The sequence below is a fragment of the Melospiza melodia genome, chromosome 3 (genome assembly GCF_035770615.1).
Source record: "Melospiza melodia melodia isolate bMelMel2 chromosome 3, bMelMel2.pri, whole genome shotgun sequence".
Classification (NCBI taxonomy): domain Eukaryota; kingdom Metazoa; phylum Chordata; class Aves; order Passeriformes; family Passerellidae; genus Melospiza; species Melospiza melodia.
Window position 1 is genome coordinate 130,006,898 of NC_086196.1, and position 142,835 is coordinate 130,149,732.

Genomic DNA, 142,835 nt, shown 5'->3' on the forward strand with positions numbered 1-142,835 from the left:
CTGCATTTAAACAAGGTTGTTTTAAACAGTGGGATGAAATATAGCCAGAGTAGTTAGGATAATCCCCAGGAGAAGAAAACTGAGGGGTAAGGACTGGGGATGGAGCATATCAGGACATCTGGAAACATACTAAAGGTACAAGGAGTTGTTCAAGCAGTCCCAACTCATTTGTCCACACTGCTCTCAAAACTCTCCCAGTTTGACAGGGCTCCAACACACATGTAGGAGCAGAAGATTAGATGCTTGTGGTAAGGTTTTTGTCAAAACCAGAGGTATCCATGGATAACCAGGTCCATGTGCTTGTGGTTTAAATGCCAGCCATTGTTCATTAGGTACAGGATCCCTCTTGTCAGCTTGGACAGAGAACCCAGGCAGCATCAAAGGCGTTTTTTTTCCTATGTGCAATAGAAATAACAGTGAAAAAAGCAAAACAAAACACCCCTTCCCTAGATGGTTCACAGTTAAATGAAAAACTAAAGAAAGTAACAAGTAATTCACTTTAGAATTGGACTTAATCCATGTGTGTCCCTCTCAAGTCAGAATATTCTGTGAATCTATGAAGTGAGGAAAAACAGAAAGAATGAGAAAGCCAGGATAACAGCTAATCACACAAGTATCCGGACTTAGGGCTCCTAAATAAAACAAAAATCAGCTCTTTCTGTGACAGTTTTATAACATTATTTTTATTTCACCTGACAAGTCTCAAAACAAATCAGTGGAGGAGGGACCACGTCGTGGGGGATGTTTCTTATCAGCTACATCAGGAACCTGTCCAGGTCTCAGTGCTTTTCAGAGCTGCTGGCAAAATTTGAAACAAGAGTCATACATTGTAGTAACTTAAATTGATGTTGTTAATTTGGTTAGGGGAACTCACTGGAGCACAAGGTTTAACACACCTGAACACAGTTAGGAGCAAAGACTACTGGTTATTTCTTTTGACTCATTTTCTCCCAGCATCACTCCTCTCCTGAATGCCATGCACCACGCTGCATGCATGACCAATGGAGCAGAGACTCCCTTGCAGGACAAAGGCAGACAGGGAATGATGTGCTCCTCCTGTGGACAGCATCAGTGAAACCAATAATGAATTGTTGCTGCCAGTTCCACCACCGTGCTCCAGAAACAATGTTTGCCACAAAACTCCATGTGAACTCGGAAACTCACATGTAGTGGTAAGAGCTGTACAGATACTCTCAGACTACTTATCTAAGAGAAAATTAAGGGGTGACAATTCAAAACTGCAGCTTATAGAGGTACTTAAGTGTAAAATGAGAATGTTAGGACATCACTGGTGAGGTTCCAAGGTTAAACCACTTCAACTGATGAACCTTTGCAACAATTTCTTTACTGGTGTAGTGGCTTCTCCATCACTAAACTCTTAAAATGATGATCAGTCTTCTTCTCAAAGCCAAGCTATAGCCCACAGAAATATTATGAAGCAGAACTTATTGTCATGGAAGCAATCACAAGAGACACTTCTTCTTAATCTTTATTAGCTATGAATAACTGTTATTTTCATTATAAATTAACTATATTCTTCTGGGCACCATCAAATCCATCAGGAAACTTGGATCTGAAGGCAACATGCAGATACAGCAAAGCAGGAAGAATGCAAATGTGTAAAAAATTAATGTAGCCCATCACACCTCTACAGCAGGAAAAATGCACAAGCAACTAAAACAGGGAGAAAAAAAAGAGGGGGAAAAAGTTTCATTTTCATCCCTACAAACAAAAGCAAGACACCTTTCCAGCAGTGAACAAACTGAAAGGAAAAGAGGAAGGAAGGAAGGAAGGAAGGAAGGAAGGAAGGAAGGAAGGAAGGAAGGAAGGAAGGAAGGAAGGAAGGAAGGAAGGAAGGAAGGAAGGAAGGAAGGAAGGAAGGAAGGAAGGAAGGAAGGAAGGAAGGAAGGAAGGAAGGAAGGAAGGAAGGAAGGAAGGAAGGAAGGAAGGAAGGAAGGAAGGAAGGAGCAATCATAGACAACACATGAAACTTTCTAAATAAAGTTCTGTTTCATTGTAAATTACTTTTCCTTACCTGGGCTCTAAAACATTAAGGACAGGTATGGCACCTGTTATAGGACAGACTGCTAATGTGTCATCATTCTAGCATGGAGCTCTGGTTGCTTAGTAAAATTTTCCCTGCAGGTTCTCTTTATTTGGGCAGAGGGAGAAGTTGAAAAATAGGCACAGATACTTGTATCTTTATGGTGAAGGGGCTTTCACAGCTGAGGAGCTCTGGTCTCAGAGACTCTTCTTCCATTTCACAGTTACAGAAAGAGCAGAAACAGCAGGACTCAACAGTAAAGGTTTGCTATTTTGTTTCCCCTGCTCAGGGAGAAAGGTGTATTACAGTAAAAAGTCTTTGTAGATCTTGAGTGTTTCATATATTTTTACAGAGTTAAGGATCTTAAGTACTTAAGGCATTTTATTTATTGTACAGCATTGTGGTTTTTAACTCACTCTACATCTATGCCATTATTCTGTGGAGAACTGAGTCCCAGCAGGACTGAAAACACCATCACATAATAAAGCTCCCTCCAAAGCTACCAACAGAATAATTTGCATTTCCCTGTCCAACAATTTGAAACTAGTTTCTCATGAAAATACTTATTCTTTAAAAGCTTTGCTCATTTCAATCTTAAAACATTCCTGAGATAGTGGGCACTTAATTTTTCTGAGACCGCCCTGAGTATTATAAAATAACACGTGTATTATTGATGCAAACAGGACACTTGTTGTTGGCAAAGGTTTTATTGTGTCCATCTGAGTAAAAGCTCACTTTCTGTTCTGGTGACAGTCCATCAGCACACAGTCAGACAGCGCTGTCTGGGACAGTGCCAGCTGTGCCAGCTGTGCCTGAGCTCTGCTGAACATCTGTCTGAGGCAGGGTGTCTGTGGTGTGTGGCTGTGGGGCAGCCCCGGCCCTGACGGCGTGCAGCGCGTAGTTGAGGCTCGTGCTCTGCACCCAGCTCCAGGAGCCCGAGAGCGGATTGTACAGCATCCCCTGCACGCTCCTCACGGAAAAGCCAGCTGGGAAAGAAAGAAACCACATAAAGCAACGGATGTTCTTAAATATTGTAGGTCACTGCAAGATCAAAGCTCTTTAGAACAGCAAGTCTGAAACATGCTTCTTCCTCTGGGCTGGGGGGGACACTGGCCTTTGTCAGACACCCCCACATGCAGTGCCACTGGCATCGCTGCTGACAGCAGGTCCTGCTCCTGGCAGTGCCTCTGTGCCAGGCCCTGCCCCAGCAGCAGCTACAGGGCTCTGCTGAAACCCCAGCCTCACACCTCCCCATCTGGCTGACTGGTAACGTTTTCTGGAGGTGGAGACATGCTTCAGGTTGACATCACACACCCCAAAATAAAAATCTGAGCACATCTTTGCAAGGATTCTTAAGATTCTCTTTAGGAATGGAAAAATGTAAGAAAAAGGCAGATGAATGACATCAAGGGCTCGGTGCAAAGAAAGAGTTATTTATCACTCCCAGCTGAGCAGCACTCAGTTCACTGCATGGATCTGCTGTGTCCCACCAGGATACAGGATGGAAGGCAGAAAACAAACACCCTATCAAAACAAATCACTCCACTGCACCTGCTTCTCCTTTCAAAGAAGAACTGAAAAAATCACCAGTATGTGAACTAGTATTAGTCATATTTCTTATGGCATCACTGCAAAGTGCCAGGAAAAGGCCTTGCCAAGAGAATAGCTCCACTCATACTTCAGCTTCTTTGCAGTGAACTAGAGCAAAGTGAAACATTTGGTGAGAGGGTTTTAAAACATCTGTGGTGAAGGAGGGCAGAAGTCTTCCCAGCTCAGTGCTTTGTCTATTTTAAAAGCAATCAGACCAGGCTAACTTAATTAGAAATAATTAAAATCAGTATCACAGAGTTTCTCAAGAACTGACTTATGAATTTGTGGTAGGTTTCATCTTCACATTTTGGAAGAAATCTTTTAGTAACATAGTATGAATAGAGAACACAGAGCAGCAAACCAAAAATAAAAATGCCTCCTCCCAAAGGAAAGGCAACAAACAATGCGGTGGCAGCAGTGCAGCCCCAGAGTGCCAACACAGTTAATTCCTCAAACCTGACTTAGGGCTTATGAACCACTTCAGAGCACACATTCTGTCACCAGAACACAATGGAAAACATTGGAGTTTTTTATTTAGGCTATTAAACAGAGGGCAGAGAACAGTGATTTTGTTCAAGTAATCACTGCATTCTTAGAATTCAATTTAATTTATTTTATGCAAAATCCAGTAAGCAGCAGTGTCTTTAAACCAGGAACCACACTCTTAATATATGACTGTTAACTGAAGCAGGAAAAGCTGTGTATTGTTGCCAGCACCCACCCCACCTAACTTATCCCTTTGCCATTTCTACAGGGACCTTTTGGAATTCTCTCTCCATTCCCACCATCTGGCCTGAAACTTACTTGATTCCAGGAGACGCTCCAGCTCTTCAGGGGGAACAAATTTATCCCATTCATGTGTTCCTTCTGGTACAATCCCCAGTATTTTTTCTGCAACCACAATTCCCAGGACATAGGACAATTGTGTTTTATTGATTGTCGTAATGAATAAAGAACCTTCAGGCTAATTAAAATATTAAAATATTCAATTAGAAGAATTTTTTGTGTTTTTTTAAACGGCAAATTTAATCACATTAAGACAAATAATTTGTCTATGTCAAAGTCTACACAATGCAAGACTAAGAAGTAATTTCATCCCAGGATAGATATTTATAACATTTTAATACAAGAAAGAATATAACTTTTCCTAACAGTATGTCTCAGGAATCTTCAAAGAATCAACATAATCAGGTCTTGGGTGGCCTAAAAACTATTCCCTAGCCCAAAGAACACCTAGAAAAGTCACTTATAATATTTTCTGCTCAGGAAATGGATAAATAAAAGGTATTAAAGCATAAACAACATCTATTGTTTTTAAAAAAAATCCAACTAAGCAAAAAACCAAAAAAACCCCCACAAACCGCTTTTTTAATTGAAACCAAAGTAAAATGTGAAATACTTCCTTAATTTCTGAGACTGCTGAATGCCATGCCATGCTTGTTTTAATAATTATATGGGTAAAGAAACAAAGCCAGAAACAAATTCTAAGTCCTTAAAGGACTGTTTGTTAGAAATAAGGAATAATTTCTTTGTCCCTAGCATAGCAGGCTGAAAGTTAGTAGTGCATTCAACGGAAATAATTAGTATTTCTTCTGATGACCAGAAAGACAAAGAGATCAAAGAAAAGCTCCCACTTGTGTGCTGAGCTTACCATCCTCCTTTTGCAAATGACCTAGTATCAAGATGAACAACAACCTGACTATCTCCAAAGCCTAACTAGGAACCTTTAAAAGCAATCCAGGATCTCTCTCATGGGATGTGATGCTAGTGCTGGAATAAAATCTTGTGTCAGAAACATCATTACAGAGCTCCCATGCAGTCTGAGCCACAGCTGTCCATCAACAGCAGCACCGCCACATTTTCTCTCACCTGTGTGAAATCAGATGCACCCAGATTCCTTAGGGTCCTGATGCAATGCAAACCTGCAATGCTAGGTAATGCCTTAACACTCTTCTGAGGCTAAATTGGAGAAATAAATTTCCCCTAACTGTGGTTACTGAATTTGGGAAGATGTATTTGCATCATGGAGAAGAATGAAAGGCACTTGTAGAACATTCTTCTGACTTAGTGGAGAAATGCGTGCAGATGTGTTTTCACACTCTTTTTAAAAAGCCACAACAATAAAAGAAAATAAATATTCCCAATAATGAAAGCAAAAGCTCTCTTACCTTTAACACCTGAGAGCAACACTTGATAAACATTTCAAGGTCAGCCACATGCTCCACTACTTCAGAAGCTACAATTACATCAAAGGTTTCCATAGACTCTTCCACAATCTCCTCCAGTGAACTGGACTTGTACTCTATTCTCTCGGCCAGGACTGGATCAAATGACTTGTGCTGATCTGCTGTTCTAATGTTGTCCTCCACAGGATCAATTCCAGTAACTGAAGCTCCCAGTCTACCTAAAGGCTAATAAAAAAGAGTGTAATTTATTCTCTGCATGAAAACAATTTACTTAAAGGTTTCTGAAACTTTGCAATGTACATACAAGATGCAGAATGCATCAACACAAGACAAACAACAGTAAATTATGAGCTCTGATCCAGCAGTTTTATTTTAAATGTTTATTAAAGCAAAAACACCTTTAGATTTGGGAAAGGTAGTGTTAATTTTATTACAAAATTATATAGTGGACTATACACACATCTAAACTGTCTTTTAGCATAATTTGTTCTCAATTAATTTTGTTACAGCAAATAAAGATTTCTTCCACTACTACTCTCTGATACAGGAAAAACAAAGAGGGAAAATCAACACAGTAATTAAAGGGGAGAAAACAATGCCCTATTTAATTACTGTCATTACTTTCTTCAACATCCACCTGTAATGGTAAATCCTCATATCTTTTTAATGGTCACTTAATATGTGATTATCTCTGGGACTTTCTCACTGCTGAGAACTAAACACTGATATTTACTAGGATAGCATCAGCCTTGGCTGTCACTCAGGTTTCTCCAGTGTCTTCTTACTCCAAGGTTAGCACCTCAGTCATCACCTCTTCTGAAACTGACACAGGCTGTAGAACATGACCACATGTATGATATTCCAACCTGAAATTCACCAGTTGCTCAGCCTGAGAAGGTGATGCAGCACACCAGTTTTGTCAGCATTGCTGGAGGGACCCCTCTCACAAGACTACAAGATTTGGCTCAAAAGAGGAGAAAAAAAACAAAGAAAGAAAACACGGGAGAAATTCAGGTCCCTTTGTAACACCTCACTTCAGATGCTGATGAAGTTCCCAGAGTAAGGCAGCCAGATGTGTAACCCTAAATTCACAAACCATCCCTAGTTCATTGATGGGGCACAGCACTGTTCAGAGCCTGTGGGGACAGTGTTCCACCACAAACAGCAACTTCTCAGCCCCAAGTCTCTGCAGACTTCTCTGGAAGCCACTGTAACATCAGCCCCTTTACCACAGCAATCTCTACTGACACAGGAGAGGTATGATTTGGGTGCTTGATGTTATTCCATGCATTTCCCATGAGACCAAATCAAAGGTGAGAATCCCCACCCCCATGTAAAACACTGAAGATAAGCAGTTCAAATAAATGAATGTGTAAGAACAAGTTTATGATAAAAATTGTTTCTTTGGTAATGAGGATGTCATGATTCCAAGTATTCCTGCCTGCCTAGACTTATAAGGTAAAAAAGAAAAACAAAAGAAGAAATATTCAAGGACTTTTTCATCATTCTTCCCCTCTCCTTTACTTTACAGTGCTTGAAATCTTATTTTCCTGATTTAGAATCTCAGAATTTTCAAATTTCTCACTACCAACTCCCTCATTCTCTGTAAACTACCACCACTATGCTAACCAAATACTCTATGGGCTTTTTTTTGTATGAGTGCACTGCACTCTACTCAGTAACTAACACATCATAGAAGAGAAAAAGTCCTCCTCGGAGGACTAGAAATTAAGCAGTGTAATTAGTACAACATTCAAATACCTTGCCCACCTTTTCAGAAGAAAACACAGAGCTCACTGTTTCTTACCTCACTCAGCAGTCCTCCTCCACAGCCCACATCAAGAATCTTCATTCCTGAAAGTGGATTTCCCAGATGATAATTACCACTCATGCTCAACAGAGTATCTCTGAAAGAAAAGGGATGTGATTAAGGTTGAACCCACAAGGTGCTTCAATAGATGCTGTGGCTATCTTAAGCACTGGTAATTGGCTTTTTTTACAGTATTTTCTGAGGTCATACAGAAATAGTACATATAAAAAAAAAAATCTGTCTTCAAAACCATACCTAATAAATGGCACTCTAATATCATTCATAGAATGAAGGGCTGCATATTCTCCTTCTTCATCCCACCACTTATGTGCAAGGAGCTGGAATTTTTTCATTTCCTTTGAATCCACTGATGAGTGTGAAGTGCTGAAAGGTCTCTTCACAGTGAAACTAAATAATGAAAGCTGAATGTCATTAAACCAATACTAATATTTCCTGTCAGCTGAAATGTGGGAAAAACAAATACTGCATCAGAAAATGCAAAAAGGTAAAACTCATGTTTCTTTAGAGATTTGAGTTCCACTTGTTTACCAGCATACAGATATTATACATGTATGGGTAACATATCTTCCCAAACAGACGGCTGCATGCTTGTCATTTTTAAGTTGGCAAGTAGTAAAACAAGAAGAGGCCACATCAAACATTCAAATGTGTGAGATATAAAAACGACTCCACGTGACACTGGCACGAAGTCACGAAGTCAAATTAAATTGTTACAGAAAAGAGTAGCCCTCATCACACAGGGTTATTTTAGCTACAATACTTACATGTTGCTTTTCATTTCAGTCAGAGAGACAGGCAAGCTACTACCAAATTTCAGTTGTCTTTTCCTGTTGGAGTCCTGAAGGATATCTCTCAGACCTGTCTGAAAAGACAGATCAGCATGGTCATCTGCATAAATAAAAGACATCCAAATGGAAAGCATCAGCTTTACAAGAAGTCAGAGACAAAACACCTAGCTGTAAGAGTGCTGCTCTAGCAGAACACTAACCATGCAAATCTTTGCACATTTGCTCACTATTGTACTTAGGGAATTGGGGATTAAATAAAAGAATGTATGCTAGTTCACCACCCCCATACTCCTCAAATGATGTACAATAATTTGTACATAATTTCCACATTAGGAGACTGAATGGAAAGAGCTTTTTTGCAACTGAAATGTTTCAGTTAGTGTAAATTTCCCCAAAATGTTTACCCTGACCGTGAGCTGTGCACACACACACACTCAGCAGTGCTGGGTTTATTATGTGTTGGAAAGAGACGTACACAGCTGCACAGTCATTTTGCATTGTACGAACCGGTAAGGAAACCTATGCACAAAACCCCCACGGACGGAGCACAGACAGGCCAGGAACAATATGCTGCAATTGCTGTCCGCTCCTGCTCAGCCCACGCTGGCTCGGCGAACACTCGCTCACACCCAGCTGCTGCCCGGTCACCAACAGCCCCGAATCACAGCGATGCCTCGCTGTACCCAGAGTAAACCACCCCTGAAAACGATTTTAGGCCGCAGTGAGCGATGGAACGATCTAGACACCTCCGGACTGCAAAGGAGGCGGCAGGGGAACAACACCTTCCCGGCCGGCCGGCGCCGGGCTGGGAGTGCCGTGGGACGCGGCCGGCAGCTGCCAGACACGCTCGGGGCCGCAGCCGGCCGGAGGCTTGCGGGGCCCGGCTGTGAGGGAGCCAGCGAAGCGAAGCCCCGTTTCACCGCCCCTGCCCCCGGCCGCGCCGGGGCCTCCCTCCATCCATCCCTCCCGCTCTGCCGCGCCCGCCCAGCGCCCGCTCACCGCCCGCAGCCCCCGGCAGCGCGGCCGCCGCCCGCCGGCGCCGCAGGGCGCGGGTGAGCGCTCGGGCCGCCCCGCCGCCCCACACGGCCATGGCCGCCGCCGCCGCCGCCGCTCTCGCCCCGCCCCGGTCCGCGGCCGGCGGTGCCGGCTGCCTCGCCGGGCGGGCGCCGGGAAGGTTCCGCCCGGTGCTGGGGCCGGCGCCAATGGCCGCCCCTACCGTGGCACTTGTCTGGAGCAACTCTGCTTAAATGTGTACCCCGTCATTGCCTTGTCTTGGAACACGAAAAGACCCGCAAGCAGAGGCTCGTTCGGATGACACAGCGACGAGCCCATAGCTTTCCGCCCCATCCATTACCAAGAAACACACCGGGCTTTCAGGGCACGGCTCAAAGTACAAGGGTCCTCGCTTCGGGGCAGGCTCAGAGGGAAGCGATCCCAGCAGCCGGGAGCAGAACCCCTGGGCCCCAGCGTGTCTGGGCCTGGAGCAGCCCCCTCATGGAACCCATCCGAGCTGGCCTGGGGCTGCCCCCTTCACGGGACCCATCCGAGCTGGCCTGGGGCAGCCCCCTCACGGGAGCCATCCGAGCTGGCCTGGGGCAGCCCCCTCACGGGAGCCATCCGAGCTGGCCTGGGGCAGCCCCCTCACGGGACCCATCCGAGCTGGCCTGGGGCAGCCCCCTCACGGGAACCAGCCAGGCTAGCATGCCGCTGCCTCTGTGAGAGGCTGCCGTGTCACGGTTTGCAGATGAAGTCCAGGCTGTGGCCCAGGAAGGAGAAGGGTTTCTGCTTTCCCTGGTCCCTCGCAGGTACAGCTGCACAGGGACCCGAACTGAGGTGAGTGGCCCTGGCAGTTCAGGGCTGATACACACAAATGGAAAAGAATTAAGCGAGTTTTTTTAAAGATTCATTTTCTGACACTTTATTGAGCTGTAGGTCCAACAAGAACGCCCAGTGAAAACCAGAGGTGTCTGGAAGGCAGCAGTGCAGAGCAAGGCAAAGGTAAACTGTGAAGCAGGCGCTCCGTGCCTGCCATGCGGATGATCCCAGCCGTGTTCCTGCCGGGCTGTGCAGATGCTGGCATCCACAGGCAGGAGGCACGGCCTGCACAGCGCCAAGGGCAGGAGCATCCTCCGGGCTGCAGGAAATTTGGAGTGCAACCAGTCCTGGCTTGACTTCCCTCTAGTGCCAGCCTGCTTTATGAACTGACCTTGCTTGGTAATACAACCCTCACTGCTTGAAATCTGCCTGTTTACAGGTCTCCTGTAAATACAGTATAATTCATGTAGTAGTTAAAGTCTGGATTATTTTCTTTTTAAAGCTAAATAAGGCCTGCTGAAAGGGCTCAAAAAAGCTTGACAGCAATTAAACATATGGCAAACCTGCTTAGTATGTACCTGCCTCACTTTTCTACTCACCTCCCTTCTATCCAACAAAGCTCACAGTGCACTGGAGTTACAAGTCATTAATAACACCTCAGAGCTACTGAAAGTAACAGAGCTCCAACAAATCCCTTATGGATAGTCTCCTTAAGAGACAAAACTAAGCCTTCCTTCAGGGCATGCATCCACATATTTTCAACTTCATTGCTTGTCATTTATTTAGCAAAGCAAATGCAAAATCTGAGCAAGAGAGTCAAATCTTACATTGCTTTTATATTTTTGATTTTAGAATTGCTTACAAGCAAGTAAATACGTGCACGCTGGCCATGTATTCTACTTAACAGGACAAGCTTGTTTGAAAGTAGAAGTGGCTATTCCATGAGACAGAGCCTCAAATGCAAAACAGAGTTTTTGTTATTGTGCCATATTTCAAAACACATGTAGTTGCTCAGTCTTCAAAGTCAGAATATTTACTATACTACTCTTTTTTGGCCTATCCATGGCCACAGCTAATTCTTGTTCTTACATGCTGTAGCAGGCTCCTTGGGGTACATACAGACATTGGCTTGGTTGTATTCACCTTCAGAACAATTTGCATGGAAATCATTATTCATTTGATTCCACACCATCCCTCATTTGTTAAAAAAAGTTTTCAAGGGAAATGCCTCCAAATGTCATGTTGCTACACGACATTCAAAATCCTATGTATTGCTTCCCTGTAGTGCACTGAAATGTTTTTGCAGCATTCATTTTAAAACAATACATTCCCATTTTTGTATGTATTTGCACATTTTAGGATAACTTCAGGTGTATGGAATTAAAAGAGCAGTTGTTATTTTAGCTTTTTCTGGTGAAAGACATTTCTAAGGGGAGTTTCCAAAGCCCAAAGGAATTTAATGTATGTGATGCTGACAAGAGTACCAAGGTGTATGTAATTACTGAGTGATGAGTAAGATTTCTGAAACAGTTAAATACAGAGATCGTATGCTCTTTTTATTGGCATACAGTCACTACCCATAGAAGTGCATTTGTGTCAAAAAAATAATTTTCATATTTACAGGAAGTGACAGAATTCCAGTTGTTGGCAGAGTATATAAAGCTTTTCATACACAATCTTGTTTATTATTAGACAGAGAATATAAAATCTGAACTGAAAATCAAATTCAATGCATCCTGGAAACTGTATTCCTCAACAGCTTTTCTTAAGCTTATTTCTAGTTTCTTTCTGTCTCTCACAAGATGTCCTTCTAGGACATCTGAACTGTTATGCTACCTACTTGCCAAAATTCCTCACTCTTACCCAGAGCCAAGAGTGTAGTGAGATTGGATCAGTACATCATTATTTATATTCCTACCAATGCAAGTAAAAGTTGTGTGTTGTAAATTAAGCCTTATTTTGCTAATAAATATGACTGCTTACTCTATGTGAATGATATAATTGAGGGGGGTGTTATAATTTATAACTGATTATTTATCTCTAACAGTGTTTTGATAAACATGCATGTATTCACTAGCAATTAGCTTGCTTATTAAACACATAGTTAAAATGCATTTCTTTGCCCTGAAGCAGTTCATTTCTGCATCTTATTTATGAAAAAAATTACAGTGGAAAAAAGCTGCATAGCTGAATTTTGATGTAGTTAAATGGATTTATCTATTCATGAAGACATGCTTTCCAAGCTGCCTGTACCAGTACCAATTTTTCTTGAAAGATTGAGCCAATCAAAGAGAACTTACTTCAATGTTGAGCCTTTTACCTTTTCCACAACTGGTGTCATAACAGACCTTTTAGGCACAGATCTCTCCCTGAATTTATGTTCTTCTGTAACAGTCACTGGCCTAGAGTTGGGTATTGTCGGTTTGTTTTTTAACTTCTATTATTTCACACTCTTGTTTCTAATAGCAATAGTCAATTTCCTTAAGCAGGTAATCAGTGACCTCTTTCATTTTATAGTAATATTAAAATCAAAAATTTAGTGGCATTGCTAATACATCAGTGTATCAGCTTTACACGAGTCATAATTCTTGTGAACTAAGAACCAGCTTCAATATTCACTACGCATTTAATGCATGTGCCAAAATGTAAAGTTAACCTATTGTCAGTTTCCCATGTGCACTGAGTGATGTTTATAAACATGCTCCATAAAAACATCTACAATTGTGAGATGTGTGTAATATGCCTGAACATCCAAAGATCTCTCTGAAAACTGGGTGAGGAATAGAGTTCCAGAGCTCAGCACTGCCACATGAGATCAGTTAATTGCACATATTCCTAATGGGGTTCAGTCTGTTTAAGTATAGTTTGTATTACAGTGACCCGTATTTTACACAAACAGCATATAGTACCAGCTAGACCAAAAAAAAAAAAAAGGTTATTAAAAAATCTATTATACATAACTAAAGGAAAATAAGATGTCTTTTCTCTGTTCTTCCACACCCCCAATAAAGTAATCTTATAATGTCCATTGATTACAAGTGTTTCACGTTAAATCTTTTTCAAGTACTTTAAAAATCTGTTATACCAAAAAAGCTGCCTTTTTCTTTTTTTAAGTACTTTCTACCATATACCACAAAATTCAGGTGCAAGAATTTTAAACAAAAAAATGAACTAAAGAGCTTTATTGACATCACAGTACATTCAATAGTAATTTTAAGAACATTACAGCTGAAAGAGAATGGCCTGTTTTATAGTCTTAATAAGCACTACCGTTCTTGAAAAAATGTAATACAAAGAAATCCTATTATTCTGAGCAGCATTTGGAAAAAATACACCTATTTACAAATAAAAAAAAGGATTCTGGTTTCACCTACATAGCCACAATGTGCCTCTATAATGAGACAAGCCTTTTATAACTCATGGAATTTTTAAACATCATAGCACTGGTGCCATAAATTCCTCAGCGTTTACGACGAAGAGGAGTTGTTGATCTGAAAAATAAAGGAAAAGGGGGAAAAAGTTAATTGGAAAAAATAAAAGACCCCCAAACCCACACACACTTTAGCCTTAGTAATTAATAGTTTTTAAAGATTTTCCAAAGTTACTTTTGCCTAAGACAAAGTTTAATAAATACCATACTTTATTAAAAAGGTTCATATGCCGTACACATGAAGACGAATATAAAAAAAACTTTTTAAAAGTCAGACAAAGTACTTAAAAAGTATACTACCTTGATCGTGACTTAGACTTGTGTTTGCGGCTTGCCTTCTTACCAGACCTTTGAGATTTCTCCATGGAGCATGACCGAATATGCTTCGATTTCTTAGACTTCTTTTCTTTACTGCTTCCTGGTGATTCAGAACTACTCCTTGCACTAGATTCAGAGCCTGATCGTTTTTTGCTATCTTTGGTAGTAACTTTTTTGCTTTCTTGTCTGGAATCCTGTCTTATTATTTTCACACATATTGAATCACTGCGAGAGAAAGTTCTTTCGCTGTCTCTTTTTCTCTTTAATCTACTGTCATCGTGATTGCCAGCCTTACTTTCTTTTTCCTCTTTTTTGGGCTTATCTTTTCTTTTTTCCTGATCTCTCTCCCTTTCTCTGTTCTTTTTTTTGTCTTTATCTACACCTCCACCCTGCTCCTTCTTCCTTTCTTGATCTTTACCCTCACTTTTATGTTTGTGCCTATTTCCAGTAGGGCTCCTACGCTGCTCCTCGGCTTTACGCCGGTCCCTGCTCCTGCTGCGGCTCGCGCGGTTGGCTCGCCGGTCTCGGGAGCGGCTGCCGCTCCTACGCCTATCCCAGCTTCTCTCTCTCGAAGGACTGCGATTTCTCCGCCTCTCCCCCCTTTCAGCACTGTGATTTCTACTAGATCTTCTCCTTTCCCTTATTTTCTCCCTGCTCCTACTCCTCTCTCTCCTGTTCCTGTGGGAGTAACTCCTGCTCCTACTGCGCCTAACTTTATGTGACGGCGTCCTACTGCGGCTGTGTCTCTTCTTCCTCTTGGGAGAGGAAGATCGTGAAGTGCTGCGACTGCTACCTGAGCTAGTGCTGTACGAAGAACTGGACACTGTGCTGCTACTGCTGCTGCTCCTGCTATTGCTGCTGCTGCTGCCACTGCTAGAGCTCCTTGACCCACTCCTTCCTGTCCTCTCTTTACCCTCTTTCTTGAGTTCTACATCAGGAGCGACTGCATTTGGAGATCTCTTCTTTTCATGAACCATATCTGCTTCAATTTCTTTTGCCTCCTGTGATGCTAAGTTACTATTCTGTTCTTTGTTGGTAAATTCATTCATCTCTTTTGAAACTTTTTCATTTTGTAGCTTTTCTTCTAAAAAAAGAAGTACACAGGAAATAAAATGCAATTAATTTCGAGCAGTATGTCAGTAATTTCCACACTATTACATTGACAAAATCAAGTTTCCAAGCACCTCTCATAATACTTATAATTAAAACACTGCCACTATACCAACTACTTAACAAACCACTCTCTTTTCTTATAATTCTAGAAAAGTTGTCCTCTTGGTTTAGAAGTAGAGCCCAGTCATTTTAGAAGTATTGATGTTATTCCATGTTTTAATGGCTTAAGATGAAGTTCTCAAACAAACATCCTGGAACACCAGAAGTCCCAAAATTATCTACACAAAAGACTTTTTCCTTTTGCAACCTTTCTGCACACCTGGTTCTCCCTTTCTGCTTCCTACAAGACTCCTCATCAATACAGCAGAAAGTACTGATGCTTCTTGCCTTTCTTAGAGCCCCATTCATCTGGGTTTGAGGATTACTGTCTGGTCTGAAGAAGCTGTATTTCTCACATAGTGAGACCCTCAGAGCATTTCTCAGAGGTTTCCAAAATAAAAATTATTTTTATTCAATCTAGGATTCTTTGCATCACTGCCAACCTAATCTCCCCATTTTAAATTAAATCCAGAAAAAATAACTGACATACATTTTTTGCCTTAAAATGGGCTTTTGATGTGGGCCATAATTTCCTGAATTAATTTAGGGAATAAAACTGCATCCAGAAATCCAGAGTGGTCCAAATGGCAGCTAATGGTCAAATTTAACCCAGAAAACAATTCCAGCTGGTCCCTAAGTTATTAGGCAATACAGGCTGAAGCCAGTGTATATTAGATAATGCTGTATTGTCCATTAGAAATCTTCCACCTTTCCAAAACACTGCTACAAATGAGACTCTGCACTAGCATTCTTCAGTATTATGGACATACAGAATCAGCTGCTTTACACCCTGGTTTTGCATTTCTGCAAATAGTCTCATGGAGATGTCTCCACACTGACATCTGGCTTCCTGCACTAGGAGACAGAGGTCACAGGCACCACTCAGACACTCTCCATATGGCTGTGCTTTTATGCATACATCTTCCAACACTCAAAGAGAGACAGGACTATTAAGAAAACCAAAAGTTTGGCCAGTCCAGTCTTTCATTAAGGGCTCCATATGTCTTATTTTCAGGCTTTTAAATAAAAAGTTAAAGGAGGAAACCATCAATTTGAAGTTCTATCATAACAGCACTTTCTCCTCCAGCCTGTGAACTTGGTTCATGACTTCTTAACACTGCATCCATCTTGAGACAGCTCTTCAGCACTGGGATCAAATGTGCTACCATTTTGGCCTACATTACTTGTACAAAAGGACAAACCTTACCTTGTATGGAGAAGCAGAAGAAAATCACAAGGTTTTGGGTTTTTTAATTTGAATTAAAAATCCATTATTTAAAAATTTAGTTTCAGATTTTTTTTTTTGCTTAAAACATGTTTCTTTGCCATCAATTTACACACACTAAGTAGTAAACTCCCTATACAGTGGCACAGTAAGAAGACATCCTATGGTTTACCTTCTAGCTGTTTTTCTAGTAGTAGTTGCTGTTCTCTCTCTTTTCTCCAAAACGCTTCCTGTTTTTGCCTTATTCTGTGCCGTAATTCCTCATCATCAGTATCAGATGATTCAGAGCCTCTGTCACTCCTCTCATCTTCACTGTCTCCTGATCCATAACCACCCAGTCCACCTGCGTGCATAAAGTCCAGTCTATCACGAGGAAAGATTAAGCTTTGTTCTTAATACTTCTGTGAGGCAAAGAGGAGAGTAACACTGCCCTTCCTTCACTTCCTTGTCTCTGAAGAAGTCACTTTATTCTGGTAAGTGCCAGTGCTGTTTGCCAGTGTGTTCAAGGCCCCCGTATCTGCTTTGATGGTCACTGTCTGCTTCTACTCCTTCTGGAACAGCTTGTTTATTTTCAGCAAGCAACCACTGTGACCATGGTACTGTTTCCATTGTATGGAAAGGCAAAAAAGCTGCCTGTGGAGAGTGTAACAGTGCCTGCCTCTGTATCAGCAACGGGACAGAAAATGCCTGGGATCTTTCCCAGAAGACATCTCAGCTGCCTCCAAAGTCCAAGGCTACAGAAATTCTGAATGCCATATCAATTTTTTCCATATGATTTAGAAAACATTGCACTTTGACAGGTATGGAGATGGAATAGAAACAGACTTTCTTCTCCCCCAGAGATATTTAACTACTGGACTGATAAGGATAAAGTCAGTTTAAACATGACATGGATTTCTTTCAGTCTGAGGTCCTTAAGGTCTTTACTGAGTTAGTTTTGAAACATGAATACTTGTGATGATAACATTTAATCTAATTCATCAATATTCCATGTAATGAACACATAACTGATCACTGACACTGCTGTAGTACATTTTAGATGATAAAAGTCATGTTGGAAATCTCTTGCAGTTGTGTCTCAAGCTGGAATTTCAATCTCTCTTTCCTGTGTTGTTTCTGGCAGTATATGATATGGGAGCCTTTGTGTTTATGCAGCTTCTCAATAAAATAATAATTACAAAGATTATAATATTTTTATTTATAGACTTTCACATTACTCTTCTATCAACTTTCCCCTCTGGTTCATATGGATCAAAACAGAAGAAAAGTATGAAATAGTATTCCTTTCTTTGAAGGCTGCAGTGTGCTTCTGAAACTATCATATTTTGACAAGTAAATTTATCTAAAATTTTTACATATTTTCAAAATTAGGGCAAGATTCTCATAAACTAAATCACACTGACTAGTCCTTTACTCCAGCAACTATCCCACTTATATATCAGTAGGACCACCTGTGGAACAAACAAAGGTGCTGATAATGATAAAGTTATCAGAAAGTGACCCATACTCCCAGGCAATTAAAATCTAGTTTCAAAATGCAATTTCTAGAAATGCAAGGCAAAAGTGAAACTCCCCCTTTAAGCCCTCTCAAAAATAAGGAACATACTTACCGAGTCCAGTGAGGGAAGCCAGTGCACTGGACTGTGCCAGCTGTTTTGCAGGAGCTTTGTATCACATCAACAACAGGAACAACATGTTAACACAAATAGCCACGATTTCATAGTCATGAGTCTATGGTATTGTTAAATCTACTACTATTGCTGTTCTTTGGAGGGAGAGAAGAAACATTAAAAACGCATCATCCATTTAAAACCACTTCTAGATTTTCTGACCATGAAGATTTAGAATTTAACTGCAAATTAACAATGAACAGAAAAAACCCAAATATATACTCATAAATCACTTTCCAAGTTACAGCATCTGCACATAATTTTCAACTTCAGTAGTTACATACTTAGATTAACTCTGCTATGTTAAAATAATCTGTTCTGTAAGTACAATGCATGTTAAGAGCAAAAGCAAATTAATTACTAATTGAGGACTCTCTTTCACTTCTGAACAGCTTTGAGATTAAGATGATAGTAGTAAGGAACAGCTACAACTCAAGAGTCATTGACACACAGGTACCATTTTAACTGAAATGAATTGTATGAAAAAAATGGAATAACTCAAGTAACTCACAATACACTGCACAGGACAACAGTACATGATTACTGGATTTGAACTCTACCAAGTTGGATGCATTATACTGGAATTGTTCTTGAGGGAGAACTATGGAGGTTAAATGTTCTAAAGACATGCAAATACAGAATTTTTGCAGAAGAAACTAAAAAGAAAAAAACCTCCCAAACCCTGCATACCTTTAGTTGCTTTACGGTGGACATCTTTGGCCACATAATAGATTTCTTCATTGGTGACATCTAAGAGAATCTCTGTCAGCAGCATTTTTGTCAGCATCATCTGAAGAAAATTGCATATACAATTAAAGGCCAAAACATCTTGAATAAATTCTGCATTCAAATTATATCCATACAGCTTCACTTCTTTTGATGACTATGAAAGTCATCTCCTGCACATTTTATTTAATAACTTCTTTCAAAAGACATGACTAAAAAACCAAGAAAAGATTGAAGCTGTTTAAATGTGACCTGATTTCACAACTCTGAAGTTTCTATTTTGACTGTGAACTGTGTCTGCATGTATTGCAAATAGCTATCCAGGCACTGATCTTAATGTCTAAAATGATTATAACAATGAATATCTAAATCAGCAATGTACTTAGACTGATTCCAATTATTCTTTAAAAAAATAAAGAGCACTTTTCTGACTGGTATGCTGCCTGTAAAGACCATCAGAGGTTCCTTATGCAGCATTTTATTATTACATATTTTCTACAAAAATTGAAAAAAAATTTGAGGTGGTAGCTAGTTCTCCAAGTCGTTTATGTCTGGCCACATGCTCTACAAAAATATATTCATCAAACTTAGTAGAATTCAGGGCCTTAATTAATAAGAATTCACAAGAGTGAAGGTTGTGTAGACACAGTGAAACTATTGGTGATCTAGGATTTAGGGCTGTAGCACTTCCTTGCAAGAATACATTTCTTAAATACCCTTTCATAGGAACAGAGGCTGAAACACAGATTTGAAATGGGTGCACTTAATCACTAAAAGTCTTCAGAAATTTGTTAAGAACCTAGAATTAGTAAAGATCAATGTAAAGATTTTAGTCATTACATTCTTTCACTATTGTGCTAAATATGAGTTACACAACTGATATCCTTGTTTCTATAGGAAAGACAGCATTATGAACAGATGCAAATATAACCCTATATGAACCCTGCAAATATAACAGATGCAAATATAACAATGCATACTGCACCTCTGTTGACAGCATTGGGCATAGAACAAGTGATTTACTTTGATATGCCTGAAAAGTATGAGCAGTTAAACAGAAATACTTAGTGAGAACTACATTATTAATACCATTTGATACTCCTTTTCTTCTTCTGTCATTTCTGGTTCACTTTGCTCCTCTTGAGGAGCTGGGGATGGACTCCTGCTGATTTTCCCGACACTTACAGCTTCTGTGTTTTCAGCATCTTCATCTTCCTCATCACTGTCCTACAAGTACAGTATCATACACTTCAGGAAAAATTTAAATATCAAGCTCCTTAGTTTCTATTTTTAATAGTCAGCTTCATTTACTTTGTACTGAAATCTCTATTACAAGTTATCATAAAACTATTTATTTTCTCCTTTCCTAAAAGACATGCAGGTACATGTACCTACACAAGCTAAGAAAATACTTAGTTGTCAGTTCCCTGCCCGACATATACTTTGGACTACAGAAAATATAACTGCTAAAATGAAGCCAATGCAAGGTTGCCTAAATTGGCTCAGTTTAGCAAATACAGGCATCTGAATATTTTCAGCTGCTGACTTGGAATTCTGACTTTCAAAGGCTCTGTACATTCCAAAAGGGAAAAAAAAAAGTCCAATTTCATCCTTGTTTCTTTGCTATTACAGAACAAATTATATACTTCTACCTCTTAGCCATTAAAATCTTCAAAACATCAAGTAATTATCAACAGAGCAGCAGCTTAACCTTACTTTAAAAAACAAAACCAACGAGGTAACCAGGAACACAGAGTCTCTCCTTCTAAGAGACTAAAAAGTTGATACCTTTCAGGAAATACAAATCTGAGCAAAAAAACCCCCTTATACTTACAAATTTACTTCTCTGAGGTAACCGTGGGCCATCCCCTTCTTCAGCCTCCTCACTTTCCTTTTTCTCTTTTTTAGACATCTGTGAACGTTGCTGCTCCATTCTCTCTTTTTCCAATTTTTTCTGTTTTTCTCTTTCCATCTTTTCCAGGCCCTCACGAATCCAGGCAGGCAGAGTTCTACGCTTCACAGCATCTACATAAAGCAAGGTTAACAGTTTTGCAAGATGAGAAAACTTCCCCCCACAAAAAGGAATACAAATATGCCCCAAAATAAAGAAGCAAACCCCCTATCCCCATCAAACCAAGTCCCACATCTGTTTGTGGGGAAAAACATTTATAACTGCTTTTTCTTTCTCTGCTCTTTTACTTGCTATTAAAAAGAAAAAGGTCTTCAAATTTTGCAAATCCTTATAAAATACAGCTTTTAATTTTTCATTAAGGAGTGGTTAACATGTACCAATCTGGGGAGGCTCCTGCTTCACAGGCATGGCGATAGGTGACCGCTGTCGATCTCTGAATGAGGGTCTTTCCCTTCGATTCTGAGTAGGTGCAGGAGGTGCTGGAGGACCTGGTGGCCCTGGTGGTCCTGGCTGCCAATAAGGTGGGTGAAATCCACCTTGAGGTGGACCAAAAGCAGCCCCATGCTGAAAGAGTAATGCAGTTTATTTTTCTTCACATGGTAACACTAAATGCAGCATGTGAGCAAGTCGGTCTACAAAAATCCATGCAAGTAGGAATCCATGATTTCTAGGCTACTGAGATCTCTCAATCTCTTTTACTGTGGTTCCCAAGAAACAAGTTTCTTTTAAATATTTAATGACTAAACTTAGACTTATGCAAGGATACTTAACAAACCTGAAAGGGCTTCAACCAATCTCCTTTCACATTGTGCTAAACATTAAGCTCTATAATCACCACCTATCTCCATCAGTTCCATGCCAGCTTAGCATCAGAGCATGCAGTTAAATAAAGAGTGTACAAAACTAAGATTTAAAAGTCTAGCTATGTTAGCAGTCTTTTAACTACAGCATGAGAACAAAAAAAGACCAGCATTTATTACATAAGAATTTTGCACTATGTACTTTCCAGTAATCCTTCACAGGTCTTATTAATATGATTAAAATATTAAATGCATAATATGCAATTTTAGTACAGATTATGGGTTCTGGGCAACCTCTATACAACCCAAAAATCACAAGTCTTGAGGCATATATGAGGAGTTTTTTATTTTAATATTTACTGCCCAGAAATGCTAAATGAAACTATTTAAGAAGAGAGTGTTCAGGAAAAAGAGTACAGTATCAAATATTCCACTGAGTATTTAAGTGACTAGCACTAAGGCACTACAATTTCAGGCTAAGCATCCCTCTTTCATTCAATGCCAAACAAGTTTTCTGTAGTATTTAGAGAAGCTAATTGTAAGAGTTTGTCCCATGACAATAAACAAAAATTATAATAAACTCACGTATTGGAAAATTATTAGTTCCCTATTTAACAGCGCTGTTCAACAAGAGAATTGTAAGAGGAAAAATAATCTAGAAGATAAAAAATAGCCTAGAAGATAACAAAAAAATTTCTGCCCATCTTCCCATGTATTTGTTTATGAATAGGAGGTAGGTTTTTAGACAGCTAGTTTGTCATTTACATCAGGAGTTCTGAAGAAAAATACTGAAAATAGAGGGAAGATACAAAACTCGTTTGTGTTTAAAGGTCTGTCTAATGTACCCTGCTATTATTAGCAACAAAACCACCTACATGTTTATTATACTATACAACTTATATGCCAGAATGAAGAAAAAAGTGGATATGGATTTTTTTTTTTAGAAATACCATTGTTTATTCAAAGAATCACAGTAGATAGATATGGAAAAGATCAATGGATCATCCAGTCTATCTCCCTGCAAATACAGGGCTGTTTCCTGTGGTACATTATCTAGCATATTTAAGCATATATTTCTAAATTTTTTTTTTTCCTTCTCCTCTTTTTTGTTTTTTTTTAAACACAAAGCTACATAATGTTAATTTATATACTGGAACACAGTGATTCATTTTAATACTGCAGACAACAGCCATTTCTTATTAATACTGTAGAAAAATAAAACCCTTTGGCCTCTGAAGAGAACTGAGAACTTTAAAGTATCTTCTGTCAAGTGTTTGGTTAAAATGTATCTTAGCAGATAAGAGATTCTGTAGATGTTGGCAGAACTGAAGAGTGAAAGCCGCCGCTAGATGATATTAGAGGAACACATCCATGGGAGGGACTCTGCGCGCCTACACTACTAAAGCAACAAGTGTTTCACCTGATAGTCAAACTGGTTCACTGGCCCCATTGCAAAGTTATCGGGAGGTGCCCCAAAGTTGTGATTGTTCTGGTTAAACATGTGCCTGTTGTCAGGAGTAAATTCCCCACTGTCCTGGCTGTTGCTGTCTTCCGACGGAGGAACAATTTCCATTTGACCTGGGGGGGTTGGAGCCATCCACTGCTGATCTGGAGGTGGGTGAGGGGGCTGGTGAGGCATTCCCCATTCTGTTCAGGAGTCAGAATACAATTTGATACCAAGTTAGTATCATTTATATGAGTCACCAATCACTCAGTGTTCTTGCATTTATCACAAGGTTCCTCAAAGCATCACAGATGATAAAGCAAGGAAGAATCATCCATCTGAAGACTATATTATACTGTCTCAATAATTTCTTCAACTAAACAAAGGAAATACAAATAGCTATAGCTGAACTGAAACATGCAGTTGGGGGACAGAATTGGACAGGTACAGACATCCTCTAAATTTGTTTTTATAAATTTCTAGTAATACTGAGTTCACCACAAGACTTATAAATTGCTTGAACTTAAAAAACTCCTCCTTCTCTACATCAATTTTGAAACCAAGGAGCAATTTTACTATTTTGCATAATAGACTTGAAATACCTACTATGGAAGGAAAATGGTGTTGGTAAGCAGCACAACCACTGAAACCAGTGAAACCTGTGCCTTAAAGTCTTGAGTCCTGATAATGGATGATTTCTTGGATTGCCCAATATCTAGCACAGGTTCCAGAATAAGCTACAGTCATAAGCCCTGAAACATAGGTTACAATTGGCTAACAGAGTGAAAAGGAATGAATTAATAGCTCGCGTGGCCATAATTTTTGACTGACTCCTTAAAAAGATAAAAATTATGTGCACTATATAGATACTTATAGACCATGACAGAGCTGCCTTATAACTCTCACCAGTAACAGAATTGGGATCTAGCCTCTCATGTTAATTCCTACCTTCCTTCCAGTCCTTCAGAACATTTTTCTAATTTTTACTGTCCTTCCCATCTGTATCATAATTGCATCTATTACTGTAGCAACTAAAAAGTGCTATTATAGCTTTTCTATTTCTGTGAAAATTTCTCCTTACTGTACAAAAATACAGCTAGAATACACTCTGCCATGTAGAAAAGTTAAAAATTCTCACATGTGCCTACAGTAACTTGTAGCCTAGTGCAGGTAGGTGAAACCTGATGGCTACCTCCCTTTTATTACACACATATAAGATCTACCAATAACATATTAAGCCTACTTACATTAAATGTTGCATTTCAATACATTTGGACACTGAAAACTGGGAGTGTTATTCTCTCAACCACTAACAAAATCAAGTACGAAGTGCAGTTTTCCCCAAAACAACCTAGGACATGCACATAGGCTTACTATGCTGCTCATACACTTCAAATTGCATTACAGTATAGTGGCATAACCCAGCTTTCAGAAAACCATTTCAGAAAAATTCTTAGCGGAAAATAACCCATTTCTATCCCATTCTTATTACCAGTGGTATCTTGTGAAATTTTAAAAAGAAAATTAATTTTTGGGAAAAAATAAAGTTTGGAGGAAGTAAAAAATACAGAAAATAATCAATACCAACAGAAGAGCACAATCACCTTTAACTTCCAATGACTGAAAAATGCTGACAATCAGATACCTAAGGAAAGGATAAATCCTAAGTATATGAAACGCAATAAACCCATATTTTTCACACGGACTTTTGCTGATCTTCCTTTTTAAAGATTTTTTGACATGTAAAGCCAGCATCAGTTATACTGTGACCTCATTCTACACTTCAAGATCATGCCAGAAGCAGGTATTACACCACAGGAGAGGCAACAGTAGCTCTCTGAGTAGGAGCTGTGATTAATAAATCAACTGGTACTTTCGCATTTTGAAGCCTGAGGGACAGGGCATGTTCGCACCAAAAAAATCTGACAAGAATAAAATGAAAAAACATGAAAAAAAGGAATGAACAGCAAGGGAAACAAACCTGGCTGCCACATTCTGTTGAAATTGGGATCCCCCTGAAAATTATTATGGTTGTTTGGACCAGACTCTATTCCTGAAATGTCCTGTCCGTTTGGCATCATTCCTTGTTGTTCCACCACGTTCTGTTGCCCCGAGGCTTCTCGCTGAGCAATCCATGCTTGAGCTAATGCAGCCCAGTCAATCTGGCCTAAAATAAACAGAGGAAGTTAAAGAGGTTAGAACTCACATGTCTGAAGTTCAACACTGTTTCTCAATTATATGTCTTATTGCTCAAGATAAATGGGCAATATTTACCTTCAGCAAGCACTGTGAGCACCATTTAAACTTATTCACAGTGTACAGTAAAAGAAGCAAAGCAAATGTCAGTGTACACACTTGCTGAAGTACAGTTTCTCTGCATATGTTCAAAGGCAGATCATTTTACATTAGCACTGAATGAGTGGTAGTAATGCACTTTTTTATATGTGAGCTAATTTTGACATCAGAAATTAATATACATATCCTTATATTATAAATTCATGAAGATTTGAGAGTAAAAAAGATATAGTTGGAAAATTATTCTTCAATGTACCCTCTTTCATATAACCCTTGCCAGATATTATGTTACAGTTCTCTCTCCCATTCTTTTTCTTTACTGCCATTCCTATCAGTAAACAAATAAATTGCACTCTCAGATAAGAACACTAGTATGTCTTCTGCTTATTATCAAATTAGGAAAACCTTCCAGTGAATTTAACAGAAATTAAAGTGACAGTAAAAACTGTGTGCCTGATCACTTTGCCTTAGTATTAAATACACACCTGCACTTTCATCCATTTCTCTATTTCTCTTGATATTATGAATTGTTGCCATCACATTCTCAATTTAAGGTATATTATGTTCTACTCTTTAAAGCACTTGGTGGTTTTGGTGGGGGAAAAAAATTCAAACAAGAGATCATGATTATCACCGCTGTAGCCTAAATCAAGAACTGCATTGGTCTTCCAGTGAGATTTCTTTCTGTATATACAATCTGCATTAATACTTCTGCCACACAGGTACTGAATTTGCATATTCTCTCAAAGGATTTAGCTTGGCTAAAGAACTGACAGGGATACATGTCTAGTAAGAGAGGTCTAAATGTTGATCTGTATGATAAAATGGTGGTAAATTGTGTAGGATAACTCAGGTTTCTTGCTTGTATTTGCGTATTATATATTAACTGTGTGAAAACATTTGTATGAACCTTTGTTATGTTTTCTAGTTCAGAAAAGCATCATAAATGTATTCTCTTGAGAGCTGCTACAAAGGCAACTATGAGTCATACTCTGTCACGAAGATTCAAAAATTTAAATGACAACACACGAAAAGAATGAATCCACAAAGCTTTCTATATACTTACTTGGATCTTGCTGGTGCTGAAATGACTGCATCCACTGCTGTTGGTTCAAAGGCCATTGCTGCCAAGGTTGTCCACCTTGATCCCACATCTTTTAAGTCTTTATATAGTCTATATTTCAACTAAAAATAATAGTTGTATGTTTAAATAGATGCCCATGAAATATCACATAACTGAAACTTACATAACTGCAGATATAGTTAAGCCTTGCAAAGCAAGCTGAAGCAATGCTGGCTTAAAATATTAAGCTGGAGGAAATGGTTCATCCTTTTGGAGTAATATCTGAAATATTACTATAAGATTTCAAGAGTCTAGTATGATTTCTCTGTATTTTCACAAAGAAATTAACTACCAAATGATGTTCAAGGAGAGATATGACAAGTTTGTACGACAAGATCTCAACTGGCAATAAATGCAATTTAAAGCAAGTCAAAATATAAAAGGCATGATTGGTATCTTTGCCTGCTTCTTAGGGAAAAGATGTGTATTTCTTCAAACAAGTGTCATGCAAGGCTGTTAAGCAAGACAAAAGTCACCAAATGGTAAAACACATTGTTAATGATTGCACAGGAGAACTGCACAGGTACAAGACAGTGCCCGCATGCATGTTATGCATTGTACAGACTCTTTTTAACTTCTAAATATAACCTTCAAATCTGAGAAAGATAAATAAATATGACCACACAATTACCACATTGCCCCTTAAAATCATGTGCTGTATATATCCTCACTGAGCAGGCAGCAGCAGAGCTCCACAGCCTGCTTGCAGTGCAGCTCCAGGGCCAGCTCTGGGTGAAGGTGCTGAGGCACAGCAGTGCAGGCAGGCGTGCCCCAATGGCACACAGCTCCTCACAGTCATCTGTACCTCCAGCACACACCTAACCTGCCACACATGAGAGCAGCCACCTGCACTGCTCCAAACAGCTTCTCCAAAAACAAAGACTAGACACAGTTCTGGGAACACTTCACTCCAGAAGCTGTTCCCAAAAACCAGTATGGTAAGAACGCACTGAGTGTGACCCCCTCTGCCCTACCCAATCTTTTAAGAACTTCTCAACAGGCTTTTCACTCAATGAATATATCCTCATGGAATTTAACATACAACCCCTGAGTTCACACTGTTCAAACATCAAGCATGTAGGTAGTTTCAAACACTCCAAACTTAAAAGAAAGAGAAAGATTCATTCCCTGAGGTCACAGGAGCAGCGTACAGGACCCAGCCGTGGCTCACAGCCAAGTGCAATACAGAAGAGATGAATAGAGCCTCTCTGCTTCAGAGCAAACCAGCTCAAAGCAGCCAGTGCCACTTGGGTGGCCAGCCAGGAGCAGCCCCAGTGGCCCTGAGGGAGCAGGACACACACACCCCACAGACAGAGCCTGCTCTCTGGAGTGGCACCTGCTCACAAAGGCATCCTGAGGGACTGCATGACTGCATGGGCAGAGAGCATCACTCCACAAAAGTGCACCACCAAGAGCTGCACTCAACATCAGAGGCACTGGGCCATGCAGAGATGAACACAAACTTGTATTTTGCATACTTCTGTCAAATGAAATCCTTTATCTGAAAAACTGTGGATCACCTTTGTTTTGAAATCATTTGCTGTCAACACTGTACAAAAATTACACCTGTGGCTCTGAAACCTTCAGCTGCATTTTGGGGGCAGGGGCTTCAAACAAGACCATATCAACTTTGGCAACAGGGGGAGTATTGGGCAAAACCTGTCTAATACTTTATTATTTTCACTACCTTTTCTTGCCAAACTAAGTATGGAGGCTTTTTCCCATTTCATGAATACTTTTATGCCATCCAAACCTTTAATAATTGAAGACACCGCCCTTTCTCTTGTCTCTTTCTTTTCACAATTTTATCTGTACCTAGGAAATTAACTTTTTTATACCAGCTGAGTGTATGGGGTGGCTACTAATGCAGTTATTGCAACATTTTAACTGATCCCTTAAATTAGCTCTCCAGGTATTCCTAGACACATATATCGTACACTAGATATGAGGAAGTAACTGCAAATACTATTTTCACCTTAAAGAAAACTGTAAGTAAATGTTTTTTCCTTCCCTCAGTTCATCTTTTCATCCAGAATAAAGATTCTTTCAAATGTCAAAATAAATTTGTTTACATATTAAAAGTTTCAAGAATTGGGGTTTCAGACTGCCACTGCAGTGCACAGCCTCATGGTACTGCTCCCTTTGTTTGCAGCTGTTAAATCCCACTAGCACTAATCAACATGGATTTCACTAACTCTGGTAGCATTTTTTTACCTCACTACATAGTATGTTGCAACAAGTGTGTGGAATTACACTAAAACTCAGCAAAAGGTTGGTTTTTTTCACTAATAAGACTGCTTTGCATATAGCTGAACGCAAAAAAATTACACATTTAAATACCAATTTCTCTCATCAAAATGTAACAATATTAAGACCACTTCTACAAATGCAACTAAATTGGAACCTCCTACACAGTTTTTACGTGGTAGGATTAGATGAGATTTATTTTTACTGGACTTGTTCTATCTCTGTCCTAAAATCTTCAGCATTACAGATTTTTTTAAACATGTTCCAGCTAACACAATTATATATTTATTTCTCAATTGAAATGGACACTTGGTATTCTGCCTTTTTTTTTCTTTACTCTCAGGCCTTGATCCTCACTATGGACAAACTGAAGCACTTGTTTTGATCATTAATAAGGTCTAAGACAACAAATGCCTCCATATCTCAGTAAAACCTGCCCTCGAGACAATAACTGCCTTATTATTTTACAGGGTATTCAAATAAATCTTGTAGGAAAGACCTTGCAGCCCTGTACCAAGGGGCACCTGAAATGGTGACCAAGGGACAGAGCAGTGCCCTCAGAGAGCAGCAGCAATCATTCGCTCCTGGCTGCCCCATCAGCAGGTTGCTGTGCCCCAGGACAGCGAGGCCAAGCCCACACTCCTGCAGGAAGGGGTGCTGCAGGACCCCCAATGTCCCACTGCAGACCAGCACTGGCCCAGGCCACCCCACACTCCCTGGGTGCCTCCAGGCACGCCCCAGGTGCTGCATGGAGCTGGGACCCCAAGGCAGTCCCAGCTGTCCAGCCCAGTTTGGAAGGTCACAGGCTCTCCCTCAGTGCCAGCTGGCTGCAGGGCAGAATAAAAAGCACTGTTGGGTTTTAGCTGTTAGCACTGATCTGCTGATCCACTGCTCTGCAACATAATATGGCCCACTCTTCAACTTGCCCGAGAGAGGTTATTTCATCTTATTACTTCTGTTCTGGGGAGAGAAATCAGGTGGGGAAGTGCACAGCAATAGGTCAAGGCATGGAGCTGGGTTCTATTTTGATGCACAACATTATGACAAGACAGCAACAACAGTGCCAAACCCTGAAGAACTTCAACATTTGATTAATTCAATTTATGCCACTCAGAACAAACTAATTTAAAATCACTGCTATTTGAAGCAGCTAATTTTCGTTTGTGAACTGTATTTGAAAGCTTGGTTTCAACCAGAAAGTCATGGTTTGTAACATCTTAATTCTGTACTGCATTTATACTTCTACGGTTTTCCTGAAGAAATGTCAATTTTCATAGGTTGGTAACTATAAAATATGCTGGCTTTCAAGCACACAGCTTTATTACCAAATTCAGTGTAAAAACATTCATTACTAATCAGAACTACGTACTACAGAAACACTTAAGCAATGACATCACCTTTTTTATGCAACCATACATGTAGAAGCCTTTTTCCAAATATGATGTGAAAACTGTCCAAAACAATTTTTTATTTATTTCAACACATCTTCCTTATTGAGCAATGTTTGCTTTACAGAAACACAAATTGGATATGGAAGGAATAAAATTTGCACCTTAAAATGTTTATAGAAGTAATATTAACATATACAGGCTAAAAGAGACGGTCATATTCAAAATTTTTAATATTGAAGACTAAATGTATGGCTCAGAGCCATTGAACAGAAGAGGTTACTTGTAGCACCTCTCTTTTTATGGTCACCTGGAACAGCAGGACATTGTCATTTTCTGGGAAACAGACTCCCCTGTTTTTTAGTTCTCCATTTATTTTCCTGCATTTTCTCCCAGTTTTCACTAACTGGTACAAGGTAAACATGAAAAAGACACTTGATATAATTTTTTTATCTACTACAGGGAGGCTACAGGCATTTAAAAATGGTTCATTGTCTTAAAAAATTATTTTGCTAAGCACTTCGGTGTCTAATAATTCCATCTGCTTTCAAGTTTCAGAGGCCAACCCCAACCTGTTTTTAGCTCCTCATTTGCAGCTGTCATGTTCTAAGAGGTAACTAAAACAAGCACGTTTGCTATTTGATGCTACTCTTTTTTACATAAAGGCATTGAAACTTTGTATTCTGCTTGTGAAACTTTACTGAGTATGAAAGGACTCTTCAACAGAATCTCAGGATTGTCCTGCCAGACATCACTGACAGTTTCCTTCCTAGTGATATTTTAAAGGTGTCAAAAATCAAACCAGATCAAGTCAAGTCATACAGTAATGAACAAACGAGATGTGAATTACCAAAACAACATTTTTGAACCTGAGTCCATAAACAGAAAAGGGCACAAACTACTTCACAAAGAACTCGCAAAACACAGTGGAGAAAATGTAGCCTGTTAGCAGTAATTTTAAAAGTACTGCAAGGCATTCAACTTCTATACCAAGGCAGGGGAGGAGGAAACAAACCCAAAATCAACAAACAATGCCTCTCACCCACTAAACCAGGAACTTACAGGCTTGAAACAACTGGAACCTCTTGTACTAATGTATATGACAAAAAACAACCTGAGACACAAGTAGTAATTAATAATGGAGAAAAGAGACTCAAAATCCTGTCCTACTAACTAAAATCTGCACTGACAAAATTAACTTTGGATGCTGCCACACAAATAATAAACAAGTTTTTATTTCTTACAAGTTCCCAAATCAGCATCACCTGAAAGAAAGGCTTCACCTAATACAATGAACAGCTCAATTTCCCACCAGGGATCTAAGGCCAAACACAGCAGAGCATCCAAATGACAGTGAAACAAACTTTATTTCCCAGTGAAGTTGGAGGGGAGGGAGATGAATATTGGCTAAAACTAACTCAGTTCAAAGGTTAGCAAGACAGTAACAGAGGGGTGCTTCAACTGAGCAGTCTCATTAAGACATACTGGTTCTGACATTACTAGTACAGGTGACGATACAACAGGTTTGAAAAGCAACAGGCTAAGAATGGATCCATTTTGTAGGCACAAAGGAAAATGCAGATACTATGCCTCCTTCACAATGATGGGTTAAGGTTCTCTTACTTAGCTGTTCTACCCTCCAATTCAATTGGACATAGCCTTTTTTTCTCTCCTCTCTCTGTAGCATACACACACAAATAAACAAAAGAACATTTCTTGGTGCCTCAAGAGCTGTTCCCTGATGTCAGATCACAGAACAGGAACCTGAATCTATTAAAAATCTGTTTACCAAGGAAGAAACAGAAGCCAATTCAGGATTGCTTTTGTTTTGTACAGAAGCACAATCACATGAGCCAAGCACGCCATCAGCTCACATTTAATCTCAGTTACACATATTTAACAGATTATGGAAAGTTCACAAGATACCTGAAAATGCTGCAGGAGTTCTTAAGAGCAAACATGTTCTGAATTATGTTCTTCCACGTGTTGGGGTTTTTTCTTTTTAAATTTCTATTCAAAGGCTGGACTAGAATCTGCTGAAGTCTTATTAAAGCAAACTACTGGTATGAAAATGTGCAACCCTTGACAGGACTGCTGGTGAGGGCTCCACTGCTGATGGTGAAAGCTGAGACAGCAATATAGTCAGGACTTACCTCGACCACCATCAACCTCTGAGACCCAACAGCACTCAGAAACATTTAAATGTGGTGTCAAACTCTCTACCACTCTATTTAAACTAACTTTTCTTTGTGTAAAGACAAAGAGCATATTTTTAAAGGCACCTTTCCACTCCCATGCTTGATTGTAACATGCATCTCAACTACAAATTACACCTCAATGTTAACCTGTTCTTTCAGGGAAAAAAGGCATCTCCTTCACCCTATTTGTTAGCATAATAAGGTATTTTCCAACATAGTTGTATGATGTGTCCAGACACACCACACACTGAAATTACACATTTAGAAGGTACTTACCAGTAAACAGTCCTGAGTGTTAATTCACAAGCTCTACTCTGGGAGACTCCCCCAAGCACTTCCCACAAAACACAGCTATCCTGAAGCAAATTACATATTTCCACACCAACAGGAAGCAGAGCACGGTTTCCTGAGAACTTGCCAATGGCACAGTGCTGAGTGAAGGCCCTTGATGTCAAAGGTGGGGCCATCTTTTAGACAAGGCCACCAACAGAACTTGAGCAGTAACAGGCTCACTCAGGTTCCTTGGACAACCCTACCTAGGCAGTTTAATGATGTAAACTCCTAAAATCCACTCCCAGTTCAACAGCACTTGTGCAGAGCTAACTGTGCTCCGACCTCTCAACACTGGAGGAGTCTTATGGAGCAAGGCTCAGTTTTGGAAATGTCAAAACACAAAGCCTGCTCGTCACCCTGGAGCCTTATGACATTGGCTGCAGCAGAACTGAAAAATACCAAGAAACTTCCCCTGGAAAGATAAGCAGGATCTATCCCCATACAAAATTTAATACAGCTAATGGATAAACTGAATTGCTCCAATTCATGCAGCCAGTCCAGGATGAGAAGCACAGAGAGCTAGGAAGTTAGCTCAGCTCCAGAAAGGCATCAGGAAGATAACTAACCACACCAAGCTGTTCTGATGAGTGCATCTTGTACACACTTTCTTGCTCTTTCTAAGTAACTCCCATCACTCTGCCAATCTGCTTCTTCCTAATACCAATGTTACACACCATCCTAACCATGCAGAACACCTTAGAGCTCAACAGCTTCTGCAGCAGATACTGAATGGCTTGCCAGGAAATCCATGAAAATGAAATGTCTTACAAATGAGGAAAGAAGTCATCTTGGGAATAAAATCAAGGATTTGTTAGAAGCTAGACTATCTCAACTCCAAGAAATCAGGAGACAACCTAGGAGTCAAGCTGTCACTAGAAGGAGAGAGGCACACACCTTCTGCTGTGTCCTGAGCTGAAGAGATCAAGGTTAGGAATTCCTACATGAGACATCAATTTCATTGGACCTGATCTTCAGGGCACACCCTGGTGGTTTATTCAACCCTGTAGACAGGCAGACTAAGGATTCTGGAACCTACAGAGCCCACAGCCAGAAATCAAGAGCCTTCTGATGCTGAGGGGAGGCTGTTGCATCACTTTTCTGATCATGCTACTAATCTTTCCTGAAGAGCAGGCCAATATATGACACAAGATGGCCTGACAAGTTTTACTTGCAAATTAAACTCTTAACACACAGCTGCAGGAGTTTTTCTGGTGACTAAAGATTTGGCCTGCAGGCATTCCAAACAGGCATGGCATTTAGCAAAGAAATATCCATCATCTAACTGAACAAGGAAGCTGAAAGAGCAGGCCATGATGCATACTTGGAGAATCCCTACACCGCTGCTCTTTGAAACTCGGGGTTCAGAGATGTTCCACATCCTCTGAGGTAACCTGACAGTGCAGCCATGACTTTTTCACTATATTTAGGTCTATACAGTTGAAAGGAAAACCCCAAGAGGTAGGAGTCCTGGTTTGAAACAAACTGCAATTACTGGTTTTGAAACACACAAAGGCACATTAGTCTCTGATGTTCCCTGCAGAACCTGGGCTACAGAAGTCATCCACAACACATCTTGAGTAGGATCTCAAAAGCATCACATACTCTGTAGGCAGAGTTTCTTTATCTCATACAGATTTAGGCTCTGAAGGTGAACCTAAAGGAAACTGGAGATGTTTCAGGAGCAGAGCTCCTTGAAATCCATAGTCTGATTTCTTGATCTTTCATGTGGGTGCCTTATTTTAATGTAAGGCTTTTACCTTTCATTCAAGGTAGCTGACACTGACTCTGTGAAGTTTTAGCACAGTGACTGAAAGCTCATGATGAGTATCCATGATGAATTCTGTGGAACTGCTCAGTTGCAAGCAGGATAAACCTAATCCTACATTCACCACACCAGGCTGAGGGCAGTTAGTAGAGACAGGAACAAGGCCAATTCCTCCAAGAGTTCAAACTGAGCAAGTGTTGCTGCAGAGCTGTTTCTCCCCACACTTTCCTCCCACTGTGCTATTGCTTCAACAGGTCCATGGTAGCAAAGACATCACTGATGAGGTTGGAAGGACTAGTGGATAAATCCTCTGGGGATACAATACCAACAGCTTACATAGCCCTCCCAAGGAATTAGAAAGTGCAGCTCATCCATGGTATCATCAATATCCAACCACACTGGAATCCAAAGTCAGTAATGGACACACATGGTACAAACTCCAGAGATGTCTGTTTCAAAGTGCTCCCAACTGGAAGGAAATGTAAACTGAGCACTTTTTCCATGACTGTGCCACTGGAATAAAAGATACTTTTCTGTGAGAATTTGTACAAAAGAGGTGCAACTGAAAAGAATTGCAAATGAAAAATAGCTTTGCATACCCAAAGGAGCTCCCCCACCAAGAGGAAAAATTTAATGCAGAAAGGGTGTGACAAGAATTATCATTAGGTGGGGGTCTTAGCACAGGAGACCCAGGTAAGACAGAACCCTTCTGCAGTTAAAAGGATGTGGGAGTCTGGAAAAGAGCTGTATCCTGTGCACCCACACAGGAACAAACCCTGCAAGTTACTACAGAGGGGCTGCAGACACATTCACTCAGAGTCAGAACAAATGCATTCCATCACTCAGACAAAAACATACCAGCTTTCATTTTACTTGGGAGAATTAATATTTACTACTGTATTATACTCAGCTGTTGTTTAGAAAATCAAGTATTTATGGTGTGTTTTAAGTCTGCAATAAATCAGAAAAGTTACAGTAACTGTCTTGCCTACTACTCTGTTTCACTCACTGCACTTTCACTTGGCCAAACACTTCTATCCATCAGGTAGGGCACCACCCTAAGCTGCTCCCAGCATTTCATGCCCAGACACCTTGCATCTTTCCTCCTCTTGCGAGCCAGAAGCTATCTCTACCTTTGTGCCTGCTGGGATCTGTTAGCATGATAAGTCAAAAAACATGTAAAATCTTCCAGCTCATATACACTTATAGCTGTGTATCACTAAAATTTGCTCCACTGCATTTTTTAACATCAGACCTGTTCTTTCTCAGGCAGAAGAACAGAGGCTTTTCAAATGTGTAACCAAGATCCAAAATACAGAATCAGAAAAAGAACTGATGAAAACAGCTTGCTCAGGATCCATGAAGTTTTCCCAGAACCTGGTTCACACATCAGTATGTCTGACTAATATTTACAATGCTAACAAGATGAAGCAGCATGAACAAAGGTCGAATTTTAAAAAAAAACTAAAAGGAGAAAAAAAAAAGTACTGTGAAATCTTCTTCAGGGAGTCACTCCAGCAGTACAGCTTCCAAGGTCTGTCAATCCAAACTTACATCCACATATCCACTGAGCTGAACACAACTCTTTTTTAAAAGAGCAAAAGGACCAGATATTGGCATCCAGGTACCATTTACTTATTTTTTCTACTTCTAAGACATGAAAATAAATACATTATTTGATTATCATATAGTACCAAAACAAAATCACCGCTAGAACATTTACTACCACAGAAATATTATCATAACTTAGGCAGTTTAAGTCAAAACTGTGCTGGGTTTGGGGGGAAAAAATGTCCAATCTGATTATTTTTTTTAATGTATCATTCCACTGAAAATCCTGATGCAGGATTTTCAATCAGCCCTGTAACACAGCATTATTTTTTTTTCTGAAGTGACTGGTCCATCTACAACTTCCTCTGCAATGAACATGCTCTGCTCAAAAATTAACAATGCAAATAACTAAATAAACAACTACTCCTCACTACTCATGAACAGATATTAACCTCAATGATAAATACAATTATCACTTAATAAGGAATCAGCTAGTGATGAAAGCAAGAAGACTTTAATAAAACCTACCCAAAATATTATTTGTCACCAAAAACAGACTCAGAACCACCACATACCTCAGTCACAAAAAGAAGCGAGACTGGACACTCCTGTTCCCATTGAATCTTTACATAATCCTGCACTTAACTAAAAATCAAACATGGTTATAACTCCACTCTACCACTACACCTTATAAGGTGAGCTAACCACTAAAAAATTGTGGAACTGTGCTAAATTTGTGGACTCTTAAGCCCTACAAGACCCCTGAGCCCAAAGTGCAGAAAGCATTCTTATCAGAGCAGGAGTTTGTATGTGATGTGGGACAAAGGAAGCCTTGTCATGGCCCAAGAGCAGAGATGACACAAGGTTTGCTGCTGCACCAAACAAATTAAAAACCAGGAGCTTGTCAGTCAGCAATCCTAGCAGTTTGTGCCTGGACAAAGCAGAGACTTTCAGTTCCCCTCTGTTCTACAGTCAGGGGAGCTGCAGCTGCATCTGTCACCCCCATCAGAGCCATCTTTAGTGCAGCTGCACCCCAGAAAGGGGTTTCTTACTCCTGCCAACAGCACAGGTGTTGGCTGGACTGCACTGGTACTTGTAACCCTGTCTTTGGAAAATGATGTTGGAATAGTGTGTGCTGGTGGACAAGCTTTATGCTTGAAGACCACCATTCCCCCTCTCTGAAAGGTGGCTGACTGTGCCTCAAAACAAAGGGCAACCCTTTAGGGCAACTCTTGCTTCCTGTACCCCACACCTTCCAACAGATTGTTTGCTTGAAAACATTCACAGGTGTCAACTACAAGAGAAGAAATGAACAACAACCAAGGTGGCTGAACAATCTCCATTATCATTTGTTACAGAAACTTGGGAAATTTCTGCTGGGGTAGCATATCACAGAATTATCCAATGGTTTGGGTTGGAAGGGACCTTTGAAGAGCATCTAGTTCAACATCCTGCATGAAATGATGTTGCTGAAGGTTCTGTCCAACCTAATCTTGGGCACTTCCAATCATGCAGCTTCCCTAGGAAATGTATTCCACAGCTTCTCCATCCTTATCATTAAAAAATTCTTCCTGATGTTCAGTCTAAATCTATATTTCAGTTTAATACTGTTGTCCCTCACCCAGAGCCCTGGTAACAAACTTTTTACCATCTTTTTCATGCACAAAAGTACCTTTGATTCCCTTTAGGTACTGAAAGCCCACAACAAGGTCTCCCTGGAGCCTTCTCTTTTCCAGGCTGAACAATCCCAGCTCTCTTTGCCTGTCTTCACAGAAGAGTGGTTCCAGCCCTTGGACCACTTTTGTGTCTCCATCCTTAACCATAAAGCCTAGCACACCCCATTAAAATTCACTTCAACAACTTTGTGGGATTACCTATTGAAGTACAGAGAAACTGCAGCGATAAGTGCTGAAAGCAAAAAGACTTTCAAACCCATGATCTGCTTGAGAATCCATTTAAAAACACCCTGCGTTTGCCAAGCTACTGGTGCAGGTATCTCGCAAATGCCGCTGTGTGAATTTCAGTTCTCTGGAGCCCTCCAGTGGAACGAACTCATAGGAGCGGCCCCGAAAGCCGTGAAACAGCACAAATACCCCAGGAATACATTTCTGTGCGGGAGCCAGGCTGCTGACACAGCCAAGCACGGAATCCCAGCGCACACGTCGCTTCCCTAACTGGGTTACGGGCCAGCCCGGGCACACACCGCGCCCCGCGGAACCAGGGCTCCGGCCCGGCTGCAGCATCCCGGCCCCGCCGGCTCGCGCCCGGCACCGGCCTCTCCCGGGGCAGCGGCAGCGGCGCGGGGCGGCCCCGAGGCATGCGCACTGCCGGCACCGGGCCCGTCCCCACCGGGGACCCCCGCGGGGGGGCGGGCGGGACGGAGGGGGGGTCCCGGGGGTCCCCAACGCCCCCCCCAACGCCCTCACCGCGCATGCGCGGGGCGCCGCCACCCCCCCGGACGGGCAGCGGGGGAGGGCGAGCGGCTCTCGGCTCGTCCCTTCTCGTCCTGGCCGCCGGTTTCCGCTGTCGGCGCCGCCGATTCCTCACGCCCGGCGAGCAGCTGCTGCCGCCACCACCGCGGCGCGCGGCGCCCTCCCGGTTCGACTCGGAGCGCAGGGGAAGAGCGGGTCAGCGACACCCGCCGGCCCCCCGGGAGCGCTGGCGAGCGCAGCCCGCCCCGCTACTTACGCGCTCCCCCGCCTCCCGCCGCCGGTGCCGCCGCTCCGCGGCCGCGCTGCCCCCGCTATCACTCCTCGTCTTCACGGACAAGACAATATGGCGCCCGCTAGCGCTCACCCGGAAGTGAAAGGCGTCACGGTGCTGACCCTCGCCTGGCACACTCGGGCGCTGCCTCCACCATCTTTGCTGAGGGCGGCGCTTCCCGCTCCCCTCGGCGCGGCCGCAGCGCCAGCGCCCCCCCCCCGCCGCCGCCATCTTTGCTGCGGGCAGCCCCCGCGGCGGGACAGGGAGGCGGGGACGGCTCCGGGCCGGGAACGAGCGGGGAGAACCGAGCGGGATGAACCGAGCGGGATGAACCCAGCGGGATTCACATTCCCGCCTGCGATAGTGTCAGGAGGCCCGTGGGAGGCGCATTAGCTCCGCAGCTCCATGGGTAACTTGTAGTCGGAGTGTGATCCGTGCTTCCAATACGGAGTCGGCGTGAAGAAGTTCATAGAGCTGCATGAAGTTTATAAAGCCGCATGAAGAAGTTTATAATGCTGGTTGCTACGCCTGTAAGTGGTGTAAGTACGTAAGTGGACAGGCTCTGGGCAGTGGCCCTACACTGAAATACACAATAACTTCTGTGCTGCACAGCTACAGAGTGTGAGCGTTCAAAGCCAGGCCAGGGTATGGCTGTAAGGACAAATCTCCAAGTAGCTTCTTCTGAATATCCACATTAACTTCTGTGACTTCTACCTGGAAATTTTCCTTTTATTTTAAGGCATGAAGAAAAAAAAAAAATCACCTGCAGTAACCAGCTCTTCTTGTATCGACCCTGGGATGATTCCGCAGGCAGGGACTGGGTAATTGCATTCCTTTGTGTGGAGCAGAGGTTTCCATTAGCTGGCACATTACTTACGGCTGGGATCGCTGCTTCCCTTCCCTCAGCGTCACGGATGTAAATGCCTAAAACACCCACAGTCTCTGATCATTGCATAAAGTGATATTAATATTCACACGGAGTAACAGAATTGACTCGTATAAATCTAGAGAAAATTCAAGAAACTTTTGTTATGATTGTCAGTGCCAGTTAGGCTACATATTAGTGTTGGCTGAAGCATTCTAGATTTTCCCGTTTTTGTCACAGGATTGAGCATGCTTTCCACGGACAGAAATGCTGTAGAAGTTTTAAGTCTCTTCAGTGTTGACTCACATCTGGAACTCTGGAGTGATGCTTATGGATGGACAAACTTGCAGCTGCCACTGAAACGGTGTGTGAGGGAGTCCCCCTCTTGGTCCTGGTTTTATCACAGAATTACAGAACTCAGTTCTCATAAAGGGAACAAACTTTATCCGTGCCCTTTGCTACAGAGGGTAAGACAGGGGAAACAAGAGGTGCACCTTAATTGTTCAAGGATATGGATTCATCTCTGGGGAGCTCTTCCACAGGCAGTGGTGATATGAGACAAGACACAAGCAAAAATACATTAACTCAGGTGTAAAACGTACAGCTTTGTTTAAATAACACAGCTTTCCAAATGGTTGGATGTTTTATTTACATATTTTTCTAACAATATATAACAGATGAAAAGACAAAATGAATAGATGACAAATGCAGCTATTCTCTCAGAAATTGTTAAAGCACCTTGGGTAGACTGGAAAACTGATCAGACTTGTGTTTGTTTTGTAAATACAGTCTGCTTACTTAGTAATATTTGGAATTAGAAATCTACAAATGAAATGTACCATGTATCAGCACTGTAGTCAAATTCTAAAGATACTATTTGCTATTTAAATACCTGCAGAGTAGAGTCAGACTATTAGTTCAGACAGATGAAAAAAGGAAATGAATGAAAACTAGATTAAAGCTTTAACATGCTTGATTTATTGCTCACAAGTATTTTGAACTTAGCAACAAGATTTTTGATTATTGGATTGCCTTTTGTGTAAGTGCAAGCACACATGAACATACCAGGAATTATCTCCATGTATAAATGTCATAGAATCAGAACTCAGCTTTGTGGAATGGCTAAATAGGGAATGGTGACCATTGGCAGGGTGGTTTCACTACAGAATACATTAAAACAATTCCTATGTTACACAGCTCAAAAGCAAAAAAACCTAAACTAGCAAAGCAGTGAGGTAATTTAATTGCTAAGAGGTCACAAACTCACTCAAAATGAACGCTCTTGTTTTCTTTTAAAAGCAATTCTGCACCTTTACATTTTGTGCTAGAAAAATGCTGGAAGCTGCAATAGATGTAAGAAACATTCTTGACACTTAAAAGTTAGTATTTTCTGCTGCTATAAATGATGATGGAAGTATTTATAACTTTATATAAGTGAAATGTACACACAAAGTAGTTTTGAAGTGGCTGCAGTGCATTGCAATGGTTTTATTATAACATAAAATTAACTTAGATTTCTTATGTAATGTTGTACATAGAAAGTGTTTTGACTTGCACAAACAGACATCCATCTGAAAATATATTTTATAATCCATTTACAAAAAAATAGATTATGAATCATTTTGAATAATCACTTTTCCACCATTTCTGCAATTTGTTTATACACCAACAGGAGAGGTACAACAGCTAGAACAGCTGGCAAAATAACAGCCTAAGACATGGTAAAAAGACACAGAAGCAACAATAATCTGTTCTAAAATAATTAGACTGAAATGTTCTACCAAAGAATAGTGGCATTTCTTTCCAATAGATATACAAATTTTTGTACAAATGTATAAATGTGTACAGGGTACAGCAAAATAGAGTCCAGATGTTGAAAACTAAGGAGTATCAAATCTTTGTTTAATCAGGGTTGTTGTAACAACTCCCATCTAAACATTATCTTCCTTTCTTACTTAGCGTAGACTTAGGTTATGATGTTGTTAGCTGGAATACAGATAGCTAAAGCTGAGGTGTGCTTTTTCATGAAAATTGAATTTGTTAATTATTGTTAACAGAAGAGTTTAAATGCTTTCTTTGTTCCCATCTAATTCGATTCCTTTTTAATACATCTTAGATTTTCTGCTAAAGAAATTACTCCTTTCTTAGTTTGTTACCAATATGTTCAAATAAGATTTTTATAATGGGTTGAGAATATAGAGGCATTAATTTCATGTCCCTTTATGATTCAGTTTGTGTTAGTATAAAAAAGAAGGGTCCAGAGAAGCAAATGGTGAAGTTAAGACATTTCAGCCTTTTAATGGATTTATAAACCACTCTCACCTGCTACCACTTGAATTGCACAGGCAAGAGCACTTCACTGATGCACACAGAGGGTGCAGATGGGCAAGGGAGGAAGGTTTGGCAGACTGCATGGATTTAATTTTCTAAACAAAGGCGATTACAGTGTGTACATTTTGGGCAGCAAAGTTCAGGGTTTGCTTTTCCTTCCCCTCCATTTGTAGCCATCTCTTAGGAGAACAGACTAATGCAAATACGTTGTCTGTACACATATTGTAGACAGGTCAGTATAGTAAATCTCCACATCCTTTTTTGCCACGTTTGGTGTAAATGATATATAAATCCAAAGACAACAAAGCTCTTTCTTATAATCTGTACTAACTCCTTAGCTGATGGAGCAGTCTTTGTTGAGGCCTCTATTCTGGGGAAACTTGTAGGGGGTTCCAGTTGTCCATATATGTAAATCAGGTACTTCCCATAGGTGAGGTTTACTTACAGATGAGTGAGGAACTATTTAATTTGAATCCTTTCTAATTGTTTTACAGGCACTGTCTTGTGACTGCTCAGCAGAGCTGCTCAGGAGTCATAGCTTTGCTCAGGGGTCAGTGCTGCAGCCTGTAGGCAGAGCCAGTGGGTGGTGGGGACAGACCAGACTGCAGCTGCAGCAGCTCTTCCTGCAAGAGCCTTGCAAGCTCACAGAATAAGGGATGAGATTGGGAACCACTACATCATGCCTAAGGATCAATGAAAGCAAAGGCATTGACACAGAGGCTTATGGAGACCCCAAAAACATAAAGAACAAATGAAGCTGATGAAGAAAGCCGTGGTGCCCTTGTGAGAAGGGTGGGATGAGGGGAAAGCCATTTTGAAGCTCTGCCACATGAAGACCCAGGCTACTGCACTTTCTCAGGGTGGGGGACCACAAAAGTGTGGTGAAGCTCTGTAAAGAGTACATGCTGTCAGCCTGAAGAGATTTTTGGCTGGTAACATAAGACATTTTAAGGAGAGTCTTAAACTTTCAAGTCCTTCACTAAAATTCTGAAAACATACAGCTTTTCAGTAGCATTCACACATCTGGTAGTTGCAGGAAACTGCCAGTTCCTTGACTCTAGAATCATATTTAACATTCAGGATATACATATAGGATGTATATCTCTTATAGAGAGATGTATAGATATAGATCTCTTGTTTTCCCAGAATGCTCTGAGCTTCTTTTCCAATTCCTGATAAAGAATTATAAGAAGTCTTCAGTATACACATTTATGTAGTTTCTTTAGAGCCAAACTTTACACAAAATAACTTAGGTCTGTGTAAAGGATGCTGTGACTTGCATCTAAAATTGTGAAGTCTTGCACTGGTCATCAATTTGTTCATTTTGAAAGCATAGCTTCACCTATTTCCTTCATTTTTAGAGAATGCTTCCTTCTATCATATTTTCATACCTGTTCCTGACTCAAGGCTTACAGAGTTCCTGCCAACATAGCTTTTTATTTCAGCTCAGAACACCTCCTCCAGGAGCAACAGTGATGGCTATCCTGAATAAAGGCACTGGCTCTTTTTCATGGCACTTTCTCTCCATGTTCTATAAAATACCTGTAAATAAAAGCAAATGTTTCCTGGCTGTTAATGAGAAAATAATCCTGCCAACATCTTTTATGACATTCTAGGCAGTTATGTCCACTTGGGAAAATTTCAGCAAACAGCTTGTAAACTCCAGTTAAAAAGGAGTTTAAAGATTGAACTAGTTAAACAGTTAAAAAGATCACTCAGGAATTTCCTGAAAATAGCATTAAAAGTAGGAAGTAACAGGTAAAGAACCTCGTTCTGTTTCTCTCCTAGCTGTGCAGTCTAGGCTAAAAAGTAGAGTCATGCAGGTACCTAAATTCAGTCGTTTTCCAAAGTCAGCAAGGAGAGCGAGGTCAGGCGCCAGCCACTCACTGTGTGCTTCAGGGTGAGGATTCACTCCCTGTGCCCTCCTAGCAAGGTTGTGTCACACAAGTGATACTTAATTGCCATTTGCTACCACTGTTGCCTGGAACTAATTCTGAGTTTTTATCAGTTACACACAAAGAGGATAAAGTGTGTGTAGGTGGATGAATGGTATGGGAAGATAAGGAGCTGGAAGAGAATTATGGTATTTTAACCAACTCTCATCTAAACATTATCTTGCTTTCTTACTTAGTGTAGACTTGGGTTAAGATGTTGTTAGCTGGAATACAGATAGCTAAAGCTGGCTGCTTGGTTTCTGATTTTTACTACTTTTGGATAGACTGAGACAATTTTAATTTGTACAAGGAAAAAACATGGTTTTGCCCAAAACACATAGCCTAATTTTTATCTAAATAGAGGAGTTTTCCTTTTGAAAATAAAATGCTGTGCAACCAGAGGTTCTCTCCATTATGCCTATCAGTTTTATGGCCTAACAATCCCTAGTGCCTGCACAAGAATGTGCAAGTCATGTGGCTGTAAGATACACCTCAGCAGTTTGAGCAAATGCAATTCTAGCAGGTTGTGCCGTTTTCCTATGCAAAAGAGGGAATGCAAGTGGATGAAGCTCTGAAACAGAAGTAGAGAACAGGGGAGTCAGGCAGGTAGGTGTGACAACATATGGTACAGACAGTAATAGGGACAGCATGTCTTTTCATTTAAAAAACATTACCATAAATGACAACAGTAAGCATATATTAACATTTTTTCTCTACCAAAGAGCAAGTCATACAGGATGGAACTGTTACAGAAGTAATTTGTATTTAAGTAACTGCTTATTAAATAATTTAATTACCACATAACTTCAAGCAGTCATGAGGTCTTGACTTGGTCTGGGATGGAAATGACTTGACTTGACTTGGTCTGGGATGGAAATGAGAAATTACCAAAGGAAGTAACACCTCAAAACAGGGCAGTCACCCAGTCTACAGAAACCAGTTCTGCCACTAGCACTCCTGCTGTCCCCCACTGCTGACAAAAGAAGTCCAGACATGTATCAGTGGGTAAAAGTCATCATTTACTGTCCAACTCACACACACAGTGCAAAAATAATTTATAGTTTATTACTCCTGTGAGAAAAGTATTCAGGAACAGATAAACAAGTTCATGTTTGGAACCAAAAGTAACAGAATTTACTGAATTACGCTTTAAACTCTGTACATACACAAGCTTATATGCTGTACATTGTCATAATTGTGAAGTTGAAAAATTACTAAATACAGAAATTATTTGCAATTCTCTTCCCTAGAAGGTAAAATGACAATATCTATTGATGGATTTATGGTGTGTGCATATATCTCAGAGGATACAGTTATGCACACCAAGTACATATTTCTATTGAAACAGGAGTACATTGCTATACCAGTGCCAGTTGGAGACAACTGGAAGGGTACTGGGTATCTGAGGATCACTGCCACTATTCAGAAGCCATGTTCTCCCAATCTATTCCCAGCTCTTATCAGAAAGTGCACTGCAGCACTGCCCAGAGACAGCTGCTGTCACTCCCTTCTGGAGGACTCTGCCTTCCAATTACTACACATGGAAGTGACACAATTTGACAGGCTCTTGTTTGCAGAAATCTTAACAGCTAACACCCAGCCCAGTGATGGAAGGGTCTGGACTGGATCAGGAGAATTTGAACACTTTGTATTGTTACTGTACACCAGCAAATCCAGGCACTTAACTCTATCAGTATTTCTATTCTCAACTGTTCTAGAACTATGGGCGAAAGCTTATCTTTATTATAATCAAAAACAAACTCTCCCTAGACCTCAGTAGGATAGGACATCATCTTACATTCTAATGGTACAGCATTTTAATGAACCCAGGAATTTTACATGTTTGGCAAAGTGCATACTTTAAGAGAATCATTCAGATATTTATAATAGTTTAACTGAACTTCAGAGTCAAAATATGATAAATTCTCTACAAGATAAAGGCACAATATTTACAGGTACTCTTACCACTGCAGCTTTAAATAAGATAAACTAAATAACACTATCTTCTTTGAAATTAAACTGTTAAGAATTATAGTAATAATCTTTCATAAAAAAGTAGATATGCTTGTGCATTTAGTACTCTTGATTCTGGAACCATCTGAACATGGGCATCACTAACATACACCCACTGTCCTCCTGACGCTCCCATGGCTTCTTTCAAACCTAAAATGCAGAAGCAAAAGAAATGTTTTTATTGTCTTTCACAACAACATCAAGCAAATACAGTGGCTATTTCAAAAAGCAAGAGAAGCTTCTCATGTACCAGAGTAATTAATTACTTAGATACAGTCTGCTACTCAGTTTGAAACTTACATATCAAAGAGCACTGTAAGAGAAATTGGTGGAAGACAATGCCTAGGAATGAATGCTGCCGTGGTTTCATATTTTTTTAGAAAGCCTAAGATATTTCCAGTACAGTTTGCTGAGTTCCAACAGGAAGTTATTCTAGAACACAACCATTTCTGACATAGAAAAAAGGTCTTACTTTAAAAGCTGACTGGTGTGAAATAACGAACACGAAAAGATCTAATCTGTTCTAATAATCATTGCAAGGTAAACATAAGACTGAAGGAAACTTTGATTTCATGAAAATGTAAAAGATTGTCATTCTGAGAAATAAGCTTCAAATGCAAAGTGATACTACACAGCACAGAAAGGATAATGCTTGGTTCTCACCTTCCCCCAAGAAGGGAAACAGTAAATATATTTACCTAACTTTGACTGCCTAACATATTACTGCTGCTGCAAATTTTTCACTAACAGATTCTGTCCTGGAAACTTATTTCACTCTTGTCCTAGGGTGACTTTATGATGCTTGTATCCCCAATCATCTGTTCTGCATATCCATCAAGTATTAATAAAAAAGAACTAGTGTGCTGTTCTCAAAATGCCAACAGAAACCCTACACCAAATCTTGTATCTTCCATGAAAAAGATTATTGCTGTTCACATTAAACCAGAGTATTCCAGATTTTTAAGTATTAAAAAATTCCCATCCTAAAATATCTAAGATACACAAAATGCTCAAATATTCAGAAAATGTAATTTAATTTAATGTAATGGATTTGATTGGTGTACTAAAGCATTTTCAGATACCAAATATGCCAAATAATTAAATTTTACCAGGCACAACTATTCATCAGGGTGTATTATTTTGAGTAGGAAAGAGAGGAAAGTTTTCCCTCAATTATCTGTTTAATAGCTGAATCAAAATTCCATTATTCACTCAGTTCTATATAGCACTAATAGCAGAAGTAGGATATGCAACAACAAAAAAGAATAATTAATAGAATCATAGGCTGGTTTGGGTTGAAAGAAACTTCAAAGACCATCTAGTTCTAACAGCTGTGCCATGGGCAGGGACACCTCCCTTAGCCCAGGCTGCTCAGAGCTCCATCCAGCCTGGCCTGGAGCACATCCTGGGATGGGGTTCTACAACTTGTCTAAAAACCACAATTATTCTCAGCTAAAAAATTATTTGCTACAAATCCCTGTAGACAGTTACTTTTGGTTTACAGTAAAGGAAAGGAAGCTCTGTTTGTACGTACCCAGAACAGATTTAGTGGCAGAAATGTGCTCCAGCAGTTTCTTGGAGGATGTCCTGACTTTCACATATGCAGCATAATGACCCCCTCTCATGGAGCCACTGTGCTCCACTATTCCATACAGACTGTACAGCACTCTTGCACCATCCATAACGTTCTGCATTCCCAGAAACACAAAACAAAGGTGAATTATTTCACAGTAAATTTTACAGGCATGTTAAGTAGCTAGCAGCAGTATGATTCCAAAAGAGGCAAACAGCCAGCCACAGCATTTCCAACAGCAAAATACCTCTATTACAAGTACTCAGTAGTCTTACTAATTTAGTTACCATAGAGACAGTAATACTTGTCCTTAATGCTGTTATATACACCAACACCACCAGGGCACCACAGCTTAACTAACATCAGCTAACATCTATGATATTCTTGATATGAACAGTTACAGTTCTGATATCAAGACACTATCCGAAAAATTCACTCTACAATTTAATTAAAAATCATCATTATCATCATCACCATCAATCCAATTTAACTTTGGTCAGGACACCAACTGCTGAAGTACAACAAAAATAAAGACTTGAAATTGTACCTTGCAAGATGCAGCACAAAATGGTGCTAAGTCTAAAATCAATGGGAAATCCACGTGCCTGTTTACTTTCCGTAGACTCAAACCAGCCTTCAAAAGAAAAAAAAAAAAAAAAGAAAAAAAGAAAAACTGTAAAATGAATATTTTTACGAGGTAGCTTTTTTAAGCTAAGGTGTATCATTATACTGTTAAAATTAACCAAATCCAAGAGTAAGATTTTAACTGATTTAAGCCTTCTTTGTTATGTTTCCAATGCAGTGCTACAGTAACATGATGGACACACAAGGGGTTTCCCTGGATACATCAGGATGGCTAAATGTAGTCTGAAGGTGTTAGAATAACCACAACAAACACAGCATGTTTCAAACAGTGCTTCTACCAGGTCTCCATCTAAAAAGGCATTATTGGGACCTACAATGACACGTGAAGAACCACCAGTTATCCACCAGTGAGGCAGAGGAATATACAAGAGGGATTTGGCCTCTTACCTGGTGGAATCTTTTCAGGTGGAGAATAAGAATAGCAGGAACTGAAGAAATCAGCAGCTGTTTCCGAGCATTTGTGTAGACACCTTCCATCTTCTTTTCTGTATTTATGAATATCAAAATAATATGTAAAGTGAAGGCAGTCATATGGAATTTTTAAGTACTTTCTAAACATCTGACAGAACAGATCTATGCTGTGATGGTTTTGTACTTGTTAAATAAAACACAAGGGAAATTTTGTGGAGCAACAAAAATATTTTCTCATTTCTCTAGTTATTAATAAACATAATCTCTGAAATCTGAGCATTATTTTAGCCATTCTTGTGCAAATCAGATCAGAAGCTGGAAGCCTGTCCACTATCTAGGTCAGCTTGCACACTGAGATAACTACATCTTCTGTTACTATAGCAGCCAACTTTCCTGTTAAAACCTAAAATAAATGGATGATCCCTGCATAAAAACAGGAAGGCACAAGTCTCTTTATCTGTTTTAATGCCCTAATCACTAAGAACTGAGTTTTCCATTCCTCAGCTCTTTCTGCATGACTACACACTTTACACTTATTTAAGAGAAAGGTCTGAGGAGGGCTGTCTACTTCAGGAAGCTTCAGAACCTGCTGGCTTCAGCACTCAGGACTGGGATATGTGGCCTCCAAACCCCCTGTGGTGCAGAAGGCACAGAACACAGGGTGCTTACCAAAAGTAGCACAGTGAAAACTCCACAGAAAAGCTCCACAGTAAAAGAGAACATAGCACTAGAATTTGGTTTTGCTGAAAAAAAATTAATATACTGCTTTTACATATGTTCAAAAGAAAATAGTTCATTTGAGGTATAATGGAGCACTTAATGGTTGATTGGGTGACCTCTTATGTCTTTTGTTTTAGAAGGAAAAAATAAATAATGAGTAGTTGTGAATTGATTTTGCTTTTCTATGGTGCCCATGGAACCAAAGTGTTATTTATATGGCACTTATAGTCCAATGATGATTAAAGGTATGACTATAAAATACAAATAATTTTTCTGAATTTACTCATGCTTAAATTTTATCTCCCCGGGTATCTATAAGTGCACAGCAAACAGGCAATTTTTTGTTATTATATGAACTCCCTTTATTGTATTGACAAATTATCAGAAGAGCTTAATTTTTTTATTCTTCTGAAATTCTATATATAAAGAAATCCCCAATCCTCCAGTCCTTCTAAAGTGTTTTCATTAAATTTAAGTTGTTTTCTTATTCAGTGAACTCTAATGGTCTGCTTGGGCTTTACAAGCATTGAGGAAAACACTGTCATAAGAAGGTGCTTCTGTCTCATCTCCATTCTTACAAATTTTTGGAATTTTATTTCTCTTTTCATTGCAACTCTCTTTTTTTGCCTCTTTTTCAAACATAATTACATTACTTTCCTGAGTATGTAAGCTACAGGAGTGGAATCTTGCAGCATATATGTCAAAGCTTTGAGGATTGTAAGGAACAGAAACAGCAGCAAACATTAGTATTGAGCAATGCACATACTTGGTTTACAGTCATCTTTAAATTCTTTATCTTGGACAGAATAAAGATGCAAAATGAATTCTATGTTACATCTACCATTATGTTCTAATATAAAAATTAGTCCTGTTGCCATTGCCTGCTGAAGTTTTAAATTGTTACAATTTTTGTTTGGAGAGACATTTTCTATTTTCTATTTAACAGCAGGGAGGCCCATGCTGGAGCAATGGAAGAGCAGCCAGCACACAGGCTTTGGGAGGCAATGCTGGAAATCGTCCAGAGGTACAAGCACTTTACCTGTGGAGTTGGTTTTCTTCTGATACTTCTGCTTCCTTTCTGTGCAGCTCTCACATAAAAGCTTGTTGTTCCCCATCAAGAGCTCTACAGAGGTGAACTGGTAAAGGCAGGACTGAACAGAACATTCCTTTGAGCTGGTTATGTAGCTTTGGGAAAGTGTCTGGAAAGCATTTTGAGGGTTTTGGGAAAGTGAGGATTTGCCTACTGAGAACATGGAATTATTTGATAAACCCAATGCTGGATCTCCACAACTTGATTTTTTGTCTTCATTTACAGGCTCACAGAAGCTAAGCTTGGATATGGAACTGGAAATCATCTCTTCGGTGCTGTCACTCGGCTTGTGCGGCGTTTTAGGGTTCAAGGGGTTCCCATGCCCACCAGGCACACTGCTGGGGGGGCCCAGAGCTGTTTGCTTGGAAGCACTTTCGCTTTCTGAGGCCTCACTGTCGGCATCAAAGCTGCTCTCGGAGCGGCTGGCTTCCTTCTCACTGCCCTCCGTCTGGCTGCCATTGACAGCCGCCTCTGCACAGGGCTCCTTGGAGAACAGGACACCAGAGCCACCCTCCAGCTCCAGCTTTTTGGCTTTTTCCTGCAGGATAACAGGGCTTCTTTCTTCTTCCTTTGAGGAAGCTTTTCTGGCAAGCCGTCTCTCATGGTTCAATTGATTCTGTAAATGATGGCATTATTATTTCAGTAATAGAGGGGAGAAACAGGAAGCAGATTTGTAAGCGAACCAATCTTTCACAACATGACAAATGCAGAGCAAATTATTGGGGGGTTATATTGATCTATATTCTCCATCTCTCATGTTTAAGATAGCTGATTTCCTTAAGAAGTTTTTAAACTAACTTAGGATTAGAAACCTACATCCCAGTCAGCTAAGTCAGCTTATACTTACTGTGAGATCAATACTTCTCACAACGAATTAATTTCACTTTGTGACAGCTGTACATGGCACATTTGAAGTGGTATTCACTTAATCCAATTTAAGCTTCTAAAAGGTCCTCAAGTTTAAGTTACTTCCCTGACCTCCCATGAGAGGCCTTAGTTGATGAGCAGCTCCAGAAAAAACTCAACCTGCCTTATGGGCATTTGTCATAGAATTAACTAAGGCATCCCTAAGAGGATGTTTGCTGATTTCAATATCATCTGAAGCTGACTTTGTTTTCAATCAAGATTGCAAGAAGAAGTAAAAGATTGCTTCCACAGAAAACTACTCCTATAGATTTAGAAAACCGAACCCACAAAGCTGCTATAATTTTAGGTGATTTGCAAATGTTCATGACTCTTTTCTTGCCTTCTTTTGTTTGGCTACTTCCCAAAGGAAACTAACAACTTTCCTTCCCCTTTTTTTTTCCTTTATTTGAATTGGATCAAAATTCCAGTGGTACCAATGGAAATCCTTCCATTAATCTCAACGGTTTGAGTTTGAGGCCTTTTCTTCTATAACAATCAGTCTCTGCACTACTTCTTTCCATCCTTTCTTTTGTTTCTACCTCATGGCTATTTTCTACTTCTGTCTCATTCTCTTCTCCTATCATTCTTTTATATTTTGTGTTTTAGATGTTGTATTTTATACATTGTATTTTTTCCTCACATGTGTTTAATGTGTTAGGACTTGATGAAGGAGGGTTTTTATGGTACTCAACAGAGCACAGATCCTTGCAACAGTCCCAAAAGCAACATGAACTGAAACTAGCCTGCAGATTCTTTTTCCTTATAAATGAAACCCTGTAACTGAAAGCTAAGTGGTTACCAATGACTGTCATTTCTCATGCTTCTAATGATGACCTAAATATTTTAAAACAAGTCTATGTCAGCTATATGTATACTAGAAAATCCAACTGACATGTATGAAAATTCCTTAGAAGTTCTCAGTCACCCTAGAAACCTGAGTTAACTCAGGATGACTGGTAAGTGTGAGTAGTTAAGTTCTTACCTTATCTTTTGTTAAAGTGTGTTTCTTGACAATTTTGGGTTGATTATTCAGAGAACTGATAGAAGAACAATTATACTGACCAAGATCTGCCTCCTGTACACTTTTACTTTTACCTGTTCTTCCCAAGGGCACAGGTTTTGCAACCTAAGAAATTAGACAGGAAATTAGGAAAGGCAACATGTCCATTTTGTATTCCTTTGTAACCTACAGAAAAAATGAATGCACGTGGATTTTTTCCTTTATTTTGGAAAACAGTGACCTACATAAAACCAATTAAATGGCCCCCTGAATTGTGATATAAGGCTAATTTCTAATTTTTTTTAATCATGAACTCACTGTCAGTGTCTCTGAAGGTTCAACTGAAAGCCACAAGAAATAGGAATGATACAGAATTTCTGTATGTAATACAACACAAAATAATCTATTCTACTATTGTGTAAGCACATCCATAGCTGTACAAGATGTGACTTTATCAAAAGGGACACAGGTCCCCCTCAGTCAGTCCCTGGCGCAGCCTGTGACAACAGAGCTGCCACACCCCCCATCACGTTACGGGCAGCAGCACAGTCACCTGTGAAGGAAAGTGCTGGCTGTAAAGTAATGCCCATCCTCAAGCAAGTGCAGCCACTGCAGAACAGCCACAGAAATCACCCTCAAACAGAACCCACGAACCTCCCTTGTTACACACAGGAGCCAGGAAGCACAAGGGCCCAGATACTCAAAATGCTCTTAAAGCCTAAACTCCCACAGGCATCTGTGCTCAGTGCACCAACAAAGATGAAGAATTGGTTATGAAAGAAACTGGAGTTTGGAGAAAAATACATTTTGTAAAGAAATAAATATTACATTAATTACTCTCCCTTAAATGTAGATGAATATACGCAGGATGGAGGAAGAACCATTCCCAACCCACACCCACTACTCTCAAATGAAAAGCCCAAATCCTGAAAAAATAGCTTATGCCTTCAAAGGAACACAATTCCTCTGCAGCTAATGGAGGTGATCCATAAAATGCTGAGAACTCCAGAATAAATAAACTCGAATATCCATTTTTAAAGTGTCTCATCCTGTAGATAAACATCAGCCCAAGGGACTCAGGTTGTCTAGATACAAACCAATAGGTTAGAATCTGACTCTCTGGACCTCCAAAAAGAAAAAAAAAGGCTTATAATCATTGTAGTTATATAAGTACATACTATTAAATTAAGCTAATCTTAGATCTATATATTCTGTGGGTTACTATAGGCATTTGATGCAAGTTTGGACTGATTTAAAGATATATGAACTTATGACATTGTATGCATATACATATAAAAAGAAAATCATATAATGAATAGATGGATAACAGTACATGTCTTTATGGACAAGGTTACATTTTTAGGCTTAAATCAAAACTATGCATATATGGATAAGTATCTTCATAAGGTTATTAAAAACAATCCACTGGAAGCAATAGGTACTTATTACATATTCTGTTTCTTACCCTCTCCTCTATTATAGGAAGTGAAAGATCAATGAAAGGTTCTTTTACTGTTGAAATCTTGAAGAAAAAGAGAAAATGCACTTCAACACAAAGAAGAGTATATGGGTTTAGTACATAGCTCCCTTTATTTAATCAATTTGTTATCAAAAACTATACAACAAGCTAATTACTTACAAGATGTATGAAACTACAATGAAGAACTTTCCACTAACTTAAAAAAAAATTATTAAGTTAAGTCTAATTTTCTTTCTAACACCACACAAAACTTCAGCATGTAAGGTAAAGGGCAAGGCCATCAGTCTGGGCATGAACTGACTTGAAGCAGTGTGGTGCTCACTTTCTCTGAGCTCCAGATGGAGTTTCAAGTGGGCCCCTGTGGTACCCTTTTGCAGAAAGCTACCTTTTAGTGTCTCCTGATTCTGGACACTTCTGCACAGGTGTTTGAGCTGTTATGCAGCAAGGACTGGTTAATGACAGTTAAGTGACAGGTTCTAACCTCATGCTCTCAGTTAAGATTAAGTCAGCCTTATTGGTTACAGTCAAAAGCTTTGTTAGATTTTTTGACACCATGTACTAATTGGTAAAATAAATCCAATTACAGAGGAAAAGGGACTTGAAAAAAAACCAACCTCTTTTTTTGTGCTGAGGTTTCATTTTGCCATATATGAGCTGGAAACATCTTACAAAGCATACCTAAAGACAATCTCTTCCAGCACTTTCCATCTGCCTTTATCACTAAGTTCCTCAGGCTCTCTCCCTTGCTGTTCTCGAATTCCTTCCAAAACTGACTTATCTTACCTCTGAAAAGACTGTGAAAAACAAAACCTTAAAAAAGGAAGTAAAAATCATGTTTTACATTTAAGTCACAGCCATGCCATCAATTACTGTCACCAGGTCCCTTCTCTTGTATTTGTGACCCCATCTTCCACCTGTGACACTTGGTATGGACTGCAAGCTTAATTTACCTGTTGTGCCAGGGACTGAGGAATGTTTAGGTTCCAGTAAAGCAATAAATGGGATCAAAAGCAGGCAGCTCTGGTGACTGCCTGCCTGCCTGCCTGCCTGCCTGGTGAGCGATGTCCAAACAGGGGCTCCTCTAAAGTGTCGCTTTGCATGAACAAACACGTATCAAAAATACCTTGCCAGTGCAGGCAAAGGAAAATGAATGCTAAACTTCCTCAAAGGGCTACAGCTAGCATATTCTCAAGTCCTGTGCAGGCAGAATATAAGAAGCCAGCAAAAATAGATGAGACATGCAAAATACATACAACCTCTATTTTTTATATGGTCAAAGTTCTTCATTGGTACTAGTAGCACATTGAAGAGTAATCTGTACATCACACACAGGGAAGTTTACCTGGCACTGCATGACTGTCCTTAATTTTTCAGATTAATTAATTTACTTAATCTCTATAATATGAAATAGAATGTTTTAAACCAAACACAAATGTAACATCCAATTTAAAAAGTCATGCAATTAAGATTTTTCTCTGTCAAACTTAAAAGAAAATTATAAGGATCATGGAAAGCATTTATGATGGAATGTCAGTAATATTAATTATGAAAGGAATATACTGTTCATTAGGGTTATTATGTTAATTATAAAAACATTTCAAAGAAAAAGAAGTCATTTTAGCATTTTCCCACTCATTCTAATTCAAAGTAATTTCCAATTTTCAGGTGTATCCCAGCAGAGCAGGCGGGAGGATTTATGTTAAAATAGGTGTTTCAAAAATATCAAATAACACTGGCATGTAACACATATGATTATAGAATTTGGAACCTCCAGCCTTAAGTCAGATGTAAAATCAAGCTCAGTACTTGAATCCTTTTTGAATTCAAAGGATCCCTCTTCTTAGGTCAGGGAGGATAATGCTTTAAAGAAGGAATAAATAATTTCAAATGAGAAACTTTCAATAAAATCTTGTTTTTACAAACAAACAAACAAGTATAAAATTGGCAGCACAATTTTATACTTTCAAGACAATGTAATCAAACCAGTATGTGATCTATTCCACATCAAACCAAATTCCAGAATACCTACATTTTCACATTCCTCACACATGACAGTGCTAGTCAATTCACCAACAAAGATCCTATCTATGAAGTTCATCTTCACACCCTCTCTTCCATATGCTGAAAAAACATTGCTTTTTTTAAATGTGAAAAATAACACATCCAATGCCACACTATAAGTACAACAAAATTCTTCCCAAGATATATTATGAAAGCACAATTTTAAACATATTCAAAATGTTTTGAACACAATACAGTAACCAATACATCATATACTGTGTTATCTCAACATTAAAAAATATTTTAGTGAGAAGGTTCCCTTTTATCCTTCCCTTCCCCACCTTCTGTAACAGAGTAATAATATTGCGTCTCTTAAGAAAAAGCTTTTTATATCTCAGTTTTCTTTTGAGTAAATAATATTGCATTGCTTTGATATAAAGACTGGGATAAGCAGAGAGATTCTCACCCTTTCAAAATGGTTTTTGCAACTATAAAGCTCTAAAACATAACAAAATCCTTTTCTAATACATCTTTATGCCTTAACTTTTGCAGATTTGAAAAGGATAACTTACAAAAGATCTTAATCATTAGGACTTTAATTAAAACAAAATCCCCCAAATTAGAACTACTGAATAAACAAACATGAAAAAAAACCACAAAAACCTCTTCTTTTGAAAAAAAAAACCCTTCTTTAGAAACAGCTGCCTATCTTGACTTTGTAATTGTATTTAGAGTGCTCACAGTACCAGTCAACTGAGAGGAATCAGTTTAATTTATGGAAAGTGGCCTCTCTGAGTATAAAGTAATTATGACTAAGTAACAAATATAGAGCAGGCTATTTTAGAAAACAAAATTAAATTCTACTTATTATTAAGAGTTGGATTAACTCTGGGGAGCCTTTCTCCTGGATAAATAGATGCAAGCCAGCACACACTAAGCTCTCTGCACTTTAGGTACGCACTAGGCGGCACTAGAGTAACACAGAATAAAGCCTGGCCATTACGGCACTGCAGATCTCCTGCTCCCAACAGGCAGCTCAGAAAAAAATGGTATTTAAAGACTAGTGCAGTTTTAGAAGTTTTCAATAAAGAGTTGCATACCTTTGACTTTTCTTCTAGTTTCTTCATCTGCTGTCTTAGTAGTTGGGTTATTGAATGCCTTTAAGATACCAGTTTGTATACGCTAGAAGTAAAAATAAAACAAGGTATTTTAAGTGTAAACATTCTAAAAACTAGTCATATTTTATTAGACTATATCTTGTCTTATTTCCATAAAATAAATGTAATTTAATATTGTAAAGCTATTGTTGTTATTCACTAACAATGTCAAAACTCCGTGAGCTTAACTTTTGTAGATAATCACCCAAAAATTTCCTTCCCTTCAAAGGGAACATCATAGGGCACTTCACAGGTTACCAAGACACTATGACATTTTCAGTGAACTAATGCTATCAATCTCTCCCACTGCAAATGGACTTACATTGATTGACTAGGATACAAAATACTTGGAAGGCAGCTAAGAGCCTTTCATTAGCCAAACTTCAGTGACTGTGTTTGGGCAGTATTTTTATCACTTCTGTTTATTTTCTAACACTGCCAATTCCAGAGGTATGTAAGAAAACCTTAGAAGAGAAAGAAAACTTCTTATGAACTCATGTAAATGTTACCAACTTTTATTAAAAAAAAAAAAAAACAAACTCCTAAAAACTACAGTTTTGAAAGAAGGATGAGAAAGAAGCAAATTCATTAATGAGTTGTAGCTGCCCCTCCAGACAGGGGGTGCTTCTCCCTGTTATTTCTCAACTGCCTGGAAGTGAAGAGCCATTGTATTCCTGGCAGCAGAACTGCATGGGCGGGTAGAAAAGCCCAACCTCTGACATGCTGCAGAGAGGGAAGCAGGAGGATGAATCAGGTCCCCTGACTCTAGCTACTATGCTTTCCCTTTTCCTGGCACATGTCCTGTCTCTCTGATCCACAGACTCTAGCAACATGTATGAGTCTCCCTTGTTGGTGTGCAAATGACATTTATAATTAAATACTGAAGTCACACTTGGAGCAAAGTACCATTCTAAGAGACAAACACCAAACCTTCTGCAAGCAACTCAAACCCTCTCTCCTAACAGGAAAAGATTAATAGATGGCTCTAGTTTCCAGGCAGCAAAGCACACTTCCAAGCCACATATCACTGCAGTGTGAGGATGACAGACAGTGTCAGAGGTTTGGTTTCCAGTTCAGGCACCCATCAGACCAAGTCATACTCCGACCTTATGAGTATGTGACCTGGCTTGTGAATTAACTCCCGCTGCCCCGAGCTCAGCTTTGTTCATCTTAAAGCCAACAATATACTAAAAGGATTAATCAATAGGTAATTCATGAAGTTGAGCACCATAAATGGGTTTAGGGCCATAAGCAACCCTTTTGTTGGGATTAGCGCGTTGAACCATTTATTTAGGTCAAAGAAAGACATAGTCTTTGAATGGGCAGGGTGCTGTGGACAATGGCAGCAGACATTAATCAATTAGCAGCAGGGTTCAGCCACTTCAGGCCCCGGTGTGAAACCATCTCCAGCCCACATTGCTGGGGACACAGACACTATGTCATCTTTATTGTTATATGGCCAAGCTTTTAGCTGAAAATCCACTTGTGTACACTTCCAAACTTTTTCCCTCAGGAATACGAAAAAGTTCAGCACTGGTGTCAGACACAAACACAAAACCACACACAAGAGGCAAAAGTATAACAGGATTTGTGGTTAGCTCCTATAACTAGTATTATGTTATGTATTGTGTGTATTTCTCATCAAAGCTAAAGGTTTAAAAACAACTAATCCTGGCAGGGATAGGGGAGCAGGGATGGCCAGGCTGCTGCCTGTGCCCAGCTAGTTGTCTGCCATCTACAGACCTGAAACATGGGATAATTAAAAAAAAAACAGAGAGAGGGAGGGGAGAGAGCTTTTCCCAGTACTGTCGGTGGCAGAGCACCCTGAGGTGATAAAGATGTGTTTGCAGTCATGCACCATTAGGGCAGCAGTGGGATGTAATTGCAGGGCAGGGTGGCACCCATGGCTCTCTGCCTGTTGATGGAGTGGCAGAAATACTACCAAAAAATCAGTATAAACTCTTACCATCTTCCATCACTCTTTTGAGGTAGGTACTGTAGCTGTCACTGCTCTCTAATAGTAAGTGACTCAAAAGGCAAATGCTAATGCAGGTTATTGCAATGATGCACATCCACTGGTGAAGCTGACAGGGGACTGACTTGAGGGGAAAGCACAAGCACCTCCTGGAGAAGCAGCTTAGTTGTTGCAATAATCCTGCTTTCTGTGATTCCTCCTTTGTCAAGAAAACATAGTTTTCACCTTTTATTACATGAAATAAAAAAATAAAATAATAAAGTTTCTCTCTGCTGCAAAAATGTAACAACTGTTTTCCAACTGAAGTCAGCTGCTTCTGCTGTGTGCCGTGTTCAAGACATGATTTTCTAAGCATGAGTGTCAAGGTTTGACTGTTTCTTCTTGCACTTCAGTTCTGTTTATAGTCAAGAATGCTGACAAGACCAGTAAATATTCATATTCTGGCAGGATGAGGATTTGTTCAGCTCTACTGTAGAGCCAGGAACCAGGCTCAGACACAGCTTTACATCTTATCTGTGACATAATTCAGCTCAGGATCACAACATTCATTGGGTTACTAAACGAAAGGGAAGAGGAAGTACTCTGGTCAGTACAAGATTTAAGGCCTTCCTTTAGAGGAGACCTAGAAAAGGCTATTTACCACAAAGCATCATCTGAAAAGAAGACTAAGTCAGACAGATTACATCTGATATGGTCAAAATAGCAACCAAACACTCCCTTTCTTGTATGAACAATTCATGAAGCACAAATAATTAAGGAAAATAAATAAACAAACAAAAAAACCTATACAGGGACATTTTCAACATAACAAACTGCTTCCATACTTCACACATTTGGATGTAGATTTTAAGAAATGAAAGGCAGCACCTTATTGATAAAGCAAGGAGTTCTTCACACTTTCAAGAGACACAAGAAACTTTGCAAGATTTTCCTCTCTCCCCCCACAATTTTCAGTGAAAATTTTTGGTTAAAATTATGGGCAGGCCCTTAGCTAAAAACTGCTAATTTCTGATACAAAGCTTAAAAATTCACTTTGTCAGCTAATGAAGAGGTCCCACCTTTACTTTCTTCATGTCTCATATGTCCTTTTTTTCATTTTTTAAAAGGCAAACAACTTGGATTCCTAAAATTGTCATGTTCTACTTATCATGTTCCTCCTACTAACTGAAACTTTGATTCCAATCAACTATTTTAACAAATCAACATGAACATAAATAAATATCTTTCCAAAAAAAAGAGTTTTTTCTCAAGATAATGAAAATAGACACTCCTGCTTCAGGAAGTACGTCTTTAAAACTCTGGGAACATGAAGAACATTGAAGCAATCACTAGTAGTTCACTTTTAAAAGGCACACAAAGACATTACTTTTGTCTCCTCAATCCTGATTGCATCCAACAGATAGTGCAGAAGCTCCTGGCTGTCCTGCTGCTGGAACCCCTTAAATCGAGGAGCCCTGTGAAAGAAACAGTGAAGAATTTTTAATTATCTTGGGAGATTCTTAACAAGACAATGTCAACATCAGACACTTTGCTGGGATACAAATAGGTACAATCCCTGCAGAACCTCATGGGACTTTAGGAAGCTCCTGGTGCAGTAGGCAATTGCTCAGCAAGGTTGCACTTTGACCTGGGTTGCAGTTTGATTCTATGGAATATGGCCTGACCAAAATACAGATTTGCCAGTAGTCTCATCCATGCTAGCAGCCCTTTCCTGACAGACTACACCAGTACCTCTGTACCACTACTCATTCATGACATTCCCAATGACATGGAAGAGAGAGAAAAAAGATTTTCCAAGTGCTTAACCTCCTTTGTTATCTCATCCTTTTCTCAAGGAGAAATCTCAAATGTGCATGAACAGTCCTTTTAGACCACCAGCAGCATCCACATCACCCCCACAAGCCAGAAGAGGAAAAACATCAGTTTCTGACTACGCTCCCATTTACACTGGCGATCTTCTTGGCAACTGCACAGGAGTAATATTGCATCATTTCTGAGACAGCCACTCAGTAATATCAATCACTACTATTCAAGCACCGTTGAATTCTTTTTTACTATTCACAGCAGCTAAATGTACTCTAAATATCACATTTTTTAGGCATAGATTACATAGAAATAAGAAAAAATACACTTATGAGTACATGGACATTACAAAAATAAACTGATGAGTACATCATCCTTCAGGTGATCCTTAAAGATAGATTCTTCTTACCACAGCCAGAAGGCTCCTAATTAACAGTTTGAATCTTCAGGAGTTTGCAACCCCAAATGAATGAATAGTATTCACAATTAACACATCTCTGTTCACACTGTGTAACTGACTGGCCAAACTACGCCTGGCCTTCCAGGCAGGTTACCCTTCAGATCTTTAATTACAGTCTTAACTACTTAATCTAAAATGAGATTCCACAGAACCACAAGGGGTTGGAAGAGACCATTGGAGGTCACCTAACCCAACCTCCCTGCCCAAGCAGAGTCCTCTAGAGCAAGTTACTTAGGATTGCAATGGGTAGGTTCCTGAATTTCCAGTAATGCCACCAAATGGCAGCTGTGACTCTTGCTGCAGTCTGAGGTGAGCACACACAGGTGTAACCTTGTGCACCCCTTCCCAAACCTAGCACAGGGGACAAGGGGATTAGCACAGCTCAAACAGGAATTTTATCCAACTGGCAGAGCAGGCACAAAAACCAACCACTCACTCAGCTCCTCAATTTCATTAAACACACACTGAGCCAGTTTTCACTCTGAGCTGGGGACTGCATGCTATGGCCAGCCAGTACACAGAGCTGCAAGTACATATTGCTATTTCCCCTGGCACAATGATCTCCCTTGCCCAGCAGAGCTCTTCAGCTGCTCAGGGTTTTGAGGGTTGGTTAGTGAGGCTTCCATCCCACTCATACACTAAAGCTGCTCAGATCTGCCTTAGAAGTTTTTGCTCGTGGACAGGAGAAATTACAGAAAACACCCCAGCTGTGCAATGTGCCCACAACAGCAAAATGTAAAGCTGGGCAAGGTGTTGGGGCACACCTTGTTAGGGCACAGCAGACATGGGCACGGGCAGGAGGTGATACAGGGTCTCAGCTCTGAACTGCTCCCTGCAGGCACTGTGGGGTGTAACTAGAGAAGGACTGAAGGTGACAACTCAGAGAGCTAAGGTCAATGCCTAAAATTAAGTGGAACAAATCTGGAGCTCCATATGCAAAACAACACGTTCACATTTACAAATAAGATACTTTTAAATTTGCACTTTATATCTAGTTTTTGAAACAAAGTTGACAATATCCCTAGTTAAAAATGATTTCATGATGCTACTGTACTGTGAGGCTTACAATAAAATCTGGATTCAGTAGAGTGGGTGACTTTTTTAAGCATTCTTTTGAAATTGCATTTTTTTCATGAGCAAGTCAACATCAAAAATTAATTTCAAATTTTAAAAATTGAAATAATCTTTAAAATTAAATAATTTGCTTAATATCCCTAAAATACCATCTTTTCTTCTATTAAAATAACATGTTTGATTTCTAATAAATTTGATTATAAATTGCAAATACATTCTGAAAAGCACTGAAACTTTATTTTGGTTCCAATAAAACACTCAATAGATATAAAAAAATAAATAACATTTGTAGCTGTGTGCACATTTGCATGCATGCACAGTTTACAGTTTCACTTTTCAATTTGCCAAAACAGTTTTCTCTCATTGAATGTCCAGGAATCTAAAAAAACCCAGATGCCAAAAGCAGTTCAATTCTGAGAAATCCGGTTAGTTAGCCACAGTATTATCATTAATTTATGAGAAATTTCATGTTTTCCTGAGGCAGTGAGAACCAATGGGTATATTCAGCCCATCTCCTCCAGGACAGGCACATTAATAGCTCCAGTATAGCAAGAAAACCTTCCACATATACATCTTCTGGATCCTGGTACTAATAGGGATTTTGTTATTTTTTGGCAACAAAAGCAGGACGTCTTTCAAGAGACACTATAATACAATGGAAGAAAAATTAATTATTACTTGACAAAGGAGCAAGCAAAAATTCCATCACTGTTACAGGAGGGGTATTTTTCCACTGCAGAGACACCTCACAGAACTAAATCTTCAATGCAAATCAGGATAAAGCCCCACACACACTGCAGTGGGAGGTTACTGCAGTGTAACCTCCCACTGATGGGTATACAAAAATAATTTCAGGTGCAAATTAATTTACTAATTTGTATTTCAAAGTAAAATAATTTGCCTGCATGTTCCACACAGTTTTATTAGCTTAAATTAGAGAGGAGAAAATTAACTCAGCCATGGGAGTTTTTAATTTTGTTTGGTTTGAGTTTTTTTCATTTTGTTAGAACACAGTGCATTTACAAGTACAAGATTATTTAGGCTTCTCAGGGCCTGTACTAAATTTATATGCCTGATTTTAATGGATGATGGGAATGTAACAGCTACCTCTTTAAAGGTGAATTGGCAGGGAAAGCGACTTGTAAAGATTCCCTGTAAGGCTGAGTCATTTACTTGGACTGACAAATTATGTCATTTTTAACACTGCTTAAAATATATTTAATCTGTCACTCATGTACAAAGCTTGCTATGTAATGTTGCATATAATTCTAAATATCTCATGTTTTGGGCAAAAATATTTGAAATTAGTGCATTTGTTTGGGGGGGGGGGGAACCACAAGAGGAAACCAAAAAATGACAATAAAAAGAAAGGAGGGAATTTTACACTTCACAATGCATTTACTGAAAACTCCCTACACTTATAAACCAGTATGAGAGAAGAAAAAGGAATTAAACCATGCTGATACATAGAAATCTGACAACTAAAAGATGTGTGCTCTCGTCTCCTTGAAAATGTGCTTCAAGCAATATCCTTGGCGAAAGTGGGGACTTGGAGATGGTTGGTTGAGTTGACCGCTCACAGATGTGCTGACATATGGAAGCCAGTGCCAGTGCAGTACAACCTGTTGTACAGTGTCAGCAGGATAATGACAGAACAGGTTGAACTCCTGCTAATGGCCAGAAGTGGTGAAGGACAACTGTGACATCTCATCCACTAGCCTCTCGTTGCTCATCTGGAGACCAGTTAGAATTGCTTGACTGTCAGTTAAAGAAATGCTTTTCATGATGATCTACTTCCTAGAATGCCCTAATAACAAAAACTACATAGTAACATAGTATTTTAAAGAAAAAAGCTAATAGTTATGATTCCTATATTATATTCATTTGAGGGAAAATAAGCTATGCTTAAAAAGCAGAACTGGGATACAATTAAAGTCGTTCAATCATACTGCACAGAGCTGACATATTTTACTGTTTTTAATAAAAATTTTCTCCAAACTCATCCTTTCAAGAATTACTTTGTGCAGCAGATAGCCTAATACCTTGGATAAATTTAGAAACAACAGTAAGCACTTGGAAGCAGAAAACAGCAGATACTATTTGATTTTTTTCTGCACAGGAATCCTGTAATGCAGTAGACACACTACAGAGTTCTGTGGGTAGGAGGTGCCTGGGAGGAGCCCAGTCAAACAAGGGCTTGCCTCCACATGTAAGTAACAGATAACACCAGGCACACCTGTGCTATCTCAAGGGCATGGAGAGACAGCACTTTGCTCTCCTATGGATGCACTGGCCAATTCATTTCATCTTTTTTGTCTCACCTTCCCCCAAAAGGGAAAATGAGATACCTCTACTTGCACCAGATCTATTCTTTCGTCCTTTAAGTCCTGCTAAGATTTCCAACAGCATTCTGCTCTGACAGCAAGTTCCATAGGTTAGCCTCATAAAATGCTTAAAAACTCTTTTTTTTCCCCTGGCTCTAAATCTGTTGCCTTTCAGTTTCATAGACAGCTCCCTGAACTCTTATGAGGGCAATTGAAGAAGCACAGCTAATTTATCATTCATTGTCTTCTCTTGCGGTCATGTCTTCTTTCATGCTCTCTCCTGCCTGAACTCCCAATGTTCCCAATGTCCCTGTTGACATAAAGGCTTCCTGTTTTTGTTACCCCTCCCTAAATTCTAAATTTGTTAACCCAAATGGAGAATACACTGCCAATGTATCTAATAAAATTACTGGTTTTCTTCTTCATTTTGTCTATAAACTCTGCTTACAGAGTTCACCAATACCACACACTGAAAATACTTGTGTTCTCCAAAATGCTGCACAGGTCTTCCTTCTGAGCATAAGTGAACATAAAGCTCAGGAACATGTACAGATGATTGATGCCAACATACACTTTTACATGCCATTTGTCTACTTTGCACTCATAAATTATGAAAACTCTGACAAAGTTTACTGACAAAAAAGACATGCAATCTCTCAACTGCTGCTGCCCGGAGAAGCTGTAATCTCCTCTGTCAGAGCTCCTCAACATGACACAGCACCACCAGCAAGGCACATGGAGGCATGACAAGGACACAAAATAATCCACAACTACTGGTAAAGGAAACAAAATGTGTGTTCTGCTGCTATTATATTACATGGTAAAAGTCAAATGGGAAAAGTAAACAAGCAAAAAAATCTTTTCTAAGAAGATTATTTTTTGGTATCTTCTTAGTTATACAGTATTATTTTAAAAGAAAAGGCTCAAAAAGACTCCTTAATGAGAAAAGCCCTGTTTTATTTATCTCTTATATCTTGTATAACATTACATTAGTTTTCCTTAGCATTTCCTCTCAGAAGTGATAAATGTGGAATTGTTTAGGTTTCCCCTCTGAAATTATCGTTCTGTTAATATCAACAGTCCTAACCACACATGACCTCCATTCTGCCAGTCCCACCTCTGCCTTCAGTTCTACTTTCTGCACATGAGAAGGAAGAATGAATAAAGGTCTTTGGAGAACAAAGACCTATGTAGATTTTGTGAACACCAATAAAATCTTTGTTAGGGAAGTATCTTTTCCTGCATGGTAATGTAGCAATAAAATACTACTATTAATAATTATTTAATGGAGGTTTGAAGCAACTAAATTCTTGAACTCCTTTCTGGACTTATGACTTACATGCTTCAGCATTTACTTGCTACACAAACCTAAGAGTTCTTCCACCAATAAAATTACTCAATCATAAAAAATAAAGGAAATAAAATTTATGTCCTCTTAATACATCAGTGTTGTGTTAGTCACTAAGTCTCCAGATAAGTCAGAAGTCTGCAGCCCTGATACTCAGCACAGTGGAAAACCAACAGAAGGGCCCTGTAGCTATGCTCACAATCTGTCCTTGCAAAACATCTGACAGCTGCAACACTAACAAAATTAACAGTGGATGAATTAGTACCAGACGCTAAACAGTTGCTATAGAAAGACTCATCCACTTCTTTCTTCTTCTCCCCTTCTTCAACCTGGCTACTCCACCACTTGATAAAATTAACACTTGGTATCATTTTTTTCTTTTATTATTTAATAAAAAAAAAGAGCCCCACAAATGTCCTTTCATAGACAAGATTATGAACATCAAACCATGATCTCTTCAGACACTTAAAGAAGCAGTTTGCAGCTGAAAATGACCTTGTTCCAGTTCTCTTACTGCTCTTGAGCAGTGAATACGTATCCATCCACTTGCAGATTTTGGGATCCAACTCAGGGACAAGCCAGAGCTGCAGCTGAACAAGGCAGTGTCTGCACCCTTTTCTGTCCTATACTATCTGTACAATCTCCTTCATAAATTCTTTACTGAAGAAAGGTATGGTGACATACTGTATACTTGCACTGAGACAGCAAGATCTGTGATGGGGAAAGAATGAATTAAAAAAAAAATAAAAAGAGGTTGCAACTGGAGTCAGCAAACCTTTATGTAATATATATAAACCCAAAATATTACTATCAGAATAATAATGCCCTTCCCCATGTTCCTCTCCCTGGCAGCTGTGTCAGTGCAGTTCTTTTTACACATTCATCCTGTCATCTCTTTAGGAAACTTGTTGTTTCAATTTTGCTTCTTGAATAAAAAGAGTTTGTGCTAATGCAATATGAAGACCATGGGTAGTGCCTGCCTCTAGGATTACTTCATTAACACAACCTCTTGGCAGCAGTCAAGAAGCAGTTTTACAGAGAAAGCTGCAGTAACACAGACTTCTTCCTAGCTGAAACTCCTGCAGTCTTGCCCTGCTCTCTCTTGCATTTCAACTTTGATGAAAAATAGAAAGCCAACTTTAAAACAAAAGAAAGAAAAAGGCTTTGTAAAAATGACATGACAGAACACTGCATTCATACTGTTAAAGCTAATAAATAGTAAATGTATTCAGTTTGCAAAGATAAAGATTTCCTATTCTCCTACTTTCACCACTGCACACTGCTGAATATTCTGAAACCCTCCCTTTCTTACTTGTGTCACAAACAATAAGAAAACAATCTAAAGACCAAAACCTTCTGTCATACCTGTCCAGCCCCTTACTGCCCTTGAACATCTAACTTCTCACTAACAGGATGTGGCTGACACTTTTGCTGTTGATAGTAGAGCTATGCTAGAGCTAGTAAAGGATTTGTATCTGAGAAGTGTTCTGCAGAGATAAAAGTAAGAAGTAGGGATGAAGGAGAGAGATGGTAGGAGCTAGCAGATATTTGTCTAAATAGCAAAAGTGTGCTGACCACATTAAAATGCTTCAATTTCAGCTGCTAGTTAAAATGTATGCACATCTTAATGATCAAAAGACAACAACAGAACAATCAGATAGATGAGATTTAATACTGTCATTGCTCAATGACTACAGACACACAGAGCAGACACAAAATGCCTGTCACTTCTAAAAATAGCATCCCATCTGAACTGCACTGCATTGTGATTATTTCACAATCAATTTGCTAAGGTGGGCTTCAAAACATGTTTTACATCATTTTTTCCCTTCAATCCTTAATACTAACTGGGAAAAAACTACTAGTGTTATTTAATAATTTTCCTCCCATTTCTCAGCCAAATTTAATTCTTGCACTCACATTTTTTGAGAGAGCCTTGAAACACAAAGAGGAGTGAGAAAACAATATAGTTTTCCTCCCTATATATTTTTCTTCCAGGTAGATAATGCTAAACAAAGAACACCGCTGTTTGACTCAAAAATGCTGTAAGGTAACTTTACACACATTTCCTTTTACAGCTCAAAGAATCAAAAGGAAGACAAGTACAATAGAAAAAATATAATATTAAATTTCTGAAGCTGAATTTTAAGGATAAATAAAAAGCAATGACTTGTTTCTTTACAGAATTAAATTGTCCCTGCTCTATTCTAAATGCCTTTGTTTCTTTTTACCGTATTTTAAATCCATTCCTGCTCACTAAGGTTGTCCTGGAACTCCATGGTAGGAAGCTGCAACTTTCCTCCTAACTCTCATGCTGCAGAATGCTTTAAGTTCAACACAGCAATAATGTAGCAAATAAATTATAACACAACATTGCTCTTTTTTAAATATGAGATTCATATTTACCATCTTCCAGCTACTCTGCTTCTACAGATTCTGTTACTAGTAAGTCAACATTTAAATACTTGTATCAACTTTAAGTAGGTCTTCTACAGGTGTTTTTAAAAGCAAGGTTGTTTGCATCATAATTGAAAGTACCTACAAAGCACCACTGTAAACATTTTCCACACCAAGAAACAGGAGTTTCTTTAGGGCTTGTAAGCTCTTTGCAATCTGGAGCCATATGCCATTTCAGTAATGCTTCAAGTCCTTACTTGTTAGACCCTTTTTAATTTTGAATTAATGCCAAGGTTAGACATCATAGCAGAAGTTCCCCATTTAAAATCTTATTCTTTTTTACAAAATACCCACATACACTTTGTAGTGTTAGCACAGCTTTATGCTAACAAACAACAAAACCAGGAAGGTAGTCCATTTTTACCATGCCCTCTTCTGCCCCCTCACACTCAGTCTGGAGCCCATTGATGCCCATGGTTATGAACTGGGCCACACATTACACAAAGAGCAGGTACAACCCTGGTGTGCAACAAGGAGTCCTTCAACTTTAAAACACGAAGGAGCTGCTTTCTGGACTGCCTGGTTAAAATCTAACAGTTTCTTTAGAAAGGACAACAGACATTGCACGCTTAGGAACACATCACTGAAAACTAAAATTAAAAAAATAAGTGAAAGATGAGCTTGAGGACACAATACATACTTTTGACAAAGCTGGCTGAACAGCACTTTGGGAGACAGAGGACCTTTTCCAGCCTCCCTCATGCTGTGAAGGAACAAGAACATTGCTGAAGTCAAAGGTCCGGGGCTGGACAGGTTTACCACCAAAGGATCCTTCAAAAACAAAGGCAAATTACACATCAGATTTCAAAAGTAATGACACAGACTTCTTTCAAGTTACTTGATACATGATAAAGAGCAATGTAACTTTCAGTCTTAAGAGTGTTTCAGGGTGGTTTTTTTTAAATGTTGATGTCAACCATTTGACTGAAATAATTTAAGAGCAGGCTTATTATTTAATGAGTAATAGTTGCAAAACCAAACAATTATTGGTGGTAACCAATAACTTTGGTAACAAGCATGTCAATGAGCTGGTCTGGTTCTCACAAAAACAAGCAACCTTTGTATTACCTGCTTTACTCCTACCTCCACATACACTGAAATTCATCTGCAGAGACAACCCAGGTGACCACCTCCATGGGCCAGTGTAAGATTGTGCTCAGTGGCTCTCTGCTACCCAGCCTTAGGAATGGGGCATCCAGCTTCTCTGATCTGTGAGCCACACACTGCCATTTCCACACATCAGGCAGCCACAGAAACACAACCTGTTCCTCCACAAACCAGGTGCTGTGAAAGTACCAGCAGGGCTTCACAGCAAGAGCTGATGGCAGACCCCACAGCGCCCTGTGGCACTGGGAGCCAGGCACAGGCTGCATCCTGCACAGCCCCTCTTGGAATGATGTTCAGCCCAGCCAGCAGGTTCTGGGTATGGAAGAATCAAGCCAATCAAGCCAATTTTAAAGCAGAATTTTAAAATCCTGCACTGCTTACACACCACTTGTTAAAAAGACCATAGACCCCAGCTCTTCCTAACATGCTCCAAGGCTCCATGTGCCCCCAGTGCTCCCTACTAGCTGGCCTGACTCTCAGAAAAACAGATTACAAGTGCCAGATGAACACTTGGAAAGGGCACCTTGTCCAGAAAGCAGATCCACACAAAACATAAGCAATATGGATACACACAAATATAAAGTATTTGCTTTATATGCACTATCAAAAGGTGGGAAAAGGCCCCTTACCAAGCAAGAAGCAGGAGGCTTCTGCATTACTATTAATTAGACTACTGCAGCCCTCTTATTCAATGCCAAGTTCTGCACTGGCATACAAAGACCAGAAAACACAGTCTTTGCTCCAAAGACCTTATTTACATTGTAAGCATTGAAATTAAAAATAAATCTTTCAACCTTATGGCTGTGCAAGTTACACATCAAGCATAAGCCAACACCCCACTGGCTCACTAAGCCTTTGGGCAAAAACAAGCTCCAGACCTCTGCTGTGGCTCAGGATAACTTTGTGAAACATGTTGCTGCTCTGAACTGCCACTGGAGGAAATAAAGACAGCAATGCAGTGAATTGCACACTGTTCTTGCCTGGAGGAGCTATGAACATCACCTACAGCAACACAGTGAAATCATCATCATTTCAGAGGTATCTGAAACAGAATGCCACTCCTCTACCCTCACTGCCACCAGAAAGCTCACAGCAAGCAGCAGGAAAAAAAGAAAAAAACTAAGAAAAAATCCTCTGTAAACTGTTTGCTTCAGCTAGCAGAGGGAAAGGGGTATTATCTTTATTGCCAACAACATATAATGAAACCCCAAGTCTCTAAGATATGACCAGAACAGCAAAATATTCTTTGGATAATAGTCACAGGAGACACTTTCCCATACGCCTGCAATGAGTTTGAGGACAAATTTGTTCCTCACTGAAATTTCTCTTCTCTCATTTTAATCCCCTGGCCTGTGAAGCATGTAATAAACTTTACAGACCTTATCAATGAAGGGCAGGGATGGACTGGAATAAAACATTTCACAGACACTTTCTAGGCCAAACAAACTATTTCCTGTATCATACATTCATACTGAAGAAATTAAATGGCAAGTAAAAATAAGCCAGCTGCTCTTTCTTAAGGTAAAGCATTATTTGATACTTCAATATCAAAAAATGTGAAAGGAACTAATTCCTCCTCCTTCTCTAGGGCTGAGTAATGATTTCTGTAAAAGAAACCAGTCCACAGGTAACACAAACCCGCTAAGCAATTAAAATGCAAAAGAAATGGGAGAGTAACAGTGTGCTTTTAATGGAGATGTGATTTCCTGTCCTCCAGCTTCTTCCCACATTTTCCCAAATTTGTATTTCTCAGTGCATACTTACCAATTGAGAATCTGAAGTATGACAGATTTTTAACTTTGTTCCTTTCTCCTTTATCTCATACATCAGTTCATTTAGTACATGAGTCTGTGCCAAGTTCTTAAAGAAAGAAAAACACAAAAAAATGTGAGAAACATGCTGATCATTCAATTACAGAGTTTCTTTAGTTATATACTCTAGATTCAGGGGTAGACCAAACCAGATACACTTCATAACATGTAGTCAAGGTTTAGATACAACCACTAGAAAGAGCACTAAAAAAATTCACTAACTTGACTGTTTCTAAAATTTCATTTATTTTCTTTTCTGTAATTTCAAAACAGTTCACTAGTAATAACTTTTTAATTTATATTGAATAACAAGTTTGTTTTTTTTTTGGTTTTTTTTTTTGGATGAGGACATTATTGTCACAAACCATTTGCCTCTTTTAAACACTGCAGTCCCTGTCATCATGCCCCATGAAGCACAAAGGCTTTGGCACAATGAAAAGTATTATCCTTCAGAATTTAGGAAAGAAATCAACTCAACATATCTCATCTTTGTTTCTTTATTTTTGGTCAACTCTGACAGCAGATCACTTAGGCTTCTGTGATGCCCTAAGTATGGACAGATAACAATTTGCAGTTTTACTATCTGTCTGATTAATTTTGCAATCAACATCATAAACACAAGGTGAGGTGTGCCAGTGCAGAACACCTTTGTAGCAGTTTTCCTTCACTTGCTCACTCCTGCCTGCAGACATAGAGATGTCTCTGCTCAGCTGACAAGCAACAGGATGGTGCAATATAAAACCCACTAAGACTGCTGCTTTTTTTGAGGATGTTGGATTGGTTGTGCACTAAACATCAATAGATGTGTATTAGTATAGCTCATTCCTCTTATTGTAGTCAGAAAAAAACCATAATCGATAAAAATCATTTTATAACTGCATCCATAGCATGGGTTTAAAATCATGCCAATGAACAGTGCAGACATTTACATTATGTACACAGTGCCGCTATTCACATCACCAGTATGGTAGATACCCTGCATTAGTCGTGACTAATAATGCTGAAGTTCAAATAAAACCATATGCTACAGTACAACCCACACACATATGCAGTGTGTAAAACACTTGACATTTTCACTTGTTTCATTACTATGCAAAATGCCAGTGATCCAAGAATTCTTTTTTATTATAACAGGAAACATTCCTTGGATAGCAAGGAGTAAAAAGAATTTGAAAAGGACTTTCAGAAAGCAGAATGAAGACCTGTAATACTCAAAACCTTTTCAGAAGCCCACAGATCATACAGACTTAGTATTTCTGAAATCTATTAAGAGAAAGTGGCATGATCTTTCCATCTTACCTGCATGACAGCATTAAAAAAGCAGGTGTTTCCTAAATTATTTATTCCTTTAACTGGAACTGATGCACCATTACCGGAACTTTTTCCTTTCAGAATTTCACTTGTTTCACTGTTTTCTTCACGAAGACGTATGATTTTTGATGAACCTATAATTAAATTATAGATTAATATGACCACAGATTTGCATAGTTTAATCATTTAAGTCCTTTCATTATTATGTTAATGAAGTTTATATGTTAATTAATTTTAACATATGTGGAAGATACCTTGATAATACTCTAAGCTGCTGTACGCAGTCTTAAAAACACCAAAAACCCAAAAAACTAGACATAACAGATAAAGGCCTGGGGAGTAAAAAATGCCCTCAACAACTACATATATCCAACAAAACCTTTCATAATAATCATACTGTCCTCTAAGACTGTAACTTCCACAATTAGACAAGAAATAAGTAAAATGAGTTATTTATTAGCAATAGGCAGCTGAGATAAACGTTCATTAGACACATCAGAAACACCACACAAAGGTTGCTTTTTGGTGCATTTGAAAGGAGGTAGCCCAAAGTTACCACTGAATGCTGCAAGTCTTTATCAACTCTAGTGTTCTGTTCCAACTGCCTTGTCAACAGCCCAAGGCACATTATCCCTACATGTGCTCCTCAACTCACCTCAGTTTGTCACAGCCTGAGGAATTACTAATGCAATCCATGTACATACAATGCTAGTGTTTTAATTTCAAGTAACAAAAAATTGATAAAACTATGCTATAACATCCATATAATTCCTTGTTTCCCTTATTATTTAAATAGATGAGGGACAGCAAAGTTAGACAGTCATTAACTTGTAGCCTAGAGGTAATGGAAAGACTTGAGATAACAATATTTAGCCTTGAATTCTACTAGCAACTTTCATACTGTCATGGTTGCAGGACTAAATGTGAACATTACTGACATCTGCAGTGTCTTAAATATTGATTAACAATGCACGTCAATGTAAACGAGTTATGGACTTAATAGATGCCAAGAACTGTGATGCTACAATCTCTGTCTTGACATATGAATTCATGTATTTGTTCTAATGAGTTTCACATTGAAGTCTCATTAAAGTGTTCTTGAGAAATAACTAACAGACCTATTTACGTTAATGAAATTCTCATGCCAAAAGGTTCTTTTATGTACACTCCTAAATACTTTCTTGCTTAGAAAAATGAAAAAAAAAATTAAATTAAAAAGAAGTCATTAAAATATCTATTGTATCTGGCAACAAGGTTCTGACGCAGTCTGACTGCACCCTACAGTGCCATTGAGGCACAACTATTCTTCCAAATTGTATCAGAGTTTTTCAAAACAGAGTTAGAGGTGCTTTGCTGTTTAAAAACACTTTTAAATGTTCTTGTTAACAGTGCTTACACAGCTTTAAATTACTCTCCTTTCCATTCAGGTGGAAAATTAAGATGGTACAAGGGCAAAGTAAAAGATGGAATTCTCCTTGAAAAAGCAGACAAAGTGGTTTTGAATATAATAAACAACAAGCAAGCTGCTCACACCCTAAAGAGTCACTGTTTTATGGGCTACATGAAGCAACACCTTTTAGCTGGCATGATTAGAAGGGGAATGCTACAGTGTCAGCAGCTCATCCACCCACAGAGCTTCAGAACAGCCATAGCATGGGAATGGGAGCTCCAAGTTATCTGCAATTCAAATGCACTGCTCTCTCTCAGAAGTTTAATATTATCACTGGAGATGTTTTCCCCTCAGAGAAGTGGGCCATCCAGAGTAGTGCTGGGGAAAAGAGATGGTTAAAAAGAGAAAAAAAAAAGATGGAAAAAAAAGCCAAAATTGTGGAAATAATTTGTGTATTAGTATACCACAGTTGTTGCATTTATCCATCGGCATTCAAAAACATCTGGGACAGCATCTTAAAGTAAACAATGTTCACAGGGCCATCTGGACAAAACTGCAGGCAAAAATTAAAGCATAAGCATATGGAAAAGCAGATTTTTCTCTTCCCTTTAGCAGTACAGGATGACAAATGTCAAACCTAGATCTGTCCACGCTTCACTGTGCTATGCTTTGCAGCACCACCTGGCTCTCCTTGCACAGCCACCAAATATGGACAGCACTGCCACAGCGGACCATATCTGCAGGGCAAACTCGATAAAAGCATTTCACTTCATGGTTAAATGGCAGCTTCACACAAGTAGCAAGGTTCCATTTGCTGAACCTTACATACAAATTATTTAAGGGAGGGAAAACAAAGCCAAGGCATCCAGCTTTGTGATGAGAGCTGGGTGAATACGCAATTACAAAACACAAGAAATGAGAACCAGACATCTGATTGCCATGAAGCTGGATAATTAGGAGGATATATACAGGGATAAGGATATATGTACAGGGATAAGGAGAAGTAGTAGCAAATTGGAAAAATGCCTGGATATTGGTATCAAAGTTAGGAACCTCATTTCATTCAAAAGGTTTTAATTACTGCCTTTTGATTTGTTAATAATTTTAAAAACACAATCTACATGACGTTTTACTATGTTGTTTGTACCTGTGAAAAAGTCCTGACAGAAATGTGCTGCTTTGCCATTACAAACATTACCTGCTGCCTTGCTTATAACACACAGATATTTTTAAGTACATATACAGAGCTAGAGGAAGGACAGCAGTTTTTAATTTAGCTCTGCTCAATGTCCCTAACTCAGTGATAAATGACAGACGGGCCTGAAGCTGAATGTTTACTTGACATGTGAAGAGTTGGTCAGTCTTAATAGAACATGCTGGTAATGACTGTGATAGCTAATACTTCTACAGATTGGGGCTGGAGGGTCCTTCTGCAAGATTAACCCAAGGCTACAAGCATGTTATTAATCAAAAAGCTAATATGTAATTTTTTAAAGTGAATTTGCACTGAACAACTGTTTCATGGACCCTTGGTGACTCAATCTTGCAATCCTGTAATTCAACGGGCGTGCTTTTGGGTATGAAAAGTGACTTTTAAGCCAGTATATACACAAGGATCCCAGCTGAAGGATTCCATCAAAATGGCTGTCATCTGCAGCTGCCCACAAGGACCTTCAGCTCCTGGCCTAACAGAATAAAAGAAGTAGTCTGAGTTATTTGTCCACATGCAGTAATATTTGTTATAAAGGACCTTGTTCATATTAATGAGAGCAGGTTGGGTGAAAAGCACAGAAGTAATTAAATTCAGACAGATTTCTGTCATTAGTTAACTCATCTTTTAGAGAATTGACATGGTAACCCTTAAGCTCTCTGCCTTACCCAGGTAGTGTGGACATCGGCCCTAGGCAGGCTGTCCTTCCCCAGCAGGGACAGAGAACCCACTGTGCCTGGGGCTCACATTCAGGCCCTGCCCCTCTGTCAGACTCTCCTGCTGTTCTGCTGCAGAGGTGACCTTTCTGATGCAGCCATACAAGGAAAACTCTCACCTAAGCTGTGCCTTGATCACCAGAACCTTCTCTTCCTTTGACAAAGTGCATCTGGCTGCACGGACACTCTGCCTGAGGACTCTGCCAAAACTCTTTGCCCAGCTCTTCATCCAAATCATTAAACCCTACTGACCACCTCTCCACAGGCACCAGGTCAGTGCCCACCTCTGGCCCCACCATGATATCCACCTCCAACCCTCAGACAGCTGCTTCTGTACATAGACACAGCCTCAAGCCTGGCAAAGCTTCCCAACACCACCCTGTTCTCCCCCATGCCAGAAAGCCCCCCTCGCAGCAGAGCCCTGGGAAGAAGGGCAGCAGAAGCTGCTCCTCTGCTACAGCTCCTGCCTGCAAAGCACCCCTTTCTTGCTGCTCTCCAGCTTTTCTTGTGCCTGCTCCACTCACCTGTGGTCCTGTCCCAAAAGCTCTCTGGAGGCAGGGAACACTGCTCTGTCCCACAGCTGCTCAGCACCAGCCTCTGAGCAGTGACTGAGACTCCTAAGCCAAACATTAGCATGGACAATGACTCATTCCACAAAGCAGAGCCACTTACTGCACCAGGTGTACAAAAACACACGGTGCTGACACATCCACTTGCAAAGGGAAACTTATTGTGGCTTCCCTATCAATTTGTTTTGCCAGCATTTCCAACATTTGCAGCACACATGGACTTCTGCACAGTCTCTGCTGAAACTGAGCTCTGCCTGGGGGTGCAGATGGCAGGAAAGCAAGAAGATAAATGACATCAAGGTTTTTTTTCAGCCAGGGGAGTAAGCACTATTGCTCATCTTTTCAATGCAACTTTTTTTTTTTTAATTAAAAATAAGGGTTCCAGGAATACACACTTTCATTCCAAGGTCAAGCCTTTTCTATTGAATACAACTCTGGTACTTCAGCTGAAGGTCTTCACAGTAAAAGCAAGGTTAACAGACTGTCTTTCTTTTACCAAGTTCTCATCACGCTGTATTATGAAATGCTACTAAATTGTCTGGCACTCTTTTTTTATCTAAAAAATATAGATTTTTTTTTTTTAACACTGTACCACAATTAGAATCCAACCTTTAGAAAAACAACCTGGTTTTCTTCTGAAATGGTCACTAGCTTTACCTTTTAAAGGCTGAACTTCGCTAGTGGTGTTGCAACCCTACAAATCAAAGATTATAAACTGCAGTTTTATTTCTCTGAGTCTTGCCACAATGTTATAAACTAGAAAAGACATCTGCACAGTGTGGAAGAGCAACCTATTCAAGGAGTGCTTTTGATCCTCTATGCTCAGATGACTTGTGTTACACCTCACAAGCAAATAAGTACATGGGCAGGAAAGGTGAGAATCTGTGGTTAAAAATGACAGAATGCCTAAAAAATTTTTTGTCAATGCTTCGATTTTCATTCCTTTGCAAGGAGCTTACTAGCAAGCAAGCAGATTTGAAAGAAAATTTCTGACCAATAACAAAAATGTCTTTTTGCCAAAGTGTATTTTCAGATTCAGAGAATCAATACAATCTGTTTTATTTTTGCTACTTAATTTTAAGTAGATAGAATGGTCTTCTATGACTCCAAACTACATGTAAAGGTCACTTAAGAAAAGAACACCATTTTTTTCAACATGATCATTTGTCAATTGCTAATATCCACAACAGAATGCAAATCTGCAAAGTTATTCATCCCATTACCAGTTTTTCCATACAAGTCTACAACTCTCATATGTACTGTAAATTTGTATCTATTTTTATACATTAGTTACAGCCATCAAAACAAAAATCAAGCTGCTAACTTTCACTTACTGGCAAATCCAGGCAGCTGAACTTACTAGAAAAACCCCCTTCCTCTGCTTGCCCCTCCCAACAATAAATTTAACTACAACATTTGAGAATATATATTCTTCCTTTCCCTTCTATTGCCACACAAACCAATTTAATTAACTGCTCTATAAAAAGTATGTGATCTTATGTTTCCACCAACATATAATTTAGCTTTTGTAAAGGAAAATACGCATAAGATTCGCTTTTAAGACAGCAAAACAATTTGTTTTCTCCAGTAAATGAGCAGACACACAGATTGCAATGTCTCAGCATGGTTCCTGTGTACTACATGTGCATTATGTCCATGTGAAGCTCACAAGTGTGCCACACAGACAATACTGCACCTGCCTTTCTGTGGCAATCATCACGGCCTGCTAACCTTCTCCACAAAACAAATTTCTGGGTGGTACACCCTAGAAAGCAATCTTGCTTTTTTCTTCCAGCTTGTGCCCAACATGACCTCTTAACCAAACAGACTCCTCTAAAAAAAAGGGGGGGAAAAAAAAAGAAAAGAGCAGGCATTGCTGGGTACAACAAACCATAGGATCAGATGTGAAAATCACACAGCTGCAAGCATTCTTTTGGGAACCCAGCACTGGGATTTATCTCAATCGCTTAATGTAATTACAAAAGTCAGTCATGTAGTAGTAATGTAATTTGCACATTTTTACAGCTGAAGTGAAGTTGAATCTTTATGAGAGGCCGAGTGAAAAGCAGGGATCCTGCTGCCACACTATTCCACCACATTAGTACCAAATGACAGGCATTTTGCTTTTGTTTATTTTCCAAGATGCATTAATTAGGAAATCTATATAACCCTCTCTCACATGTTTCAACTGATCATTTTATCTTTAAATGAATCCTGCACTTTTGAGAACTGAAAAAAAAAAATCCCAGCAGCCTTGTGCATATTAGCAATTGACAATTCATGTTCATACTGCATTTCTACAGAAATTTCTATACAATGCTATTTGAATTTTAATGATGCACCATGCCAACCAGTTGTTACAACAGAAAGAAATGCAGACGTAAGATGAATTCTTGTTACAGTGCCACATTCTGCTATGAGAACTGTCTTCACTTTGACTGCTTTTCTAGAAAGAAATGGAAAAGCAATGGGGAAAAAAGCACAAGATTGATTTTTAAGCGAAAAATTGTCAGTTTTACACTACTTTTTTTTTACAAGTTATTTATCATTTTTTAAAATTAGCTTATGTTTTAAGGTGTGAATACACAAAATGAATTTTAAAAATCTACACCTACTAATAACTTAAAGAATGATAACTACACTGAAAATATCAAGGGAACATGAAATAAAATGTTACACTAAAAAAAATTTAACCAAAACAAAGGTAGAGTTAATTTTCACAGTAATATATCATGTCCTTTTGTATGCTGGACAACAGCATGAACTACATTTCAATTTCAGATTTTATTTTTCCAGAATACCTGAAGGTAGTCTAATTTAAAGAAAAGAAAAAACCTTAGATTTCTGTAGGGGAAGTACCAAGTCTGTCATTTATCAAAATGAACTAAGAGTGTCAGTTCTGGTTGGGAGTTCCCTGTCATGCACACCAGTCATTTATAAACACACGGATGTTTTCCAGCCTCTCCCAGCAAAGAGCCTGGCCTAAAGCAACAGTCCTGGGCAAAGAGATTTTCTGTCCTTTCCTTGCCACTCAGGAAAACCCAACAAAACATCTCTGGGCCAACATTCCCAGAGCTTTCAGGCATGCAATCCAAACTGCTCAACACAGACAGAGTGGAGAGGGTCACAGACTTCCACCTTTAAAACATCACTGGAAGTACACAACACACTTAATGCATTAATCCAAGCCTGCACTGGAGCCTCAACCCTTTCCCAGAATGGAGCAGGAGACTTGGCTGCCCTGCAGGAGCGACCCTGGCACTCTCAGACCTCTTGCTGCCAAGGCAGGCACCCTGCAAGGCTATGTCTAAGACCTGAACGGATTTTAAAAATACAATTTTGGTTCCAGTTACAGCAACGTTTCCAGTTATACCAGCAAACATTTACATGAAATGTAAGCATCTTCAAAACAGAGCACCAAAATTAAACACAAATGCATATACAGCAGAAACATATGCTGCTCTGCTCTGCTATAAATATGCTTAGCTTTCCTGAGTTAGTTTGGAATTTTAGTTGCTTAATTGAAGACATTTCACAGAAAAGCTTTCTTAATCTGAAAGCTTTAGATGCTTTGAAGTTTCACAAATTTAGAATCTAAACCATGAGGCACAGAGTTGCATCACTCAGAAAGCCTTATCCAGCAGTACAATAATGGAATAAAATTGCTTTCATTACATTAACTGAAAAAAAACCCACCACAGCATTTTCATCTGCAGGAAAGCTGCAACACATATTAATCACACATAAATTTGAAACTAAAGCTGTGAAAAAAAGTGAAACCACATGCTGTATATTCACTGCTCCAAGAAAAAAAGATGCAAAAGGCAGCAATGTATCAATTCATTAAAATTAAATAGTTCAATATACAACCCGTGACTAGATCAAAATATTGTATTTTTAAACAGACCTTCATTTTTTCCCTCAAAAAATATGTAACATCTCTTAAAACTGGTAGGTGCACATTTACCTAGAAGAATACTTAGTGTAATTCTGTATGGCAACTATTATCCTTTCTCACTTCTAACTGGTTGATTATCTCTGTTAAAGGATGCAACCAATTGTTTTAAAAGTTTACTTAAGGTGGGTTTTGAGAATCAAATGTGGAATTCAATGCACTCTCCAAGTCACAAGCCAGAAATGCTGCCAAGTGTGTTACAGCAGGGATGAATAACACCAACATTATCAAGAGTAGAGGGCCACACATATGAAGTTCTATCCACTGTCACATATATTGAGAAGGTGTAGAATGCTCCTAATATAAGAAAAGAATTTAATACTATCTTATTTTAATAGGAATGACAATTCTATCAATTAAAACCAAACAGTAAAAATGGACATTGCATCCAAGAGCAGAGTACAACAGAAAATCCACTTAAATCTAGGAAACTGTGGAGAACAAGTTTAAATCAGAAAATTTTAAGCTGTTATACATCCATACATCCATACCAAGAAAATTAAATTCATTTATAGTGAATTTAAAATGTACACTTTGATATATTAATATGTGTTAATTTGTGATTAATTTATTAATTTATATGGCCTTATCATATTTAAGAAAACAACTCCTCTATGGTAAACTTTCTTTGTTAAATACAAAATTCAGAAAAACTACCCTATAGCATCCAAAATATTTTTAAAATGTAATCATACTGTAGAAAAAAAGGTGACATTATGTCTTGATAGGCATTACTTCCCCAAGAAGTTCTGCAGTTATAAATTACATCCATGTACATCCATGTACAACCATGTACATTGTGTACATGGTCACATTGTATACAATTTTTCAGCTGTATTTTTAACATGATTCAAAATCTAAAGTGCTTATTATTATCTCCAGATAAAACTAATTGTGCAAACTTACTTGGTTCAGCCCTGGCACCATGTTTTTGAAGGAAGTCAACTATCTGAGCCAGAACCTTTTTGTTGCAATGCGTTGACAGCTCTTCATCACACTCATAACACCTAAACAAAAGAAGAAACAAACTGGAATTCAGGGCTATCTGCATGCATGCACATCCCAGCTCTAGCAAACCTCCCAAACAACCTTACACAAATTACCTAAAGCTCTCAGTTTCAATTTTTCACACTAAAAAAATGGAATAGAATTGAATTCTCTCATCTCATATATGCTCTTCTATAGATCAGTCCCAATTCACTGTGGTCCTTATAGATTTAAATAATTTCAGAGAATACAAAGGACAAACACATATTGCCTCCAGAAAGCCTACCTTTCTTCTATAGAAAGCATTCATTTTATCTGTCAGAATCATTCTTTGTCATGAGAAGACACTGCTTTCAGTTATGTGAAGTCCTAGGAACAGGCACACACAAACACCTGCACACTGATTCTTACCATATGATCCAAGTGCTGAGGTTGATAACGATGCAATGAGGCTCTGTGCGTGCAGTTTGGAAGTGCTTCAGAGAATGCTGGCCTTCTGAATTCTTACTACATCCCTAAAAATGGACACATCAACCCAGTAAGGGGCAGGAAAGGGAAAAAGAAAAGATGTATTATTAGTAAATACACTACAAAAACTCCACTTTTCAAAACTAGACATGAAGCTATTCTGCCCTACTTATATATCATTTGTAAAGATTGAGAGGATTTAACATTCTCATCTTTTCTACTCGGAAAATCACTTAAAAATATAGAGAATTACTAAGTTTGCTCTAACTAATAGAAATAATTCCTAGCTTTTGGATAAGTATTGATTAAATATCAACGTACAAAAACTATAACATTCACAAAAGAAAGAATGCTCTAGTAAATGTGAATGAAACAACTATGTAGCATATTTGGTCCAGAATAGCAAGGAAGACAATGGCATAGGTAACCCTCACTGCTCAAGAATGTCAAATGCATTCCAGACAGCAAATGAAAAAGGTACATAAAGTGCTTTGTACTACAAAGCTGCTCAGAACACACTATTTATGTACAGCAATTTCAGGAGAAAGCATTTGCAATGGTTCAAGTATGAAGAGAGTGGGACTTAGATTCAGCACTGGTCTCTGAATAGGCATTAAGTTTTAGAAGCTGTTAACAGCATGAACATGAAGAAGCACATAGAATTAACTCCTTTTAAAGGCCACCTTAACAGAAGTTTTTCAAGCAAGATATATGAGTCTTCCTCATATAGATCTAGTTAACTATCTTCTGAACCCTGTGAATAGCATGTTTCATTGCAAAATCAAATCTGTTCATATTATACTGGTAGGAGCTGGTTTCTATAGTAAAACCTATTGAAAGTAGTTTTCTATAGTGAAACCCACTGAAATTCCAAGAAAATCATGACATGCTTTGTTCAGGCAACTATTGGCTGACCTAAGCCTGATACTGGCCATAAACTGAATTTTGCTGTATCAAGCAAATTTTTTTCTTTACTTCAAACCCAGGGCAGAAATCTGTGAAAGCCCTTGGGGTCAGGACCTGCCACTTTGAACTCTGAGGCCATGATCTGACATTATAACTGATCCATTCTAATGGCTAGTAGCCACAAGAGCAGCATTCTCACTCCAGCACAGTCCTTTCTCCCTGGCTTCAGTCAAATCTAGCAACTGAGTGTCCACAGCACAAGTTCATTCAGCAATATACATGTTTGGTTTCTCATTCATTCCTATTTATGGGAACTCCTGCCAGAGCAGCCAGCTGAACAGATGCATTTTGCAGCCACACAGCTCCCAGAGCCAATTCTCTGTAAGTGGCAAGAGGATGCAGATAAGAACAGAGAAAAGGCAGGGCCATAATAATTGTGATGCCATACTGCACTGTTGTGGGAACCCAGAACATCCCTCTGGCTGTCCAGAATGGCCAGGACCCCTGCCAGGGGCCTCAGAAGCCCTGGCACAGAGCCCCAAACAACTGTGGTTTTGATTATGACCCGTGGAGCAAACTACCAACCTTATGTGAAGATCAGCAAGCCATAACAGTTTAAGTAGAATATTAGTGAAGTTATCACAGGGTGGAAAATTAGATTTTAGGTTTTTGGTATGGGGGTTCAGGAGGCAAGATGGAGGGAACTGGGCGTGTCCAGCCTTTCTCCTTCTTCTTCTTCTTGGCCTCCATCTTCTACTGTGATGTTGGTACTTACAGTCTACTCACTGTCTAACACAGCTGATAGGTATTGGAAAGTAATTGTAAACATTGTATATGTAGTTTTTAGTATAAGGACATAACACTGCCCCAGGGGCAGGCAGTGTGCCTGGAACTGTCCTGCTGGACAGACCCCAGCAGGGCAGGAGAAAATTTTTTATAGATAAGACGCAATAAACAACCTTGAGACCGAGAAATGAAGAACTCCAACTCATTCGTCAAGCACTCGGGATGGGAAAAGAGATTTTTAACAACTTGGGGTCACAGTGACCCAGAAAGGCCTCGTGTGACACATAAAGCTAACCCTAAACAGTGCCAAAAATTAACAGGAACATGAGGCCACACCCCACTTCCCAAGGAAGCTGAAGCAGGGACTCTCACAACCAAGAACTTGCATCACCCTGTTCCTCTGTAATGAGATGCCAAACAGACAAGGATCCCCAACACATCCTTCAGAAACTGCACCTGTGCACACTGAGCACACAGGCTCACCTGGAAGCCACATTTGAGACACAGCCAGATGTCTGAAGGCGCCCCGGGCTCGGCGTCGCTCAGCCTCCTCTCCCTGAGGCACTCGGCGCACACGGACCACACGCTCTGAGCCACCGCTCTCTTCACGTGGGGCACGTCCACGGCCTGGCTCACGTGCTGGCAGGTGAGCCCTGCAGGGAACAACACACGCTCGCTTTTAGACATCCAAAATAATAGCTAGGGAAGAGAGCACGTGGACACTGAAAGACCGTGATCTTCAATTAATTCAGCACCAGGAAAAAAAAACAGCAAAGAATTAAAGTAGGAAAGATCAGCCAGCTGCGCCCCACATACTGAATTTTATGAAGGAATCTCTTTTAGTCTTTCCGTAATGGAAATTCTTTTCAAGTCAATAAATGCCACCTCTTAAAACCAGATAAACTAGTTCGTACAAAAGTACAAGGATTACTTTTGTACAAAACTAATTTCCCTGGTTTTTGACAATAAAATAATAGATAAATCTATTTTTGCATATAACAACACAGGCCATTGACCTTTTTCCACCCCATAAAGAAAGATTTTTCAAACACCTATGCATCCGTACTACAACTGCTCATTCTGAATGTGAATATCAACCATTCTTCTCTGTCATTATTTTTTGCAAAAATTTCACTATATTACAGAATAAGCTAAGTTTGAAGTAACCTCTGAAGGCCATCTTGTCCAAGCCTTCACTTAAAGCACTGCCAAATATTAATTTAGATCTGTTTGCTCATGGTTTTGTTCAGCTGAATGTTGAATATCATCAAGGACTGAGGCTTCACCGACTCACAGGAAAATCAGGTTTCTGTCTGACCACCCTCAGAGTGAATATAAAATAAATTTCCTCACACCTAGTCAAATTTTCCATGCTCTAAATTTGATCTGCTGCCTTTAGTCCTCTCATTGTGGACTTCCTGCAAGAATCTGGTTCTGCCTTCTCTGTAACTACCATCAGGCCATCAATGAAAGAAATTATACTTTCACTCCTTTGGCTAAACAAAGACATTACCTTCAGCCCCTCTTCCCACATCATGTTCTCAATCTCCTCAAAAATCTGGAGGGGGTGAACCACTGGCGTCGCTGACAAGCCAACCTTTCTTGTAAGAGAGCCCACAACTGGGCACGGCTACAGCAGGCACAAACAGCACAGCTTGGTTTTATTCAGTGTGTGCACTAGGACCTTGAGGACCTTTTCTGCAAAGCTGCCTTAATCCCCACTCTGTAATGGCACGTGGTTATGCCCAGATGCCAAACACTCCACCTGCCACTGCTGAACACTGAGAAGTTTCTGCCTGCCCATTTCTCCAGCCAGTCTAAGTCACTCCGAATTGCAGACCTATCCTCCTGCTTATCAGCTGGCTGCTCAATTTGCTGCCATGAAGAGACGGCACAGCACAGCTTCACAATGACATCAACCAGTTTTCTCAGCAGTTCAGATGCAATCCATCTGACCCCACGGACTTGTGTGTATCCAGTTCGTTTAACAGTTCTCAATCTTCTACACTGGACAATGTTTATATCCCAGAGTCTGCCACTAAGGTCAGGTGCCAGGGAGGATCAGGTGCAGAGCTTACATGTGAAGAGAGAAGCAAAGGAAGAATTGAGTTCCTCAGCCTTTTCCCACATCCTGTGTCCCCAGACCCCCTGCCCCCTCACGCAGCAGGTTTGCACTCGCCCTAGTCTTCATTTTACTGCCACTGTATCCATAAAGGCTCATCTTACTCTTTACACCCCTCACCAGACCCAATTCTAACTGAAGTTGCTTTACCTAATCCCTAATCCTGCACACTCCAGACCTCTGCAAAGGCAGCCCAAACCTGCCTCCACCCTCTCTGCCATTCCTTCTTCCCTGTGAGCTCAGCTGGAAGCTCCCTGTTCAGCCACACAGCCTCCTGCCACACGTGCCTGACCTCACATGGAGAGGTTGTCATTGAAGATCAACCAACTCTCCAGCCCTTCAGGGAAGTCATGTAGTGTAACAACTGATCATGTCATAAACACTTGACTGGGGATATTTTTGCTATAAATTCAAGCAAGAAAGGTATTTCATGGTACCAATGATTTGTGGCTTTCATCAGTCAACATGGAAGCTATTAGCCCTCAACCTCAGGACAAACATCCCCCCTAGGTACTCACCTGAAATATCATCTGAAGAGTCCTCATCCTGGGGCCTGTTGGGCCTTTTGCTTCTCTTTGGCTTCTCAGGGTTGGTTCTTGATGGATCTTTCACCCGCATCTGTTGCTTACTAGGAAAGACAAACAGAGGCAATGTTATTGTTTATTGAGATGTTTCAAGTTTGAACTCCAAAAGCACAAGATCCAATCACACATTCAAACACCACAAACACAGTTTTAGGCTTGGTCTAATGTCAGCTATTGTGTAACAAGGAGTGTTAAGAATGTGTCAGGACTGAAGTCTTAGAAATGTCACAATACCAGTTAGACTACAGGACACACTGAACTGTAGCTGTAGAAAAAGGGGACACTCACTTCTAGGCAGAGGTGTTAAATATTTGAGATACTGAGATTTTCTTTATTTTTGTTATTGCAAAGTAAGTTATTACAACTACAACATACCAGGCAAACTTCATCAAAATAAATGTTTCTCCTCCTTAACATATATCCCTCATGAAAGGTTTCAGTCATTATTTACACTTGCACATTCCCTAAAGGTTTTTGAGCAATTTCAAACAGTGTAAGAAAATAAAAGTCTTCCAAATCTGATTAAAGTGCTCTATCCTACAATGGATGACTGACTAGAGAGCAAACTGATCCCTCTGTTAAACACTGGAGAATCCATAAAGATGAAGTCTCCCATAGGAAATTTGTGTCATTAATCAAGGAGTCCTATGAGGAACAGAATTAAAGCAAAGATGTTTGCCAGTAAAAGTTAAAAAAATCATTAGAGATTTCAGCACACCAGTCATTTAATCAAAATCCAAATGTGAATCCACTGAAGGACTGTAGCTGTGCACCACAGAGACAGCAGCTGGGGCTTAGTTTACAGTTTGTCTTTTAATGGTGGGGTTCATAAAAACAGATTTTTGTTTTCACATACAAAGCATATGAATGTAAAATAGTCAAATACTCATACATTGCAAACATGTGAGCCATTCTGTTCAGAAATAAAATGACATCTTGTTGTGTACCAGAAACAGGCCAGTAATGTCACCTGAGCCACCAGGACCAAAGATTTTCAACTGTGCTACTGCATTTAGGTACAGGAAGCACCTAAAATGCCCTACATTTGGGAATTGCAAAAGGTGTATTCTTACTACAGATCAATTAGTTAAGTTTGCCAAAGTTTAACAAGTTTGTCTACTTAAAATTTTTTAATCCTTTCTGTATATGTATTTAGACTTTTGTATTACTGAAGCTCTGAGAAACACAGGAAACAACCAGTATACTGAATTCAATATTCCCTGTCCTTACTTATCCACTAAGCCAATCACCAGAACAGCCATCAATATTGATATTAGAGCACCACCACCACTGACACCTGAACAGCCTTCCCTGAAGGAAAGCAGGCAATCTGCACCAGCAAGCTCCTGTTTCAAGTTCTACACATTTGGATAGACATCCCTGCATCTGCCCTACATCCCTACATACTGCTAGTGCTAGGGGTTTTCTGCATGAACCTACCAGTGAGAGATTTGCTTTGGACAAGTCACATTTTTGTATAGTATAAAAGAAATCTTTACTCACTGCTTCCTTGCATCAACAGCTTCATGTCTCCTCAATCCTTCAAAACACAGCCCAATTTTTTTTTACAAAATGCTACATTTACACAGAAATTAGCTTATATTAAATACCATGACGGTCTTAAATTACAGATTTCAAATTTTCCTATACTTATAGTTATAAAGCCTAGACATGCAAGTGAAAGGCACCACTGAATTCAGCTTTGCTGATTTCATGGGTTCACAATATTTAGACCTTTCTTACTGTTTATACAGTAAGAAATGTCTAAATATTCCAGCTCCTGACTATGTATGTTCAACAGATGTTAGCATACCTAATGTCCATCAACAGCCATGCAACCTGGCATCCCTAGAACGTGAGGAGGCTCAAACAACTTCAGCTGTGTCCTTCTGCCTTGGCAGCTTCCCATATATACCCAAGTTTCATGTGAAACTACCCATCACCTCTTGTCACACTGCCACTTAACTGAGCACAAGATTCATCAAGACATTCATCAAACAGTAGGGCCAACAGAGCTGCTGTGAGAAAACACAAGACCTTACACTAAATTATGCAAAGAGTCAATAGCAAAGACAGCAAAACTGTCATCCCTAAAGGAACATAGCTGTGTTTAGGTGATTCAACATTGACATAAACAATCTATGAGTTCATTTCAGCATAACAGTTTTGATCTCTTTGGGCAGATTATGTAAGACTGTCCAAAGCACAGACTTCATCCCAATGAAAGTCATCTTTGTATCAGCACACTTAGAGAGCTCCCATAAATAATTGTGGGCCCAACCAGCTAAAATACAAACAAGTCTTTCCCTTGTGTGAAATCCTGAGGCTCACAGCACACGTGTCATGACCTGGATCAGGGCAAGCACAGCCCACTGCTGGACCCATCTCCTGGGGACCCTCTGGACATGGGGAACAAACAGTGCCAGCTGACAGCCACAGTGACTGAAAGCATGGCACTTCAAGCCCAGCCTAATCAACATGGCATTAGAATGAACACTGGCATAAGGAGCTGAACTCCCACTGCACAGCCCAGACACTTTCCAGTCTCCTTTCACTAAGAGCAGGCAGAGGAAAAGACAACACGGACCATTAGATTAATTACTCTCCATGGACATACCCACAGACAGACACCCATCAGACAATGGTTACTGACCTGTGAGCTCTTGGAAAAACCAGAGCACATCAAGGACTCAGACAGCCAGGGTTTGTGCCTGATTTTGAGAAGCACAGAAGTGTGATGGAAAGGTAAAAGCAACGAGCTACTCCACATGAGCTACAATGCGAGTGTATGTGGAGTACAGCCCTTTTCCAGCACATTCAGAGACTGAAAACATTACAAATTAAAGACCCCATTTAATAAAAACATGATGAACATCAATCAATTTCAAAATCAGAACGCTTATGACAGGAATTTGATTATTGTATTTAATTGAGTTAAACAAGGAAGAAACTTAGGATGCTTCAGAAATATTTCAGTTTGTGGGAAATAAAAGATTTGAGTTTTTGTTGGAATGGAAAACCTGAACAAACAGACTCAAGAAAGCATAAAATATAGCTAAGAAAAAACCAAAAGGGATGATCTACAGCTTATTGTTTGCCATAGGCACAAGCCATTCAGGACAATCAGGCAAAAGAGAAAAGAACAATTTAGACAAAATTAACTTGACACACTGAAGATTAAACACCATGGTAGTATTCCCATGATTTGCCTCTTTCCAACCCATTCTCGTATTTGTTTTAATATTTCCAATGAGAATTTTCTGTCTACAGCCACCAACTATCCCAAAGGGGAAAGACTCTCCTCCTTTTCCTATGCAGAAAGAGGTCACCACGAATCTTCCCTTGAAGTTTTCTTTTGTGATGGAAAAGCAAATACATTTAAGCTTTTCATTTTGTACAAATAAAATCAAGTCATGGTGCACACGATATTTCACCAATGAATCTGACAAATAAAAAGAAACTGATTTTTGTGATAGAAAAACCTGAGTTGAGGGTATGTTAGCTCTACTCTCATCTCTACTTGGCACACAGTAAAAATCTTAAACAGAAATTAAGCAGTTTCCTTGAGAAAAAAAAAAAAAAAAAAAAAAACAAAAATAGAAAAAGTTAGATTAAAAAACCCTAAACTTGTTCCTTTTAAAAAATTATTTTGTACAAAACTAAGAACTAATCCTTTCCAAACATGTTCAGATTCTTTGAGCTCAGCATACAAGAGTCTGGAGCACAATCATCACCATCACTAGCTATTCTCAGTTGACTTCTTACTTCTTAAAAGACTCCTAATGTCAATCTTGCTACAAAAGCTGATTAAGATCAAAACCTCCTCACTCAACTGCTCATTTGCACCATTCTAGAAAGAACAAACCACTTCAAAAGCAGCAGAATGATCTGCCCATCTAATTTTAAAAGCTTCAGATTTGACAGAGTGCCAAAAATCAATCTGCTGAATTTGTTAAGTTAAATCTATGGTGTGCCTAGACTATTTTAAATTTAAGTTATGCTTGCTATAGTCTATATTTAACAGCATTAATATTCCTATATTTAGAAATTTACCCTCTTCATAAAGTATATATTTAGATACTTAAAAGAGCTGAATGTTGTTCCTAAAATAAGAAACTGTTATTTTTAAAAAAAATTACATTTTACAGTAATTCAGTAGAACTAAGACCAATAAAAGTTACAAGGCTAGCATGAACTAAAAATCACTTTTCCTTGGGAAACCAAACCAACCCAACCAACCAACCAACCAACCAACCAGGTTATTCCTCTTCACAACATTTTTATGCACGAAGAGTTGGAGAAGCAAACTGCCTTCACTGTCTGCACTTCCCAAAACCTTTTCCCATCTTGCCATCTTGCACTTCTGACTTGGAAGATGAGTCCCTCCTCCTAGAATGTCTACAGTTCACTTACTAAATGTTGAAATGTGTCACCTTAGTGAGTCTTCCCATGCTGCACCTTCACCATGATGCTTATAAGAAACACAGACCAGACCACCAGTATGTTAGAGAAATAACCTGCTGCACTGATTAATATCATATCACTGCTTCCATCTGCCTAGATCCACTTTTCCCCTCCTCTTATAATTAGGGTGCAAGCTCTTTCAGACAAGTGCCACATTTTCTTCTTATCTGTGCAATACCTATTACAGTATTTTTCTGATTCTTGATTAACTAGGAGGATTACAGTTGCATTACTAGAATGCAAACAAGATAAAAATTATGCAAAACCCACCAGCCTATCTAAGCATACTGACCCTATGAAATGTAGCCAAGTGAGTCTACAGAGAATCTCCAGGTACTATTTTGGATATGGGCAATACTCTCCCAGCAGAACTGCCCATTAGCTGTGAAACAAGTATTGTTAATTATTTCATCAGTGAGCTGGAATTCAAAGAAGCTGGGGCAAATACACTTACCTCAATCCCTTGATTCATCTGAGGTAGCCTAAATTCCAGCAGTATCACTACTTGTTGTCAAACTTTCAAGTTAAAATTGTATCATTTTACGTTGCTAATGCAAAGAAAAATTTGGGTCACACTGAAAGGGCAGAGCACACACTGAATACTGGGGAAAATTAGCATTTTCATGTGTCCTAGGGTGACGTTATGATGCTTGTATCCCCAGTCATCTGTTCTGTTTCTGCTGGATATTATGTTCTGTGCCTTCAAGACTGGCTCTGAAGAGTGAATGTTTTGTTTTGGTTTTGCTATCAGCTGCTCCCCCATGGCTGGTGGGACACACAGATAGGGCAGTACATAGTGCAGCTTTTGCTTTTTGCTTTGGCTTTTTGCTTTGCTCTTGCTCCTGCTTTTTGTTTCTGCTCATTAGTTAGTTTAGCTAATCAGTACAAATTTTTCCCTGGACTTTTTCCTTTCCCTTTTTTGGAACCACTCGAACCTGCTCCGGACTGGGACCTGGGAACACCGAGAGCTTGCACCTTGTGGCTGCAGCAGCTGCCCCAGCACTGGGGGAACTGATAACAGAGCAACCACCCCCAAGAGAGACTTTGTGAATTTGTCATGTTTTTCAGAGCGGTGAAAGAGTGGTGTCACCTGGTATTGTTCATTTTGTGTGCTGGGGGGTGCTGTGCCTGGTAAATAAACGGGATCCTTCCACTTCTCTCTGAGGAATCCTTCCCAAACTGGTTGTGGGGAGGGGCCGTGTGGGTTTGCTTTCTGGAGGGGCTCCCTTTGGAGGTTTTCTCCCAAATTTGCCCTAAACCAGGACAACATGACTTAACAGAACTGCCCAGCTGTAAACAGCAGCCTTGCACCAAAGGGGAGAAGGAACAGCACAGATGTGCAGATTAAGTCCAAAGATGCTTCGAAACACATCTGTGAAAGGTCCCTGCATGGATCAGTAATGCCAGATCCTCCGCAGAACTGCTACATGTTTTGACGTACGCTGCAAATTGATACATTTCGGACATCTGTCTGAGCATTACCTGTGGCATTTTGCCTTGCTGGCCACTAGACCAAGTGTCAGGCAATCAAAAGAGGCACCACATCCATCACGGTGAGCAGCTGGGCAGTGTCACCCATCAGCAGGCCAGGAGGCTCAGCGCTCTGACAGGCACCAAAACCTCTGCAGAAAACAGGCCCCCGCTGCCTGCGAGAGAGTAAAAGGACCAGAACTGCTGACTGGTAGTGGCAGCAAAGCTTCTTCCCCTGGAAAATGTCATCTGAAATTCTGAAAGCATCATCTCCAAGATGTCCTAGCCCAAAGGCACATCACACATCCTATTCTGTCACTGGAGCTCCAACACCAATCCTGACATATTACGGTCCTAAAAAGGGTGAGACACTGATGTACTTTTGGAGCAAGGAGTGAGATGGAGGCTTTGGACTGCTAGACACAACTTTCCAAGTGACAGTAAAAATCTCTTTTAATAATCCACTTCAGCCAGCTGCTCATGCGAAGCATGTTCTATCAACTTTCATGTTCATATCATCTACCATCCCCCTCGATTTCCTTCTAAAATCACCTGCCACAGAAAAATTACCTCTAAGGATGAACAGAAGCCAGATATGTCCAGAAGTAAAACTGAAAAGACTCTGTAACTGGGTTTATGACTAGAGTATTTTAAAGCTCTAAGTAGGTAAAAAGAGTAGCACTTTGATGACATATTTTTTGCTAGTATCTTACAACAAAGTTTTATGGAAAATTTCAGATATACCTGGCAATATCCAGCCCCATAAAGCAAACTCCAACTTTTGTTTATGTTCTTTATCCCACATTAAATGTTTGGGGTTTTTTTATAACATTCCAAAAGGGAAAAACATCTGGAAAAACGCATGCATGGTCCAACATAGGTCCTTCTAGAAAATTCATCCTTTATAAAAAAACCCCACCTAAGCACCATTAAAAGAGCCATAGCTTATAACTAATGATATTGGCTTGCAAGGTAAAACTTTGTATGCAAAAAGGCAGTCAGATGACAGACTGTGCACTCCCATAATATAAACAACAACATTACTGTACCATCACCACAGAAAATCTGAGGGCATAAGAACTGAAACAGCTGGAAAGTAACCAGGGAACTCTCAGTACCTTGCTAGGATAACCATGTGGGCAAAAACTAGGGAAAAAGCACTCCAGAAAATAAAGGGCAATATGAGCAAAGGATGAACTTTGGAGAAATGCTCATTCTGTGAATTCAAAGAAATAAAAAAGAAACTGTGGTTGAAGCATGTGAGACAGAAGGCTGAAACCCACACAAATACAATACTTTAAGCTAAGACTGCTGCTGTACATCCATCTAAAGGGCTGAGTTGGAGAAAATAAAGGAAGTCAATGGCTGCCCATAACTTCCCCTCTATTCTGGAAGGGTGTCATGGGAGTTGGTTGATCAGTGAGGGCAGAACAGATAAAACAGTAAGTTACTACTAGTTTGAGCTCTTTGAAAGTCCAAGTCTTGCCATCAAGAACTAAAAATTTAATTCCCTTTTCTTCCTCCACACAGACTGCCCCAGTTTGCTTTGATGGCATGCCTGAAGCAGAACAACTTGTCCTCGATCTACAACTGATGCTCAAAACAGAACCCCTGAGACACTAGCTGCAGTTCTGTGAATCTCACAGAAATAAAGCTACAGAACACCAGTTCTTCAATATTTCATGAAGAAATCTGACAAAATATTTTAAAATGTAGTAAACACAACAACAATTTCACAAAGGCATAGTCTGCTTCAAGCTTGCACATGCTCGTGTCATTACTGTTTGTTTTAAAAGCCAGAAAACGAGAGCAGAAAGAATCCTTTAAATACAAGTCTGTTTTTTATGCTTGTATGAGAGGATTATTTCATGGAATTGGGAAATACTTGTAGTTAAAGATGACATGCAACTAGAATACAGTGCTACACCTGCAGCTATTGCCATATGCTTCTAAGTTCTTGCTGTCATCATTCTACTGCACCTACGTTTAATATGCTGTTGTGCATATCCTGTTTAATAGTGCAAGTAGCAACACAGGTACAGCAAGGGCAGGACAAAGTCCTAAAGTAAAGGACAAATGACAGCAAAAGAAAGAAAGAAAACCAAACCAGGAGTCAAAACAGAGAATCCCAATAATAAATAAAACGTGGAGAGTCGCAGCTATGGGTATAGAACGCCACGTCTCAGGCTAAGCGCGAGGACCGGCACCGGGCTGTCCTTTACTCCCCGGGCACGGCGCTTGAGGCCGCGGCGGCTGCAGGCCGGCACACGCAGCGCGGAGCCGGGCGGGCACGGCAGCCCCGCGCCCAGGGACCGGGCCGTGCGCTCAGCCCGGCCGCAGGCGCAGCCACCGCCCGCGCTCAGTCCGACACACCGAGGGACGCGCTGCGGCGCACGGAGGCGGCCCGGCGCTGCCGCTCTCGCGTCTCGGCAGGGTTAACCCGCTCCACACCGACAGCGGGCGGTCGCCACCAGCAGCTCCTCGCCGGCGACCCAACACGAGCCGCACGCACTTGGCCACCAGCCCGGCGGGAGAAGCGCCGGGCAGCGCTGCCGGCAGCGGGGAGGGGCGGCCCGCCCGGCCCGGGGCCACGGCGGGGCAGAGCCCCCTCCCACCGTCCCCAGCCCGCGCCCCGCGCCCGCCCGGCCCCCCGGGACGCGGCTCCGCAGGCCGCGGGCCCGGCCGCCGCCATGGCGGGGCCGATCGACCCGGCCCGACCCTCGGACCGCGGCGGAGGCCCCGCGACCCCCCCGGCTGCGCAGGACGGGCCCGACGCGGCCCCGGCGCCCCCCGCCCGTGCCGCCCGCCCCCTCCCCGCGCCCCGCACTCACGGAGCGGCGGGCGGCGGCGGCGGCGGGCGCGGCGGCGGCAGGAAGCGGCGGAGGAAGCTCCGCTCCGCTCCGCCCCCGGCCTTGCCGCGCCGCTCCCCGCCCCAGCCGCGGCCCGGGCGGCTCCGCACGAGCGGCAGCGGGGCTGGGGCTGAGGCTGGGGCTGGTTCCAGGGCACAACGCGTGTCCCGGGTGGGAAGGACAGGGGGAAGCGGGACCGCCCGGGAGCGCACCGGGCCCACTGAGAGGCAACAGGTAGCGACAGGTCTGGCTGCGAGGCACTCTGGAAACTCAGAGCAAAGGCTGGGGTGACCTTAATTTCTGAGTTTTGCTGAAAGAGCTGGAGATGCTGCGCTGGGTTTGTGCCCCTGGGCAGTGCGCTAAGAGGAGCTTTGGCAGCGCGCAGGGCTGTGGAAAGTCGTGCTCAGAGGTTATACAGCAGGGTCTGGGCCCTGGATTTTCGAGGCAGCCACCGTGGGAGGGTCTGGAAGGAGAACAGCATCAAATGTGCATGTCCCTACCGAGGGCACGCAGAGTAAAGGATGTCCAGCACTCGAGGGAGGGGCTACTGGAAACTGGGTTGAATGCCGCTGGGTTTCAGTGTGGGAGGTTGTACAGAACTCGAAAGTCAAGTGAAGAAGAGGTGAAATGGAGGGAGAGTCCCAAGAGGTGAAATGAAGGAAGCTGCTGAGGAGTTGGCTGAATGCAGCCATAGAGACAAAAGGAGAATTGGATGTGCTGCTTCCCTCCTTTTCACCCAGCTGCGAGAACTTACTAAGCTTTATCTGTCTTTATCTGTTCTGACCTCAAATTCTCTGAGTTTTTCACAAGCTGGCTAGTGAATGCTTCCTATTTCAGCAAACAAAGTGTGTTCTCTTTGTGTACGTAGTATGATCCAGGGTCAAATCAAAACCATGAAAATGCTTCTTCTTGTGAATAAGTATTTCATATGACAAGTGTTCTGGTGCTTCACATTGAACGCTTATGGTCCTTATGGTGATACATGCAATAAGTGGAGATTAATGACCTGTGGTCATTATTTTACTACAGATAAAGTATACAGCAAATTATACTTCAGAAGATAATTTCTAGACATAGTGTATTATATCCTTACCTTGTGGGAAATGGAAAATGCATTAAACCTCAATTCATATATAGATATACTGCTTCAGACAGACAATTTGCAAATGCCTGTCAAGGAGGCCATATGGAGAGGCTGGCAGAAGGGCAGCTAGTGAACCAGTTATATGTGCCAAGTTCAATTTGTCACACTATACAGTACCAAGAAATATTTTGTTCTCCTTTTGAAAAGGAAAACTCTAATTAGTAAAGATTCAACAACCTACTCCTCAAAGTGCATCTTTTATGAGAAGATCCAGCATGCCTGATTTTAAAGACTAGAATTGCTGGTATGTAACATATCTACAAAGGTATGCAGTAAATACAGAATACTGGTTTAAAATATGTGGAACAGAAGGACCCTCATTTCTCCACTCACATACATCTTGGCCATTAGTCCTTGTGGCTAGAAGACTGACAGCTTCAAAGCTAAAACTAGGGTTTCAGTTCAAAACTGAAACATTCAAAACTGAAACCAGGGATCATCGACTCATAGAATATCCTGAGCTGGAGAGGACATACAAAGTTTGAGTCCAGCAAACTTTGTGTACAGTACAGGAAAATTACACACCATGTGCCTCAGAGTATTGTCCAAACACTGCTTGAACTCTGATGGGCCATGACCACTTCCTTGAGGAGGCTGTTCCAGTGCCTGACCATCCCCTGGGTGAAGGTTTTCCTAATATCTAACCTAAACCTTCTGTGATGCATCTTCATGCCCTTCCCTCGTATCCACTCATTTGTCACCAGAAACGAGATAGTTGCCTGGACCACATCTCCTGTGGCTGTAAGGGGACAGTGACAGTGGTGAAAGTGGTGCAGGCCAGTGCTAAAATCACCTTTTCTCCTCGACGTTACACTCAGAGGCTGGCATTTTTAAAATTTTATTTGGCATCAAAATTCCTCATCTCTGTTTCATCGCCCAGCCTTTGCTACTTTCAGGCGTCTCTACAGTTTGGGTGGGCCGGTAGAATTTACCCTGCCCAGGCAATGCAGGGTAGATGCCGGACGTACCGCGGCCGGAGGCGGTGTCTGTGTGACCGGGCAGGTGCCACGCGTGCCCACCCCGGCGGCGCTCCCCTCAGGCGACCGAGGCTGCGGGCCGCGCCCCTGCGGAGAAGGCGGTGCCTCCTCCCCGCCAGCGGGGCTGGGCCGGGCCGAGCTGGGCCGCGCCGGGCTGGGCTGGGCCTGGCTGGACTGGGCCGGGCCGGGCTGGGCCGGGCCGGGCCTGGCTGGGCTGGGCAGCCGCCATCGCCAGGGAGCCGGCATGGGCCCCGGGGGCTGGTGGCGGGCGGCGCGGGCCCTGCGGGCGGCGGGCGGCGGCTGGAGCCGGGCGGCAGCGCCCGGTGAGCGGGGGCGGGCGGGGATGGGTCCGTGCGGGGCTGGGCCGGCGCCCGGACACGGCCCCGTGCGGCTCCGTTCGGCCGGGCTGACCGGCTGTGCCTCCGCCAGGCCCCACCTGCCGCCGCCTCTGCGCCGCCGCGGCGCCGGACCTCTCCTACCAGGAGCTCAAAGACCTGAAGAAGGCCAACGTGCTTCACATTGACGTGCGGGAGAGGTGGGAGATCGACAGGTTTGGAAAAATCCCGCAGTCCATCAACATACCGCGTAAGTTGTGAGCGCCGCTGTGTGCAGGCGCCGGGTGTTCCGTGTTCCTCCTGGCTGGAATGCTCAAGGTGTGGTGACTGAGCAAAGAGGAACGCTGCTAAAAAGCTGCTGGCATGTAATGAGGCTCAACTTTTCCTCCAGAGGAGTTAGAAGTCTTGCAAACTTGTAAACCATGTAAACCTGTCTTTGGATGGAGAATAAACAATAGCTTGTTTTCTGTATTTCCCAGTGGGTGAATTAATGGAAGCTCTACAAATGGACCCAACGGATTTCAAGGAGCAGTATAATCAAAAAATGCCATCCAAGTCAGACCCTGTGGTTTTCTCCTGTTTGGCAGGAACAAGAAGTAAACAAGCACTTGGTTTTGCCATGTCCTTGGGTTTCAGCAGGTATGACTGTGTGTAAGTATGGGATTAATGCTGCTTCCCCCATGAAGCAGAACACGTACTCACCTTGTGTGCAAGGGTAAAAATTTACAAATGGAATATGAACAAAACAATTGGTATTTGAGTTAGACACTTCCTTTTGTCTCCACTGAACCTGGAGATGCCATTGGGTGTTGCAGCAAAGTGAGGTGTACCACCCTCTGAAACAACCCTTCAGTAGCTCTGCACATGTGCCACTGGTGACACAAACTGCTGCAAGACCACGCTGCCACTGAAGGGTCCTTCTGCCTCTCAGGGCTCCCTTGCTGAGATGTTTCTTCCTTAAAGAGCTCCATAAGCACTAATCCTGAGATGCAGGGAGGTTGTAAAGGCGGAGAACTGCTTGCTTTGGTAGTAGTACAGTCTTAAATAATAGTTTGAGAAACCACACCCTTTGTTGAATTGCAGTTCCACCTTTACAGGTCACTGTTGAAAAAGGATACCTTCACTTCCTGTAAAGCTTTGGATTATTTGCCAGGAGTAAAGCAGTGAAGGCAATAGCTGACAAAACGATGAGATAAAGTGAAATGCAGCATTTGGTTTGCAGAATTGTTAAACCTATCTTTGGAAGGTGTCTCTCTGTCTTGAAGACTGCAGATAAAATTTAAGACATTGGCTATTTGCTCATGTTTTCACTGAACTGCAATTCAGGAACTAGAATACTTACATTAATTCTAGTCAAAAGTATGGAAGCATGTTCTTGTTTCAAAGTGAAATATACCTTCCATTACTTGTTTTTCATGATGCCCAATTGAAGGAGTCAATATTGTTTTGCATAGTGGATTTTTTTTTACAGAGTTTAGTTTTGCACAGGTTGATGTCAGACCTATAGAGCATGTAGGTTTGCAAGGAAGTAAAGATCAGTGTGCAGGGTTTATTTGGTGACAAGTGAAGTATTAGACATAATAAATAGATGTGTACATCTCCCACTGCTATGAGTCTCTTCTCACTCTTTTAAAAAAGAACTGGCAACTGTTTCATTGATCCAGCTACTATTTCTTTCTTGATGTTTGAACTCCAACATTGTAGTATGGAAGAAAAGTTACAGAACTCACTGCATGGAAGCAGGCAGTCTTAGAGTAAAAGGAATGTCATTCTGGCTCATTGAAGCTAGGTACAAATGTATATGGTTGCAGAGAATTTTTGTGTCTTCTCTTTATTTTCATCTGGGTTTTGTAGGGGTTTGTTTGTTTGTGGGGTTTTGAGTGTTTAGTTTTTACTTTTGGTTTTGGGTTTTTTTTTTTTTTGCTATGTTCCTCTTTAAGAGACAATATTAAGGATTCTCCTTGAGAAAGGTATCTTCTGCATGTTTTCAGAGCTCAGCATTATGGTGGTGGCTTTGATGACTGGGTAAAACATGAACCTCCAGAAAAGAAATGAAGATGACAGCCCCACCCCTTACTCAATCAAGGCTTCAGGATGGTTTGGAGGTTTTAGCAAACCACATGCATTCTGCTTCCATAATAAAGCTCACTACTGGCTCCTTGTGTAAATGGACATTCACCTTCAAACAGCCATGCATAGCAACTGCTTGGTTTGAATTATACCCAAAGACTATGACACAAACAGAGGACATTAAATTGCTCAACCTTTCAGCCTTTACTTCAGGTTGTGGTTTTGGTGAATGCATGTGAAGAGAACCTAAGTCCAAATTGTGTTTACTTTTTTGTATAATGTAGTTTATGACTGTTTAAACTAAGGATGATAAGGCAAATAAAATTATTATTTCTCAAACACCTGTGTTGGGTAGTTGGTTTAGAATAGTCAAACTGCAGATATTCTAGTATCAAGGGGTCAGGGGGACAACAGAAACCTGCTGCTGGCTCTGTTGTGCCAGGCCTCACCAGGACTAACAATGCCTTTTGAAGATCATAAGGGTCAGAGTGTATAGAGGATTTCCTGATTTAGTTAAATGTACAATTCATCATGCTTAGCTGTATTGATAAGCCACCAGACTTCAGCACACAAATGAATAAAGCAAGGCACTCTAATCCACTTAGTCAGTACTTAGTCATGAGCAGCCAATGCTTCCTTTTGTAGCTAAATTACTGTTTCTCGGGAACACCTAAAACTACATAACCATAAAAAATAAACAAGTTATTCTGTGTTACACCAAGATCTATCTAGCCCATTTTTTCTGTTTGGCAGCAACTGGTAATAAACATCTGAGGAAAAGTATAAAGACAGGATTAGTATGTAGTGGTACAATCTCCAGGTTACTCCCATTTACAACTCAGAGTGCTCCAGGCTTTGCATATCTTTGGGTATTTGTAAATTTTCAACAGAAACTCCCATTAGAGACAGCAGTGGTGAGAAATCTTTGCTTTTGTTGTTTCCCAACTTGTCATGTATTCATCAGCTGCTCTGGCTCCTTCTGTCTGAAGTGAGCAGTTGTCACCTATCAGTCTTCTCACCACCTGTGATTTTTCTAGACCTATTGTCTATTCTGAACTGAGTAGCTGTGGGTTGTTTTTTTTTAATAATTGGAAAATTACTGTATCCCTCTTTTTTATTTTCCCTTTTTATTAATCATGGTAGTTTTTATGCAAGATGTTTCTCAAACTATTTGTAGCTTTTGAAATTAGATGATCCTTTCTAATTTGCTTTCCAAATGATTGGGTTTGAGTTAAATACCTTGTCTGATCCAGTTTGTTTCCTTTGGGATTTTTCTTTAAGTCTTTTTGGCAGAGATGGCTTGTGTTTGCTTTGACACTTCAGTCACCTGTTGCCATATAATCTGTGAAGAGTTTCAGCTACCTGTCTTTCCACATTTTTATGCACCTCACCTTTGAAGTGAAGCACGAGAAAGGTGATTTTTTTTTTCTGCATGCTTAGTAGCAAGACTGTTGAATTCACATTATGTTCCATTTCCTGTTGTTCAAAACTACATCTTTTTAAAACTGTCTTCACTGAATCCAGCTCTTTTGACTGCACTTTGTTGCCTTTCACTGTTTTTACTGGAATCAAAGCCTCATCATCCCAGTAGAGAATTGCTTTAAGAAACTTCTAGGTACCATCAAGAAGTGCCTGACATTTTAGCTCTAAGATTTAGGTCCCATTGTGCTTTAGGTGTGAAGTAAAGTCTGCAAAGACTCTTCAGCAGCAAGAAAATACTTAATCACTCTAGCCAGAATTCTTAATGAATTCCCCAATTCCAAAACATGAACTTTCCTGGCAGATTCCATGGTATATGTGAGAAGACTGATGCTTACCTAAAGAACAGTTCCTGTTTAATTACTCCACACAACAAAGGTCAAGTTGCTTTGATTTATTTCTATTCCCCAAGTCCTCATTACAAATCCCACAATTTAGACTTCAAGAAATGAAAGCAAAATAGCCAAATTCCACTTCATCAATCAAGTGTCTATAAAAAGTATGGATCAAATGGAAACCAAGTAGCAAAGACCAAAATGTATATTTTTTTCCACCTCACCAAAGTGTCTCGGGCTGGTTCACATAATGGTTTATGGAAATAACCTGAAAAGAAATAAATGTTAGTAGCCTAATGGGCTACATAGAAAAACACTTCAGTTATATTCCACTGGATGACCAGTCAATTACAAAGACAGGTATTTGCAAAAACAGCTGGGGATTTTTTTAAGGGGCCAGTTTTTTGAACCAAGACACATCACAGAGCACACATTTTAATTTCCCTCCAGGATTTCAGAGCAGTGAAATGTGTTGTTCCAGGAAAACAAAAAACAAAAACCAAAAACAAAAAAAAAAACCAAACAAACAAAAAAAAAAAAAAAAAAAAAAAAAAGAAGAGAACAATTTACTGAACTTTATCATTCAACTTTTATACTTGGGCAAGTTGGCATCATCATTCAAAATAAAGTTGTACAGAACTTAGTTAGAAACAAAGTTATCTAAAATATCAAGTAATCAATTAAGGCCCATTCCTGTCTTCAGTGGGATATCTTCCTGAGTGAGGAATGCAGGATATGGCCTTCTGTTTGAAGAAATCTCATTTTCTCCAGCACAAAGGTAACCAAGGAATCCCATTTCAGTTATTCTAGAGTTGCTCCTAACATCCCAATTAAAATTAGCCAGTATGAAGCTCACCAAACACTTGATCCTCTTAAATAAACTCTCTAATGTACCACACAAATTCACACTAACAGTGAAGGCAGACTAACAGTGTATATCTTTTCTACAAAAAAAATCCACCATAAAAAATAGCAATAATATCCAAATTTGTACTTGATTGTGAAATATTCTCATTGTACCACACAGTACATTTATTTGAAAAAAAATCCTAGTATGTTGGGTTGTCTTAATTTCTAACACTTGAAATGTTTCAGAAAACTGCAGAATCACTATACATATTGCACTTCTCTGGCAAGCTGGGCTACTGTATCATGGCAAAAACAACCAAGTAGATCTACTGAGGAATACAGCTTTTTTAAACCCAAAAATAGCAACTGACTTTCTTTCCTGCAGTTTTCATTAGAACTGTAACAATATTCTTTACAGGCTTTTCTAGGCATTTGTTTCTGAAGGACTGTGTTACTTGTTGCAGAATCTGTATTTAATTTTTTTTTAGTCAACAAAACTGAAGGTAATGGATAGATTCAACATAGAGGGCACTATCTTCCTTCAGTCACAAACAAAATGAAGACAACACAAGTCATTAATACAGTTACACTTAGGCCTCGGGTTACTGTCACTCTAAAACAGTTCACTTCAACACAAATAAAACCAAGAATGAACTATTTGTTTTGAGTGAAAAACATTAATCTTTTGCAGCTTGGTTTAAAGTTTGATTCCTTACACTGAAAAAATCTTAGCACATTTGTTCCAGCGTCAGAGAAAACGATGTAGTTTTAGAGAAAAAGCTTTCAAAATGCTTGACACAAACAAGCTATTTATTCTTCGAGTTCTTTGTCAAAGATGTTACTAAAACCTTCTGTCCATTTCATGAACACAGGAAATATCCCAGGATGTCTTGAGTCAAAGTGGTCCATAAAGAAATTCTTTGGAATGCCTTAAGATTGGCTATAACTAGAGTTCTGGCTACCATTTGGACCCTGTTCTCCTTCACTGTTGAAAAAAACAAAAACATGTATCTTCAGTAAGAAGCACCACATTACATTTTTATCTTTTTTTTTTAATTAAAAAATACAGTATTCTGAAAGTAATAAAAATCTTTAGAAAGAAAATACTTCAACATATACATAAATAGGTCAAAATATTCTGCTCAGTTTCATTAAAAAATGCAAAGGTTATTCTCAGCATGCATAAATCACCATATTTATGTGAATAATAAATTCAATATATGCCCATGAAGCTGCCTGCTGAATCTACTTCTGAAGTCAACACTGCAAAGTTCACATTCCATGAGCATGTGCACAGGAATTTGCATGTGCAGATTCCCAGCAGTGATATTTAATCACAGTAATTAGATAGGACATCAAGCAGGCCCAGCTATGGAGCCTCTCACTGGGGTTCCTTACATCTGCTGAGCTGTATTGATCACATTCTAATCACATTAACACTCTCTCTAAGATAATGAATGTTATGCTTCCCACTGGCTCCTGAACAAGCAGGCTGGTTTTGTATCAGAAACATCTGGGCTGTAAAAACAGACACTACACCTTGAATTAAACATTTGCACATTCTTAAGATCACAGTGTAGTTTTTCCATGGGAAAGGTGCAATAAGGAAGTACCATACCTGTTTGGAGGTGGTTTTGGTTTAGGCATTTTACTAAGAATAGTAGCCATCTCTTTTCTCTCATCAAAGTTCTTCCACTGCTCATACAGCTTCAGAATAACCCTGATTATTTCTAAAATCTGAATTAGAAAGAGAAGAGAGCCTAAGGTCAGACACAACAGTGATTTCACCTTTGTCATAGCCTGTTTAATTGTGCAATTAACTAAACAGGCCCCAAGCTGAAACTAAGCAACACAATTTTCATATTATAAACAGAGCTGTCTCACACTTTATCTGGTCCCAAAAAGCATTTAATTAGCCTTTTGATTAGTGTGATAAGGAGTATGACTACTACTTCAATTTGCTTGCTGGAGCTAAATAAAGGTTAAAGAAGCCAACCTGAAAAGTAAAAGAAACTAGTGAGGATGAAGAGCACTAGTATAGGGACAACTGCACCCTGAAATAACCTAATAAACCTAATAAATTAATGAAGGGGATTATTTGACACAGAATTTGCATTAGCAGGGAACTCAATTGAATGATCTTGGGGTCTCCCTGCTTAGCACTGATTGAAGTCACAGTGCTGGGCACCCTCAAAATGTTCTACACTATGCTATACTCTGCACAGGTACACGGAGGAAATGAGAATGGTGTGCTGGCGTGATGCTGAAAAGTGAATCAGAAAATCACATGCATATGAACTTAAAAGTCAAACTCATACTGACAATCTTGTGTGACAGAAAAACGCTGGGAATCCTTTTTCTGGCAAACAATGTAAAAGATATTGGGTTTATATTTTGGTCTGGAAAATGGCAGTGCCAGCAATGCTCTTCTGTTATGCAGTGGTTTTGTCTTGACTTTCAGAGCAGGGTGATAACCAAATAACCTGACACTGTCTCCCTTCCAAAGAGATTTGCCTAAGTGCAACAGCATCTAACAAGAGCACTGAATTTTAAGTTTAAATCAGTACTGCAGATATGTAAGACAACCATGACTACCATTTCTGGTCAGTCCATAACAAGTGGTGGGAATAAAAAACAGAGTACCTTTTCCATATCAACAGACAGCTCAGCAAACCATTGCCTTGCATCCTTCTGCTGGACAACACAGGCCACATGTAGGCAAGCTGCAAAGATCAGGTGACATGGATACTGAATAAAATGCACTCCCAATACAGTTAGAAACATTCCATTTTTTATAAACCCTATACAGTTCAACAAAGAAAACTCAGGATTAATTATCTGACTTTTCTTTAAGGCTTTTAAAGTTGCAAGGCTACAGTGTCAGTGCTGAATGAGACACAACCTGAAGCACCTTATGAGGGCACTCTGAGGAATGCTTGTGATGGGGCAGTGCACAGAATACATCCAGGTAAACATGACCAGGAGACATTACTTGTTACTCACCTAGAGCTATCATGAAAGGAGGGTACAGCAGACAAAGATCAGTTCTGTATGTGTCATTCACTATCCTCCTGTGCAAAAAAGAACTTGTAAGTATCTTCCTATTCACCATGAGACTATATTCCTTCAAATACTGCTGTTGGTTTACAAATATTTTGTCAGTTTTCCAGATGGTCGAAGCAATGAGGCTGCAGGGCACAATATCAAGGAAAGATCTTTTCCCTTGTAAAAATCTCTTAGCCTTTCTTTTTTTCCCTTATAGTCACAGCAGAAGTTTATTTGGAAACATTCTTTTAGTACATAAATGTCTTTCTGCAGTGGATGTGTATGTATACCATCAAATAATTATCTGTTTCACAAATAAGTAAAGGCTAGCATAAAAGCAGTAGTTCTACTGTCTTTCTGTATTTGAAACAGTTGAAGAATGACTTCTGCTAACACAGCTAAAAAACCCTATATATTTGCTTCTACCTCTATTGTAAAGCAGGGCAACCCCCAACATCTGTGAGAAATGATGCATCTGACTCCATGGATATCAGAAGGCTAATTAATTACTTTATTATACTATATGATTCTATACTGTATTACATTACATCTAAACTGAATCTGCACAAGCACTCCCTCAACTCAACTGCCCAGAATCTTGTGACTGTCAGCCAACAGTCCCAACACACACGTGGATTCAATTGGTCAATGAATGAAAACACACCAAAATCCAATTACCAATTCCCTTCAGGTAAACAATCTTCCACAATGCACTCCACTTGTGAACAACAAGAGGAGCAGCAATTGAGATAAGAATTGTCTTTTCTTTCTCTGAGGTTGACAGAATATGAATCCCAGAAATATCTCTGGGAAGTTGTGCCTTGCTTTTCTCTGGGAAGAGAAATGCAGCTACAAACCTCCTATGACAATCTTGACAGAAAGAAACTTCCTCTACTCATAGTCACCATTCAGTAATGTTGAAACTGTGCCATTAGAGCTAATCTAACAAAATAAAAATTAGACCACTGCCAAGTAAAATCATTACAGGGCTAAAGAGAGAATAAGCTAATTCAGGGACATATACCTGCACAGGTTAACTAGGGCACCCTTTCTATTCAAATATGGCTAAGCCTGCTTGGTTCAGCAAAAGCATAACTGCTAAACACTTGCTTTCTTGATGAAAGGAGGAACTATTGCCATTGTCTTCATTACCATGCAAGAGGTAGCAGCATGTCTTCTTGGCCCATATCTTGCACATATTGGAGCAAAGGTCTATAAGGATGATATACTATCAAACAGCAGTCCTAGGAAAAATGTCACCAGGACAGAAGTTAGATTACAATACAGAGCATGTTGTCAGTTCATATTAAAACATTTGGTTTACAAGTCAATTACTGATTTTTTTTTTTTTAAGTAGCATTCTAACACCTAGCCCTGCTCTAATGAGGGCAGTGCTCTCTCTAGAATACCATTACACAGCACAGTTGCCAGTCTGTCAATGTCCTTCCCCAAAGAGACACAGAGAGTCACATCTGCAGCACACTGAAACCTCATTTGCTTACAAACCCGTAATTCCCACTTGGAAACACAAAATGCTGCCAGGAAACAGTCTGCTACTAAATACCATACATGGAGAGCATGCCAAAATCATTGATGCTGGTTTGGAAAGAAAGGAAAGAAAAATTCCACTGCTCACAAATTCCCTCATTTCAGGTCCAGGTAAACAACAAGGAATAATCCTCTTGCTAAAAGCAGCCAAATGTGTGGATACTACAGGGAAAAGCCACATTAAGTTACATGTGCTGAACACTTACATGAAACACCATTACTGCACACACTATATACTGCATAGTGTACTGGAAAAATAAGTGAATCCCCAAAACATAACTTCTTGTAAATGCAATTACTTGTGCTAAAACTCCTGTATACAAAACTCAAGAGTTACTGCCATGTATAGCAGAGGTATCAAGGGCTAAATCTAAACAGGAATCTAAAAACTGTATTAAAATTACTTGTAGGTACAAACAAAAACTTTGATCTGATTTCCTCTGTGTTCAATTCCCAAAACATTCTCTCATCTGCTGCTTAACTCACTAAGCTGCTCCCTGGTTTCTCACTCCTTTTCTCAGCACTTGAGCAGAACTACTCTAGTACAGCAGTACTAGAGTTCAGTGCTTAACCCATCCAAGTCCAAGCCATATGCAGAAATTAGGCACCTCTTTATCCAAGCCCTGTAAGAAGCCTGGGTTGCCTCCTTTCAGCTACCAAACACAGCAATGGCATAGCTACTCTCACAAAAATCAGGTATGGCTCCTTTATTTGAAAGGATCTGGAAGAAAATGTCCCACTGTGCTCCTTTCATCCAACAGCCTGATAGTTACAGCATCACCTCAGAAAATGGGAGGCATGAATTCAGTTTCTTCCTCACAGGATTTAAGCCACATCTCACTTCCTAGAAGATTACTCTAATTATTAGGTTGCTATAGACTAGCCTGAATGGGATAGTACCCACACCTTCTGCTAGAACACATATATACAGCCTCAGATTCTTTCTGGCAAAAAGAAGAGGGCATAGTAAGAATACAACTCTTCATGGTCATAACTGGCCATAACTTCCATCTAGGGAAAAAGAGACACTGACATCCCAGTCTCTGCATCAGGACTCAGATCCAGTTACCTCTCTCACAAAAACAAAAGCAGATCCACCAAAAAACCCAACCTACCATTAATTCTAAGAGATAGAATTCACATTCTAGTATCTGTAAAGAAGCAAAATCACAGTTAATAAGCAGTATGTTTCAGGCAGCAGAAAGAATTAACTGACACAGAGTTTAACATCAAAAATGCACAAGAATTCTCAACAACTATTTCCAACAGTCCTAAATGCATTTTATCTGAAACTACAAAACCAAACAAAAATAAAATTATTATTGGCTATTGCCTTATCACTATTATAACTCAACTCCAGTCATAACAACAAACAAGTTGAACATTTTGCATCAAGTTTGCTATGAAAGACTGCTTCATTGGCAGCACTTGCCTGATTTGCTTCAACACCTGGTAGCAGCAAATTGTTCTCAGTGCATAAGAACTTCACAGCAATAGAGAAGTTGTTTTGTAGAATTAGAGCATCTTCATCGGCTCACTAACTTGTCAAACAGCCTTTCAAAACATTTTCAGATTTAATTTCATATGAAATATTCTGTGCAATTGTAACAATTAAATCAGCTCTCACTCTCAATACAGAAGGTGATGCATTGATGACATAAAGGAAAAGACTGGACTACTTTTGCTATACGAAAGCAGTACTCCAAAATGTATTTCCATTTGCCTTGATCTCTAAAATAGCAGTGCAGTTTTATTATAAGATCTTCGGTATTTTATATTCTGATGCATCATTTGGCTTTCTAGATTGGGTGAAAAGCAAACCAACAAAAAAGTAGTATTTGTTACAGCCAATCTAAAACTATTTAGATGTTTAGCTTTCCAAATTCTACAGCACAGGTCAAAATTAGTTTTAAGAAAAACTACAAAACTTCTCAGTATTGTGACTGAGAATACCTTGAAAACCACTGGTAAATTTAAAGTACTAATTAAAAACTATTTTTCAAGAGCCATTAAATTTTACAGGCAAAAATAAAACTGCTTTCTGTAAGCCAACTGCTCATGTGTGCAGGCTTGGAAGCATTCCAGGTGCAAAGGCCATTTACTTTCCCTGGAGCAATGTATTTGTAATCAAGAATATTCAAAAAAACCTAAATCTCTTTTCTCATCATGCTATAGAAAAACTACCATTTCAGTCACCCTACCACATCACTTGTCTTTCCTATCAACAATTTAAGGAAAGGAGGTTATGTAAGACTTTTATTATTTTTAAAAAGTAACTTTCCCAATATTCTATACAAAATTAATCATGAACAAACCTGACATATGAGTATGAAAATATTTCTTTCTTAGTATTTAAAAGAAAGAATTTCCTGCTAATAATTATTTGTTTGATCAAGTTATATTTCAAATAGCATACTTACATGGTTCATCCTATAAGGAAACTCCTTTGGAAAGGCATATGAAAATCTAGTTTTCACTACAGTAAACAGAAAAAAGAATGTTACAAATAATGTAATTAATACTTTTACATCTTTCCCTTTCTATTTATTCATCTTGTATATAGCCCTTCAGGTGCCCTTCAAATCTACCTGGCAGCACAACTTTCACTTTGTGGCTTTCTATACAAAAGGCTTGTATTTCAATGAGAAGAGGTAAGTTACAAGATTTAAGATCCTGAAAACGAAAGAGAAATACACCTGAAATCCAGATTTGCACACTTAGCTATAGACATAGACATTTGACTGCTGCTCTGGACACTATCAAGTCTTCTGGTTAACCACCAAGTAGCTCAGGGACAGCTAACTTCCCACAAGTTATCATTCACAGAGCTCTCCAGCTACTGATGTTCAGGATCTCAGTACGAACACAAAATCCAAATGGAATTTTCATGTGGGATTTTTTACACAGGTTTGACCCTTCAACAGGCAAGATTTTAAAGGAACTAATGAAGTCTTAGAAAAGCAAGCCCAAGGGCAGGGTAAGGGAGCTCAGCCAGACTTCTTGCAGGCCCAGAATGTAATGATTATCTCTAATTGAGATATTTAAGTAATCTTTGTGTATTTTACAAGGAGAATGAGTACAGTTAGTGCAGTGGTAAGAAACATGCTAATATGCAAAACCAGAGTGATTTCATGTAAGAAATGCTTAACAAGAAAAACAAGAACACTTGAAGATGTGGATTAGACTTTTGTACACATAAAACATTTTAAAAGCTATTTTAAGTCCCTGCTGTCCAAGGAAAACAAGTAACATTTGACATCCTGGAAGTGGACAATGTTCCTTATAATAATGACAGACAGTATATTATTAAATGATACTATTGCTATTACTTCCAGAAAATCAGTATGACATTCAGTTCAAAGACAGCATCAGTCCTCTGGACCAAAGAATTCACCATTTAGACCTAGGGTGAATTTCGTTAGAAAATTTGTTGTAGGACACAAGACTGGGCTACTGATTGGAAATTTTAATTACTTCAAGAAAGAGAAGAATTAATAAGAGAGTTTCTCAAGATGTATGCAAACTGAAGATGTTCATGGTAAAAAAAATACCAATTTGAGAAAGAAGCTAGGAAGAAAAAGCATTTTTCCCACAAAGCAAGCTGCAGACACAACTACTACACAGAGCTGTCGTTTTAGTGAGATGTGTTAATAGAAGAAAAGCCTCTTGAAGAGGTTGTTGAAAACCAGGCTAAGATCATCTTCCTTACAAAGGAAGCAAGTGTTATTAACTTCATGTTGTTACTGAGCTAAAAGCAAACCAACCTCTTAAACCAGCCACTATTACATTAGTCAACCCTTTTGTTAGCTTGTTTTTGGTTTTACTTGTCTCATCTTTTCTTGCCTTTGGTATTTAAGGCCTCCCAAAAACTGCTGTGTGCTACTGAAGCAACTCTGGTAAAGGAAGACCAGGTGGAATAAAAGAATAAATGCTTGGAGAAAGCCTGTTGCCTGCCCCCACTTCCATGAAATGCACAGTACTCATCAGGGCTGACAGGACTTCTAGGTGTGACGAAGAGCTGTGAGGAAAATCTTCTATAGGGTCCTGAGACTGGAATTCTGAGAAACAGCACAGCTAAGAACCAGATGTCTAAGTAAAATCAGCTGCCACATTTATACCAAAATCCATCTAACCATGTCACTTATGCATCAAAACTTCCAGACAATGGTGCTTCTGATGTAAAAATAGCAACTCTCAGTGCTAAACCCAGTACTGGTCTTGGTCATGCTGGCACCAAAGATGTGTTTCAGCTCCTGGTGGCAGAACTGTCACAGGGCCAGCCCCATGGACTGATACACTGTGTGCATCTGGAGGCTGCAGATGCAGCCAGTCACCTGTCCCCTCAACGGCTGACCTACATTTGGCAGAGCACAGCCAGGAATTGCCCACTGAGAGCAGCTGGACCTTCTGGGTCAGATAACAGCATTCAGCTAAGGAAGACATCACTTCAAGAGTTTGATGGATGACATGTAGGTTACATGAACTGGGAAATACAAAGGCAAGTGGGAAAGATAGAGGATTAAGTAATTACAGTGCAATTTTATTGAATTTATTGTGAACAATTGGTCATAAAATATATTTTTAGAAATAAATACCATGTGCAAAGACTAATTTTATGATGTGGAAAAAAGGATTTTAAAAAATCTGAAGGTATACAGCCTACCAAAAATTCTTAAAATGGGTTCTTTCATAGAGCCATACCTTTTACTAAACAGGCAAAGTTGTAAATTTCCAATTCTATCTTTGAGTAGTTCAGCATTCAATTTACTACTCGAGGTTGTTCATAAATTTCAATAGTTTTATTTTATGACTTTGTTTTCACTTATGCTTGGCATAAGTTCCAACCATAATCAACCAAAACTAACACAGAACGGACTCTTCTGTCTCTGTATTTGGAAACAGAAGCTATTTATTCTAAATGGTTTTAACTGGCTCTTTAAGTCCTCCATGATTTGACAAAAAGCTACCTTTTAAAAAAAAGCAAAGAAACCAACTGATCTCCCTACAGAGATACTTAATTGGAGTGTAATGAAAATTACTGACACTTACATACAGAAGTAGCAGCAGAAATCAATCTTGTATTTGAAACAACACCAAATTCCTGAAGAAAAAGAATGGTAAATGAGGTGAACCACCTGAAACACCATACACTGACATTGTTATCAAATTAAAATAATGGCTTCTTACTAAGCTGGGCTTCCTTTTGCAATATTGTAGTATTTGGCTTTTTCCCCCACCCCTTTTTTTTTCTTTCATCAAGGTAAACAGGGCTAAACTCTACCTAAGAGTTATTTCATTGATTAGTTTCTTGGTTGTTTGTCAGGAACAGTAAAGATTTATGAAAGGTACAAAAGCATCAAAAGCTCAGCTGGCTAACATTCTTTCTATAAAACAGAGAAGACAGCTTCAACGAGGTTATTTTTTTCCTTATCCCATTTGGAGAGAAAACTGTCTTTAGAAGCCTGCCATTAACTACCCTTTTTAGTTATGTTTTTGTGAAGTCTTAGCCTCTGTGCGGAGACAGTCAGCAATCTGAAAATTTTTTTGTATAGAGTGTTCTTTCAGAGAAGTCCATAGCTGAATCAAGAGTGCTGCCCTCTAAAGCTGCAGAAGCTTTAGGAAGGCTACACAGGAAGGAAGGCTGCACAGACTTCTAATTTAAGGTATATTTACCTATATACACTTTATGTCTGTGCCTGCTTAAATGCTCGTTTAACAGGTTGATAAAAAAGCAGTCTCTCCAACACTCTCTCTTTCCCTTGATGTCTTCCAAACACTGAAGAGTGTCACAGTACTTGTACAGACAACAGTATCACATATCACCACTAGTTTAGTAGGACTGTTTCTACCATCCATAAAGTACTTGAGCTCCTTCTGTAAAACTCCTTAGTGCTGACATACATAAAGTGGCCAATTTGACTTTTTTCCATTACAGAGACACTTCTCAACCAGCTGTAAACTTGCTGCATTACAGAGGACTCACACTAACTCTTGGCCACATTCAAAGGGGAGCGCTGATGGTGAAGGCATGGAGCCCTCTCACCACCACTCCCAATGGGTCAGTTCCTTATAATTTCTCAAGGACAGAGCATGAGCTGCAACATACTTTTAATCCAAGTAATGAAAGTGTGGTAAACTCTGAGGATCCCTTGCTATATGAAATAGAACAAGATAATTAGGGGAAAAAAATTCCCATTATGTTTTAAAGTTTGAGTGAACATAAATAAGGAGAAACACACCAGAAAGGAGACACTGATTAAGATATACACAATTTAAGATACAGTGTATGTAAATATTTCAACATTGTGTGACAGTGAAACAGCCATTTAAAATATTTTTTCAGTTTTCAGAGGCACTTCAAAGTCAGTAATTTAGACAAATTTTGAAGGCCTTCTCTGTCTCCTTTTCTCAAATGCTACAGAAATCTATGCAAAAAAGAGAAGGTTTAACCCCCAAAGCATGAAGAAAGACAAAAAATTTGAAAGTCCTAAACGTTTTCTTTCTCTCATACATCACATAATGTTACATTAAAAAATTGTAATACTTCATACCTCTACTTTGGATGCCAAAAACACACACGTAGGAGCCATTAATACTGGATCTATACTTTTTAGGGAATATCTGAAATGTTACAACAAAATTATAATATGTTGTTTCATACATGTAGAACGATTAATCTATTAAGAGCACCACACTTCCTTTTGAAAAAGCAAAGCTTAAGTTAACTTTATTAAAGCATAAAAGCTTTACACCATCCAGAAAACAAAAGTGGCACTGTTTTTAATACAGAACTGCATTTTTAAAGGGCTACCAAAATGTGCCTAGCAAATGTTTTATTCTTGTACCATCATAGTAAACAGTCCTACCTGGCATAGAATCTCTTGAAGTAGACTGTAGCAGTGGCAATAACTTGTTGTCTTAATTTAAGATGTTCACCTAAAGCCTGGATAACTTAAAAAAAAATGAACAAAAACTTGAGTTGAGTTTTTTTAAACAATTTGACACTAAATAGCAAAGGGTCTCAAAACACAGCTAGTGCTGGGGATTCTAAGGAGCAGCACCACAGTCTTCTCCCTCTGTTGCTCTAGAGAGACAACACGCTGCTGCAAACCTACGGACCTGCAGGTGAAGAACCGCTGCCTCCTGAAGCTTGGGGACACCTTCAAAAAGGAAAAGGAACTTTGATTCATTGTGTACAAAGTGAGTGTGACCTTTAAGAAGATGACAACACAAACCTCTGAAGGGTAAAGCTCAGGTATTCCATATTAGAGCAAAACAAATTCAGACACAGGAAGTATAAATCCTCGGCTCTTCAGTGCCACACAAAATGGATGGTATTTTTTCAAATATGTAAAACTGCCAACACAAACACGGTCATTACATTTGGCAGAGGCAGCAGGTGTTAAAAAAATGACATATTTAGTCTAGGGAGAAGGGGTGGGAGACCAGAGGATGCAGTCAGCTGCTCCATCACGGTGGTCCTCTGCCAGTTGGCCAAGAAACAACCCTGGTGTCATCTGTGCAGGTAGCTCTTGTTTGGCCTCCCAGGCAAAGGAAAGGTGCCAAGCAAATTAGATGCATCAAGCTGGGATTAAGAGCAGGGGTTGATGTAAAGAATGGCACAGTGAAACATAAGGTTGTTACTTGTTATTTTTCCCATACTTCTGCGCCGCCATTATTCTGAGAACGGCTCGGCTCTGTGAAGACTCCCTCTTCTTTTTTTCCTCCCTCATGAGAAATGTCAAAAACAGTATTTTAAAATACACTTAAGTAGATACTTAAAATATGTACAGCAAGACCATGACAGTGACCACTGGTGGGGAAAGCAAACAATTCTGTTGTCAATCACCACTAAATTCTTAGTCTCTACTTAAACACTCAAGTTGAGAGTTTCTGCCCATGCTGTTATCATGTATCCCCTGTGAACAGCCAGGGTACACACTTGTCACCCACTGGCAAGGCCCAAAGCAACACTAAATCCCTGCCTGTGTCACATCATTCTTTTTCTAGAGAAGAATACCAAATTGGGACTAGTTTGACAGTGACAGTAGGACAAGCAATACTTCCAAAAAGGGTGTTAAACCCAATCTGCAATGTCTGTACAAATATTAAACATTTGATCAGCATATCTTGGGAGCTTGGAAAGAATTTTTGCCTTTGATTTGACCATGGGGCTAAAAAGCTGTCCTACTACTAGGGCATCAGAAAAATTCAAGTATTAGGCTAAACAGAATTCTCCAAATATGTCTCATACTCCCATGGGATTTTCAGGAATGGTTAGGCCATCTGCTGTCAGAGAAAAATCAAGTGTGGTTTAGAAGAAAAAAATGGACAAGAGCCTAGAGAGACTTAATGAAATGGAAGCTTGTACATGCTGGGAAAAAGTCCAATGCTTGTAATTATTTTAATATTTGAAAATATTAAAATTTGAAAAGAAACTATAAAATCATTTATTCCTGCATGTTTAGAAAGTAAGCAGTTTTGGTAGTTTGGGATTTTTTAATAAAGGTTGTTTTAAATCTGAGTATTTTGAGTAGCCTCTAACACAAACATTACTGCTTCCGCCCAAAACCAAAAAGGGAAAACAGCTAATACTTCTCAACCAAAACCAGTTAAGGCTTGGTGATCCAAAGAGAGAAATCAACATCAGTTTATTTTTTCAAACTACTTCAGAAGATGATCTTTTTCCTTCTCTTCATAGCTGCAGGGAGCCATACAATCAGTTAGCGATCTACTGCACTTGTTTTCCAATGAGAAAGCAGCAGGAAATTGCCCCTCTCCATGCAGATTTTAATTGCTTTAGGGAACAACCATCTCCTGGGCTGACACACACTGAATATGACATGCTGGGGCCAGGCCTCAGCTGCTCTCAGGTAGTGCAGATGGGAGACAAGGGGGGACCCAAAGCAGGGTCTCTGTTCAGAGGCAGCGAGGACACAACACATGGAGGGTTTGAACACGGGGAGCTCTGCCTGAGCACAGAGCAGCCCTGCCCTCTGTCCTGCCCTCTCTGCTAGAGAGGGGAGAAAGCCCAGCACCACTCACTCCTGCAGAGTAGGCTGTGTTTGTCCAGGCACAGGGGAGATCCTGGCAGAGCTGCTCTCCAGCTGCCCCCAGTCACTCACCTACCTTCAGGGGAGGCAAGCAGGGCCGAGGAAAAGGACCCTGGGAACCACAAACCATAACTAACAAACTAACTTGTTTGCTTTGTAAAGCTTTGTTTACCCAAGAAAAACAAGTGAAGTGAAACATTTAAAAGGCTTATTTCACAGTTCAAATTAATACTAGTGAAAATTAGCAAAGAAATACAGTTTTAGAAATACCCATAACCCTCCTTCTGTCTCTTTTTGTATTAAGAAGTCAGACACTTGGTTTTAACCTCAAGAAATTTCAGGAATGGATCAAATGGGTAAATCATTGCTAGCTTGATTCCTGATGCCCTACAAGCAATAACACAGAGGTATCCATAGTGATGGTGTTTATAGCATATGCAATTGTTACAAAAATAGCTGAGCTAAGAGAGAAGCAACGGTATCTTTCACAGATACCATTCCAGCACTGACATAAGATATTCCAGTGGCTCTGGGAAAGTCACTTCACTTCTCTGTCACAAGTCTGGCCAGACAGCTGAAAAAAATAAGCATTCTGTACTTTAAAGGACTGCTGCAATAAATATATAAAGAGCTGCTTGCAAACAAGTTACTAGTCAGCAATATCCTTTGTGTAAGGAGATTTTTTAAACTACTGAACAATTGCACAGAGAAAATTTTAAGTGCCTTTGTAATCTGATATACTCAGGTGTGGCCATTCATATGGATACCTAATGCTTTGCAAGATCAAGTGAATCTTAGACAACTTCACACACAAGTCCCAAATTCTTTGTGAGAACAGGCTGCTTGCCAACAGCTCTCAGAAACTTGTTGACAATTTGAGAGCCACCTGGTACTGGGAAATCAGTCAGAAGACAAAACATGGGCTGTGTTGCAGGTTTCAGAGAATCTAAGTGAACACAAATAACAAGTTTCCAAACTCTGCTGTTTAACAGGATGGCACAGATCACCTAAAATATTTACCCCACCCTAAGAACCCTCCAAAAGTTCAGGCTGAGTACTAATGCTTAATATTGAGCCTTTAATACACTAGCTTAGAAGTTTCTGCTTGCTTCTCCTCCTTTTATGTTTTGATAAGAACTTCTTAAAAATACGAAAATTTACTGTTTCATCCTATCACAGGTTAAAATGTCATATATGCAGCTAATTAGCCTGCAAGGTCTCCTAGAATTGTATTAGTACAACTAACAAATTGTTTATATCCCACAGCTTTGTTAAAATAGGCTGTGAAAGTATATGTAATACAACAATGAAAACATTTCATTCTCTAAGCAATTCAAACCTCCATTTAGACATGGCACACATTGCACAGATTTTATGGCAGAAATAAAAAAAAAGCTTTACCATTAGTAAAAAATATCTGTAGCTTCCAATATTCTTCTTCAGTCAGAAATTTCAAGTCTTTCTGGCGTTCTTTCAATAGATCTTGTTTATCCAAAATCCATTGTAAGCTAGAGGAATGGAAAATAATTTCAGCAACTCTTTTATCAACTTTATACTGTATCTCCTGTACAAACAGACTGAATTAAGGCTTGGGTATAAAGAGCTTGTGGCCTTAAACAACGCCACAAACAATCTTCTCAAGCAACTGTTCTTCGGGATTTTTGAAAGTTAGACAACTGAAAACAAAGCAACAAAAAACCAGAAACCAAACAACAAAACATGAGCTACCAGGGGCTGAGATCAGCCTCTCCCAGTAAGATGGCTGTACGGATCTCAGACCCCGGGAATCGCTAACAAGGTTTATGCTGCAGCCATTTCATCACGGCACCATTCAAGCCTTGACCATGCGCTCAGCATGAAGTGTTCCAGGGCAGAATCACAGAATCAATCAGGTTGGAAAAGACCTCTGAGATCCAGTCCAACCCATGACCGAACATCACCCCGTCAACTACACCGAGTGCCACGTCCAATCTTTCCTTAAACACCTCCGGGGACGGTGACTCCACCGCCCCCCTGGGCAGCCCGTCCCAGCATCAATCCAATATCGACTTCCTGACGTCCGCCCAAGCCGCCGAGGCCCGGCTGCCCCACGGCTGGGGACCGGCGTGTCAGGGACCCGAGCTCCCGCACTCCGGAGCCCGGGGAGCCGCGGGCACCCACACCGGGACACGATCCCTGTCCCGGAGCGCCCAAACGCCTCCCGAGCGGCGGCTGAGCGGAGCCGGCCCGGGCTGTTCCCGCACCCAGCCCGGCTCCCGCCAGGGTCCCGCGGCGAGCAGGCCCCGCCGCCCGCCCGGCGCTCCCGGGCCTCCCTCCAGCGCCGTGCCCGCCGCCCGGCCCGGCAATGAATGGCCAGAGCGCGGCGCCGGCCCGCAGCACCCGTGCCCCGCGGCCGCGGCACCCACTAGTGAGAGCTCTGCCAGAAGTTCCCGGCCATGGGAAGGAGCGGAGCGGAGCGGGGAGGAGGCGCCCGGGCCCGCGATGCCCCGGCCCCGCCGCCACAGCGCCGCCGCCCCCGCGCCGGCAGCAGGAAGGAGGAGGCGGCCGCCGCCGCCGCCGGCCGGCAACACGCGGCACTGGGAACCGTTCCCCCGCGCGCGGGTTCCGCCCGCCCCGCCGGCCCCCGCAGCCCCCCTGGCCCCGCTGGCTGCCACAGGGACACGGACCGCGATGGGCCCGGAGGGAGGCGCCTTCCCAACCACCCGGTCCGGCCCCCGCCGTGTCCACGGACACCTTCCCCTAGGCCAGGTTGCTTCGCGCACCGTCCAACACGGCCTTGGGCACTGCCAGGGATGGGGCAGCCACAGCTGCTCTGGGCAGCCTGTTCAGTGCCTCACCACCTTCACATGGAAAGAATTTCATCCATATTTCAAGCCCAAACCTGCCCTCTGTCAGTACAAAACTGGCTGCTTCTCCCAATAAGGTCCCTACTGTGAGCAGCCAGGAAGATCCAGAGCTTACTTGTCTTGTGCTGCCTCCACTTCACCTAAATCTCCCTTTAACTTCCCTGTTCCCAAGTTTTCATGGCTCAGCTTGCTCCGTGCTGGAATTTTCCTCATCCGAGAGAGTCTCTAGAGACATTTACTTAATAATTCTAGATTTAAACTACAAACAGGACGTTCATGGGCCTGCTTTCTTTCCATGCTCCTTCCTGTGGTGCCTCTCAGCTTCTTAGTGGGATCTGAGATGTATCAACACGTGTATTGAGATGTATCAATACCTTGCACTTGAAAATTTGGGAACTGGGAAGTTAAAGGGAAATTTAGATTCTATTTAGAAATGATGAAGCAGAGAGGGAAGATGCACAGAGGATAAAGTGATGTCGTGGTTTAGAAATTATATTTTCAAGTGTTGTGTTCACAGTGAAACTACTCCAGACCTCACATGACTCACACACTTCCCTGTCCCCTTGTCCCCTCATCTTCCCCCCAGCCAACTTCCCCAGGGGTGGCTGGAGCAGAACTGGAGGCACAAAAGGTGAAGACCATGGACTAAGAGGAGAACAATTTACTGGAAACAGCAATGAGATAAGAAACAAACACTAACAGCAACAACATTAATGACAGTGTAGGAGAAAACAAAAGTTGTCGCTCACCCTGTGGAAACCCCAATCAATGTCCAACCACTCCCTCTGCAGTGCTATCCCAGCCTCCAATCCAGCCTTTTTCCTGCCCTGTCCCTGGAAAATGGCAGGAGGTGGCATAGAATAACCTCTAGGTCCTGGCCCTGGCCCTCATGGCTGCAGCAGAAATTAAGCCTGTCCTGGCTGGAACCAGGACAGATGGAGCCAGTGGTGTTTCTAAATGCCTTTGCTGGCAGAATGAGACACTGTTCTGGCATGCCAGAGAGACTCTAGGTCTGAGACCCTGTTTATACATAAGAATGTGGAGGAGGGAGGTAGAGAAAAATATTTTGCAAACCCTTTACCTTTCTTTTCTCAGTGCAAGGAGACACAATGGAAACCACAGGCTGGGTTTGTGGGGAATCTGTGGGGACTCTCTGCCCTGACACCTTTCTCCAGAAAATATCCAGACTTTGCAGGGTTTGGGAAAAGGAACTTACTCTGCTTTGTCAGTGTCACAAAGAGGTGAACCAAATTGCCAGCAAATGCCCTGGATCACAGCGACCCACAACCACAAACACATCACATACAGCACAGCACCAAGGAGTCAGCAGAGGCTGCTGTGTAACAGAGAAGCTTGTCATTGCCTCACTGAACATGCCACAGCAACCAAAATAGCAGCAAAGCTCATACTTCTGGTTATCACATCTAGTGAGCATCTCTGGTTTTTTCACCATCTTTCTCTACCTGACCTCTGCCTTTCTCTTGCTCTGATTTAGTACCTGTGTTTTGTTCCCTCATGGTGGTGTTTTGTGCTTCTGCACAGTCAACAGCTGGATGAATATGAGACATCTGTGTGCCCAGGTGGACAAGAAGGCTGATGGCATCCTGGCCTATATCAGAAATAGTGTGGCCAGCAGGACTAGGGCAGTGATGATACCCTTGTACTCAGCACTGGAGAGGGTGCACCTCAAGTGCTGGTCAAGTTCTGGGACACTGAGGGGCTGCAACTTATCCAAAGAAGAGTAATGGAGCTGTGAAGGGTCTAGAGCACAAGTCTTATGAGGAACAGCTGAGGGAGCTGGAATTGTTTTGCCAAGGCAAAAGAAGGCTCAGGGAAGACCTTATCACTCTACAGCTTCCCCAAAAGGAGGTTATAGCAAGGTGGTGCCTGTTTCTTCTCCCAACAAACAAAAGATAGAACAAGAGGAAATGGCCTCAAGTTGCAGCAGGGAATTTTTAGATAAGCTTTCTTTACCAAAAGTGTTGTCAAGTGTTGGAACAGGCTTCCCAGGGAAGTGGTGGACTTACTATCCCTAGAGGTACTTAAAAAGAGATGGGGATGTGGCACTTGGAGACATGGTTTGGTGGTGGACTTGGCAGTGCTGGGTTAACTTGATGATCTCCAAGATCTTTTCCAACTTCAACAATTCTATGATTTTACACTGCAGGATGGCAAGAAATAATTAGTAGGGACTGGGCAGGATATTTACCATAGCTATGATAAGTGCTGCACTGGGCATAGGAAACAGCTCTGCTGGCCCTGTATCTGGCACCATAGGGGCTGTCTAATCCTGCTGGAATGGGAGCACTTGGCACCACAGATTCTTGCCAGCTCCCCTCCCAGACTGTCTCTTTCCCAACAGGACAGACCTCATATTGCATGACCCATTTCTGGCAGCAGATCACACCAGTACCAAAGCTATGGAGAGGGAAATTCTCCCTGCTCCACAGACCCAAAACCAGAGATAAACAAAGACCCCTTGGGGTACATATTGCCCTGCAGTGGGACACCCTGCCATGCTGGAGATCCTCCCTGCAGAATGGCACCCAGGGGGCTCCCAGTGCTTTAGGGGGGTCATTCTCAGCCCTGCATCATCTCTTGAGCAAAAAGACTCTAGACTGAGCCATGCTGAGGATGCCCATTGCGAGGCCAGCAGGCCAGCAGCTGGTGTGGACCCACAGTGCAGGGGGGCTGATGGCCATGTGGGGATGCCACTGTGGCTCCATCTCCCTGGAGGCGCAGCTGGGAGGTGCTTTCTTGGGCAGGGGCATGGCAGGGGGCAGACAGGACAGAGCTTTTTCCCCTTGACATTGCTTTTGAACCTTTCTTTTCACGGAGCTGTGTGGAAGATCCCTTTATTTACCATGTCCTCTGCGTGTGTGTGTCAAAACAAGCAGACAAAGATTTCATGAAACAGATGTTCAGTGCTGCTGTGTGTGCTGATGTCTCCTGCTCAGCCTCAGACCTGGCTGCTGCTCTGAGGGACATCCAGATATAGGATGAAAAAATCGCAGCCAAGAACCTGCAGGTAAAATTATACTTTGTCATATTTGTGAGATGAAATTATCTGTCAGCTCTTGCTGATCTCTTCCCCCTCTGCCCCCCTAATAAAAACCATCACAAACATACTGAATATACTTCGTAGTCCACTGCTAGATATAAATATACACAGGATAGTTAGATAAATTTTTCCCCCCCCAAAATATGTTTCTTCCAATCCACATCTTATAAATAGCATAATAAATAGGATGATACATGGTCAGTTTTTTGTTCATGGGTCCTCCCCCACAATTGGAAATACAATATTTTCTTTATCTCTTTTCCTTGGATGCACACAAAAACAGACTTTACTGATACTCTCAGGTTTTTCACATGTTTACATATTCATCTAATAACTGAAAACAGTGCATATCTTTTCACAGATCTGACAATAAGCATTCTTGTTTTCCCTCTGCTGTTTAATATCCCCTCAGGAAATGAATGAGTGGTACGAAACCAGATTTACTGACTTTAATCAAGCTTCCACAAAACATGCTGAGAATGTGAGACATTTCAGGGAAGGAACAGGGAAAAGAAGTGTAAGTGGAATTGAAAACCCCTTCCAGCTTATGTTATGTCACTTCCAATGGAAGCCTTTGTTATGATTTCACTAAGTTAGGTAATGTGACAGTTGTCCGATATTTTTCCCAATAATGGTGGTCTTTTAGGCTATATTCTGCAACAAGCGAGGTGGATTGGAGGAGTGGTGACCCTGGATGTGACTCCATGTGTCAAACCAGCAGCAAGTAGCCACAAATAATATTTATACATACGAAATGAAAGTTCAGCTGCTCAGTAATGCATGTATCTGAACGTAAGGATCCTGTTGTTTTGAATGGCAATGTCAGGGGAAAGGGATTTATATGGGAGAAATTTTATTTGAAGCACCATCACAGACACTTCCACTTCCACACAAAAAGCAGACTCTTGCAGAAGCAACCATTTAATATTTTATGTCGAAGACATTCAGGATAATTTCATTAGATGGGGGAAAGACCTTAGAATAATGAGGGTTTGCAGAAGCAACCATTTAATATTTTATGTCGAAGACATTCAGGATAATTTCATTAGATGGAGGAAAGACCTTAGAATAATGAGGGTTTGGTTTACAGCATGAGGATAAATAACAAGGGACAGAAGTGTTATTAAAACCATCAGGTTGTGAAAACCTCTTGATGAGGATAGATGGTTCAGCTACCTCCTACTGACCTTTGCTTAAAACAAGTTTTAAAAATCAGCATTCCCACATAGTAGCCTGTTATTTCAAAGGGTTTTCCTTTCTGGATCACAGACACTGGCATTTAACCCCACCTCCTCTCAGTAAAACATGCAGCAGGAGCATATGCAGGATGGAGTATCATATCAATGTTGTGTTGTTTGGATTTTTTTTCCTCCTCTGGCCAGCTTGAAATGCATTCTCTACTCCGATGGCTCAGGCTTTCCATGCAGGGAGTAGCCTGTGGGTCTGTATCCTGAGCAGCTCACCCTGCCCAGGCTGAGGTGGTTACTCAGGCTGTCCTTCAAACCCTGGAGGTCACACAGACCAGCCTGCAGGCCAGCCACCCACTCACATGGGACATGTGTTCCATCAGGGAGGGCTTTGCCTCTGGGGTCTTTCCCAGAGTTGCCAGGGTCACTCCATTGGGAATCTGTGCTGGGACATGAATAATGGACTGAGGGTCTCTTAGGTAGCCTGCGCCTCACAGGGAGAGTTTGCCTCTCTCACCTCTTCCCAAGCATTCAGTTAAACAAGCATTAAGCTTGGATAATGAAAGGATAATGAAAGACTTCCTTAGAAGTCAGGCGGCTGACCACAGCTGCATTCCAGCCAGGACAGGAGACTTCTCTATCCTACCTGCATCCCTGGGTGCCTCTCTGCACCCTAAACAACTTTTCATAGAGTCATTAAGATTGTAAAAGACCTCCAAGATCATTGAGTCCAAGCTTTGACCAAACACCACCATGTCAACAAAACCATAGCACAAACTGCCACATCCAGTTGTTTTTTGAACAGTTCCAGAGAAGGTTGCTCCACCACTTCCTTGGGCAGTCTGTTCCAATGCTTAACCACCCTTTCAATGAAAAAACTCTTTTTGATGTCCAACCTCAACCTCTCCTAGAGCAGCTTGAGGCCATTTCCCTTTATCATGTCATTAGCTGCCTGGGAGAAGAGACCAACCCCCACCTGACTTCTACCACCTTTCAGGCAGTTGTAAAGAGTGATAAGGTCTCTCCTAAACCTCCTTTTTTCCCAGGCTGAACATCAACCTCTCCTCATGATTTACTCTCTAGATCCTTCACCAGCTCTGTTGCCTTCTCGGGACATACCCCAACACCTCAATGTCCTTCTTGTAATGAAGGGCCCAGAACTGATCAAGGACTTGAGGTGTGCCGAGTACAGGGGGACAATCACTTCCCTGCTCCTGCTGGCCACACTATTGCTGATACAGGCCAGGATGCCTTTGACCGTCTTGGCCACCTGGGCACAGCTGGATCATGTTCATCCAGCTGTTGAGTAGCACCCACAGTTCCTTTTCCACTGGGCAGCTTTCCAGTCACTCTGCCCCCAGGCTGTGGTGCTGCTTGGGGTTTTTGTGACCCAAGTGCAGGGCCCAGCGCTTTGCCTTATTGCACTCCATAGAGTTGGCCTTGACCCATCAACCCAGCGTATCCAGAGTCTTCCTACACTACAGCAGATCAACAGTCTCACCCAATATAGGGTCATCCACAAACTTACTGAAGATACACTTGATACCCTTGTACAAGTAATTGATAAAAATATTAAATGGGACTGGCCCCAAAACTGAGCCTTGGGGAAACCCCACTACTGACTGGCCACCAACTGGATGCAACACCATTCACCACCACTCTCTGTGCCCAACCAGTTCTTAACCCATCAAAGCACCTGTCTAAACCATTGGCTGCCAGATCATTCAGGAGGAATGCTGTGGGAGACAGTATTGAAATCTTCACTGAAGTCCAGGTAGACAACATCCACAGCCTTTCCCTCATCCAGTAGATGGGTCACCTGGTCATAGAAGAAGATCAGGTTGGTGAAGCAGGGCCTGCCTTTCCTAAACCTGTGCTGACTGGGTCTGATGTCCTGGTTGTCCTGTAAGTGCCAAGTGATGGCACTCAAGACAATCTGTTTCATAACCTTCCCTGGAACAAGGCCAGGCTAACAGACCTGTAGTTCCCTGGATCCTCCTTATGACCCTTGTTGTAGATGAGCAACAAGGGACCTCTCCAGTTAGACAGGACTGATAATAAACGATGGAGAATGCCTTGTTGAGAAGGAGAAAGTGAGTCTGTCTCAAGGGTGTAGACTTTTGCACTGAGCTCTTGGCCCTTCCAGAGGATATGATACTGCTATGAAATGGAAGTGGATCGCAGCCCATCCACCCAAAACAGCAGGGATGCTCCCTTTGCTGCTCCAGGCTTGCACAGGGGCTTTCCCCACATCCTCTCCTTCTTTTCTCACTACTCCTCCAGGTTTTCACTCAAAAACCTGCATTTTCCCCTGGAGAGCAGCTCCTCCACCTTCAACCCGAGCCTCCCGCTATTGCAGCAGTTGTGTCGCTTTTATTAACTCGAATAAAATGAGGAACACTAATTCTCTTGCTTGACTCGGTCCTGTGGGACCTCGGGAGCCGGATTTTCTGCGCGACTGCGCGAAGGTATCGGGTAACCTTGAAGCAACCCGGCAGGCAGGCGGGAGGGGTTTGCAGCTCCTGGTGAGCACAGCAGAGCCTGGCCCGAGGAGAAACCCACCCCCTTCCCCAAGAAGCCTCTGACATTACAGGAGAGAAATGAGCGGAAAACAGAGAAGCGAGTTAATTAGCTGCATCTTCCCCACATCACGCTTGAGAGATGCTTTCACAAGGGCAGGCTTCGCTCTCTATCTGGTAATGAACGGTTTCTCTCCAAGCCAGAAACTCAGAGGGGATTTCTGAATCTATATAAGTAAAGAAAAACTGTACAACCGAAGAGAGAAAATGTATCCCTGTCCCGTTATATAATTCTGTCTCTCTATTCCCCTGGACAGTTTTCATATATCAGAAACGCATATATATATATATATATATATAATGCATATCTTTTCCACCCGGTTTTGTGGGCTCCCAAAGGGAATTTGAGAGATTTGAGAGACTGCTGTCTTCTCGCCCCAGGTTCAAATGGCCTCCAACACAAGAACACAAGCTGTCTGTGGGGCGGGCCCGGCGGGCCGCAGGACAGGGATGCCGCAGCCTGCCCCCCGCAGCATCCATCCCGCAGCCTCTCGCACAACATGCGCGGCTGCGTTGCGGACCCCGCGGCTCCGGGCCGGCTTCTCCTCCCACGGACAGACCGCGGGGGCAGCGCCGATAAGGCTGATATTGATAGGAGTTGAGAGACACGGAGAGCAGGGCTCGCTTTGACCACTGGCACAACGGGGCGGGGTGACAGCTTCAGGTGGGCTGTGATGAAAATCCAGATATTTCCTCTCCTGGTAGCTCATCCCAGGTGATATGCGTATTTTTGATTTCCCCAAATTCGAAAAAAAATACTTTTTTTTCTTAGCAAGGTTAAGTACTGGAAAATCTCAGCCCACCGGCTACGGGGCACCCAGACTGTAGAAGGGGCTGTCCTTTCTCAAGTAAAACTTGTCGGGAGTTGCAGGGTTTTGTACAGGTCGGGCAGGGCAGGGACCGCAAGCCGCAGTGCCAGCGGGTGCGGACAGCTCGGTGCGGCCGTGGCAGCTCCGTGCCCGGGGTGCGGCCGCCTCGGGGCTGCCTGGAAGGCTCAAAGGGATGAGTGGAAGTCAAGTGTTCCTTTGTGGGGGCAGGCGTTTGCAGAAGGTCCAATCCCGCACTCATCCGAAAGCTGTTCCTGTACCTGGGGGTGAGCCCTAAAGCCCGGGGGCTGCTCTGGCTGACACGGACTGCTGAAAACCTTTGCTCAGCGGCAACCCGGTGTGCGCAGTCGATCTTTTGTTTGTTTTGGTTTTGGTTTTTGTTTTTCAAATACCTCGGGCACGAGTTTAGAAACAATAGTGGCAAGTCCTTTCTCAGGCAGAATACCTATACGGTGGGCATCTTAATTCAGCTTTAAAAACGATGACACAAAATAAGGGATTAGTTCGACTCTGATATTTTGAGCCCAGCAAAGCTTGATTCAAATCCGGTTTTAAGTGTTCATTTCAGAAATAATTTAAGGAGGTCATCTTATTAAAAGAACCCCACGCCAAATACCAAGCTGTGATGGAAATATTCAAAGATAAATAGGATTTTTCCCTCCCAGCTGTGGAATAGCTAACCCTTCTGTATGCCTGTGCCCGAAGTGTGCCCTTGTTTTACCGTGTGAGAGATGCAGAGTGAGACAGAAACTTTGAGGTTAATCTGTCTTCTTCTTCTAAATGCATATTTGAATATTTAGACTGAAAGATGATGACACTGGGGAAGCTGAAGGCAACGGTCTGCAGGCAAAAAATACTGAATAAATTTTATTTAGATTTTATTTAGATTTTAATAGCACAAACAATGAACAGAAAGAACAACATTACATCTGCCGGCTGTTATGAAAAATTGTTTTTGACAGGTGACACCTACAAGTTTCTTTGGTCTTATAACTCCAAATCTGTCAAAAATGATGCATATTTCAGCGTCGGAATGTACAATGGCAAAATAAAGAGAAGACAAAGAGCTGTTCTTCGTGATGTACTTGATAAGCCCTAGATAATCTGGGTTTAACCTGCTGTATTCAGCATATGTAAATCAAATCTAGTATCTTTATTTGGGTTAAAAAAAAAAAAAAAAAAAGATAAAAGTAAAAAGAAAAATAAAGAAAAAATGAAAAAGGAAAAAAAGAAAAAAAGAAAGTCAAGTCACAGGGACCAGAGAAAGACCTTTCAGTTTGTCAAATTCATTAATTAGAGCTGCACATACTAGAAGATGCGTTTTCCTGCTCTGCTTCCCGCCCCCACCAACAATTTTACCATGAGGGAATGTTTACCAGAGTGTAACGAACAGTTTCCGATGGCTGCATTTTTGCTAAAGTTCTATTTTTTTTTTTCTTCTTGCTGATAGTCGTGTCTTGAAAAGTCGTATCTTCAGCACAAAACGCTGAAGCCCTTAACAACATTATATGCGCTCATTAGGAAGTCAACTCTCCTATAGCCCCTTCTCCTACTCGCTGGCAAAACCGATCTCTTTCTCCATTTACACTGTTACCAGCCAGCCAGCAAGCTCTGCCCTGCTCCCTGGTGCCGCTGCACTGAGAGATCTTCCTTCCAGCAGCTACCGTTTTTGCATCCCTTTCTTTCTTCCGTGCCAGTGATTTATTTCCCCTGCCTGTCCTCAGATCAAGCGCTGGGTTCGGCGGGAGCCCGACAGGCGAAAGCGCCGCCGTTTGCGCCTCCCGACTGCCGAACCGAGGGCATGGGTGCCGTGGGAGAGGGCAGGGCGCCTTTCCCCGCTCCTGTCCCGGCACTGATGGCGCTCGCTTCTCCCGAGGTCTTTGGCATCCGCCTAGGAAACAAGCTCCAGCCATGTCGCTGCTGTTACCGTGCTATAACTGTGCCCCTCGAGGAGAATATTTACAGAAATTAAGTGCCTTGTTTAACAGCTGCAATTCTTCTGTAAACACAGAGCTGATTTTAAAAGAGATTAACCCCCCTCAGCCCCCATAAGCTCTTTAGGAAAATGCAACAAATTCACATAATTATTTTTTTGCCGTGAGCTGAGCTGAGCACAGCAGAGAAGTCCTCTGAGGATGAGGAGGGGAGCTCTGCGGGATGGGCTCTCTGCCTGCGTGCCTTGGCTTCTCCTGTCGCTGCACAATTTCATCCCTGGAAGAGATTCAGGGTCTGGCTGGAATCTATCAAGCTGTCAGAACGGATAGAGACAGTCTGTGGAAATGCTCAGAGAAGGGTACTCCCACTGAATATTTAAAAACCCCAAACAATTAAAGCCTAGGCTGAAATAAAAAGTCAATACTAGGTTGCCTGCCTACAGGTGGAGGGAACCTGATTTAAGTGTTACAACCGCTGTCTTTACAAAGCCTGACTCAGAGAGAGCTCAGATCAGAATACAGCTCCATGAATTGGATTCCAGGGGATATTTGATGCTGGAGGACGGGGAGGGAGGGAAGCATCCCCTGTTTCCTCACCCTGCTGCTCCCCGGAGTGCAGGAACAGCTCGGCGCCACGCAGATTTTTGCGGATGTTCCCTAAGACATCGATCCTGTATACGTTCGGTAACCTTTGACTTTTCCACAGGATCCATCGATCCTGTATACGTTCGGTAACCTTTGACTTTAGTGTTTTTCACTAAATAACAGCCCTGTCTCTCAGGGACGGTCAGGAAGGAGATGAAAGGCCTTCATCCCTATGCTCTTATCACGAAAACCATGGGGAAAAAAGGATCACAGTGACTCGAGCATATCAATTTATTAATAAATCCCCGGGTGTGTTTACACATGAACATCCTCGGGTGCATGTGTACGGACACACAAGCAAACCCGCACCCTTGCTGCCTCTCAGGTGCCTGTGACACGGCTACTGTAGCTGTACACAGTGGCGCACAGCTCTCCCTGTAACCGGAGGAGCAGCCTCCAGGCAGCGGCGCCTCCTGGACATCTCTTCCGCGGCACCTCGGGGGTACCGGGCACCCGGGGCAGAGCCCCTGTTCCCCGGCCCTGGCCCTGGGCCGCCTTTCTCTCCTCAGGGAGGGGTCAAGATTTGGCTCGGCAGGGGTAAACACGGGTTTGCCAGTGCTGGCAAACCTGCCCGCTCCCCCGCTCCGAAAGCTGGGGCAGCGCTGCCGGCTGGCGCGGGGATGCCCTTTCCTTTTTTATTTAAATATCGTGGCTCTCTCTGGGCGGAGGCACGTCAGGGCTGGGCTTTTCCCTTTTCCTCCGGCCCGTAGCCGACCGTAGTTGCTGCGAAATTATGTCAGGGGCTTTTACCGGCCTCAGCGGCGGCCACTCGGTACCGCTGCAGTGCCCGTGCCCCGCACAGCGCCACGCACCACCGTGCCCGCCGCTCTTTGTCCTGCGAATACGAACGTCGGGCACCCGGCGCTGCGGGAGGAGACTGGGAACAGAGACTGGGAACAGAGGGCTCTGTCAATGTCCTCTAAACCTGATCTTCCACTTTCCAGGAGCGGTATGCAGGGGCAAACCCGCCCTAGAGAACCGACTTCAGTTCTGATCTGAGACTTCAGCAATATCTGGTGTTAAGAGTCACAGCGCTGCTTTCCAGGCCAGCCGAGCCTCGCATGTCGCACACCGAGCCCTGTTCAAAGCTGGAAATGGGGCACCATGGCCAGCAGCCTTCGGGGACACTCCCCATTTGCCCTCCCCACCTGGTCAGCCCCACGGCGTGTGGAAGGTGCCCGTATAAGTGACCAGCATGATCAGGTGGCGGGAGCAGGACCTTTCCCACCGCCACGAAGAAGCCTACAGGTATCGCCAGGGCATTTCCCGCCGGGGAACGGAGGGGACACCCAGCTCAGCATCACTGTACAGATACAGCCGTGTCTGTACCGCCCCGGGGTTGCCGAGCTCTGCTGGGCCCCTCTGCGGGCACACGGGCTGTGCCTCCGGCCGGGTACTTTGGCAAACCCGCTCCGTCGGGCCCAAGGCTGCTTTGCAAGGGAGAGTGGAGAGGGTGAGAGCAGCAGGCGGTCACCAACCAGCTCTCCATCATCATTGGCACAGAGCAGCCTCTGCAAACAAAGGTCGGTAGCGGTACAGGCTCTTTTCTGTCTGTCTGTGATGGGATTAAACATCGTCTTTCTGATAACTGACCGCAGAGTTTAGAAATCGTTCACCTGATTGTTCGCTTTCTCACCACGTTTTGGGGTACTGCCCCCCGACGGCCTCACACACGGGACAGTCACAGTGTGGAGGCCAGGCCGGAGCTTTGAGGTTGCCTCTCGCTGTGGCCTCACAGGCACAGAGTCCGCAGCAGCGGCAGGATGCTCTGCGGTGCACGGCTGACATACAGAGGACAGACAGACGAACAGGCAGGGCAATAGGTGGTTATGGACGTGAAGCAGCTTTGGTTAAAAACACGAACTGACAGCGTGGTTTGGGTTGGAAGGAGCCTTTGAAGAGCATCCAGTCTGGGCCGTGGGATAGTCTACTAGATCAGGCAGGCCCAAGCGGGAGGTACAGCCCTCGGCCATCCCTGTTGCAGCAGGACGGCGTCCCAAACAAATCTCATTTCCCAGATGTCAGCCTGGCCTGAGCAGGCAGTGGTGTCTGCCTGAGACTTGCATTTCCTCTCTCTGCCTCCCTTTCCCTCCGGGAGCCCGTTCATTCGGCTAGAATCACCCAAGGAAGATTTTTCATGGGGTTTTTCACTCCCGTGTAACCCGCAGTGTTTCCAAACCCGAAAGCAAGCTGGGCACGAGAAACCTGAGGCTTGCTGCCCTTCCCTCCGAAGGGAAAGCCGGGCCAGGGCTCTCGCTACTGCCCACCACTGCCAGTCCTTGTCCCCGGCAGTTGCCACGCTGGCAGCCCCACAGTGACACATTAGACTGGTCATTTTCTGAGTCTCCTTTATTTCCTCAGTTTCTCCCTGAAATCTTTATAAATCCCCCTTTTCCAGGGGGAGTGTCCAGGCGGGTGGAAGTCTGAGCACAATGAAACCTGAGAATTTCTGTCACTCTCTGCATATGGTCCGAAGTGCTTTAATCCCAATTAGGGGCGGCTGACACACGGTCCTATTCATCCCAATCAGCTCTTGAATACATTTGCCTAGAAATGAACTTCACAAATAGACTTTCTCCTAAATGTGCCCAACAGCAAGGAAAATCGAATTGAGGCAGGGGCTCATTCTGAGGCGATCGAGGGAGAAAAGGTATGAATTTATAAGGTACACCGAAACATTGCAATTCAGCAACAAGTTTACTGACTTTTATTTGCACCATGTCAACCGAAAGAACCAAGAGATACGGTGGGGGTTGCGGGAGAAGGGGAGTACGGTTAAAAGGCAACTTTAGACAGACTTTGAATACTTTATGCGGCAAGCTTCGCCTCCAATTGAAGTTGGGCTAAAAAGAAAAAAAATCTCAGCCCCTACACTGGAATTTTTAACGAGCACAAAACGTGTTTGGATCCGATCTGGGCTGACGCTCGCGATTAACAATACGAATACCAAATCGAGCTCCTGTCATCTGCCCGGATTCCCATAGAACCTGAATTACTATTCAAAAGCTGCTTTAATATCCCACCCGCATCTCGTCTGCACCGCACAGCTGGTTGGGGGCCGCTCGGCCCCGCCGGTCGGCACCGCCCGCCCGCAGCACTGGGCACCAAGCACCGGGCACAGGGCACCGGGCACAGGACACCGGGCACCAAGCACCGGGCACAGGGCACCGAGCACCGGGCACCGGGTATCGAGCATCGGGCACCGGGCACCGAGCATTGGGCACCGAGCACCGGGTACCGATCACCGGATACCGAGCACCGGGCACCGGGCACCGAGCACTGAGCACCGGGCACCGGCAGCGCCCGGCGGGGCGGCAGCGGCTGCTGCGGGGGAGGAATGGAAGCGAGGGAAAGGGAGAGAGGAGAGGAAAGGGTGGTAGAGAGAAGGGGGTTTGAGAAAGAGCGGCTGAAGCTAGAGAAGGTGAGCGAGATCGAGGAAAAGATACTCGGAAATTGCAGAAGAGAAAGAAAGGGAAGGGAAGGGAAGGGAAGGGAAGGGAAGGGAAGGGAAGGGAAGGGAAGGGAAGGGAAGGGAAGGGAAGGGAAGGGAAGGGAAGGGAAGGGAAGGGAAGGGAAGGGAAGGGAAGGGAAGGGAAGGGAAGGGAAGGGAAGGGAAGGGAAGGGAAGGGAAGGGAAGGGAAGGGAAGGGCAAAGAGGAAGAAGAAGAGAAAAGGGGAAGAAGAAGAGAAAAGGGGAGAAAGAGAAAAGGGGAGAAAGAGAAAAGGAGAAGAAGAAGAGAAAAGGGGAGTAAGAGAAAAGGGGAAGAAGAAGAGAAAAGGGGAGAAAGAGAAATAGAGAAAAGGGGGGAAAGAGAAACAGAGAAAAGGGTCAAAATTTTATTTAAAAATAAAAGAAAGAAAAAGAGAAGGGAAAAAAAAAAGCGAAAAGAAAGAGACGTTCAGAGCATATTGGTCTCTTCGGTTTAAAGTGGATTTCCGTGTTTCAGGGTCTCAGCAAGCCTCCTCCCTGCCCTCTGCCCCGTGCCGTGCATCCCTATCCACCTGCCGCGGAGCTCGGGCCTGCTCGGGCAGGGCCGGGAGCCTCGGACGGTGCCGTCCCGCGGCCCGGGAAGGGCAGCCCTGCCGGGGCAAAGCCATTTGGGAAAAAGGTCACCCCGGGAGCCGCCGGCTGGGCCGCCCCGCCGGAGTATGGCCTGCTGAATGAACTTGCAGCATTTTGTTCCAGCCTCCGCTGCGATGCTCTGCGGCATAATGAGCCGGGCCCTGTATACAGGCATTCATGCTGGTCTGAATGTGGTGTTGAACCTTCTCTGTGCCGGAGCGGTTTGATGGTTTGAATGGAGCTCCCTGGTGGGACATTGCTCTCTGCAACTGTGCCTCTTTGGATGACTGTTGTTCCTTAACATTCATGCCTCATTATGGGGCAACCTGTTAAATCAGGGAGAACAGTGTGCCAAAGTGTTACTCAGGGGCACCGGCAGTTCAGCGGTGGGCATAAATAAGGGCCGTCGAGGAAAATAACTTTCATCGCATCTCTGGGCAAAAGTGATCTCTCTTTAATGGTGCCTCTAGTAGCCCGGTTTAAGTATATAAAGAGCGATAGTGGAATGTTTTGATTGAGTCTAAACATTGTCTTTGAATAAAGCTGAAACCATGTAATTAATGTGTCTTTTTAATAAGGGACAATACGGTCGTTCAAGCTATTTAATTTCATTTAATTTTCCATCCCATTTGCTCCAAAGGCTGCTTTTACTTTTAACACCCGGCCTTTCATGCTGCATCTTGCTCCAGTGGGCACATTAGATCGGTTTCACCCTTCCTTTTTAGGGAAGGAAAAATAAAAGAAAATGTGGTTCCTTTCCTCTTTTGTGGACAATTTATTTCACTTGGGGAACTTCAACTTTGAGCCACAGGACAGAATAAAAATTGGAGAACTGGTGTGAATGCTTCCAGAGCAAGGGCTTTTCTTTTCTGAGTGGATGGGAACCAGCCACAATCGGCTATATTAATAAATAACTTTCCTCACAGTCGGCCTTTACATGGTCCTATTGATAAAATTGTTCGCGTGTCGTTCACGCTTTTTGACTCATTAAGGCCGGGAGGGAGCGGCTCCCGAGGCGGAGCAGTAGGGTACCTTGGTCGCCTTAAAGGCCGTCTCTCTACCTCTGCGGCTCGCGGAATTTCAAGCCGGTCTCATCCTCGAGTGGCCAGGCCAGAGGTTACAGGGACATGTTCATGGCTTAAATTTATTGCTCTCAACTTCTTGTTTATCCTTTTTCCCCCATTCATGCCGCTGATCAAAGGGGTCATCTTCAGTTCCCCACATCCTCTCCCCCCTCCTCTTCCCAGCGCTGCCGGAGTGAGAACGAGCCCATCCCTGCAGCCGGGACGGTCCCTGGCGTTGCACCCCGGAGAGAGGCGATCGATGCTCGCTGATGCTGCAGGGGGAAGGCGCGGGGTGGGGCGCATTTATCTCCCGCGCTCACCAATGCGGACCAGCACTGAAAATCCACTCGCAGCCTGCGCGGACTGGGTGCCGGCCGGCAGCCCCCGGAGCGGGCGGTGGCAGCGCCCGTGCCGTCCTTGTCCCCGTCCCTTCCCGGTGCCGCCCGTCCCGGGGAGCTCCGCGGGCAGCGCCCAGGGCGGGACGGGCCGCACCGAGCATCCCAGAGCTCCGCGGCTCTGCAGCGGCGCTGGCGCTCCAGGGCTCGCCCCGGCCCCCGGTGCCCCGGGAAGGCGGCGGCGGCACCGGGCGGGCTGGCAGCGAGCGGGGCCAGCCAGGGCAAATATCGCAGCAGCCGCGGTGACTTGCCGGGCTGAGCTCGGTTCAAATCGCTCCCGCTCCCCGTGCGCATCCCCGTGGCCTTTGCTCTCACTGTGCCACTCGTGACGGCGGCGAACAAACCCAGAGTAAAGCTCCCTCACAACCACATCGAAAGCGACGTGCCAAGGCTTATCTTGCAGAAAGCGGGTTACTTGAGAAGAGCCCGCTCAGTTACCTGGCATCTGTTGGCAGATGTACATCTAAGCGTAGCTTTTTGGCTTTCCTCTTCAAATTTATTAGGGCTGACTATTACAAAAACGCCACGGGGAAAAAAAAAAGGAAAAAAAAAGAAAAAAGAAGAAAAAAAAGGGGGGCTCCATCTCTGCCATCGTTTCCGAAAGCAGTGGATAAAATCTCATGTGCAACTTTGCAACTTCTCCAAAGGAGAAAGGTTTAGAAATCTTTTTAGAGTGTTATGAGGCATGGAGCAGAGAAAACCCACCAGCGAGAATTAGATGGGAGTATAAAAGTGAAAGATTGAATTTGTTAGTGTCCCTCTTGCTCTGACAGGCGCATCTGAACTGTTGTATGCACTTAAGGAGAAAAGTCGCACACTTTTCCTTGTCAGCTCCCGGAAAAATTCCTGGGACATTTATCCAGCCTGAATTATAAGATGACTTAATCCTAGCACTTCGTTGTATCTTAATTAAAATATTTATGCGAAGAGGAGGGACATAGGCGCACACTCGGTTCAAATATCTTCGTTCTGACTTTATTTACAGTTGTTTTTTGCAGGTACCATCTCCTAAAGTGGTTTCGGTGCAAGAGATTTAGCGTGTGGCAAGGAACTTGTGGATGTATTAAAGGAGGAATACAGCTGCACATTGTTTGCTAGATATCTGTGTTATCTGCTGTCCGTGCCTGCCTGTTTCCTGGTGGCTGTATGTCTCTATTTCCTCCTGTCTCTATTTCTTAATCGCACGAACTACAGACACAGCTTCCCCAGCGCTCGCAGGTGCAGCGGTTTGTGTTTTACAGGGGCTACGGCGGCTCATATTTTGTGCTATTCATCCTCCTTAAGGATCAAAGCTCTTCTGAAACAGATTACTGACCTGAAACCAAACCACTGAAATGGTAATATGGTCGTTCTTAAAAAAAAGTGTAGGTATTTTCTGGTGTTTTCCCATCAAGTACCTGCCCAATTTCTGTATGGCACACGCCGGGAATCAATAGAAGTTAACAAGTCCTCAAAACATTCCCCATCTCTTTGTTTAATCTCCTTTACAATAAAGCCAAGGGAAGAGAATTAAAAATCTTTGAAGTATATTAAACCTCAAAAGGCTCAGCCAAGTAGACTTAAAATAGTCACTTATTTTCCAAAACTGGTTTGTCGAGGAACAATAAAAGGAAGTAAAATTTATGGAGAAATTATACAGTGGATTTGTCACTTAAAATATCGTAACTGTCTCGGGGACAATACCCCATGCTGAGGATTAATGGTCCCTCCAGACCTTTGATTCACCAGCGCCTTTTCTTTGCCCTTGACAAATTGGATTTTTAGGAATGGGAAGGTCGCCTGGCCCATTGTCTGCCAGCCATTCACTCCGCCTGATTATGCAGGAGGGTTAGGGAAAGGCTCCATGTGACCCTCTTGGATGGGACTCCGCAGCTGCTCGAGGAGCCAAACTCTCTCACCAAACTCTGCGCCCCAGAGCATCCCCCTGCCAAGGGGTACCCCTCCTGCTCCCGTTGAAAAGCCGGCGTCCTCGCAGCGCCGCGTCACTCTGCGGGCGGAGATACGCCTGTGCTCATCCTCCCGCCGCCTGCCGCTGTCACTCCGGCCCCCTTAAGTACTTGGGGTTCCCGAGCGCTCGCAGCCAGCGGCAGCGATGCAAAGCAGCAGGGCTCCGGCCATCAGCGTCAGCGCGGAGAGCTGCATCCCGGCCGGGCTGCGCCTGGGTCCTGTGCCCGGCACCTTCAAACTGGGCAAGTACCTGTCAGACCGCAAGGAGCCAGGACCCAAAAAAAAGGTATTTTCCTACGGTCGCTCCTGCACCGCTGGACTTTGATTATTCGTTGACTCGGGGAAAGCCGGTTTTGGGAGAAGAGGCTGCTCTTCCCCCGTCTCTCTTCGATGCTTCCTTCTTAGAGAGAGCCAGGAAAGCAAAGGGAAGCATTTCCAGAACGTCCTGAGATGTCTCCCCGTGGTTTTGCCAGGAGAGCGTGCCCGTTCGTGCCCTCTCGGCCTCCTCCCCAGCTCCGGGGCCCCAGCCCGGCCGACTCCGGGGCGAGGCCAGAGGACACGGGGGCTCTCCCGGAGGAGTGGGCGCTCCCCCGCCCTGGACACAGACGTGCTGGAAGCGTCGCCTGAGCTCCGTGCCCGATGTCGGAGGGCCCTGGTCCCGCACTCAGCCCCCGCCCCCCGGGGCTCCGCTCGCTGGGGCTTTGCCCCTTTCCCTGGCCGAGCCGGGACGTGCCACGGCCGGGTCCCCGCTCCTGGAGCCCCGGCGAGGCGAGGGCACGAGGCTGTCACAGCCCCCGGTTTGGCCCGGGAAGGAGGAGGGCAGGGCAAATGCACCGGTTTATTTCCGCCTTTGGCTCGGGTTCGTGCCCCCCAGTCCCTCTTCCCGGCCGCGGGTCCTTTGGCTTGGGCCTGAAGGGAGCGTGGGGCGAGAGGACGGACCGGGGCTGCCCCGGAGACGGCGCCGGGTGCGGGTGGCAGGTGTCGGGGCAGCCCAGGGCAGCTCGACCTTCCCGCAGAGCCTCGGGGGTTCTCCTGCCCCGGAGCCGCAATCGGCCGGGGATGGCACAGCCGGAGCGGCGGGGATGGCACAACCGGGCACACGGCTCCGGGCTCAGCCCGTGCCCGAGCGAAGGAGCGAGCAGGAGGCGGCCAAGGGCTCTCGCCCCGTCCATCAGGCTCTTCAGGGGCTGCGGATGAGACCCCTCCTTTCGCCCCCCGGGCAGCCGCGGCTCACGCGTTCCGCTCTGATTTTTAATGCACTTTAATTGTTTTTAAACGCTCTGCCAGCCCACTCAAATTTATTTCTCATCTGGCTCCCTTGGTTTCTCACTTTAGACTGCTTTGTTCCGATGACTTTTATTGCACGGTCATTCAGGGAATGGGCACTTCATTTTCTCTTTGTATGGGCAAGCAGATTATGAAGTATGGGGCTACAGGGACTTTGTAGCCAAGAAGAACCTTCCCCCCTTTCCCCCTCCCCATCTCCCGACAAGTCCTGCATGTCGCAATGCTTTTGCACGGATTTAGATACAAAAAGAAAAAGAAAATTAAAATCGTACCTGGGTATTTAATATAGCTTTAAGCGAAATGTAACAGCTGCCACTGGACAAGGTGCGTTTGGATCAATGCTACCCGAGGGGAAAATTCCGCTTCCCATCTCCGGGCACGGGTTCTTCCATCCTTACGCTGCAGAGCTGCAGCCCCCGCTAGGGCAGCCGCATCTCTCCCAAGGCACCTGCGAGCCGGGGAATGTCCTACCCAAAGGTGGGCGAGGATGGAAGCGTTAAACAGGCGGCAAAAGGAGATGCTCTCGCCGCTGCTTTCAGCTGCGATGCTCAGCCCCCTGCCTGGTGTGGGGAAGCAGCTCGACGGGCCAGGCAGAGCGGGCAGGCAGGCAGGGGGACGGGTAAGCTTTTTGCTCTTTTTGTGTTTCGTTTCACGTGAAAATGACAGCAGTGCCGCCTGTTTTCCAGGTGCGGATGGTCAGAGGGGAATTAGTGGATGAAGCCGGGAGCTCGGCTCTGGAATGGATAGGGTTAATCCGAGCTGCCCGAAACTCCCAAGAGCAGACACTGGAGGCTGTTGCGGATCTGCCAGGAGGACAGGTACCCCACTCGCGGCTCCGGGCTGGCGGGGCACCTCTCTCCGCCACCTGCCTCCCCTCTCAAGCCTCCTGAAGAAGTTTCCTTTCTTCCCTCTCCAGATTTTCTACCGGGCGCTGCGAGATGTCCAGCCGGGAGAGGAGCTCACCGTCTGGTACTCCAACCCTCTGGCGCAGTGGTTTGACATCCCCGTCACGGCCACGCCGACGCACGACGAGAAAGGTACAGATGCAGGCACTCATTTCAGAGCAACCAAATTAAATGAAACAAAACAAACCCCCTTTAGCTGACACCTTTGACGGGATCTCAGACTGCGGTAGGCAAACGTGGGTCCTCGGAAAAATAAATGCCAGTACAGCTGCCGTGAATTTAACCCACCACCCTTTAAACTAAGGCTCCATCTGCTTACATTTAAAGGGTGATCTATTAACTCGGTAGCGTATGGAAAGGCCCCCGTGCGTCGAGTTGTTCCGTCATCGGGCCGATTTAATGATTCTTTGATAGGCAAATGGGGTTTCTGTGAAACACCGCTATAGTTGGTATGCGAGGCAGCAAATTGGCTCAGCTCAGCTCACCCGATGCTGTTTCTAAAACATCGGGTTTACCTTCTGTTCTCAGAGTTTCAGAGGCTCTTTGCAGGTTCTCTTGCGGGTAGATTCACATAGTAAAGCCAAACCTGGGCAATACTGGCCAGTCCCTGTAAATTAGAATACATTAGGAAAAAGGTTAAGTCGGCCTTAAATCACCCTGAGATCAGGATATGCAAAGATGTTGGGAAGGGGAAGGCACCGGTCTGGGACGGCTTGCTTCAATCCGCAAGCCTATTCTTAGCTGGAGTTACACCGGTGTTAACAAAATGATAAGGTGGCATCACATTCACGAAAAGACCAGGGCAAGAAAGACGGAACAATTCAGCGTTCTCTTGTCGGGCTTCTTTGTCGGCGGCCACCCCTTTCCGCTGCTCCCGGGCCCGGGCGCTCCCTGGGCCGTCGGTGGCGGCCGCTGCCCGTGGGCGCTCCCCTCGGGCTGAGCCCGCTCCCCGGGGGATGGGGGAACCCCAGCCGCTCCTGCTAGAAGATCCTTCAGCTGGGCAGTGTCCCCGGGAAGGGAGCGAGCGCACGGTCGGGGCAGGAGCTGCCCCCTCCCTGTCACTGCTGGCCGCTCCGCAAGGTGACCAGGGTCCGGCCCCAAGGGACGGCTGCGGGAGGGCCAGGCTCTGGCTATCGTATCACATCGCGCAAGAGCCCAAATCCCTCCTTGTACGAAAACTACATCCGGAAAAGAAACTCTTGGTCACATTTCTGTCCCCGCCACGTCGAAGGGCAGTGAGGCCATGGATCTGCTGAGGGTTGCTGCCTGGAAGAGCCTGGCCAAGTTTCGGTAGCAAGGAGGACACGCGGCTGTGTTGCGCCCCACTCCTCTCCAGCAGCCCTTGCTGCGGATGGGTACCAGTGCTACTCGGGGGAAAAATGAAGAGAAATCAGGTCTGCAAGTGGCTGCCAGCGTGCAGCGTCTTCCTCGCCCCGTCGAAGCAAGGCTGATTTGCAAAGTGACCTTACGAATCTGCTGTGTCTTCCCACAGTTTCCAGACTGATTAATACAGACTCAGAAAAGCATGCTGAAGTACTCTACCTTTAATGATCATATGCCGGAAAAAAAGCCGAAAAATCAAACTAAACTCCCAAATCCCCACCAACCGGAAAACGACAACGGAAGAAGCTCGGAGATTTTTTTTTTAAAAGCACAAAACGAAAAAAACCTAACCAAATCAAAAATTTTGAATTCTTCTGTGTTTGACTCCTTTAATTTGGGTCACCGTGGTGAGAAAGAAGTGGTTTTTGGTGGGGAGGTGTGGTAGGTGGTGGTTTTTTTTTTTTTTTTTTTTTTTTTTTTTTTAATCTTTCCCCTGGAGCCAGGGAAGCGCCGAGCCGGGCTCGGTGGCGGTCGGGACCCGGTCCCCACCATCTTTCTCCGAGGACACCAGGGCCGAGCCGCACCGCTGAAGAGACCCGCGTAGGCAAACGAAGATAGGGGAAGGGAGCCCGTGGGGTCCGTGGCCGTATTCCTCTCCATCCGTGCCGCTCCTTTACCCCTTTTCCCGTGCACGGCAGTGGGATTGCCGCCGTGGTTCCTCCTCCCGGGGCCGCTGCCTCTCTGGGGCCCGGACAGACACAGTCCTGTCTCTTCTCCTCCTCGACGGGGCGAAAAACAGCGCCCAACGCCTTCACAATGCTGCAGATCCCGGGGCTGCCTCTCCACGGCTAGCGAGGAAAGGCTGCCCACGGCTAGCGAGGACAGGCTGCCCACGGCGGCGAGCACACACACGGCGAGATACACGCAACAGCGTGTGATGCTTCCACGCGAGTTGGCACACGGGTTTCCCGCAGAGAGCGAAGATTCCGTTTTCCACCCGCAGCGGACATCGACTGATCCCTGTCAGAAGCCGGTGACAGGGAGGCTGGTCACGGCCATCGCAGCCACCCCGGCGACCCGCCCTCCCCAGGTGCCCCGACAGACGAGGGGCACGAAGCAAGCTCTCACCCATGTCCTCCCCCACGGGATTCCCTGAAACGTGAGGAGCAGCCCCCCGGCCTGGAGCGGGCTCTCATCTCCGTGCGGTGCTTGGCTTCACCTTAGGCATATGAAACTGAGGGGTGAGGGTCAGCTGGGGACCGTCAGGGTGGGCGAGAGTTGAAAGGGAAATTCAGGGGCTTATCAGCATAGTATGGTGACTGGGAGAAACGTGAGAGAAGAGAAAGATGGTTACAAAGAGACAGAAAGAGAAGAAAAGGGGAGAGAATGAGGAGGGAAAGGGGAAGGAAAAGGGGGAAGGAAAAGGGGGAAGGAAAAGGGGGAAGGAAGGAAGGAAGGAAGGAAGGAAGGAAGGAAGGAAGGAAGGAAGGAAGGAAGGAAGGAAGGAAGGAAGGAAGGAAGGAAGGAAGGAAGGAAGGAAGGAAGGAAGGAAGGAAGGAAGGAAGGAAGGAAGGAAGGAAGGAAGGAAGGAAGGAAGGAAGGAAGGAAGGAAGGAAGGAAGGAAGGAAGGAAGGAAGGAAGGAAGGAAGGAAGGAAGGAAGGAAGGAAGGAAGGAAGGAAGGAAGGAAGGAAGGAAGGAAGGAAGGAAGGAAGGAAGGAAGGAAGGAAGGAAGGAAGGAAGGAAGGAAGGAAGGAAGGAAGGAAGGAAGGAAGGAAGGATTACTAGACAGACAGGTGGCTACAGAGGCGGCGTTTCACCGTCGGGGCTGGGGAGATGCTCCTCTTTGGGAGTGCCCTCCTGGCAAGCCAGGCCAGGAGGGGAAAGCAGAGTCTGAGCCTCTGCGGTGTCGGGCAGCCACCACAGCCGCGACCACCGAGGTCTGTTCCGCTTGAGAGAAGTCGAAATGGGACGGGGTACAAAGGGCATTGTCCTCTGAAAGGGAACGATTACATATGGCCCATACATATCGGATATTGTCTCGCCGCGTAATGAGGGGCTCACGATCATTAGATTGGCCTTTGTTCGGTGCAGCCGACTCCCTGACATACGCTACCTCCTCTGCAAACGCCAACAGATGGGCCCTCCGACAGACGACTCGCGGCAGCAGCTGCTCCCCCCGGCCCTTCGGCGCCCCGCTCGCGGGAGCTCAGCCCGGACCGCGCAGCGCCCGCTCCGCTCCGCGGCGCAGCATGGCGGGGGCGGGACGAGGCGGAGGGAGCGCGGGGATGCGCGGGGAGGCGCGGGGATGCGCGGCCGCCGCTGACGGGTCCCTCCGCTTGTCTCCGCAGGGGAGGAGAGGTACATCTGCTGGTACTGCTGGAGGACCTTCAAATACCCCAACAGCCTCAAGGCCCACGTCCACTTCCACTGCGCTCTGAGCCACGGCCGGCCCTTCCTCCATCACGACCACGGCCGGCCCGCTGCCACCGCCTTCGGCCTGCCCCCCAAGGAGCTGCCGGCCGCCTCGCTGCGCGGCCACCCGCCGCCCGGCTGCGGCCCTCGGGAGCCCGTCAAGCGGGAGGCCGTCGTCGCCTCCCCGCCGCTCGCCAAGGCGGCGCTGCCCAAGCGGGCGGCGGGCAAGGAGGAGCAGGAGCGGGCCCTGGACATGAGCGTGGGGGCCGCCCGCGGGCCGGGGCCGCTGCTGGGGCCGGCGGGCGGCAACGGGCTGGCGCTGTGCCCCGGGGCGCGCTCGGCCTTCCGCCCCGCCGGGTCGCTGCGGGAAGAGGCGCGGGGCGCCGCCGCCCTCGGCTTCTCCAAACTGCTGGGGGGACTGAAGGCGGGACGCGCCGCTGCCGAGGCGCCGCCGAAGTGCGGAGCGCTGCCGGGCGAGGCCGCCCCGCAGGCGGCGGCGGCGGGGCTGGCTTGCGGCGGCGGGCTGCGCGCCTTCCCGCTGCTGTCGCCGCTGGAGGAGGCCTCGGCCTTCCGGCAGGTGGAGCGGGGACTGCCCGCGGCCGCGCTGCCTCCCGCCCGCTACCCACCGCTGCCCGGCGGGGCCCTGGAGCGCTTCGCGC

The 142,835-nt window shown here is 42.3% G+C and overlaps 6 protein-coding genes across 16 annotated transcripts in view; 2 read left to right on the forward strand and 4 right to left on the reverse strand.

Moving 5' to 3' along the window:
* Positions 1-2,732: 2,732 nt before the first annotated feature.
* COQ3 (coenzyme Q3, methyltransferase) lies at positions 2,733-9,529 on the reverse strand. Of its 2 annotated transcripts, none has more exons than XM_063153054.1 (7): positions 9,439-9,529; positions 8,416-8,539; positions 7,886-8,038; positions 7,628-7,727; positions 5,803-6,045; positions 4,439-4,598; positions 2,733-3,030 (listed from the first exon to the last, which is right to left on the reverse strand). In XM_063153054.1, the coding sequence occupies exons 1-7, from the start codon at positions 9,527-9,529 to the stop codon at positions 2,813-2,815; spliced, it is 1,089 nt and encodes a 362-aa protein (XP_063009124.1). In that variant the 3' UTR covers positions 2,733-2,812. The 2 variants fall into 2 exon arrangements, with proteins under 2 accessions (XP_063009124.1, XP_063009125.1); XM_063153055.1 differs by having other exon boundaries at positions 8,416-8,513; positions 9,439-9,453.
* Positions 9,530-11,789: 2,260 nt separating this feature from the next.
* Positions 11,790-38,663, reverse strand: PNISR (PNN interacting serine and arginine rich protein). Its single transcript, XM_063153056.1, has 12 exons — positions 38,580-38,663; positions 26,353-26,471; positions 24,973-25,158; positions 22,968-23,194; positions 21,125-21,311; positions 20,670-20,860; positions 19,925-20,062; positions 18,800-18,899; positions 18,050-18,103; positions 16,612-16,782; positions 13,985-15,086; positions 11,790-13,745 (listed from the first exon to the last, which is right to left on the reverse strand). The coding sequence occupies exons 2-12, from the start codon at positions 26,438-26,440 to the stop codon at positions 13,715-13,717; spliced, it is 2,475 nt and encodes an 824-aa protein (XP_063009126.1). The 5' UTR covers positions 26,441-26,471; positions 38,580-38,663; the 3' UTR covers positions 11,790-13,714.
* Positions 38,664-44,722: 6,059 nt separating this feature from the next.
* On the reverse strand, positions 44,723-94,931 carry USP45 (ubiquitin specific peptidase 45). Of its 9 annotated transcripts, none has more exons than XM_063153057.1 (18): positions 94,849-94,931; positions 86,018-86,127; positions 83,861-84,030; positions 81,629-81,732; positions 81,137-81,237; positions 72,379-72,524; positions 71,033-71,128; positions 68,802-68,932; positions 60,062-60,149; positions 56,664-56,745; positions 55,592-55,683; positions 53,548-53,604; positions 52,065-52,208; positions 50,126-50,792; positions 48,343-48,440; positions 47,858-47,944; positions 47,272-47,425; positions 44,723-45,887 (listed from the first exon to the last, which is right to left on the reverse strand). In XM_063153057.1, exons 2-18 carry the CDS (start codon positions 86,115-86,117, stop codon positions 45,754-45,756), a joined length of 2,451 nt encoding a protein of 816 aa, XP_063009127.1. In that variant the 5' UTR covers positions 86,118-86,127; positions 94,849-94,931; the 3' UTR covers positions 44,723-45,753. The 9 variants fall into 9 exon arrangements, with proteins under 9 accessions (XP_063009127.1, XP_063009128.1, XP_063009129.1 ...); XM_063153058.1 differs by lacking the exon at positions 94,849-94,931 and adding an exon at positions 92,030-92,201; XM_063153059.1 differs by lacking the exon at positions 52,065-52,208.
* Positions 94,932-97,231: 2,300 nt separating this feature from the next.
* TSTD3 (thiosulfate sulfurtransferase like domain containing 3) lies at positions 97,232-99,731 on the forward strand. The gene is made up of 4 exons (XM_063153384.1): positions 97,232-97,310; positions 97,417-97,572; positions 97,802-97,961; positions 99,314-99,731. Exons 1-4 carry the CDS (start codon positions 97,232-97,234, stop codon positions 99,375-99,377), a joined length of 459 nt encoding a protein of 152 aa, XP_063009454.1. The 3' UTR covers positions 99,378-99,731.
* A 1,519-nt stretch (positions 99,732-101,250) lies between these two features.
* Positions 101,251-118,211, reverse strand: CCNC (cyclin C). Of its 2 annotated transcripts, XM_063153067.1 has the most exons (12): positions 118,107-118,211; positions 117,103-117,209; positions 113,515-113,599; positions 113,200-113,269; positions 111,698-111,749; positions 109,069-109,124; positions 107,764-107,799; positions 106,253-106,344; positions 105,059-105,126; positions 104,699-104,778; positions 103,674-103,792; positions 101,251-103,040 (listed from the first exon to the last, which is right to left on the reverse strand). In XM_063153067.1, exons 1-12 carry the CDS (start codon positions 118,136-118,138, stop codon positions 102,986-102,988), a joined length of 852 nt encoding a protein of 283 aa, XP_063009137.1. In that variant the 5' UTR covers positions 118,139-118,211; the 3' UTR covers positions 101,251-102,985. The 2 variants fall into 2 exon arrangements, with proteins under 2 accessions (XP_063009137.1, XP_063009138.1); XM_063153068.1 differs by lacking the exons at positions 113,515-113,599; positions 118,107-118,211.
* An 18,182-nt stretch (positions 118,212-136,393) lies between these two features.
* Positions 136,394-142,835, forward strand: part of PRDM13 (PR/SET domain 13) — a 7,185-nt gene continuing 743 nt past the window's right edge. The window contains exons 1-4 of the mRNA XM_063153521.1: positions 136,394-136,534; positions 138,222-138,353; positions 138,452-138,572; positions 142,113-142,835. The exon at positions 142,113-142,835 is cut by the window's right edge and continues 743 nt beyond it. Coding sequence (XP_063009591.1) covers positions 136,394-136,534; positions 138,222-138,353; positions 138,452-138,572; positions 142,113-142,835 — 1,117 coding nt within the window. The remainder of the gene's footprint in view (positions 136,535-138,221; positions 138,354-138,451; positions 138,573-142,112) is intronic.

What these genes read in the sequence shown, in the direction of transcription:
- COQ3 (XM_063153054.1), bottom strand. Translation starts at nt 9,529, where the DNA reads ATGGCCGTGTGGGGCGGCGGGGCGGCCCGAGCGCTCACCCGCGCCCTG. An exon ending in ACTGAAATGAAAAGCAACAT is followed by an intron (nt 8,039 to 8,415) that starts GTAAGTATTGTA and finishes TTCATTATTTAG; the next exon opens with TTTCACTGTGAAGAGACCTT. An exon ending in GGAGCGTCTCCTGGAATCAA is followed by an intron (nt 3,031 to 4,438) that starts GTAAGTTTCAGG and finishes TTTCTTTCCCAG; the next exon opens with CTGGCTTTTCCGTGAGGAGC.
- PNISR (XM_063153056.1), bottom strand. Translation starts at nt 26,440, where the DNA reads ATGTGGGATCAAGGTGGACAACCTTGGCAGCAATGGCCTTTGAACCAA. An exon ending in CAACAGAATGTGGCAGCCAG is followed by an intron (nt 23,195 to 24,972) that starts GTTTGTTTCCCT and finishes ACTCCTGAACAG; the next exon opens with AATGGGGAATGCCTCACCAG. An exon ending in AAGTCTAAGTCACGATCAAG is followed by an intron (nt 13,746 to 13,984) that starts GTAGTATACTTT and finishes TTTATTTTTCAG; the next exon opens with ATCAACAACTCCTCTTCGTC.
- USP45 (XM_063153057.1), bottom strand. Translation starts at nt 86,117, where the DNA reads ATGCGGGTGAAAGATCCATCAAGAACCAACCCTGAGAAGCCAAAGAGA. An exon ending in TTTTTAATGCTGTCATGCAG is followed by an intron (nt 71,129 to 72,378) that starts GTAAGATGGAAA and finishes TCTTTCTTTAAG; the next exon opens with AACTTGGCACAGACTCATGT. An exon ending in TCAGGATTGAGGAGACAAAA is followed by an intron (nt 56,746 to 60,061) that starts GTAATGTCTTTG and finishes TTTTACTTCTAG; the next exon opens with CGTATACAAACTGGTATCTT.
- TSTD3 (XM_063153384.1), top strand. Translation starts at nt 97,232, where the DNA reads ATGGGCCCCGGGGGCTGGTGGCGGGCGGCGCGGGCCCTGCGGGCGGCG. An exon ending in GAGCCGGGCGGCAGCGCCCG is followed by an intron (nt 97,311 to 97,416) that starts GTGAGCGGGGGC and finishes TGCCTCCGCCAG; the next exon opens with GCCCCACCTGCCGCCGCCTC. An exon ending in GCAGTCCATCAACATACCGC is followed by an intron (nt 97,573 to 97,801) that starts GTAAGTTGTGAG and finishes TGTATTTCCCAG; the next exon opens with TGGGTGAATTAATGGAAGCT.
- CCNC (XM_063153067.1), bottom strand. Translation starts at nt 118,138, where the DNA reads ATGGCCGGGAACTTCTGGCAGAGCTCTCACTA. An exon ending in TTCTGCTGCTACTTCTGTAT is followed by an intron (nt 109,125 to 111,697) that starts GTAAGTGTCAGT and finishes TGTTTACTGTAG; the next exon opens with TGAAAACTAGATTTTCATAT. An exon ending in ATGCTGCTACCTCTTGCATG is followed by an intron (nt 105,127 to 106,252) that starts GTAATGAAGACA and finishes TTTTTTGCACAG; the next exon opens with GAGGATAGTGAATGACACAT.